Source organism: Erythranthe guttata, chromosome 10, assembly GCF_056151865.1.
Source record: "Erythranthe guttata isolate IM_541 chromosome 10, IM_541, whole genome shotgun sequence".
Classification (NCBI taxonomy): domain Eukaryota; kingdom Viridiplantae; phylum Streptophyta; class Magnoliopsida; order Lamiales; family Phrymaceae; genus Erythranthe; species Erythranthe guttata.
In genome coordinates, this window is record NC_142542.1 from 10,054,410 (window position 1) to 10,181,194 (window position 126,785).

Consider the following 126,785-nt stretch of genomic DNA (forward strand, 5'->3'; position numbering starts at 1 on the left):
TGGGTCAGCTGGACCGGACAGAACCGGCCCGATTCGGTCCGAACCGGTCAGACCGGTTGAGCCGAACCGGTCCACTGAAAAATAAAAAAAAAAAAAAAAAAAAAATTATTTCAGATTTCTAAAATTAAACTTAAAAAAAATTGATTTTAATTTTTGGAAAATTATTTTCAATTAATCCCAATTAGATAATTGGATCGACGATCATCTATTTTAGTAAATAGGTGTTAGATTAATTAATTAATTTAAATTGTTAAATTGATTTCAATTAATAGAACACATATATAATATTGATTATAAGTTCAACTTAATTAGTAGTACCTCAACATTATTTGAATGATTTATGCTAGTTGAGGTTCTATAATTATTTTGAAAACTCGATAATTAATTAATGTAATTAATTATGAAATTAGGTCGTATGTTCCTCTTAGGACAATATGCGCTTTCCATATACCTTTAGAGAACATAGATGTAGGAATCACATAGACCAATCCAAAACCTTCTGATGAGATAAAACACTTAATCAAAACCCCTCATTCTTTTAATTAAGAATCATTTCAAGCTATAAAGAAATACCCAATCTGTTGAGTTATTTCTTTCCTTCTGCCAACGGTTGGATTATGTGTAGCCCTTTACTATAGTGCAGTAAGCCGTGTTAGCGGGGAGTGCTATGGTAGAGTAAGATGTAATTCAATTGACATAATGATGAAGGTAGCCGTAGAAAAGGGTTATGTTGGATTAACGTGGTCGGCTAGATTAACTAGGGACTGCATTAGTTTGGCATAATCAAGTTCTATGAGCATCTTTGATTGGTAGGTTAGACTTGACACACGACGATTTTGATATTCGCGAGATTAACTTAGGTCATTATCAAGTGTGAGGGAAATTAATTTAGGGTCATATTGTGGATATGATTGATTGTGATCTACCTTTGGGCAAATATAATCGGGCTAGATTAACTACGGGTTATATTTTTCTATTGGACCTAAAGCCCATTAAGAAAAATCAGTTTTCTCGTTTGTCTACTAGAGGGAAGTGGAACTCGATAAAATTAGTGGGAGAACAATTAAATAACATAAGTCCAAACATTTAATTGTAACAATCATTTAACGCGAATCTCTAATAATCCTCTTCTCTATATGTCTCAGATAATTATGTCTAAGAATCCCATAATGTCAATCCTCGACAATAAACTCAATGGCCCTAATTACCTAGATTGGTTGCGTAGTCTTAAGCTTGTGCTAACTGTTGAGGGGCGTCTCTACGTTTTGAACGAGAGGCTTCCCGCCACTATACCTGCCACAGCGACTGATGCTGAAAAGGAAACTTATGAAGTTTGGAAGAAAGATGACACCCATGCTAGGTGCTATATGATAGCCGCCATGGAGCCCGCGCTTGCGAGGAAATATGAGTCTCACTTGCATGCTTTCGATATAAAGGCTCATCTCGATAGCATGTATAGTGAGAATATTAGGGCATCAAGGTACGCTGCTACAAAGGAGTTGATCACAGCGAGACTGCGCGAAGGGACTTCGGTCCACGAGCACTGTCTCAAAATGATCACTCTCCTTGAAAAGCTAGTGAATCTTGATGTCACCCTCCCGGCCGAGCTCTCGTTGGATTTGATCCTGTTGTCTCTTCCTAGTTCCTATGAATCGTTCATAGTGAACTTCAACATGAACAAACTAGATCCTCCCTTGGATGAGTTAATGAACATGTTGGTCAGCTTCGAGTCCACCATTAAGAAAGAGAAGTCTGTTCTCGTTGCTGCTACTTCTGGAAAGAAGAGTTCTTTCCAAAAGAAGAGAAAGGAAAGAGTTCTTTTCCCTAACAGCAAGTTCGAAGTGGGTGAAGGTAGTGGGGGCCCCAAAGCAAAGGTTAGCAAACAAGTTGATGATGCTTGCCATCACTGTGGAAAGAAAGGACATTGGCGCCGCAACTGCAAGGCTTACCTAAAGCAGAAAGGTTCTGAAAAGGGTACGTATTTCATTGACGTAAATTTGTCTGTCAACTCTTCTTCTTGGGTATTGGATACGGGCTGTGGCTCACATTTGTGCAATGATTTGCAGCTAATGACAAGAAGTCGAAGACTTAGAGCGGGTGAGACCTACCTAAGGATGGGGAATGGAGCAAGAGTTGCTGCTGAAGCCATTGGCACTATTTACTTAAATGTTTTGGATTCTAGTTTTCCTATTGTTTTGAACGATTGTTTATTTGTTCCGTCGCTCATTAGAAACCTTATTTCTATTCCTGTATTAGATATTGAAGGTTTTACTTTTGTTTTTGGAAATTCGATTTGCATTATACAAAAGAATGAGAATTTAATTTGCAAAGGACGGCTATTAAACAACTTATATGAACTAAATCCAAGTGAAATACCTATTAACGTTATATCAGCAAAACGTAAGGAGATAGATCAAAACCCCGCACAACTTTGGCACGCTAGATTAGGTCATGTCTCTTTAAGAAGGATGAACGATTTTGTTAGTGAAGGATTGTTCTCTTTAGAGGACGTGAAATCACTACAAACTTGTGAATCTTGCCTTAAAGGGAAAATGACCAAGTCACCCTACAAAGGGGTAATGGAACGAGCCGAGGGTCTTTTGGATTTGATCCATACAGACGTATGTGGTCCACTAAGTGTTAGTGCGAAGGGTGGATACAACTACTTCGCCACCTTTACCGACGATTATTCAAGGTATGGGTATGTGTACTTGATGAAGTACAAGTCTGAAACATTTGAAAAGTTCAAAGATTTTAGACATGAAGTAGAAAAGCAACTCGGACGAAGTATTAAGAAGCTACGATCCGATCGTGGTGGAGAATACTTGAGCATCGAGTTCATTGACTATCTAAAAGAAAATGGGATACAGTCCCAATGGACTCCACCAGGAACTCCTCAACTTAATGGAGTATCCGAACGTCGGAATCGAACTTTATTAGATATGGTTCGATCAATGATGGGGTTCACAAACTTACCGGCATACTTGTGGGGTCATGCACTCCGTACTGCCGCGTATTTGCTGAATAGAGTTAACACCAAAGCAGTTAAATCCACACCTTATGAACTTTGGCATTCCCGGAAACCCAATTACAAACATATTAGGATATGGGGTTGTCCCGCTTATGTGAAGCGGTTAGTGGGAGATAAGTTGGATAGTAAATCCGACTTGTGCTATTTTGTGGGGTATCCCGAAGACTCGATGGGATACGAGTTCTACTATGTCAAAGAAGCAAAGACGTTTGTTTCGAGAAATGCCACCTTTTTGGAAAGGGAGTTTCTATCCGATAGAAAGGGCAGCATGATAGAACTTGAAGTAGTTCAAGAACCACAAAGTGAAGTTCAAACACAAGATCAAGCAATCGAACCAATACAACAAACCACTAATATACCTCCTGAACCTACGGTACGTAGATCCGAAAGAGTTCGGAAAATGCCGGACAGGTTATTCCTCCTCGAAAATGATGAAGATCATGTTGATCTTGGACGAGATCCAAGAACATACAATGAGGCCGTATCGGATGCGGACATGGGACATTGGCTAACTGCCATGAAATCCGAAATGGACTCCATGTACTCCAACAAGGTATGGACCTTGGTAGATCCACCCAAAGTAATTGTTCCTATAGGCTGCAAGTGGATCTATAAGAAGAAAATTGGAGTGGATGGAAAGGTATCGACCTATAAAGCTAGATTGGTAGCAAAAGGATACACTCAAAGGCAAGGCGTTGACTATGAGAAAACCTTTTCGCCAGTCGCGATGCTGAAGTCCATTAGGATTTTGCTGGCCATAGCTGCGTGGTACGACTACGAGATATGGCAAATGGATGTGAAGACCGCCTTCCTTAATGGAGATATTGAGGAAGAAATTTACATGGCGCAGCCGGAAGGCTTCATATCTTCTGGAAGTGAGCAAAAGGTTTGCAAGCTCCAGCGATCCATTTATGGATTGAAGCAAGCATCCCGTAGTTGGAACATTAGGTTCGACTCAACTATCAAAGAGTTTGATTTTGAGAAGAATCCGGAGGAACCTTGTGTATACAAGAAGGTTAGTGGGAGGGCAGTAATATTTCTAGTGCTTTACGTTGATGACATTCTACTCATTGGGAATGACGTAGGAATGTTACAGCAAACGAAAGCATGGTTGTCCACACGTTTCTCAATGAAGGATTTGGGAGAAGCATCTTATGTATTAGGAATACGCATCTATAGAGATAGAGCAAGAAAGATGCTTGGCTTATCCCAAAGCCTGTACATAGACACCGTTATGAAACGGTTTAGCATGGAAGAATCCAAGAAGGGATTCTTGCCAATGTCCCATGGGGTTCGTCTCTCGAAATCTATGTGTCCCCAAACACCTAGTGAGATCGAAGAGATGAAAAGGACGCCCTATGCTTCTGCCATAGGAAGCATAATGTATGGCATGCTATGTACGAGACCCGATATTGCGTATGCTGTGAGTGTCACAAGCAGATATCAGTCTAACCCCGGCCCGGCTCACTGGAAAGCCGTGAAAGATATCCTCAAGTACTTGCGAAGGACTAAGGATATATTTTTGGTCTATGGGGGTGCCGAGTTGAAATTAGAGGGTTTCACTGACTCTAGTTTTCAATCGGACGTGGACGACTCAAAGTCGAATTCTGGATTTATATTCACGCTTAATGGTGGTGCCGTGTGTCGGAAGAGTTCCAAGCAAAGCACGACGGCCGATTCCACTACCGAAGCGGAATACATTGCAGCGTCCGAAGCTGCAAAGGAAGGGACTTGGATAAGGAAGTTCATCCAAGAGTTGGGTGTCATTCCTGATGCTAGTGATCCAGTACCGTTGTACTGTGATAACACCGGAGCCGTGGCACAAGCTAAGGAGCCGCGATCTCATCAGAAGTCGAAGCATATTCTGAGGAAGTATCACGTGATCCGAGAGATCATTGATAGAGGTGAAGTTAAGGTAGAACGAGTCACCTCGGAAGAGAACGTTGCAGACCCCTTCACGAAGCCTTTACCAAGATCGGTCCATGAGAAACATCGAGAGTCGATGGGATTGCGGTTTATGGGTAGTTGGCTTTAGGTCAAGTGGGAGATTGTTAGAGTAGGTGACCAACAAGCCAACCTGTGGCTGTGGTCTTTCGTATTTATTATTGTAATAAACGAACCTTTATTCGTATTAATGATAAAACACATTGGCATTCTATATCTTTGTCCCTTTGTCACAAGCATAGATATAGTCCTTACAGTTATTACAAGTACTAGTAATTGATCGTTAGGATCGTGAGATATTTACTTAAGTATTATAACTGTTAAACGTGTTCCTAGTCGAAGGGTTACGCCACTAATGAGGATATCGGCCTTTCCCATTAAGACTAGCACTTAGTGTATGTGTACTGCATCTCATCAGTAAACGGTATTGTGATATCGGCATGCATAAGTGGGTGCTCGTAAGTTGACGAGTTCACTGAACTCCCTCACCCTAGAAATCTCTAAGTGGTTCCCAATAATCGAGTAGAGATATCTATGGTATAGTTGTACACCATTAGTCCTTATGACCTAGACATCACCGTGACTTCACTAGAGGACCAGCTGTATCGTGACCTGTCCCTGAGTTCCACCGAGGACCATCCCAAGGGCCAGTGTTCGTGCAGTCCGAAATCTAGTGGGAGGTCTGTGCATTGTAGTCGGGGATTCGATCGCTAGAATAGTCTTGGATGTCCTGTGTGTTCTGAAAGTTTGTAATCATTCTAAGTCTCTGGCCAGAGCTGACTAAGTGATGATTAGAGAATTCGATTCTTTAAGTCATGCACGTAAGGATTACAACACTTAGAACGATCGCACCGTTATTGAACATATAAAGAGGTCTCGATGAACCAATGCCTCTAGTTCGATCGGGACATATGAATCGAAGGGACCGTACTGTACGTTAACTATATCTGAAGGTTCTTGCAGGCACTTAATTTGTATCTAGGGAATCATGACGCGTAGTTGCTAGACGCCAATCTTGATTCGTTGGGTGATTAAGGTGAAACGAGCTTCATCTTAATCGTAACTCGAAGGGGACGAGTTTTGACCACAAAGGGTTGTGGGCCCACGGCTAGCTTACACCTGAACCATCGAGGGTCACACTGCTCGTGCACATGAGATCTTTGAATAAACGGTCAGAGATAAAATAGTTTATCTTTGCATAATTGGAAGTCAATATGATTGAGTCCAACGTTCGTAATTTGGAATTATGAATGAGAATAAGAAAAGGAAAAGAATAAGCGAACGTGTTAGTGAACTTTCTAAATCGGGAAGTTTCCAAATTTAGAAAGTCCACTGAACTAGGGTTTCCACTTTTGGAAAGTTGGAAAATAAGAGATGGCACTCGTAATGACGAGAAAATTATGATGACTCGGAAAATGTAATCGTTACAATTTTTCGATCATTGAATTGAGAGATACGAGCGATTAAAGAAACTAACGAGCTTAAGCTGTTGGGCCCAGTCCAACTTAAGCCCGCTAGGGTTTCATGCAAGGGACTATAAATACATGATTTATAACCCTAGCACACAACAAGAAAACCCTAACCCTAAGCGGCCACCCTCTCTCTCTCGCCCTCTCTTCCGCGCGGCCACCACCGCACCGCCGTCGCCGCTCCGTCGCCGGAAACGGCCGTTCCTCGGCCGGCTTTTGTTCGGTATTCTTTCTCCTTTATTTTTCTTTCCGTTTTATTCTAACTACTTCGTGTCTAGTGCCACGATTTAGTAGATCGAAGTATACGAGGTGAAATCCGAGAGGAGGAAGACTGTAGATCGAAGAATCGAGGAGCAACGCACGAGCCGAAGCCGCACGCTGCCCCACGCGCCGCCCAGAAGCCGCGCGTACGCTACACGCGCCGCCGTGACCTCACGCGCCGCTGCTGCCCACGCACCGCTGCTGCCCCGATTCTACGGATTGGTTTCCGTAGTAATCACGACGTATCGTTCGCTCCTACCTCACGCGTCAAGAGGTAATTACTCGAAACCCTAGTTTCGTTTTAGGGTTTAAATTTAAACTATGATTTCATGCTTATGTATGTATGATTTTATGTGATTATGTGTAATCGATTAAATCGTTGCAAGCATGTTATTTGGTTTAAATGCGAGCATGTTAATTGATTTAAATTCGGTTAAATTTATTAGCATGTATGTTGTTTTTAATTTCGCTGGAAGCGCAAAGGTACGCAATTAATTGATTTAATTCTTCGGGCATGTAATTGTGTGTTTTAAAGTCGTTTAAATCACGTAAAATTTTTGTTTTCCGCTGCGTATGCGTGCCCGAAACCCAACAGTGGTATCAGAGCTCGTTGCGCAATTAATTGCGTTCGTTTTAATATGCATGTTCGATTTATTAAAGTAGTGATTGTCGTATTGTGTAATTGGGAGTTTTCGTAAGTTTAAAATATTTTTGAAATATTGTTTAGAATTTTTCCAGTTTTAAAATTGTTTAAAATTGGAAAATCGGATCTGAAATTATTTTAAAATGTCGGTTTTTAAATGTTCGGATCGAACCGGCCGAACCGGCCGGTTCGATGGTTGTGTGCGATCTAGTTGACCGAATCCATGTGGATTCGGGTCGGTCAGACCGGTTCTCGGTCCGACTGACCCGGCCCACTGATTTGGGTCAGCTGGACCGGACAGAACCGGCCCGATTCGGTCCGAACCGGTCAGACCGGTTGAGCCGAACCGGTCCACTGAAAAATAAAAAAAAAAAAAAAAAAAAATTTATTTCAGATTTCTAAAATTAAACTTAAAACAAATTGATTTTAATTTTTGGAAAATTATTTTCAATTAATCCCAATTAGATAATTGGATCGACGATCATCTATTTTAGTAAATAGGTGTTAGATTAATTAATTAATTTAAATTGTTAAATTGATTTCAATTAATAGAACACATATATAATATTGATTATAAGTTCAACTTAATTAGTAGTACCTCAACATTATTTGAATGATTTATGCTAGTTGAGGTTCTATAATTATTTTGAAAACTCGATAATTAATTAATGTAATTAATTATGAAATTAGGTCGTATGTTCCTCTTAGGACAATATGCGCTTTCCATATACCTTTAGAGAACATAGATGTAGGAATCACATAGACCAATCCAAAACCTTCTGATGAGATAAAACACTTAATCAAAACCCCTCATTCTTTTAATTAAGAATCATTTCAAGCTATAAAGAAATACCCAATCTGTTGAGTTATTTCTTTCCTTCTGCCAACGGTTGGATTATGTGTAGCCCTTTACTATAATGCAGTAAGCCGTGTTAGCGGGGAGTGCTATGGTAGAGTAAGCTGTAATTCAATTGACATAATGATGAAGGTAGCCGTAGAAAAGGGTTATGTTGGATTAACGTGGTCGGCTAGATTAACTAGGGACTGCATTAGTTTGGCATAATCAAGTTCTATGAGCATCTTTGATTGGTAGGTTAGACTTGACACACGACGATTTTGATATTCGCGAGATTAACTTAGGTCATTATCAAGTGTGAGGGAAATTAATTTAGGGTCATATTGTGGATATGATTGATTGTGATCTACCTTTGGGCAAATATAATCGGGCTAGATTAACTACGGGTTATATTTGTCTATTGGACCTAAAGCCCATTAAGAAAAATCAGTTTTCTCGTTTGTCTATTAGAGGGAAGTGGAACTCGATAAAATTAGTGGGAGAACAATTAAATAACATAAGTCCAAACATTTAATTGTAACAATCATTTAACGCGAATCTCTAATAATCCTCTTCTCTATATGTCTCAGATAATTATGTCTAAGAATCCCATAATGTCAATCCTCGACAATAAACTCAATGGCCCTAATTACCTAGATTGGTTGCGTAGTCTTAAGCTTGTGCTAACTGTTGAGGGGCGTCTCTACGTTTTGAACGAGAGGCTTCCCGCCACTATACCTGCCACAGCGACTGATGCTGAAAAGGAAACTTATGAAGTTTGGAAGAAAGATGACACCCATGCTAGGTGCTATATGATAGCCGCCATGGAGCCCGCGCTTGCGAGGAAATATGAGTCTCACTTGCATGCTTTCGATATAAAGGCTCATCTCGATAGCATGTATAGTGAGAATATTAGGGCATCAAGGTACGCTGCTACAAAGGAGTTGATCACAGCGAGACTGCGCGAAGGGACTTCGGTCCACGAGCACTGTCTCAAAATGATCACTCTCCTTGAAAAGCTAGTGAATCTTGATGTCACCCTCCCGGCCGAGCTCTCGTTGGATTTGATCCTGTTGTCTCTTCCTAGTTCCTATGAATCGTTCATAGTGAACTTCAACATTAACAAACTAGATCCTCCCTTGGATGAGTTAATGAACATGTTGGTCAGCTTCGAGTCCACCATTAAGAAAGAGAAGTCTGTTCTCGTTGCTGCTACTTCTGGAAAGAAGAGTTCTTTCCAAAAGAAGAGAAAGGAAAGAGTTCTTTTCCCTAACAGCAAGTTCGAAGTGGGTGAAGGTAGTGGGGGCCCCAAAGCAAAGGTTAGCAAACAAGTTGATGATGCTTGCCATCACTGTGGAAAGAAAGGACATTGGCGCCGCAACTGCAAGGCTTACCTAAAGCAGAAAGGTTCTGAAAAGGGTACGTATTTCATTGACGTAAATTTGTCTGTCAACTCTTCTTCTTGGGTATTGGATACGGGCTGTGGCTCACATTTGTGCAATGATTTGCAGCTAATGACAAGAAGTCGAAGACTTAGAGCGGGTGAGACCTACCTAAGGATGGGGAATGGAGCAAGAGTTGCTGCTGAAGCCATTGGCACTATTTACTTAAATGTTTTGGATTCTAGTTTTCCTATTGTTTTGAACGATTGTTTATTTGTTCCGTCGCTCATTAGAAACCTTATTTCTATTCCTGTATTAGATATTGAAGGTTTTACTTTTGTTTTTGGAAATTCGATTTGCATTATACAAAAGAATGAGAATTTAATTTGCAAAGGACGGCTATTAAACAACTTATATGAACTAAATCCAAGTGAAATACCTATTAACGTTATATCAGCAAAACGTAAGGAGATAGATCAAAACCCCGCACAACTTTGGCACGCTAGATTAGGTCATGTCTCTTTAAGAAGGATGAACGATTTTGTTAGTGAAGGATTGTTCTCTTTGGAGGACGTGAAATCACTACAAACTTGTGAATCTTGCCTTAAAGGGAAAATGACCAAGTCACCCTACAAAGGGGTAATGGAACGAGCCGAGGGTCTTTTGGATTTGATCCATACAGACGTATGTGGTCCACTAAGTGTTAGTGCGAAGGGTGGATACAACTACTTCGCCACCTTTACCGACGATTATTCAAGGTATGGGTATGTGTACTTGATGAAGTACAAGTCTGAAACATTTGAAAAGTTCAAAGATTTTAGACATGAAGTAGAAAAGCAACTCGGACGAAGTATTAAGAAGCTACGATCCGATCGTGGTGGAGAATACTTGAGCATCGAGTTCATTGACTATCTAAAAGAAAATGGGATACAGTCCCAATGGACTCCACCAGGAACTCCTCAACTTAATGGAGTATCCGAACGTCGGAATCGAACTTTATTAGATATGGTTCGATCAATGATGGGGTTCACAAACTTACCGGCATACTTGTGGGGTCATGCACTCCGTACTGCCGCGTATTTGCTGAATAGAGTTAACACCAAAGCAGTTAAATCCACACCTTATGAACTTTGGCATTCCCGGAAACCCAATTACAAACATATTAGGATATGGGGTTGTCCCGCTTATGTGAAGCGGTTAGTGGGAGATAAGTTGGATAGTAAATCCGACTTGTGCTATTTTGTGGGGTATCCCGAAGACTCGATGGGATACGAGTTCTACTATGTCAAAGAAGCAAAGACGTTTGTTTCGAGAAATGCCACCTTTTTGGAAAGGGAGTTTCTATCCGATAGAAAGGGCAGCATGATAGAACTTGAAGTAGTTCAAGAACCACAAAGTGAAGTTCAAACACAAGATCAAGCAATCGAACCAATACAACAAACCACTAATATACCTCCTGAACCTACGGTACGTAGATCCGAAAGAGTTCGGAAAATGCCGGACAGGTTATTCCTCCTCGAAAATGATGAAGATCATGTTGATCTTGGACGAGATCCAAGAACATACAATGAGGCCGTATCGGATGCGGACATGGGACATTGGCTAACTGCCATGAAATCCGAAATGGACTCCATGTACTCCAACAAGGTATGGACCTTGGTAGATCCACCCAAAGGAATTGTTCCTATAGGCTGCAAGTGGATCTATAAGAAGAAAATTGGAGTGGATGGAAAGGTATCGACCTATAAAGCTAGATTGGTAGCAAAAGGATACACTCAAAGGCAAGGCGTTGACTATGAGGAAACCTTTTCGCCAGTCGCGATGCTGAAGTCCATTAGGATTTTGCTGGCCATAGCTGCGTGGTACGACTACGAGATATGGCAAATGGATGTGAAGACCGCCTTCCTTAATGGAGATATTGAGGAAGAAATTTACATGGCGCAGCCGGAAGGCTTCATATCTTCTGGAAGTGAGCAAAAGGTTTGCAAGCTCCAGCGATCCATTTATGGATTGAAGCAAGCATCCCGTAGTTAGAACATTAGGTTCGACTCAACTATCAAAGAGTTTGATTTTGAGAAGAATCCGGAGGAACCTTGTGTATACAAGAAGGTTAGTGGGAGGGCAGTAATATTTCTAGTGCTTTACGTTGATGACATTCTACTCATTGGGAATGACGTAGGAATGTTACAGCAAACGAAAGCATGGTTGTCCACACGTTTCTCAATGAAGGATTTGGGAGAAGCATCTTATGCATTAGGAATACACATCTATAGAGATAGAGCAAGAAAGATGCTTGGCTTATCCCAAAGCCTGTACATAGACACCGTTATGAAACGGTTTAGCATGGAAGAATCCAAGAAGGGATTCTTGCCAATGTCCCATGGGGTTCGTCTCTCGAAATCTATGTGTCCCCAAACACCTAGTGAGATCGAAGAGATGAAAAGGACGCCCTATGCTTCTGCCATAGGAAGCATAATGTATGGCATGCTATGTACGAGACCCGATATTGCGTATGCTGTGAGTGTCACAAGCAGATATCAGTCTAACCCCGGCCCGGCTCACTGGAAAGCCGTGAAAGATATCCTCAAGTACTTGCGAAGGACTAAGGATATATTTTTGGTCTATGGGGGTGCCGAGTTGAAATTAGAGGGTTTCACTGACTCTAGTTTTCAATCGGACGTGGACGACTCAAAGTCGAATTCTGGATTTATATTCACGCTTAATGGTGGTGCCGTGTGTCGGAAGAGTTCCAAGCAAAGCACGACGGCCGATTCCACTACCGAAGCGGAATACATTGCAGCGTCCGAAGCTGCAAAGGAAGGGACTTGGATAAGGAAGTTCATCCAAGAGTTGGGTGTCATTCCTGATGCTAGTGATCCAGTACCGTTGTACTGTGATAACACCGGAGCCGTGGCACAAGCTAAGGAGCCGCGATCTCATCAGAAGTCGAAGCATATTCTGAGGAAGTATCACGTGATCCGAGAGATCATTGATAGAGGTGAAGTTAAGGTAGAACGAGTCACCTCGGAAGAGAACGTTGCAGACCCCTTCACGAAGCCTTTACCAAGATCGGTCCATGAGAAACATCGAGAGTCGATGGGATTGCGGTTTATGGGTAGTTGGCTTTAGGTCAAGTGGGAGATTGTTAGAGTAGGTGACCAACAAGCCAACCTGTGGCTGTGGTCTTTCGTATTTATTATTGTAATAAACGAACCTTTATTCGTATTAATGATAAAACACATTGGCATTCTATATCTTTGTCCCTTTGTCACAAGCATAGATATAGTCCTTACAGTTATTACAAGTACTAGTAATTGATCGTTAGGATCGTGAGATATTTACTTAAGTATTATAACTGTTAAACGTGTTCCTAGTCGAAGGGTTACGCCACTAATGAGGATATCGGCCTTTCCCATTAAGACTAGCACTTAGTGTATGTGTACTGCATCTCATCAGTAAACGGTATTGTGATATCGGCATGCATAAGTGGGTGCTCGTAAGTTGACGAGTTCACTGAACTCCCTCACCCTAGAAATCTCTAAGTGGTTCCCAATAATCGAGTAGAGATATCTATGGTATAGTTGTACACCATTAGTCCTTATGACCTAGACATCACCGTGACTTCACTAGAGGACCAGCTGTATCGTGACCTGTCCCTGAGTTCCACCGAGGACCATCCCAAGGGCCAGTGTTCGTGCAGTCCGAAATCTAGTGGGAGGTCTGTGCATTGTAGTCGGGGATTCGATCGCTAGAATAGTCTTGGATGTCCTGTGTGTTCTGAAAGTTTGTAATCATTCTAAGTCTCTGGCCAGAGCTGACTAAGTGATGATTAGAGAATTCGATTCTTTAAGTCATGCACGTAAGGATTACAACACTTAGAACGATCGCACCGTTATTGAACATATAAAGAGGTCTCGATGAACCAATGCCTCTAGTTCGATCGGGACATATGAATCGAAGGGACCGTACTGTACGTTAACTATATCTGAAGGTTCTTGCAGGCACTTCATTTGTATCTAGGGAATCATGACGCGTAGTTGCTAGACGCCAATCTTGATTCGTTGGGTGATTAAGGTGAAACGAGCTTCATCTTAATCGTAACTCGAAGGGGACGAGTTTTGACCACAAAGGGTTGTGGGCCCACGGCTAGCTTACACCTGAACCATCGAGGGTCACACTGCTCGTGCACATGAGATCTTTGAATAAACGGTCAGAGATAAAATAGTTTATCTTTGCATAATTGGAAGTCAATATGATTGAGTCCAACGTTCGTAATTTGGAATTATGAATGAGAATAAGAAAAGGAAAAGAATAAGCGAACGTGTTAGTGAACTTTCTAAATCGGGAAGTTTCCAAATTTAGAAAGTCCACTGAACTAGGGTTTCCACTTTTGGAAAGTTGGAAAATAAGAGATGGCACTCGTAATGACGAGAAAATTATGATGACTCGGAAAATGTAATCGTTACAATTTTTCGATCATTGAATTGAGAGATACGAGCGATTAAAGAAACTAACGAGCTTAAGCTGTTGGGCCCAGTCCAACTTAAGCCCGCTAGGGTTTCATGCAAGGGACTATAAATACATGATTTATAACCCTAGCACACAACAAGAAAACCCTAACCCTAAGCGGCCACCCTCTCTCTCTCGCCCTCTCTTCCGCGCGGCCACCACCGCACCGCCGTCGCCGCTCCGTCGCCGGAAACGGCCGTTCCTCGGCCGGCTTTTGTTCGGTATTCTTTCTCCTTTATTTTTCTTTCCGTTTTATTCTAACTACTTCGTGTCTAGTGCCACGATTTAGTAGATCGAAGTATACGAGGTGAAATCCGAGAGGAGGAAGACTGTAGATCGAAGAATCGAGGAGCAACGCACGAGCCGAAGCCGCACGCTGCCCCACGCGCCGCCCAGAAGCCGCGCGTACGCTACACGCGCCGCCGTGACCTCACGCGCCGCTGCTGCCCACGCACCGCTGCTGCCCCGATTCTACGGATTGGTTTCCGTAGTAATCACGACGTATCGTTCGCTCCTACCTCACGCGTCAAGAGGTAATTACTCGAAACCCTAGTTTCGTTTTAGGGTTTAAATTTAAACTATGATTTCATGCTTATGTATGTATGATTTTATGTGATTATGTGTAATCGATTAAATCGTTGCAAGCATGTTATTTGGTTTAAATGCGAGCATGTTAATTGATTTAAATTCGGTTAAATTTATTAGCATGTATGTTGTTTTTAATTTCGCTGGAAGCGCAAAGGTACGCAATTAATTGATTTAATTCTTCGGGCATGTAATTGTGTGTTTTAAAGTCGTTTAAATCACGTAAAATTTTTGTTTTCCGCTGCGTATGCGTGCCCGAAACCCAACAGTGGTATCAGAGCTCGTTGCGCAATTAATTGCGTTCGTTTTAATATGCATGTTCGATTTATTAAAGTAGTGATTGTCGTATTGTGTAATTGGGAGTTTTCGTAAGTTTAAAATATTTTTGAAATATTGTTTAGAATTTTTCCAGTTTTAAAATTGTTTAAAATTGGAAAATCGGATCTGAAATTATTTTAAAATGTCGGTTTTTAAATGTTCGGATCGAACCGGCCGAACCGGCCGGTTCGATGGTTGTGTGCGATCTAGTTGACCGAATCCATGTGGATTCGGGTCGGTCAGACCGGTTCTCGGTCCGACTGACCCGGCCCACTGATTTGGGTCAGCTGGACCGGACAGAACCGGCCCGATTCGGTCCGAACCGGTCAGACCGGTTGAGCCGAACCGGTCCACTGAAAAATAAAAAAAAAAAAAAAAAAAATTTATTTCAGATTTCTAAAATTAAACTTAAAACAAATTGATTTTAATTTTTGGAAAATTATTTTCAATTAATCCCAATTAGATAATTGGATCGACGATCATCTATTTTAGTAAATAGGTGTTAGATTAATTAATTAATTTAAATTGTTAAATTGATTTCAATTAATAGAACACATATATAATATTGATTATAAGTTCAACTTAATTAGTAGTACCTCAACATTATTTGAATGATTTATGCTAGTTGAGGTTCTATAATTATTTTGAAAACTCGATAATTAATTAATGTAATTAATTATGAAATTAGGTCGTATGTTCCTCTTAGGACAATATGCGCTTTCCATATACCTTTAGAGAACATAGATGTAGGAATCACATAGACCAATCCAAAACCTTCTGATGAGATAAAACACTTAATCAAAACCCCTCATTCTTTTAATTAAGAATCATTTCAAGCTATAAAGAAATACCCAATCTGTTGAGTTATTTCTTTCCTTCTGCCAACGGTTGGATTATGTGTAGCCCTTTACTATAGTGCAGTAAGCCGTGTTAGCGGGGAGTGCTATGGTAGAGTAAGCTGTAATTCAATTGACATAATGATGAAGGTAGCCGTAGAAAAGGGTTATGTTGGATTAACGTGGTCGGCTAGATTAACTAGGGACTGCATTAGTTTGGCATAATCAAGTTCTATGAGCATCTTTGATTGGTAGGTTAGACTTGACACACGACGATTTTGATATTCGCGAGATTAACTTAGGTCATTATCAAGTGTGAGGGAAATTAATTTAGGGTCATATTGTGGATATGATTGATTGTGATCTACCTTTGGGCAAATATAATCGGGCTAGATTAACTACGGGTTATATTTTTCTATTGGACCTAAAGCCCATTAAGAAAAATCAGTTTTCTCGTTTGTCTACTAGAGGGAAGTGGAACTCGATAAAATTAGTGGGAGAACAATTAAATAACATAAGTCCAAACATTTAATTGTAACAATCATTTAACGCGAATCTCTAATAATCCTCTTCTCTATATGTCTCAGATAATTATGTCTAAGAATCCCATAATGTCAATCCTCGACAATAAACTCAATGGCCCTAATTACCTAGATTGGTTGCGTAGTCTTCTAGTGAAGTCACGGTGATGTCACGGTGATGTCTAGGTCATAAGGACTAATGGTGTACAACTATACCATAGATATCTCTACTCGATTATTGGGAACCACTTAGAGATTTCTAGGGTGAGGGAGTTCAGTGAACTCGTCAACTTACGAGCACCCACTTATGCATGCCGATATCACAATACCGTTTACTGATGAGATGCAGTACACATACACTAAGTGCTAGTCTTAATGGGAAAGGCCGATATCCTCATTAGTGGCGTAACCCTTCGACTAGGAACACGTTTAACAGTCATAATACTTAAGTAAATATCTCACGATCCTAACGATCAATTACTAGTACTTGTAATAACTGTAAGGACTATATCTATGCTTGTGACAACGGGACAAAGATATAGAATGCCAAGGTGTTTTATCATTAATACGAATAAAGGTTCGTTTATTACAATAATAAATACGAAAGACCACAGCCACATGTTGGCTTGTTGGTCACTTACTCTAACAGACGAAACAAAATTAATAATATTATTTTTGTTGTATGTGAATTTTGTGCAATTCACGAATTTATACTTTGAGGCCAGCTTGGGACCTAATAATGTCCGAATTTAAGAAAATCTAAAACACGAAAGTTAGATTACATTGTGTTAGCTATTCAGAACATGTTGAATCGCATAAATCGGATTTCAAATGAGAGAGATATAATCCAAATACCAAGCACTATTGGAGCTGTTAATAGTGCACAGTTTTACTTTTGCCGAATCCACAAAATATTGAGGTATCAAAAAAATTGATAATTGAGAATTATCAAATCTGGTATGTTATTCTTTTAGAAATACTAATTATGATATTTTTCGCACTTGAGTAATAATGTTGCATGATAAATGTGATATGAACGATGGTAAATAACTTGAATATATATGATGGAGAATCATAAATAATATTTAGTATTAGATAACTATATATGTGCATCCGTGCTTTCATGTTGGGTTCATTATTGTTATCTTTATCCTTATATTCTATTGTTGGAATTGCATAAAAGATGTATAATAGCATCTGTATTCATATGTCATAATGTAATTTAGAGGACTTACTATCATATTCATATAATTAGTGAATGTAATGTGCATGTTGTTGATAATTTTATTTTAAGGGGTAATATGCTAGGAGCTCCTCAACACAAACTTAATTTAAAATAGATGACAACCTTAAATAAAATATCTTAACTAAATCCTTAGTTCAAAATACAATTTGACCCACATCATTTTATTTTTGTTTAACGAATATCCTTAATATAAATAATAAAAGATTAGGTTTATCTCTCATTCCTCTCATTCTCTCTTCTCACGGTTTTTCTTTTTCCATTCGCCACACCTCAATCCTTTCTCTCTTCTTTTCAACCGTTCCACATCTCTCTCCTCTCATATTTTTGTCGTCCAACCCATGACGTTCTCTCTGTCTTGCAAATCGATGGGTGCAAACCGAGGATGCCACCACCACTGCTGTCGAGATCTGAAGATTTTGTGGATCCATCCAGATCCGTCGCCAGCAGAGGCGATGCATAGATCTGAAGATCTCGAGGTTCTTGGAGACCTCGGCGACGGTGCGGTGGAGGGGGAGGGTGTAGAAGGGGGCAGCAGAGGTGGGTCTATGGCGATGGCCGGTGGTGGTCGTGGTTATAGATCAGGTGATGGTTACGGTGGAGGATTGTAGATGGTGGTGTGAGGTTAGATCAATGGTTGGAGGCGATTGCATCAAGCTAGGGTTTTTTACGGCGTTAGGGTTTTGGTTGACGGCTAGGGTGGATAGTAGTTGGTGGCGGCTGTGATTTTGTTTGCTCTAGGGTTTGCCTACGGCTGATAATTTTTTTTTATGCTAGGATTTGGAATACTACGCCGTAGTAAACCATATCACGCCGTAGTAAACCATAGTACGCCGTACTAAACTATAGTACACCGTAAACTATAGTACATCGTAGTATATCATAGTACACCAAATTCTACTACTGTATTATTAACAACAAATAAAACGAAAACAAAATATAAAAACATATGTAAATTAGATTAAAAAAATATGTTTTTGTTTTGTAATTTTGTATATTATATAGAATAAAAAAGGATTTTTGTTTTGTTTTATATTAGTGTAAAAAATGCTTAAATGTAAGAGAAAAGAAAAAAAGAAGAAAAGAAAAACGTATTTTTTGTAAAAAAAAATTAAAATATTGAATGGAAAAACATAAAATATTCCAAACTAAAAAGATATGATAAATGCAATATGAATTTTAATTAAAGCATATTTCAAATTTGTGAGTGGAGCATTTTTGGAATAAGTTTTTTAAAGGATATATAGCAAAGATTTAGTTAAGCTTGTCATTTTGTTCTAATAAGTTTTCTTACAAGAGACCTATATTTTAAGGCCCCTAATTTTAATTTTAATTATACAATCATGTACGTTATTAAACTCATTGACATAATGTGGACCATAAACCTGAGTTAACTAATAGTGACAGTTTTGTGGTGAGAATAGAATTTCATGTATGAAAGCTTTCATCGGAAATTAATTACCAATTCATGACATAATAATGTTATTGTATTTTTTTTTTGAACGACATAATGTTATTGTATTTTGAATGTGCTTATTGATTTAAAAAGAATATACGGCATTCATATAACGTTACGTTGGCAATAAGTACGGTGAAATAAAATAATCTCATAATATATATTCCATGAAATAAGATAAGATGAGAATTATTTTTAATTTATATTTATTGTGGTTATTGCTTCGGTCAACTATCATGATTTATATTATAAATCGTTTGATTATGCTAATCAGAATAGAATGCTTTTGGTGGAATAAGAAATAAAATTACTGTTTGTCTATGTGGATTTCATTCTCTGAGAATATGGTTACGGGAAATAGTATTATTGGTTAATTGTTACCAATTAAATAGTTATGTACATCAAAGGAAAATTGTCAATTTAATTATTAGACATTATATATTTTAATTGCGAAATAATGGGAATTTCTAATTATGATAATGAGCTAATGATAGTTGCCTCTATTTGAGAAATGAGCATGATCATCATAGTAATATATTATATCTTGATCTTAATTCATGATCATTGGACAGAGGTATGCAAGTTTTTTCTAATATTGAGAAATAATGAGGGGTTTTGTATCTATCTATATGAGTGATGTACATGGGCTAAAAATATAATGAAACCCAAAAATTATAATTATAATATTTTGGCTCAATTATCAATTAAAAACCCAATATCACATTTCAGGCCCATAATACAATTCCATATATAAATGGTTCAATTTTATTAAGAAAAGGTAATTATTTTTCGATAGGCATTAGAATATTTTCTTCTCGTATTCTTCTCTAGGAATCTGGTATGTCAGAGGGTTTTCACCGGAACCAAGCCCCGGCACGGTGGCACCCTAACGTGTATTTTTCTTATGCATGAAACGCCTTATTCCATCAAATCGAAGAAGATCATCACAAGAGTATCGGCTCTTGAATATTCGTTGTAGGTTCAAGAGTCAATTTGAAGTGATTCGAGTTAGCTTATTGTTGACCGCATCATTTTTGGCGCCGTCTGTGGGAAACCGCGGTGTTACTGCGTTAAGAAATGCAAAGTCGATCGAAGAACATCCTCGGTGCTAGCGGTGATGAAGAAAAATCAACCCATGATCAACCACGAGTTGTAGGAGCTCAAAGGCCACCACCTCCGATCCCACCCACTGATGTTGTACCGTTCACAATTACACCGGAGTCGCTTCGCGTAATGATGGAAGAAATTACAAAGAAGGCGGCTGAGGAAGCTGTAGCGAAATTTATGACTGCCCATAATGGCGTAGAACATACATCTCCGAGTTGCGCCTCACAGTCACATAGTCGAACTGGGTCACCTAAGAAAGCGACACTATCCGTATCTAGAAGACATGCTAGGCACCCGACAAATTCGCATGAAGAGGCTGGAAGTCGAGCTTCTCAGCCGGAAGAGGAAGAGGAAATTCTTCCTAAGCGAAAAACGCCCAAGCCGCCAAATACTCAGCGACCAACTGGACAACAAGACTCAAGTATTCCAATTGCAACCGCAGCCTTATGTTGCCGCCTCCGTCGCCTGAAGGAAGCCTCCAAGGAATTTTGCCAGCTCAGAAAAGTCCTCTCTCTACAGCTATTTTGGCTGAGGCGCTACCTGCAGGTGTGAAGATTCTATAACTTCCAGACTATGAGGGAACTGGCGATCCGCACGACCACTTGGACAAGTTCATAGCTAAAGGAGACCTATACGGTCTAAGTGATGCTGCATATTGCAAAATTTTCTGAACAACCCTATCAGGAAATGCTTTGAAGTGGTTCAATCAACTTCCTGCAGGTGCTGTTGAAAGTATGGAGCAACTCACTCATAAGTTCCTTGACCAATTTTCCATCAACAGAAAATATCCAAGACGCCAGCTTATTTATTCACTATTATTCAACAAGAGCATGAATCATTTAGAGAATACGTGCAACATTTCTCTCAAGCTGTACAGGAAATCCCGGCTATTGACCATGCTGTTTTGGCGGGTATAATTCAACAAAATTTACTGCACCGGCGGTTCAGAGAATCTACTGCAGGAAGACCGCCACACAATCTTGTCGAGTTACTAGACAGGGCGGATAAATATATTCGCATTGAAGAGACGATGAGCTTGCCTCAGAAGAAGCGTAAACGTGAAGAAGGGCGACGTGAGATGCCCAAGAAAGAGGAACGACGTGTTACTCATCATAGAACTCAACAATTCACACCTCTTAACGTGCGGCTCAATGAGGTGCTTGTTATAGTGTAACAAAAAGGTTTGGTCCAACCTCCAAGGCCCATGAAGGAGAGTGCGAAAAAGGCAGAAATCGAATAAATTTTGTCGTTTTCATCGCGACAAAGGGCACGATACGGAGGACTGTTTCAATTTGAAACAAGAAATTGAAAGATTAATACAACGAGGTTATTTAAGAGAATTTGTAACTAAGCAGCCCGGTCGTCAAAGGAAGAAAGAGGACGAGATGGCCGAAATCGCAAGCAACTAAGAGGTCGCCATGAAGGAGAGCGTCAACATGGACATCGTGAGGATAATTTACCCACAACTGGAACCATAAACGTGATTTCAGGAGGTCCTTTTTGTGGCGATTCAAGAAATGCCAGACGAGCTTTATTGTGAAAGGCTAAGAAAACTCATCTTATCCCAAACGGTGCATCTCCCCCGAGTTGGGCGGAATCAATTTTTAAAGTGCAATCAGGTGGCCAAGGTTTGACATTTGGCGATTTTGATTTAGAAGGAAGCCAACGAGAGGAACATAATGATGCACTCGTGATTTCAGCATCCTTATCCATCTTTTGGGTGCGCAATATATTAGTCGATGGTGGTAGCTCTGCTGATATTACAGTTGGGAATCGCTTACGCTCAACTTGCACCGGTCCAAACCCCTTTGATCGGATTCGCAGGTGAAGTTGTGGAAGCGCTCGGATAAATCACACTACCTCTTTCCCTTGGGACATTTCCCAGAAGAGTAACTCGAATGGTGAAATTTTTGGTAGTCAAGTCGTCGTCAACCTACAACGTGATTTTAGGGAGACCAAGCATTCATCAATTTAAAGTTGAAATTCCCGACTCCCCAAGGAATCGGTGAGGAAGTTTGAGAGCACCGCATCGCGAGAGAATGTTATGCTAATACTATTGAAAGAACGATGTGACCTTTGAAACGGCATGGTGGACAAGGCGACGTATCTTTGCAAAGTCGAGGCAAAGAGAAGTTGGCCCGTTCATCAACAGATGAAGAAATGCATGTTATTGAAAATCCACCTGACAAAGACATGTGACTGGTGGCAGCTGAAATGCTAAAAACAGTTGAAGTGGTACCGGGAGATCCATCTAAAGTGAGCTGAATTGGAGCTGACTTAGCGCCTGAGGTGGAAGAGGCAATTATTGCTTTCTTACGAAGCAATTCCGATGTTTTTGCCTGGAGTGGAGAAGATCTACCGGAATACCCGAAGAATTCGCTATACATCATTTGGATGTAGATCCTAATGTTACAGTAGGTGACCGAAGAGCCAACTAATTATTGTGTTTTCTCACGCTACTCGTAAATAATCTATTACGTATTAATGATAAATACCCCATTTGGCATTCTGTATCTGTGTCCCTTGCATAAGCATAGATGTAGTCCTTCGAGTAACTTAATTACTATAAATAGATCTAGTAGAATCGTCAGATTATTTATTTAAGTATAGTAACTGTTAAACATAGTTCGTAGTCAATGGGTTACGCCACTAATGAGGATATCGACATTTCCCATTCGAGACTAGCACTTTGTGTATGTGTACTGCGTCTCATCAGTCAACGGTGTTGTGACATCGACATACATAAGTGGGTGCTCATAAGTTGTTGAGTTCACTGAACTCCCTCAATCTAGAGATCTCTAAGTGGTTCCCAATAACCGAGTAGAGGTTTATATGATATAGTTGTACACCATTAATCCTTAAGACCCAGACATCATCGTGACTTCACTAAAGGACCAGCTGTATGTTGACATGTCCCTCAGTTCCACCGAAGACCGCCCCAAGGGCCAGTGTTCGTGCAGTCCGAAATATAGTGGGAGGTCTGTGCATTGTAGTAGGGGATTCGGTCGCTTGATCAGTCATGGATATCCTGTGTGTTCTTGCGATTTATAATCCATGAAGTCTGTGGCCACAGCTGAAAGTGTTGTGATTAGAGAAATGTGTTTCTATAAGTCAAACACGAACGGATTATATAATCAAGAACGTCCATACAGTTATTGAACTAATAAAGAGGTCTCGACGAACCAATGCCTCTAGTTCAATCGGGATATGTGTATCGAAGGGATCGTAGTGTTCGTTAACTATATCACAAGGTTCTTGCAGGCACTTCATTTGTATCTAGGGAATCATGACGCGTAGTTGCTAGACGACAATCTTGATTCGTTGGGTAGTTAAGTTGAAACTAGCTTCAACTTAATTGTAACTCTAGGGACGAGTTTAAACCACAATGGGTTGTGTGTTGGGAATCACACACGTGTACGCAACGGAAAACAAAAATTTTATGCGAATTAAATGAATTTAAATCACATAATCACATGCCCGATAATAATTATACAATTAATTGTGTACCTTTGCGCTTTCAGCGAAACTAAAAAACAACATACATGCGAATTATTTAATCGACAGTAAATCAATTAGCATGCTCGCATTAAATCAATTAACATGCTCGCAGTAAATTATGAATTTTATGTAATCACATAATACATATAAATTCATACAATATATTATGATACGAACATACATATTTAATCTAAATTAAATCAATATCGAATAACTACGGATTCGAAACTTTACCTCTTGAAGCGTGAGGTAGGCGCACGAAACGAAGCAAGATTGCCACGGAAACCAATCCGTGCAATCCGGGAGCGGCGACGGAGGCGACGGCGTGAGCAACGACGGCGCGTGAGATTCACGCACTGTCTTCGGGCGGCGCGAGGGAGCGCGTGCGTCGTTGACTCGGGGCTACTCCTCGATTCTTCGATTCTTCGATTTTCCTCCTCTCGGATTTTACATTGTATACTTCGATCTACTAAAACGTGGCACTAGACACGAAATAGTTAGAATAAAACAGAAGAAACGAAAAGAGAAAAGAACTACCAAGACGATCGGCCAAGGGATGGCCGATTCCGGCGAGATGGTGGCGACAGCGGCGGTGGTGGCCGCGGGTTGAGGTTGGCTGAGAGAGAGATAAGAGCGGCTAGGGTTTCGTATTAGGGTTGTATTTTTGTGCAAGAACTATAAATCAAGTATTTATAGTGTCTTGTATATAAGCCCTAACGGGCTTAAGTTAGACCGGACCCAACAACTTAAGTTCGTTAGTTCTTTACGCGCTCGTTTCTCTCAATTCAATGATCGGAAAATTGTAACGATTATATTTTCGGAATCATTATAATGTCCTCGTCATTACGAGTGCCAATTCTCGATTTCCATCTTTCTAAAAGTGGAAACCCTAATTCATTGCACTTTCTAAATTTGGAAACTTCCTGATTTAGAAAGTCCACTAAGATGTTCGCCTATTCTTTTCCTTTTCTTATTCTCATTCATAATTCCAAATTACGAATGTTGGACCCAATCATATTGACTTCCAATCATGCAGAGATAAAACATTTTTATCCCTGACCGTTCATTCAAAGATCTCATGCTGCCGAGCAGTGTGACCCTCGATGGTTCAGGTGTAAGCTAGCCGTGGGCCCACAACCCTTTGTGGTCAAAACTCGTCCCTTAGAGTTAAGATTAAGATGAATCTCGTTTCACCTTAATCACCCAACGAATCAAGATTGACGTCTAGCAACTACGCGTCATGATTCCCTAGATACAAATGAAGTGCCTGCAAGAACCTTTTGATATAGTTAGCGTACAGTACGATGCCTTCGATTCATATGTCCTGATTGAACTAGAGGCATTGGTTCATCGAGACCTCCTTAGTAGTTCAATGACTGTGCGGTCGTTCTAAGTGTTGTAATCGTTACGTGCATGCCTTAGAGAATCGAATTTTCTAATCGTCACTTAGTCAGCTCTGGCCAGAGACTTAAAGATTACAAACTATGAGAACACATAGGACATCCAAGACTATTCTAGAGATCGAACACATAGGACATCCAAGATTACAGACTATTCTAAGTGTTTATTTTAACAAAAATAGATTATATATCAATTCAATTAACTTGTTTACTTTAAAAATAACATTATATATGACTAGTGTAATAAAAATAGTTTGATGTAATTTCTCTTTTAATAACTGGTTTAATTTTTAAAAATCGTAAGAATTAAATTGTTAGATCATATAATTTGATCCTTTTTTTACATATACATTTTATTCAAATATTAGAACTGAATCGTAAGATTTAAATGGATTTAGCTCAAGTTCTTTCAATTTATTTTAATTTATTTATTATATTATAGTTGTTAATAATTTAATTAAAATTCTTTAATAATTATGAATATGATAATTAATAATCTATTTAACATTATTTATTATAATCATTTTACACTGTTTGCTTATGTTATATATATTTCTTGCAAGTAATTTCACAAATAATTGCCTTGTCTCATTGGTTTGGATTGGCATACATGTGTGAGGGAACCCGACTTCGAACCCCATTTAAAGCACATTTTGAATAAAATTTAAAATTCCGATCCGGACCCGGCCCCGAGTGGACCCACCTCGGACCCGGACCCACCTCCCCGCGGGTCGGTTTGGGGTCCTCCAAAAGTCAGACCCGGACCCGGCGGGTCCGACTCAAACCCGGACCCAACCCGCCCCGTGGCCGTGTCTACTCCAAGCCGTTAGGATCCGAACAGCCCGGGCTTTGCGCCAAGTTGACGACCCGCCTCGAGTTTTCATCAACTCCAACAAAGTTGCTATCGTCGCTATTTGACCCAATATTACGTAAAACGACCATGTCTGGGAAAGAAAGTTGCTACAGTCGCTATTTGACCCGATATGTCAGGGAAAGAAAGTTGCTATCGACGCTATTTGACCCGATATTACCTAAAAGTTAAAACGACCATATCTTAGGAAAGACGTTTCTGAAAAAAAAAAAAAAAAAAAAAAAAGTGGTCCGGGTAGGGTGGCGTTTCACACTATGAGGCGGCTCAAAGGAGGGACACTTGCACAAGAAGTCAACTTGAAGCGTGTGGCTATAATTATTATTTAGCAAACAAATAAAAAAATTATAATAAAAAAAATATATATATATATATATATATATATATATATATATATATATATATATATAAAGAGAGAGAATATATAATGATTTAATACAGTATGTCTATACCTCTCGGTGCCATAGTCTTGCCATATTCTGATGTTGGCTTGGATATCACAAGGTCCACCAATTTTTCTTTTATTTTTTTTCTTTCTTTTGACTAGCTTGCAGGATCAATTAATCATCGAATCGACGAAACAATTCTATACTCTCAACCGAGTTTCAATTTTTGATATTCGATTGAGAGTGGGGGCTTATGATGTACATGGGCTAAAAGTATAATGAAGCCCAAAAATTATAATTATAATATATGGGCCCAATTATCAATTAAAAGCCCAAGATCACATTTCAGGTCATTAATAAAATTCCGTATATAAATGGTTCAATTTTATTAAGAAAAGGTAATTATTTTTCGATATAGGCATTAGAATATTTTCTTCTCGTATTCCTCTGATATTCTTCTCTTGGAATCCGGACTGACTTAAACGTCGGAAGGTTTTCGCCGGAACCAAGCCCCGGCACCCTAACGTGTATTTTTCTTATGCAGGAAACGGATTATTCCATCAAATCGAAGAAGATCATCACAAGATCATATCGGCTCTTGAATACTCGTTGTAGGTTCAAGAGTCCATTTGAGGTGATTCGAGTTAGCTTATTGTTGACCGCATCAATGAGCATGCTATAATTGATTTTGACATGATCCATGTTTAAATTGCTCACTTTATGATTGGAATTTTTTATAGTAATAAACTGATAACATGATAAATTGTGCTTTATTTGCAATCTTAAATATGCAAGTGATTATTAAAGGCCTAATTTTGCATATGTGTGAATTGATGTGATTTATAGAGGCCTAATTATGATCATAAAATTTGCTGAAAATATATTTGCAAAAATATTTGTGACTTGTGAGGTTAAACTTTTCACTTTGTGTGAATGAGCTATATGTTGATAATTTAAAAGTCAAAATTCATATCAATTTTGATGGGTTGTTTTGACGTTAGTCTATGAAGAGACCGGCTGATACCGAATGTGATATATAAACTCCTAGTGTGTGATAAATCAAATGCTTTGTCCTTTGATTAATGAGATTGTGAAAAATCAATTATATGTGCATTGGTAGAGGTGATTGAAAAAAACTGCAGTTGGCAAATGAGATAATCTTTAATGGGAGCCGAAACTATTGAAAGAAAAACAGTACTATAAATCTATGTGAAAATTCGCGTGAAAATCTATGAGATATTATGTTGATTTATATGCCTATGAAAATCTACTCGTTCAGTTGAGACAGATTTTGTTAAGACATTAGGTATCGCAACATAATTCTTGTGTGTGTACAAAGTTAATCTACTAAAAGCAGAATAAAAAAACAGAAGAATTTAATGTGGTTGGGATACAAATGTACCCTACATCCACGAGGACCTGGAAACAAGATTTCACTAGTTCAGATTTAAGTGTACAATATTGGATTTAATAAAAAACACTAAAGACTCCCTCTTTATGTTATATGTCGTTCTTGCACACTACTCGAACTTGTTGATCTTCAAAGCAATTCCTCCATCCGCACTCTTGGACTCCCTACAATGTTGAACTCCCCTCAGACGGTGGATCGACCTCTCTGGAGATATTTTAAGCACTTCTCCCGAAACGACGATCGTCTTGTTGCCACACCTGACGTGCACACAGGGCTGCAACACCGGTTGCACCCTTCAAAGCCTTTCTTTATGCTGGAATTTTTCGATTAAAGCTCCTTAGGACTCATCTTCGGTTAATGGCTTTATATAGGCACAAAATTCACCACCCTAAACCTAACTTGAGTCCTAAGAAACCAATCCTAAGGAAATAGAATCTTTCATGATCTCTACAACCTAAATTAGATATGGAAGAATCTTTACAACATCTTTCTAATCTAATACAAATAATAAGGAAATAAATAAAGTCATGTACAGTAAAATCTCTAGGAGATATGGACTAAATAATTTCCTAACAAAAAATATGGAATAAAATCAATGACAATCTTCTACACCAAGCAACCCGATTCCTTAAACTAATCTCGAGAATCCGGTGCCAACATATTACATGTAAAATTATTTAAGAATGGTTAAAAAACCATTGAGTCTACGAGAATAAATGTTGGATAAGCGCTACTAAATTTGTGAAATTTTATTTCACATTATTTCATAAATCGTCTGAAATGCATCGAGGGGGATTGGATTAAAGCCTAATATATTTTGTAAAGTTGTTGATGAGGATACTACCGCTTAGGGACTAGTGATCCTACGAACTACGCGAAGAAAAACGAATCTGAAAACAACTTGATAGTGATAAAAGTGCACTATTTTATTATCCTACCATATGATGCGTGTGCACTAACAAAGTTCGTAACGAACAGTGAGGTTGAGATATAAAACTCTTAATGAGTTATATAGCTCGTATGGGTGGGGTGTTGGAGTTACGTAAACATCCTTGATAGAATTCACCTTGTGAGTGTGGAAGTGGGGCCGCTCCCTATGAGAATTATAGGATGTTCTCTAGAGCTCTCACGAGAAATGGGGTAAAACACATGGCCGTTAGCGTGCTGGCTTTAGAAGCTTCGATCGGGACACTTTGAGTATTATGTGTGCAATATGATTCTACGTGCCCCAAGGGTCACTGTTTGAAGGTGAAGTCCACTTTGATTCTAGTACGAAAAACATATTGTAATAAGTGAAGGTTTGAAGGCATTGTCCACTTTCATTATGCATAATAATCCGCAAAAGCTCAAGTATATTTATATTCTTATTTTTATTAAAATAAGTGGGGGGATTGTTGGGTTATTTTAATAAAAATAATATATTTTTTTATAAAACATAATATTGGTTTTGACAACTTTTATGAGGGTATGTAGATACCATAAATTTCTTTAATTCTATATTAAATAGAGGTTTTATGGGGGTCATATTATGTACTATATAAATGGGGCATTGAGGCTTTGTAAGAGTATGGGAGAAGAGAGTACAAAAGAAGATAAAAAAGTAATACTTTTGTTTTATACTATATACGTATACTTTGAGATTTTGTTGTGCATCGGGTGTAAGCTTCTGCTTCACTTGAACGTGCAGTTTCGGTGAAGTTACAATGGATCGAAGAGATAAGTTGGGATGTTGTTTCCCATATGCGACACGATCGAAACCTTTATGCACCTCCTTTGAGAAGGGGTCGTGAAATTCGTCACCTTGTCTATCTTCATATTATTGTGAATCGTATTGCAACTAATTGTCAACTATGAAAAGAGAGAACAAATAGAGTTCGAGTCTTATTCTGTAATTTCATGATCGATCGTCAAAGTGCAGCCGTAGTTCCAGCATAAAAATTTTCATATGTATTTCATATATTTGGAGGATTGAGCTGAGATGAAGACCCTAAAATAGAGTACCTTTTGGCTTTTATGTAGCGAAGTATATGAAGAATGGAAGCGAAAAGAGTAGATCGTGGTGCTGACATAAACTGGCTAACATGATGAACAACGTAAGCAATATCAAGACGAGTAACAGTGAGATAAATGAGATTGCCAACCAACTGCTGGTAGAGGGTAGCATCATTAAGAAAAGTTCCATCAGTAGGAGTTAAAGCCTTTTTGGCTAAGCATATAAGCTCCTAAAAACATCTTTTAATATGTTTAAGAGCTTATAAGTTGTTAAAAAGTGTTTGGTATGTTTCTTTGTGCGAGTGTTTTGTGCATGTTTTTTTTATGCGTATTTAAGTCATAATATTGTAGTTCATGTTTTCATAAGCGTTTTTGCACATGCACTTTTGCGTAAGTACTTTGGTGCATTGTTTTGTACATGTATTTTTGTGCATGTTATTGTGGGAGTGTTTTAGTGCATGTTTATTGATGCGAATTCAAGTCCTAGTATTGTATTTCGTGTTTTTATTAGAGTTTTTGTGCATGCACTTTTGCGAGAGTGCTTTTGTTCATTGTTTTGTACGTGTATTTTTGTGCGTGTTACTTTGTGGGAGTGTTTTTGTGCATGTTTTTTTATGCGTATTCATGTCTTAGTGTTGTCGTTCGCGTTTTCATGAGTGTTGTTACCCATGCATTTTTGCGGGAGTGCTTTTGTGCACTGTTTTGTACGTGTTTTTTTGTGCATGTTTCTTTGTGCGAGTGTCTTTGTGCATGTTTGTTGATGCATATTCATGTCCTAGTATTGTAGTTCGTGTTTACATGAGCGTTTTTTCGCATGCAATTTTGCATGAGTACTTTTTGAACTGTATTGTACGTTTATGTTTGGGCATTTTGTTTTATGCGAGTGTTTTTGTTCGTGATTATTGATGCGAATTCAAGTCCTAGTATTGTAGTTCATGGTTTCATGAACGTTTTTGAGCATGTACTTTTGCGGCAGTGCTTTACATGTCCAATATAATCAGTCAGATTTTTTATAAATGATTTTTTTTACTGAAAATAAACAACAAATCACCTTCCATATTTGTAGAGAATTTCCTGGAGATTAAATTCTGAGCGGATCAGCCGATATTTAATATAAATCGGATTCCATTAATTTTTTGACATGTGGCATTCTTAAGTCTTAACTCTTAATAAATCACGGTGATTATAATTAGGGTTAGAGGGGTTACGGGTTCTGCTGGAGATTTCTTTTTTCTTTCCAATTATTAGAATCCTAATTTTATTTCTATTTAAACTATCCACGTGTCAATCATCCTATGGCATCCGATTTTCCTATCAAAACAGGCCATCCGATCTAAATTTGCACCCAATTTTCTGTGGACATGAAAAAAAATATCACTATATGGAAAAATCGAAAACAATATTTGAAACATTATTTGACAAGATTAATTCAAGAATCGTAGAACCAATGTTTTTTTGATGGACGACTTCAAGTTTCATTCTTCTCTGTATGATAACTTCTCCTTGCTTCTTCCTTGTTTTTTTGGTGCGCACACTTGGGGAGTTAGATGTTACACCTGATTATTTACATCAGGTGGATTTGAACCATAGATTTGATTAGATAACTATCCATTAAGCACACATACACATGGGATGTGTGTGATTATGTATAGATATGCGGTTCAAATTCACCCAGTGTAAATAACCAGGTGTAACATCTAATTTTCGCACACACTTTTAGAGAAAAATTAAATTATTTACTTATTTCGTATGTCAGTTAAGAAGAATAATTGCAAACAATTTAATATTATATGATTTTTTTTTTCTTTTCCTTAAAAGCAATTTCGGTTCGCATTCGATTTCAATTTCTGTTAGGTTCGATTTTGGTTCCAATTCCGTATATAATAAAATTCGAAAAATAGCATACAAGTCAAACGGCTTAAACTACACAACGACCAGCTTGGGAGTAATCTGTTATGAAGCCGTTACTCCGGTTCTAACTTCACGAGCTTATTGTAAATACCGCCCCTATGTAATCTCTAATTGCCACATACCCCATGTGATAAAAAAAAACTCACTAACTGCCCCCTCTGTTAACATTTTTGAAGCACACTGCACCCTTTTGTTTTAGGCTTTGACTAATGGTGAATAGACAAAAATGCCCTAAGGGCCTTTTTAGCAATTAGTAAAGTATAATACACCAAATTGTAGAATCACTTTAAATTTGTAAATATTATGTATTTATTTAATTATTAAGAATAAAAAAATAATATAAACAAGAATTAAATATATATATTTTAATATCAGATTCTTATGTTTTGTAATTGTTTATGTTATATTTTATAATAAATAATAATAATCATTTAAAAGAAAAAAAAAATGATGTCTTCTTCCCTTTCCATCCACCCACCCGCCCACCGCCACCGGCTCAACTTGCGCTGTCCTGCTATACCACCACCACAACCATCTTCTTCAGATCCACCATCACAACAACGGTGAAAATGGTAGTTATAAACACACAACAAAAAGAAATATATATAAGCGGCGGCAGCGGATCTATATTTCGGCGGCGGAGAGATATCGATCTCGATCTCGTCTCGGTCTCTCTCACACAGATCTCATCACAAGTAACCTTTACATTCTTCAACTATACACAACTATCTCTCTCTGTCACTAAGAAATGGGTGGTGCCAGACCGGCAGCGGCGTGATAGTGGGAACGAATTTGAAGGAATGGGTAGAAGGCGATGTATTGGGAATGAATTTGAAGGAGTGGGTGGAAGGCGGTGTAGTGGAAACGGATTTCAAGGAGGCAGGGGAAGGCAGTGGTGCGAGAGGCGTCGGTGCTGAACTTGGAGGTGGGCCGACGGAGAGGAAGAATATGTGATTTACTTTTGCTTTTGCTTTTTTTTTTTTTTTTTTTTTTTTTCGTTTTTTTCTTTTTAATGGCTCATTATTATTTTGTAATTTTAAAAATTACAATTTAGTCCTATAAATTTAGATTAGTTATAATTCAATCAATCTGTTTTTTTTCTTTTTTATGAAGGGATATTTCTCTCATTTCACCCTGAAAATAATAGAATAAAAACATCGCACAATCCGCGAGTGAGAGACACGATTTGCCTCCAAGTGTCCGGATGCCTTGACTTTGTTAACACATGAGGAGTTAGTGAGTTTTTTTTATAAGGCGTATTCGGCAATTAGAGATTACACAGGGGTGATATTTGCAATTAGCTCCCAACTTCACTAACAATAAAGCAGCTTGACATTCCCAACCTACCTATGTACCAAACCTCACCCCGAACCTCCAGTCCCAAGTCCTCAAGCGATACAATACCCAGCCTTACTCCGAGCCTATGAGTCTATATATATAGATCTCCAATTTGATTCTCGTTCACCCAAGGCCCAGATACCTGCGTGATCAGCTATTTTTCTTCTCTCTCTACCAAGTTGTGCTTCCGTTTTTACTAGAATTCGCTACTTCAATTTGGTTTTTCTTGGGGTAAGATTTTAGATGTTTGTTTAATTTGTAAAAAAAAAACATTAATTGAGAAGCGCCGCCGCATCGTTATAAATGTGTTGAATTGTCGGATTACATTCAGAGTTACGACTGCTGTGACGAATTTGATGAGTATTTTTCATTTTATGGTGCTTTTCACATAAGAACTTGCGCCATTAACAAGTGAATTGTGAGAAAAAAAGTGAGTGTATCTCTCTCTCTCTCTCTCTCTCTCTATATATATATATATATATATATATATATATATATATATATATATATATATATATATATATCCGCAACGATATTTTTCTTGGCTTCGCCGGAATTATGGGAATTTAACTGTATTTTATTGTTTGCGGTGCGAAATTTGTTCTGCCTTAGGGTTTTCGCGCGAGGATTGTCATCGTGGAGTGTGATCTCTGCCATTGTTGGTGAGTAACTGTAAGATTTCTCGTTTTTGATTAAAAAATTTCTCGAGAATTCTTCTTGGGTACAGTGTGAGACAAGTGTCTGACGGAGAAGAAATTCTGCGGAATCCATTCTTGGAGAAACAATCATGGCGGATATGATGTAAGGATTCTTGACTATTTAATTTTTATGCTTGTCGATCTCCTTCAATTTACACTCGTGGTAGTAGTAGTACGAATGGAAACATCAGAATCTTTTCTCTTTAGTGTACTGTGGGTCTTGATTTTATTATTTTGGCGAAAAATTGTGAAGTAGTGAAGTGAATTCACATTGACGAAATAATTGAGGTGGAAACGGCTCATTTGTTTAAGTCAGAAGATCGTTTTCTGTACGATATTTGTTTAAGTACTGTAGACTTGCAAAAAATTCAGTTGAACTGTTTTGATACTTGTGTTTTTTTTTCATTCTTTTCCAGGCTTGATGTCTACATTCTTGACTATTTCGTGAAAAGAAAATTGCATAATTCAGCATATGCTTTTATGTCCTGCAGGTAAAATTTGATCTCAACTACTGATCCGATGGATGGGATCTAACGTAATATTGGCTATGAAATTCTGTTATTTATGCTCTGGACGATGGTCGGAAAAACCGAGGTGCTTTCTGTTTTTAGTTTCGGAAAATGTATTCCAGGGATGATATCTGAATTTCTTACAATTAATTGTGTCTTTAGCTAAGATGCTCCCGGAGGATTCCTTCTTGAATGGTGGTCTATTTTTGGGGACATTACAAGGACAAATGAGAAGCATTCTGAACCAGCTGCAGCTTATATACAGGTATTTAAAAAATATGCAGTTGATTTTTGTTCTCTTATTTCAGGTTTTTTATTGTCTTGTGCCGTAATTGTATATATGGAAAACATCATTTCATTTGGCATTTCCATCTATACTTAGACTCAACTGTATAAAAAGAGGGAGCAACAACAACAACAGCAGCTTCTGATGCAGCAGTTGCAACAAATGCAGCAGCATCCTCCACTAGGTGATCCCATGAACTCTGAAGGAATGATGAAAATGTACGAAGAAAGCATGAATCCAGTCAACATTGATTTTTGTCTCATTCGAATATTGTAGATCTTTATATTTTTTTTCATATTAGTTCTTGTTTCAGGGTTGAGAATCAAAGAGTTAGTGAACTTCCACTGGAGGGTTTCACTTTCAATTCTTTGTTGCCCCTGACAGTGAGTTTTTTTTTCTTTAGCTTTCAATTTTTTTGTTTCTTGAGGTATAATCTCGAGTGCAGGGGATCGACCAAATAGGGACAATTTCGGGTTTACGGAATCCCAACTTGCTGACCCAAAACCAGTTTCTTTTAGCTTCACAACAGCAGCAGGCTATGAATTTGAAATACCATCTTTTAACTTCAATGCAAAAGATGGTCAGCCTTTCAGAAATAATGGATCTCCGGTGCAATCAAATTCACAAAAGGTAGATTTTGTAAGCAACATTTTGTCCACTTAACGCTATGAATTTTACATTCATGTGCATTTAGTTTCATGAACATTGTTTTTAAGTATTTTAGACCTAGGTATTGTTTAATCTTTTCGATGAAAATGGCCCAAATGCAACAGAGTTCCTCTCAACAACCGGATCAGTTGCAACAGGTCAGTACATTCTTGTGCAACTTGTTGACTGAACAATTTCAGTTGATTCCATAACTTCTCCCATCAGAAAAATCCTACTTATCTAATGATGGAAATATATGGCTCTTTAAAACAGACTCATGCTGACCATAAAACAGAGACTTCTAAAGGTGGTCTTATACATATATATGTTTCTCCTGCTTAATGCCAACTTCCAGTGCAACAATTTCACATGCTTATTTGCAGATTTTTTTCATTTTGAGAAGTTGGTCGCATACGAGCAAAAAACAAAGTTACTTGTTGCCATTTTTCATCAAATGGGAAGTTGTTAGCTAGTGCCGGGCTTGACAAAAAGGTATAAGTTTCATGTTTCCTTCTGATTTCACTTATTCCTCTTGGCTTAGGCTGTTCTTTGGAATACCACAGTGGAAGAACATCAAGACTCAATTACGGATGTTCGCTTCCAGCCAAATTCTACTCAGATTGCGACAGCTTCATTCGACAAATCCGTGAGAATATGGGATGTTGTTCATGTAATGATATCATTCCTTCAATCCGATATTTTTTTATGCCTTCCTAAAAAACACAGTACTTTAAAGACCAAGTGTAGAAGTTTGCAGCCAAGCTATTCATTTACTGAAATTACTCTATTTGCAGCCAAGCTATTGTGTACAATCTTACATGGGTCATGCTTCCTATGTCATGTCCCTTGATTAGCCCATTTTCACGCACCCGGATTTCCAAGGTTGTGCGCGTCTAGCTCTGTTATTTCTTTTTCCATCATTTGTGTTTCTAGAGGTGTAATTTTGAAGTCAATCTTCTCGTGTTTCGTGCACAGCAAGAAGGCGTTGGTCAAGTGAGGTTTGAACCTATAACTGGACAACTGTTGGCATCTGCATCAGACAAGGTGGTTTCCATAGTTGATGTTGAAACCGACAAGCCAACACACTCTTTTCACGTTTTTTCATTATATTTACATCTCGGTGAGGAGTTGAAGTAATTAATGAAATGTTTAGTGCAGTGAGTAAACTTATAATTTGCTGTATTTTGATTATATTTGTTGTTGCCTTCCTTTTTATGTTAAAAGTTTCGGTGATTTTTGTAGGGGCATTTTGGCGTGGTCAATAACATTTGCTGGGATATTAATGGAGACCACTTGGCTTCTGTGAGTGAGGACTGCGTTAAAATCTGGAGAGCGCATCCATGAGCTTTAACTCCAATGAGAACCAATTCTACTCTTGTGTTTTTCATCCAAGTTATTCTTCTCTCTTGGTCGTAATCATCCCCCCCCCCCCCCCCCCCCCCTCTCTCTCTCTCTCTCTCTCTCTTTCTCTCTCTCTCTCTCTCTAACAAACACACACACACGCACACAAACGTGTTAAATTAACAGGCCGTTTTCCATTTAGGATAAAAGATACATGTTATTCATAGTTTAAGTTATTCACTTCATAACTAACCAACACTCATAAATGAAAACCCTAGGCTTGTGATGGCATGTTCTCTCACAATCCTAATCACTATGCCAACATTTTTTGTATTTCTTTTTAATAAAAAAAATAAACCTTGATGATGATGCAGTGTTTGGAGTTGTGGAACGTGGTGGGGAACAAAACCATGACAGTCCCCGCACACGAGAACATAATTGCAGCTTTGGCGCATTCCCCAGTGACACGAATGATTGCCTCTCCTAGCCACGATAACTCCGTCATGTTGTGGAAATAGTGCGGGATTTGCTTGTCGGAAAACTTCATACACATTTGCAAAGTAGAGTTTCATGCCCATCTTCTAAGAAATATATATATATATATATATATTAAGTATATATATATGGGGATCGGCCCTTTTTCTTTACTGCATTTTCTTTTGCCTTTTCTTTTACCCCGTTTAATGCCAAAACGTCCCCGTTTCGTATTGCCCCTCCAATCAGTGTTCGTTATTATTTTCTTTTCCATTTAATTTCCAAGCAGCTCGACCGTGTCGTGTATGCTTGATTTTCGATTTTTTTTTATTCTGCTTGCTGAGAAACGACGCCGCTTTGGCACCTCCGCCCTTACCCATGGCCAACCATTGTTGACCTCCGCCGTTGATTAGTCAGCCGCCCGCCGCCGCTCCACCCGATGCACCTATCTCACGGCACCGCTTTTTTTCTCCAATAGTATGCGTCGCCGCCCTCCTCATCTCTATCTTCAATTTGTGGGCTGTCATATACTGCTGCTGTAAACGCTGTCTGCTGCGCACTCAATTCTTTCACGTGTTTTTGCTTTAATTGTTTTTCCTTCTAATAAAGCTCTGTGGTGATCTTTGCTCTCGTCCTCTTCTCCGGCCGTCCAAACTCATGGGCTTGTTGTGCTGCTATTTTGGTTTTCAATTTCACAGCGCAGTACCTATATGGGTTTTCTGCATTTTCTGAACAAGCTTTGATCTTTTCTCTTGACATTCAGTCGGTTTCAAGATTCAACCTTTTTCCGATTCTTGGATAACCCTTTGGTTACTGTCACAGGTTAGGACACTAAATTTACTTGTTTTACCGATTCTTTCAACTTTCTTTCATTAATTACTGGAAAACTCATGTTAAACCCATGTTAAGCGTCTGATTCTAATTACATATCTATCTTGTCTGTGCTTTTTTCTTTTGTTTTCGTTTAGGATTTTTGTAGTTCTGATTCTAATTTGGTGGGTCAGTTTCAGATTTGCAAATTGCCCCGTAAAAGGGGCTTGAAGACTGTGTTTATTAGAGGAGGGTCTGCTGGTTCTGTTAATTCGGGGCGTAGCGCAAATATTCAGGGCTCCGGTGGTGGTGGTGGTGTGATGCACGCGCCGCCTGTTTTCAAGAATCTGACAAATCCAAACATCTCACTTCATCCCCATGTAGGGATTAATGGAGGAGCTGGAAGTAGCTCGACACTCCGAGTGGAGAACCCGTCGCCAATTTTTTCTCATGGAATTAGTAGCATGGCTGTAGTGCCAAATGGGTCCCGCTCGGGTGCACAAACAGTTAAGAAGATGAGGGGTAGGCCTAGGAAATATGTACTGGATAGAGCAGGTAATATGTCGTTAGGGCTGACCCCTGTTTGTGCCGCCGCTCCATCGTCTGAGCGGATATTCGGAGGAGAGAGCACGAAAGAGGCGGCTGCCTGGCACATGGTGGAAACAAAAACTCGCTCCTCTTGGTAAGTTTTGTTCGAGAGTAAATTGACGTAGAACTGTAGTAATCCTAATGTGTTTTTTTCTTTCGAAATGCGATTTTTGCCGTCGAAAGTACGTGTCTTTAGGGGATATTGCCTTCCGTTTTCCTCTAAATGCACATGTTTCAGTATTCGTATCGATTTAGTTATCGTAAGTTTGAAACCTTTGTCAGTGAGATGTGAACTTTAACAAAAAAAAAAAATAACAATCTTTAATCAGGCGAATGGATGAACGCGTCAGCGGGACTAGCATTTACACCACATGTACTACACGTTAGAGTCGGAGAGGTACGTTTGCTGCATTCCCTAATTAATTATCTCGATTTTATTCGATATTCCGTCAATTTGCAATAGTATTTTTTATGTTGTAATTATTAATTGCTAAGTCGTGTACAGGAGATTGCGGCAAAAATACTGGCATTTGCATGACAGAGACTGCGATGTTTATGCATCATGTGAGGTAGTGGATCGGTTTCTTCGGTGACACTACGCCAGCCAACAACTTCTGGTGCCAATATCACGTTTGAGGTTAATGCATTTTCTGCTCGTATAATTCTTTATACTCGTTGAAACCAGATAGTTTTTTTTCGTTAATGAATTAGTATCATATTTGTAAATTGTGTTCCACTTTGGTTGCGTATTTAGTACGTACTATGAAGCATCTACTTACCACTATAATAAAGATGCTTATGTTTCTCTTAGAAGGATTTGTAATTGAAAATTCCAATAATCGTGAAGCTTTATACTTTTGTTCGGCTACAGCTTCGTTTCTAATAATTTAAATAGAATTTTTTGGTTTCGTGAGGCTTTAAAGTTGAAGGTTATTTTTCAGTCCTAGATTGTCCATGTTGATTGTAAGTAATAATTTTATTGTGTGTCCTTTTGTTCGAGCTATCATTATTTTATGTTCTGACTTGCTATTTCCAAATAAATAGGGTCGTTTTGAGATACTGTGCTTGTCCGGTTTGTACTTGCTCTCGGAAAGTGGCAGGCCCCACATTCGGACAGTGGCATCAGCATCTCTGTGTGTAGTCCTGATGGCCATATGATTGGAGGTGCAATAGGTGGTAGTCTTATCGCAGCAAACCCTGTGCAGGTATTTGGTCTATTTACTTTGTTTTTCTGTTTAAAAACGGGTTAGTTTTCTTACGCATTGTTTGGTTCATAAGATAAGATTAACCAAGATAAGAATATTAAATAATGTAATGAAAATTCAATTGTATTATTGGACCAAAAAATAATATTTTTGGGTCGACCCACAAAATTATTTGGTTTACCGGAACAAAGTCATGTTATTTAATTGGTCATGACTAATCTTCCCAACCAGACGAGGTCTTAGATGTTCTCTCCGGGAACACCCAAGATGAAAAGCGCCAGTGGGTGGTCTGAAGGAAACCTCTTCGGGCGCTATATCCTCTCATATTTTGGTTGATTTTAGGAGCGCTTAACAGAAAATTGTTGCCTACACTTATTAATTCTCTCATCAGAGATCATAAATAGCTCTTTTCATACCCCCATTTGACATCTTATAGCACCGGGAGGTTAACCTTAGGAGCGACTTTTCTTTGGTTATTTGAATGGTACGACTCAATTTTCTGCTTCACGGGTTATTTCTTGTAACTTTTTTGTCCTTTGTTATTTCTTCAGCACTTTATTGTCTAGCTTTCTCATTTGGTGATATGGTTTGATTCTACAATATATGCTCTGAATTTGCTCTCTTTTTAAGTTAATTTGATGGTCTGATGATCCCTTATCTTATAAGAACCCTCCCTCTCTTCTTGTCTATTGGAGGAAGTTATCCTCTTACCTTGACCTGCAATATTGCTCTGAAGCAATAGTTTGTTGCATTGATGTTTTTTTAGGAGAATTTATTTACTATTCATTCCCCGTCGGTTCTGTGATCGTAAAAATAAGGACCACAAGTGTACTCGGTACTGAGGCTATTTATGTTCTCTTTGGTTTAGAGCTCCCATTTTCAGAATCAAGAATGGTTATTTTATAAACAAATTTTGTCGGGTTGTTTTAACACATGTTTGCTTTTGTATCTTTCTGAAAAAAATAATAAATATATTTACGGGTTTCTGAATTTTGTATTAAATTGAATATTTAGTATTGCCGTGCATGTATATTAGATGTTTGTTGACGTTGTAAATCACTATTGGTAGGTGGTACCAAATTTACTTATACACCAACAGACTCCTGTCATTTCAAGAGCTGAAGAGTACTAGAGAGGGAATATAGCTCTTTGCAGCTACAATTCTTGCCCGTTAACAGAAGAAGCCATTTCTCCTTACCGATTTGTTGTGTTGTTGCTATTGGTCTTCTTGCTATAGGTTGATGCATGCTTCCCATTTTCCTCCAACAAGCCCCAAGGTTTGATTAATTCTTGCCCGTTAACAGAAGAAGCCATTTCTCCTTACCGATTTGTTGTATTTTTTAATCTTATTAGCTTCTAACAGGGATCTAGATTAGGTTTGATTAATATTATTAGTATCACTTGACCGCCGATATTGACATGATTACAAGATTCAAGGCAATCTAGATATCTATCTGTTTTCCAATACTCTAATTTGAAATAGGAAATTTCTTTTTTCTTTCTCTTCCTCACAATTTTTCATTTACATCCTGGTAGTCACTTCTTTAAAATTTTGTGACTGTACGATGTGGCAGGTCAAATCAGGAAAAAAACTTGTTTAACATATCCCTGAGTAAACTAAGAAGCTAGCCGAACAAAAAATAGGGCTAATAAAAGGATATATGTTTAATTTATTTCCATGTAAGCTCTAAAACTCGTTTTAACTTCAAATTATGATGAAGTTGATGATGATATCAAATCGGACTCTAAAGAAGAGACTTGCCTCAGTGAATGAAGATGCACATGTAAGATTATCAATCCCTTTTTCCTTGTGTCTTGATTCTCTACATTCTACTTGGCGCTCTTCTCATTGTTTTATTCGATTTCTTGTGCAGGTGAACTATAGGCCTCTCGATTTATCCATATCGCTTCGCCACAGGGAGCATCTACGTGCTTATGGACTCCAAAAAATAGCATATGTGCTGCACTTTACATCTAATGAGTTAATGAAAAGCTATTTTTTTCGTGAAACTTTCCCGTTTACATGATTGATTAACTTTTCAGGGTGTTTCTTATCGTGGTTGCTCAATCTGTGTGGGACTCGACGCTGAGAAGAGTGACATACCTAGAGATCCTATTACACTTTTGCCGACTAATGTTCTTTTTGTGAGAAATGTTAAAAAAATTCAACTCATTCATGCACATTCTTCAGTCTCAAAAAAAGCCCGTGTTGCTAAATTTTAAAAACTGTTTTTTCAATTTAGGTTACTGCAAGATAGGCGCCTTGCTTCTACCATGTTATGTTGCGACTGCTTTGTGTGCTGGAACTACAATCTTCTGGGAGCAATGGTGCTCATGAGCAACGGTGCTCATGAGCAACGGTGCCTGTTTATTTTTGCCCACGCATTCTCTCTGTTTCGTGCCATTAAAAAAACTTATAATATCTTGTCTTTCTTTTCTACCAGTGACTCTAAAATGTTGTTTCTTTGGCCTGCTGCTGATTGCTTGTGCAGCAAAGAAAAAATATTTTAGGAATGAGTTTGTAAATATAAATGAACAACTTCATGTTCTTCATCCAGGCACATTCATACAGGGTCGTGGTTATTCCGTTCTGAAATAATAGGAATTCTACGTCTTGCACGATCCAGCCTCATTGGTATTCTTGTTTTCAATTATAAAATATTATTTCCAATCTTATTTCTGTAATGAGGATTTTCAGATTGCTTTATTCCGGTGAGGTTTACACCTAATTTTATTTTTGACATGACTGAGTATGCCTGTGGAGTGTGGACTACAAATTTCTTACCTATTGATTTAGATGTGTCACAAATTACATTAGTTCTCATTCTCTACTGTGGTTGTAAAGTGCAGTTTGGGAATGCTTCTGACAGAGCCATGAATTTGCTTGATGAAAAATTTAAGTTCCTCGCATGAGCAAAACAGATAATCAGTAGGACGGATGAAGTTCAAAAGGTAACAGTAGTTTTATGAGGTAGAATCAAAGCTTTCTAGCACGGATATATTTGAACTTTTGTTGCAAAAAGGGCTTCTGATGCTAGGCGACAAATTTCTTTGCCCTTCTTTCCACGATATGTATGATCGACCTTTTTGCTTCTTCTTTTCTCTTTGCTTTTATTCTCGATTTTTTTCTTCTCTTGCTCACTCGTTGCGTACAATTGCTGAATCGCTGTTGAATATTTCTCGATTTTGCTTCCAATTTTGGTTCTTCTCTGTGGGTGCAAGTTCCCGGGTCTGAATTGGATTTCCTATAATCTTTATCGAATCACTAAAGACTGAAGAGCGTCCATCCGTTCTTCTCTTTTCACTCCAATCCTCTTTTATCAAAATTTAAAGATTATCTGAAATTGAATATTTCAGGCACTGCTGGCATGCCTCCAAGATGCCCCAAATAATTCCCTCTTTCATAAAGAAAACTGCTATGGAAAGATGTACCTTCTTAGCACTTGCGATGATTCCTTCTTTACCAAACATTCAAGAAAATCACATTTTCCTGAAACATGGCTCACCGGCAGAGGTAGATTTGATTGCGGTTCATATCTGGCTCAGGTTATATGTCCGTTCTTTTTGTGTTTTGTGTGTGTCCTACAGATTATGTATTGACCGACAGCATAATAGTTGTTGATCATCAATTTTGATGCTGAATTTTAATTTGATTATGAAAATTATCGACGTACCTGATTTCATGCCTGAAATATGTGTGCTCATCATTTTCCTGCTTCAATGGGTGGAAATAAACGCCGGTGACTGTCCTGATGACTCGTCGGTTTATGGAAACTGTTAGTACAACAATATCAAGGCTTGCAATCTCAGTACTTCAAAATGTCCTATAAACGCTGCAATTACGGTTAACGTCTAGAGGAAAATTTCTTGGAGAAAAGAATCAAGAAGTCAGTTTCTTTTTTCTTTCCCCTGATATATTTTTAGTTCAATTAGCAAAGTGGCTCCTGCCTATCTTCTTCGTCTTCAGTTTTGCCAACTACTGATCTTGTTTGCCATAGTGTTTTGCGGGATTGTAAGTTATTCCTATTGCATTCTTCAGATTTTTCGATGATTCACGATCTCACTGGGATTTTCTCTGCCTTTGCTGCGCCTTCTGCAGTCTTGTTGTCCTGCTCGTTCACATTGTCCTGCCGGTCTTGTTTGTTCTTCCTTGCGCCCATATGTTACCTTTCTTATTTGATTTTTTCTCTATTTCTGGCCTTGGATGTTTATTTCCACTGCCTCCAATTTTCTACTATCTCTGGATATATCTATTTGCCTTATATTCGCCTACTTAAAGTTGCTCTATTATGAATATTGTATTCCACTATCATTCACTCTCTTGAGTGTGTGTTCTGCTTATTTGTTTTGAATTTCATGTTCAGTGAAAAATGCTGTAGGTAGAGGTGCCTCTTCAGTCTTTAATATTTTGCAATTTTTGCTGTAGACTGGTTAAGGGCAGGAAGTAGAAGCTATGAAGGAGCGGATATGGTGAGACGGCAGTTGACAGGGGTCGAAACTGGAGGCTTCTTCGTGCTTTTGATGCTATGGCAAAGCTTTTCCCCAGGATCTCATGGTGGAGAGATTTGTTGGAATTTGGAAATAGTTCAACAACCCTTTTACTGATTTATTTTGATTAAATTTTCATTTAGTCTTTGCATATGGGGCTTCAGAACTTGAGAGCTCGAGAGAAAATGTTATCTTAATGTTGTTACTGAGGTATGTTATCGTATAACTAACTCTTCTTTTAAAAAATCACTTGTATTTTTGCATGCTAGCTGAGGTATATTATGTGTTTGAATAGGTTTTTCAGAATGCCCCTTCTATGCTTATTGTTGAGGTTAGAAAAGCAAACTCAGATACATGCTAGACGCCGGTTTGTTCGTTTCTCGCCGCGGCCACCCCTTCCACTGATACACATGGTAGGCCACGTTCACCTACTTTTTTGCCACCTAGGCCCCTTCTCGACCACATCGAAGATTGGATAATTCAAAAATATACAGGTTTTGTGCCTTATGATTTCTGGTGCGTCGTCCTTTTTTTTTCACTTCTCCATTTCTCTTCCAAAAATTATGCAAATATATGTGAATCAACCATTTTCTTTGCTGCTCCTGTTTTTTTTTTCTTACGGCAAGATCGGTTCCACTAAAGAAAAAGAAATTTCTTTTTTTTGGGTTTTCTGAGTTCCCTGTTTCCGTCCAAAATTAGGCGTCATGCTTCTAGCCAACCAGACTTCATTCCATGTTTCGGAATTCTATCGAATGAGGTGGACTCAATTTTTTTTGTCTTTGTTATACTTCAGCCATTTTTCCTCCTGTCAGCACTAAAAGATTCTGTTTTTCCAGATTTTATGTTTTATTTTTTATTTTTTTATTTCTCCTCTCACCATGCTCTGTGTTATATGTTTCATGCATAGAGTTTTTCAAAAAAAAAAAATGTTTCATGCATAGAGACCCTATGTTAGTGTTCTTCACTGACCAAATTATAATAGACAATAAAGCAGATATTTTGTAAATTCATATTGAAAAGAAAGCTAAAACAAAATAGAGCTTATTTAATATCACAAAAATGCTGGTAATTTTGGTTTCTAGGGCTTGTTTTTGGTTGCTTATTGCTGATTACATTCAGATGTTTCTTTTTAATAAAATGGTTGTGTATTAGCACCCATGCCCTTCATATTTTGATAATTTCACCTAGCTATCAACGGGGATGCCTTTCTGTGAATGCAAACATTTGACAGTTGAAATAGCTATTTATTTAAGAAGAAAATTTATGTTAGTCTTCTTTAATTTCTGCAAATTGTGTTTAGTGCGAATTGGGAATTGTCCACATTATTCATAATACGATCTTTTGATCGAACACAAATAGTCGGTAACCGGCATCGAGCTGGGCACGGCGCCTTGCGCGGTGCTCGTTACTAGTATATATATATATATATATATATATATATATATATATATATATATATATATATATATATATATATATATATATATATATATATCAGTTGATATCACTATCTTATATTGCATATAAAAATCATCATCAATGCATATAATATGACCTCAAAAAATCAGAGTACTTTTAAAATTCTGACGAGTGTTTTCGTTGGGTGCGGTGTACAAATTTATAACAAGTTTTATGCTAGTTTGTCATTGTTCATTCTCAATATCGATCCAATCCAAATTCCGTGAATTCTGATAGAGTTCAGCTGAAAGTTGTCATGCTTTTGTGCTTCTCTATAGCAATGGGAATTAAATCAACTAAATACTTAGACCAATTATGAAACCAATTAAACACGAGAAAATATCAATAATAAAAACGGACCTAGGATTTTATCTTCCTCTATGCGATAATTCAACACCCAATTAAAACTCTATCATGTAAGTTACAATTCCGGATTATTAACCCGAGACACGAAATTACTTATAACCTACTGTCGTGTGTATTATAAGTCTGTTATTCATAAACAGTTCACTAAATGTCAATACAAACCAATTATGAATAAAACATTAACTAACAAGTCTCGTAAACGGCTACCTAAGGTGATATCTGTATGTTTACGATGTATGTTTACGATATAACACATGCAATTAACACACTAATCCGGTGAGAACTACTCGAAGTCTCTTCTATCCTTGTTCATGCACTAAATAAGATCAGATAGAAGAAATAATCATGGAATTTAAACTTGCATAATATTAGAAAAATAGGTTTGAATCACCACATAGGGTTCTAATAAAATCATAGATTAAAAACTTAGCTACTCATGTTCTCTATGAAAAACATCATAAAAATATTAAAATACATAGATTCAGAGAAGATAGATGAAAGAAAAATTATGATGAAGATTCGCCAAGTCTTCGTCTTTGATTCTCCGTTTCTCTCGCTCCTCTTGCTCTAGGATTGAGTCCAAAGTCCTCAAATTCGTGCTTGTCTTTGCCCTTAAATAGATGTCATAACTTGGTAGAAGATTCGGATTTCCTTGTGTGATTAAAACTCCAAAATTGCTCTTCCGCGTGTTTTCAGACTACCGTGTGAAAATCAGTCCAAATCTCACACGGTCGTCCCAAATCTCAAAGCTTTCTGTCCAAATCCTGCAGTTGGCACGGCCGTGCCAGAAATAGCCTAGTTTTCACACGGCCGTGCTAGGTCAATTTTCAGCTTCCGATTGTTTTCTTCTGTTTTTTGCCCACTTTTGACCCCTTTATGCTCGTTTCATCCTTGAAACTCCCGAATCTTCAAATTGTACCTAAAATACAACAAACCAATACTTAAGAACCATTAAATCGATAAAAGTATACAAAAAATGTAACACCCCGCATTTTCGGTAAAATACTATTATTTTATTTTACCACTTCTATGTGCAAATCTATGAAATTAGGATTCAGAATAATTCTTGCATGATTAGTAATTACGTGAAAATTAGGTGATTATGTGAAATATATGATTATGTGATTTTGTGATTATGTGAAACATGTGATTATGTGATTATGTGAATTATGTGCTTAGGAAATATTTTGAGATATTATGTCGAAATAAATATTTCGCGAACTTGTAAAATAAATATTTTTCATGAACTAAGATTTTATTCTTGCATATGAATTTAAGTGAGCATTTTATAATATTTATGCATGCATAAAATTTTAGAAAATAAAATTTTCTCATGCATTTTAGGATTATTAATTAGTGGAGAAAATTAGAAAATCATCCCCTCATTTTTCTTCAATTTTCGGACACTAATACACACACACACACATGACTTAAAAATTGCATGTTAATTAGGAATAGACATGCATTAGAATGCTTGTACTTTGAGCATTAAAATAAATACCTAAGCCTAGTCTTTCTACTCCCTAGCTAGGCATGCCTTTTACCACTCCCACTCTCCACTTTAAGTAAACCAAGGGTCACTCTTCTTCTTCCTTTCTTCTTCATTTTTTCGGCAGCCCCAAACCACCACCATAGCCACCACTTTCTCAAGCTTAAGCCACCCAAGAACCACCACCACACCTCTTCCAAAATATTGCAAAATCACCCTCACAAAAAGATGTATTTCCCTTTCTTCTCCATTGGCTTTGAACTCTCCAAAAACTCTACAAATACATCCAATATCCAAGACCAAAATGCACTCTCAACTCCACTCTTACCATCTATAAGTTTAAGGTCTCTTTCTATTTCAATAGGAGGAGAATTTTCGGCCAAGGCTAAGTAAGCCCTTCTTCTTCTTCTTTCTTCATTTTTTTCGAAAGTGCTAAGCTCTTCTTCATCCAAGTTCTTCTTGTTCTTCTTCTTCTTTTTCTTAAGATAAAATCTAACTCTTTATCTCTTCTTGTATTAGAGAGAAAAGAGCTAACAAATCCTTCCCCTAAAGAGTAGAGGTGAGAATTCTTGAATTCTTGCTCAAACTTGCAACACCACTAGTATTTTCGGTTTTTATGTGATTTAATTGTTTATTCTTGCATATTATGTGATTATATGGCTTAGATGATGATTGTATGTTAGTGTTTTGAAAAGATAACTTTGTTCTTGAAGTTTTATGCTTTTTCATCCTAGTTTATGCAACACCATCTCAAACTTGCATCACCACTTGTTTATGCATGCATATTGTGTTGGCTCTTAACCTAGTCATGTGGTTTTATTTGTATAATATGCTTGTAAAAACTTTTGATACGGTTTTAGGTATTTTCTATTAATCGCTTCCTCCGATCGGTGGAAATTATTAAAAGACGATATGTGTAATAGTAATTAGGATTACCCTCTTTTGGATATTTAATCGGTAATCCATAGTATTTTGTAAACAAAAGCGAATTTTACCAACTATATGCATGCATGCTTTTCGGCTAGTAATTTCTTCGTGTCTTGTCTCAATGTTTGAAAGTTGCTTTCATATAGGTGCTCTGCTTAGAAAATCATGAAACTTTGTGATCCTCTGCATCTCTCTATTCTCATCATTTTGATAGGTCTTTTGCATGAATTGGGTAATCATTTAATTAGTTATGAATTATTTTTCACTACTGCACTAAAACAGGGTCAGTCTAGTGTTTTCCGTTATAACTAGAGTTTTACTCACTCAAATTCCTTGTTTCTACTTGGAAAATGTTGTAAACTTATTTTTCTGTCTTGGGATAAAATTTGGTAATTTTTGGGTCAACGAGGAATGTATTAGGAAATTTCAAAACTCCCTCCCATGTTCTGAATTTTAAATTGAGAGTCTGTGCCGTTTTATTTATTTTTCCTAAATAGGCAAGCATATTTCAAAATTGTTTTATCTGAGTGGTTTAGACCCATGCCAGATGTTATGGTATTAGTTTGGAGTCATTTGAATGAGTAGTTTAAGAGGAATTAATTTTTAAAGTTGCTGCATTGAATATGTCCGAATTTTTATTTTCTAGTCTTGCATGTAATATGTATTTGTGTTAATTGATTGATTAGGGTTTAGTATAGTGTGAACTCTCTCCCTTTGATTTAAAAATAATTATTTTTACGTAGATTTATATCCACAATAATCATTTTTAAAAAGTCTTCCGCTGAGATTACATATAATATGAGTAATCGAGAGAGGCGTGTCACGAAGAATCCTCGTAAGAAAGTATATATTGAGTGTAAAATATACACTCAACAACTGTAGATAGATAATCGGAAAAAGAAATATTGACTTTTGGAAAGATAGATAGCTCAACAATGATATTTTAGATGACCAATAATCTATTTCGATTTCAATTAGCTAAAACTCACACGGGCACTTCTATCGCCATGCCAACAACGTCTCTTTGATATGAGCTAGCTGATAAATCACATCAGATTTCGGTGACCTGGCGTCTTTTTGACACTTAAAAATGAAAATTTTGCTATTTTAGGAAAATTTTAGAAAATTCATATCAATTTGTTGAAACAGCAGATGAGGATTCCGTCAATTGCGTTATTTCTGGAATTGGGAGATCTATTATAATTAGGTTTTAACTCGTTTTTTATTTTTTCTACAAAATGATCATTTTTCCAGGTTTATTAAGGTTTTTTGAGTTTAAATAGCACGTTAAAATCCCCGTCCCAAGCAAAACAGACCGACGAACAAAACTCACGAGCTTTGCTCATGAATCATGTCAGGTATCGGTGACCTAGCGTCGTTTCGTCTCTTAAAAGTTAAATTTTGCTATTTTAGGAAAATTTTAGAAAATTCATATCAATTCATTGAAACATCATATGAGGATCCCGTCAGTTGCGTTATTTCTGGAATAGGGAGTTCTATTAAAATTAGGGTTGATCTCATTTTCTATTTTTTCAGCAAAATGATCATTTTTCCAAGTTTATTAAGGTATTTTGACTTTAAATAGCACGTTAAAATCACCATCCCAAGAAAAACAGCCGACGAACAAAACCCATGAGCTATGCTCATGAATCATGTCAAGTTTCGGTGATCCGACGTCGTTTCGCCACTTAAAAATGAAATTTTGCTATTTTAGGAAAAGTTCAGAAAATTCATATCAATTTATTGAAACATCACATGAGGATTCCGTCAGTTGTGTTGTTTATAGATTTGCGAGTTCTATTAAAATTAGGTTTTAACTCATTTCTATATTTACTTCAAAGTCATTGTTTTTCCAGCTTTATTAAGGTTTTTGAGTTCTAATAGCAATTAACAAACTTTACCCTTATAAAATCAGTCAGACGAACTATACTCGTGAGTTTGCTCATGAACACATCAGATTTCGGTGATCTGACATCGTTACACTTCAAAATGAAATTCGCTATTTTAGGAACGTTTTAGAAAATTCATATCAATTCATTTAAACATCAGATGAGGATCTGTCAGTTGCATTGTTTCTGGAATTGCGAGTTCTATTTAAAATAGGTTTTTAACTCACTTTCTATTTTTCCTGCAAAATGATCGTTTTTCCAGGTTTTTTAAGGTTTAATAGCAATCAAAAAACTCTACCCCTATAAAAACATCCAGACGAACGATTCTCATGAGCTAGCTCATGAATCACATCAGATTTCGGTGATCTAACGTCTTTTTGGCACTTAAAAATTAAATTTTGCTATTTTAGGAAAGTTTTAGAAAATTCATATGAATTCATTGAAATATCAGATGAGGATTCCACCAGTTGTGTTGTTTCTGGAATTGTGAGATCTATTATAATTAGGTCTTAACTCATTTTATATTTTTTCAGCAAAATGATCGTGTTTTCAAGTTTTTTTTAAGGTATTTTGAGTTTGAATCGCACGTTAAAATCCCCATCCCAAGCAAAACAGATCGACGAACAAAACTCATGAGCCATGTGTTAGAGTAGGTGACCGCAGAGCCAACTAATTGTTGTGTTTTGTCACGCTACTCGTAAATAATCTATTTCATATTAATGATAAAACCCCCTTTGGCATTCTATATCTTTGTCCCTTGCATAAGCATAGATATAGTCCTTACAGTTACTTAATTACTATAAATAGATTTAGTAGAATCGTGAGATAATTTATCTAAGTATAGTAACTGTTAAACGTGGTTCCGAGTCAACGGGTTACGCCACTAATGAGGATATCGGCCTTTCCCATTCGAGACTAGCACTTAGTGTATGTGTACTGCGTCTCATCAGTCAACGGTGTTGTGACATCGGCATACATAAGTGGGTGCTCATAAGTTGATGAGTTCACTGAACTCCCTCATCCTAGAAATCTCTAAGTGGTTCCCAATAATCGAGTCGAGATTTCTATGATATAGTTGTACACCATTAATCCTTAAGACCCAGACATCACCGTGACTTCACTAGAGGACCAGCTGTATCGTGACCTATCCCTGAGTTCCACCGAGGACCGCCCCAAGGGCCAGTGTTCGTGCAGTCTGAAATCTAGTGGGAGGTCTGTGTATTGTAGTTGGTGATTCGATTGCTTGATTAGTCATGGATATCATGTGTGTTCTTGCGATTTATAGTCCATAAAGTCTGTGGCCACAGCTGAAAGTGTCGTGATTAGAGAAATGTGTTTCTCTAAGTCAAACACGAACGGATTATGTAATCAAGAACGTCGACACAGTTATTGTACTCATAAAGAGGTCTCGACGAACTAATGCCTCTAGTTCAATCGGGATATATGTATCAAAGGGATCGTACTGTACGTTAACTATATCACAAGGTTCTTGCAGGCACTTCATTTGTATATAGAAAATCATGACACATAGTTGCTAGACGTCAATCTTGATTCGTTGGGTAGTTAAGTTGAAACTAGATTCAACTTAATTTTAACTCTAGGGACGAGTTTAAACCACAATGGGCTGTGGGCCCACGGCTAGCTTACACCTGAACCATCGAGGGTCACACTGCTCGTGTACTTGAGATCCTTAATGCAACGAGCTAAGATTAATTAGTTAATCTTAGTGTAATTGGAGGTCAATGTGATTGAGTCCAACATTCGTAATTGTTAATTACAGATGAGAATATGTAGAGGAAAAGAATCCAACGGAAATTTAGTGAACCTTTCTGTTTTGGGAAGTTTCCCAATTTGGCAAGTCCTAAATTAAGGTTTCCAATTTCAGAAATTGGTAAATTGCAAAGTGGTACTCGTATCGACGGGAATTTATGTTCACCGTCAAAATATAATTGTTATATTTTTGCGAGCATTCGTTTGTTAGAAACGAGGCGAGAAAGAGAGTGGACTTAAGCGGTTGGGCCTAGCCCAACTTAAGGCCTGTTAGGGTTTTTCACAAGGAGCATATAAATAGGATTTATATGTCCTGTGAAAGACACACAAAAAACGACATAACACAAGCTTGAAACCCTAACTTCTCTCCCCACGACCGTCCACCTTGCAGTCGAAACCCTACCTCCGCCACCAGCCGCCGCGCCGCCGTCAGTTGCCGCCGCATCGGCATCTTCTTTTTTCCAATGTTTTGAAAACCGGACCGGACATCGAACCGGACAAGTAACTGGGTCATGGTTGGACCGGTTCAACCGGGGTCCAACCGGGTTTTTTACTTTTTTTTAATTTAATTATTTTATTAATTTAATACCTAAATATAATATTTTTTATATTTTTTTCCCACTTTAGTGAATCATCCAGCTTAGTCAACGTTTTTTAAGAAAATAAAATAAAATAAATCAATCATTTTATCCTCTATCCTCCCTCTCTCTCTCATCTCCCCTCTCTCTTTCTTCTCTCTGCTACTTTCTCGTCTGTTTTCACAGAGCCTCACATCCCATTATCTTCTTCTTTTCTTCTTTTCTTATTCCTTCATTCTTCTCCGGTTTATTTTTTCTTCTCTATATGGCAACCACCACCTTCGATTGGGTCATATGCGACCCAGATCCGTCAGATCCGTTCACCCCCAACCATCTCCGACAAGATTCAGTCGCTTAAGACTACCATCTATGCAGATCCGGCCATTTCGAGCTAAAACCCGGTTCTCGGACTGGTTTCCGGGTTTCCCGGTTCTTACCGGTCGAACCGGGTTTTTGATAATTGACCCGGGTTTTTGAACTTTTTGGGTTTTTACATGTAACCGGACTGGACACGGCGGCGGTTCGCGGTTGAACCGGTCGGACCGGCCGGTCCGGTCCGGTTTTCAAAACATTGTTTTTTTCCCTTCGTTCTTCTTCATTGTACTTAGCCTATCACGTATCTAGTGCTGCGTGGATAGTGGATTGAATATACGAGGTGAAACCTAAGAGGAGGAATATTATTATGCCGCCAACGCCGCCACCAGGGTCGTCTCCACGCGCTCCCCACGCGCCGCCACAAGCCGGTGATGCGATAAGGCAATTCTGAAAAACTGCTCTCGGATTTTCTGCGCAGTCCAGCGAGAAAATTCACCATAAATAAAACGGTGACCGGATGGACGTGAAATTTTGACACAAGATTCAGGACTCACACACCTACAATTTTACGGAAGGAATTGTCCATCCAGTAGATAAACATGGAGATATTGAAGTCGGAGCAGGGCTGTAATTTCAGATCAGCTAACAAGTTGGATCAGTAGGAGTTGGAAGAACAGCTAGCCATCTTGTCGAGTTTTCGTTCGATTCACGCTTCAAGGGTAACATATCATTTTCCCTAATTAATATACATGTATTAATCAATTTATATTAATTGAGATTAATGTATGTTAATTGATTATTGAATCACATGAATTTATATGTTCAATTATGTGTTTATGTGAATCGTTCGTTGAGCATGTTAATTATTTGATTCGCGAGCATGCTATGATGATTTAATTTATGTCATTTAAATTAACTATATATGCGAGCATGTTTGTCGGTGATTGGAAGCGAAAAGGTATGCAATTAATTGTAATTATTGTGCACGTGTTTGTTTATATAAATAATTTTTTTTTTGTTTTTCGCTGCGTTCACGTGCCCGATCCCCAACACCATGCTCATGAATCACGTCAGGTTTCGGTGATTCGACGTCGTTTGGTCACTTAAAAAATTGATATTTTAGTATAGTTTTAGAAAATTCATATCAATTCATTGAAACATCAGATAAGGATTCCGGGATTCCGTTAGTTGCGTTGTTCCTGAAATTACGAGTTCTATTAAAATTATGTTTTAATTCATTTTTTTTAGGGAAAATGAGGGATAACCCCCTCATTAGGTAAAATAATAAAGCATGGGCCCAATTTATAATTGACCCTTTGTAAACAAATCCATTTAATATTTTCTGAATTGTGTGACCCCTAAGCTTATATTAATGCCCATTTAATGCCCTTTTTTGTCCATATTTTTCTCCTACTTTGTCTCTCTTCTCCTTATTTCTCTCTTATCCGTCATTTTATATTCTCCATTCATTTTTCTCTCTTCCTTTTTTTCCTCACTTTTGACTTGTTGTTCTTTATTCTCCTTCTTCTCTCTCATCTCTCCTCTCTCCAATCTTCTCTCTCCCTTCTCTCTCTTCCCTAATTTCCTCTCTTCTCATACGTTTTTCTTTCATTATTTTTCTCCCTCTCTCCTCTCTCCTCTCCCCCTCTCTCTCTTCTTTCCCTTCTTTCTCTTCCCTCATTTCCTCTCTTCTCGTCTGTTTCTGTTTCATTTTTTCTCTATATTTTTCTCTATTTATTCTCACTACTTTACCTTTTCTTCTATATCTCATTTTTTGGTCGTTGAAATCAATTTATATTCTACTCTATGAAATTCATGTTTTCACCGGAGATGAGATTTTTATAATGAGTATTCAATTTTATAACACCATAGTATCTTAAATTGAAAAATAATATAGTGGATTAAAATAAAAATTATAGTTGACTAACAATTATTTTATAGTTGACATCGGAACAATTATAGTTGACTATCTAATTTTTGTAGTTGACTATGGCAACAATATAGTTAACTAACAATTTTTATAGTTGACGTCGTAAAAACTATAGCTGACTATCTAATTTTTACAGTTGACTTTAGGAACAATATAGTGAACTATCCGATTTTACAGTTGACTCTTAGTGTAGATAACTACAATATTTTATGGTTTTCGACAACAATGATCTCTTTTTTGTTGTGGACTCTGATAAAACAAATTTCATATGAAACAAATATTTATGAGTCAACAATAAATAGTGCGACCATAGATCTGTTGATCTAAAAAAACAAGCTTGTTTACAAACTCCATTTTCGAGTAATCAACCATGGAAGAATTCTGAACCGTCGCATACGGTCGTCGCGCACCGTTGCATACCGTTTGTGTAGGAGGCTTCGATTTGTCCTTCGGAGTCGATGAGAAGGGTGTCAAAAACAGAAATTATGTGGTAAATGTACATAAATTAGGTTAATAGACGTCAAGGGGAGCGATGGGTGTATAAAAAAACTACCTGTCTTCTTCTTGCTACCTTTCACCATCATTGTCGACCTGTATTTCTCAATGATTCCCGCAAAATGTTTTTTTTTTTTTTTTTTTTTTGAAGAAATGTATCAAACTAGGGCATTGTTGCGATTGGGAAAGGATCCGATATATTTGTAGATTTTTTTTGCGATTTTCTTGGCACAAATATAGCAGACGAGTGTAAATTGGGGTGAAATTATATTGACGAAATAGTTGAAGATATGCAGTTTTTGGGGAAAATAGTGGGGGGCATTGCTATTAAAAATTATGGAGGTAGTTCATTATTTGCTAATTGTGAGGGGGTTTGACCCATTAAAAATAATGTGAGGTGGTTAGTCCTAATATTTTTTCTAATGAGGGGTTATATCTCATTAACCCTCTTTTTATTTTTCCTTCAAAGTGATCGTTTTCCAGGTTTATTTAGGTTTTTTGAGTTTTAATAGCAATTAAAAAATTCTACCCCTATAAAAACATCCAGACGAACAATACTTATGAGCTAGCTCATGAATTACATCATATTTCGGTGATCTAACATTTTTTGACACTTAAAAATTAAATTTTGCTATTTTAGGAATATTTTAGAAAATTCATATCAATTCATTGAAACATCATATGAGGATTGTGTTCTTTCTGGAGTTGCGAGTTCTATTAAAATTAGGTTTTAACTCATTTTCTATTTACCTTCAAAATTATCGGTTTTTCAGATTTATTAAATGTTTTTGAGTTTTAATAGCAATTAAAAAACTCTACCCCTATAAAAACCGCCAGACGAACAATACTCGTGAGCTTTCTCATGAATCACATCAGATTTCGGTAATTTGACGTCTTTAGAAACTATTACAATTTTATCGATCAAATAACATGAATAGAGAAAACTAAATTAAATATGTCATAAACAATAGTAAAAAAAATTGAAAAACAAATTACGAATTATGAAAAAGAAAAATTGAGAGGAGACCGCCAATATTCTACGGATGTTGTCGCATATGCACAATTGATGTTAGCCATGAACCTATAAAAAAACATACATTAGATTTTTTATATAAACAAATATTACAAAAAATTATAAACCGAAACTATAAACTTAACAACATACATAAAACGATATAAATGATATGTTTTACATACACTATCTCATAGCTAGATTACGAAAAGAAATAATATTATAACGTGCAACAAGAATGTTCGTGTGCAAGTTAAAAAAATATGTAGAATAAAATGTTATGGAATTGGTGAAAGGGTAGGGGTATTTATACTTATTTTTGTAGGCTTTAAAAGGTAGATAACATGCTGATAGGAAAAGATATAATTATTGTATTAATGACTGAAATTAAGTGATTTGATTTAATCTGATTTTGATTAGATGGATATTATGTAGGCTGAAAGAATTTATGGTCCCGAATTCGTTTAATACAGAGGTGTTGTCTTAAATGTTGTGACACTTGAATAAACATGCAGCGGAAATAAAAGGAACAATACTCAGAATTGAAAAATGTTCACAAGTAAAAACTTGTGAACTTGCCCTTTACAGGACGAAAACAAATATATTAAAATTAGTATTCTAAGAATACAAACAGAAGAGGTGCGAAAACTTCTTCCTTATGAATGAATCTTTTTCAAGATCATTCTTACAATCAAATCTAGATACTAAAAGAAAAATATTAAAAATTCTAGATTTCAAAGAATGTACTCATAAGGAGTACGTACAACAGATCCTAGGAAACACTCTAAAATTCTCGAGATTAAAACTTTAGTAACACTTTTTGTTTCTTCGAAATCTGTAATGTTCTTGAGTCTTGAGTTTGGTATTTATAGACTTGCCAAGCTTCCACTCCTCAGCCCATGATCTGCAAGAAAACCAACCACAAGAGCACTCAAGATAATGGGTTAGTGGGTTAGTTAGGAAGTTAAAATAAAACCCACAATTAAACCCACTAATCACTACTTAACCCACTAAGTAATAACACTTAGCCCACTAAGTAATAACACTTAGCCCACTAAGTAATAACTAAAATTTAGTTTGAAAGTAAGAGAGTTAAAAACACTTTTGTAAAATATAACAACGTGTTTCAAACTCCCCCTTTTTAACTTTCTGATCAAAACTAAAATTTAGCTAGAACTCCCCCTGAATTTGAGAATACCAAAAGAATATAGAAAGATCAATTCAAAACAAATTCAGCAAGATAGTTCAACAAAAACTTAAACAAGAAATAACCAAAGTGCAATCCTAATTAAAAGTTCAGGGGAAAATAAAACAGAACAAAATCAAAGTATTGTTCATGAAAACATTTAAAGTAGAATCTCCAAAGTCTCCTCAGTGTCAGCTGCTGCTCCTCCATCACTTGCACTGGATCCACTGCTCTCCTCTTCACCCTCATTCTTTGCTTCTTCTTCATTAACTCCTTGCCTTCTGCCTCTGGCATCCAAAGGGTGAGATGTTCCTGCTTCAGCTTCATGACCTTTTTCTCCCCCTTTTTGATCAGAAAGAGCCTTCTGAATCATCTCCACCATGGACTGATGATAGGTAATCTGAGCTAGAGAATGAGTAAGCTGTTGCAATAGAAGATCTCTAGGAACAGACACAAGAAGGTTAGAAGTGTTGTCAACATGAGGTGCAACACCCTCAGTACCAAGATTATTTTGACCTGATTCAGTTGAGAGAAAATTATCTCCATTCCAGGGAAGATCTTGAACATGAGGAGCTCTCAGAAAATTTTGGGAAACAGTGATCATGCCTTGTGGAGTGTGAAGATATTCTGAGTCATCTTGGCCCAAGTTTTGAGAGAGTAAGATGGAATAGATGAGAGAAGGATAAGGAAGATGAGTGGAGGGTGAAATTTTCTGGGCAAGATGACCAATAGAATCAAAGAACAGTTTGAAGGTTCCTCAGTTACTAAGATATGACTATCAAAATAGAGGAGTTTGACTTATGTGAGTGTAATTATTGGCTAAATGTTTACATGAAGCATGATCACGTTTCAAAGTGAAAGACTTCCAGTTACTGATTTAGAAACTAATACATCACAGTGAAGTCATTATTTAATGAAGCTAATGCTTCAGTAAATAGTGTTGCAGCTTAAGATATTTGATGAGGTGCTGCAACACATTTCAGGACATGTTTATTGAGTACACATCCCGAGAGATTTTCTGAGTTTAGAAAACCTCTCATAATCTAATGCCTTTGTAAAGATGTCAGCCAGCTGATCTTCTGTAGGAATGTACTTTAAGCACACAATATTTTTCTCAACTATATCACGAATAAAATGATGTTTAATATCTATGTGTTTAGTTCGTGAGTGTTGAACAGGATTTTTTGAAATGTCAATAGCACTTGAATTATCACAATATATGGTCAGGGTATCACTGGTCAACCCATAATCTCCCAACATTTGTTTCATCCAAATTAGTTGACCACAACACCCTCCAGCAGCTACATATTCTGATTCAGCTGTTGAGAGAGAAACACAGTTTTGCTTTCTACTAAACCAAGAAACCAGATTATTCCCCAAAAAGAAACATGCACCTGAAGTGCTTTTTCTGTCACTTATATCCCCAGCCCAATCAGAATCACTAAAACCTATCAAGTTTGTGTTTGTGTCTTTGAAAAACTGAATGCCTAAGTCTACTGTACCTGCAACATACCTAATAATCCTCTTCACAGCTTTAAGATGAGTGACTTTGGGATTAGCCTGATACCTGGCACACACACAAACACTAAACATAATGTCAGGCCTGCTTGCTGTTAGATACAGAAGACTTTCAATCATGCTTCTGTAAATGGTGCTGTCAACATCTTCTGCAACATCATCCTTGGACAGTTTTTGGCTGGAACCCATTTGAGTTTTCATGTGCTTGGCTGACTCCAACTCAAACTTTTTGACCAGATTGAGAGCATACTTCTTTTGATTTACAAAAATTCCTTCACCTGTCTGTTTGATTTGGAGTCCTACGAAGTAATTCAACTCTCCTACCATGCTCATTTCAAAAGTGTGAGACATAGAATCTACAAAAGACTGTAAAAGGTTAGCACAAGTAGAACCAAAAACAATATCATCAACATATATCTGTACAATAATGATATGGTTATTTGTTCTTCTAACAAATAGAGTTATGTCTGCCTCTCCTCTGGTAAAATGTATTTCAAGTAAGAAGTCAGTGAGTCTTTGATACCAAGCTCTAGGAGCTTGTTTAAGACCATACAGAGCCTTCTTAAGCTTGAACACATGATTAGGCTTGGCAGAATCTTCAAAACCCTTGGGCTGCTCTACATATGCTTCTTCATTTAAAACACCATTTAGACATGCACTTTTGATATCCATCTGATACAATTTGATTTTAAGAAAACAGGCTATAGCAAGAAGTAACCTAATAGATTCAATTCTAGCTACTGGAGCAAAGGTTTCATCAAAATCTATACCTTCAATTTGAGAATAAACTTGTGCTACTAACCTAGCCTTATTTCTAACAACTGTACCTTGTTCATCAGTTTTATTTTTGAAGATCCACTTAGTTCCTATCACATTTACATGACTTGGTCTGGGAACTAAGTACCAAACATCATTCCTGATGAACTGATTCAGCTCTTCATGCATTGCATTAATCCAAAACTCATCCTTCAGTGCTTCTGCAATATTCCTTGGTTCGACTGAAGATACAAAGCAAGTAGTTCCAGTTAGTGTACATTCAGAGGATAAATTTGCAAATCTTACCATATCTCTGTAATTCACTCTCTCTTTTCTTCTGGTCCTTATCCCATCAAAGATATCTCCCACAACTTGAGTCGATGGGTGATTTTTCTGGATTCTACTTGATGGTTCCTTTCTGCAGACATCATGAGTTGGCTGCAATTCAGCTTCTGTGCTCTCTGTAGGAAGTATTGAGTCAGATGTGGTAACACTTGGCTCAACACCCTCTTCTCTTGATACTGGACTGTTTATATCTGGGCTCTCTGTGGCAGAAGTGTCTTCTTCTGTTGTTTCTCTTTCAGCAATTAAGTCATCAACTTCATCTTCAGCTGTTTTACTGCGGAGATCAGCAAAGTCATCAAATACCACATTTACAGATTCAATAATGATTCGAGTTCTTAGATTGTATACTCTATAAGCATGACTGTTATTAGAGTATCCCATAAATAAACACAAATCACTTTTTGAATCAAACTTAGCTAGATGATCTCTATCATTTAGAACATAGCAGACACATCCAAACACATGCATGTATTCTAGATTAGGTTTCTTACCATAAAGAATTTCATATGAAGTCATCATAGATCCTAATCTTAGATACACACGGTTTGAGATGTGACAGGCTGTGTTGACAGCCTCAGCCCAAAACCTCTTAGACAGATTTTTTGCACTCATCATCACCCTAGCCATTTCCTGGATGGTTCTGTTTTTTCTTTCAGCAATGCCATTTTGCTGAGGAGTTTTTGGAGCAGAAAATTCATGCTTTATACCCTTTTTATTACAAAATGCAAGAAATAAAGCATTCTCAAATTCTTTTCCATGATCAGATCTTATCCTACGTACAGAAACTTGAAATTGGGTTCTAACAAACCTGTACAAATTTCTGAATACTTCAAAAGTGTCTGATTTTTCTCTTAAAAAATACACCCAAGTATATCTTGAAAAATCATCAACACATACAAAGACATATTTTTTACCACCTAGACTTTCTACCTCTATAGGACCCATAAGATCCATATGTACAAGTTCAAAACAAATGGTGGTACCAACGGGTTGTAGCACTTTGTGTGGTACTCTAGTTTGCTTTCCCTTCAGGCATATTCCGCATATAGGAATGTCCTTGATCTTGAGATCTAGAATTCCTCTTATAGCATTGTACTTGTTGGGCAACTTCAGATTCTTGAAATTTGTGTGGCCTAGTTTCTGGTGCCACAGCTCTACTTCACTTACTCTTGAGCTCTTGCATGAGATGGTGTCACCTGTTTGATAACAATTATCCATTGATGTGGAACCTGTAAGTACACAATGATTTTGATTATCAAACACAGAACAACAGTATTTATCAAATTCTACACGTAGATCATCATCACACAATTGACTGATACTGATGAGGTTTGACCCCAATCCTTCAACATGTAGAACATTTGAAAGTTTTGGAAGTCCCTCAATACTGAGTGTTCCACGTCCAACCACTTTGCCTTTAGCTCCTCCTCCATAGGTTACACGTCCTCCATTTAGTGTGTGGTAGTTTGATAGAAATTCTTTTGTTCCAGTCATGTGCCTAGAGCATCCACTATCAAAGTACCATGAACCTGAAATGTTAGCATTTAAAGAGGTGTATACTGCCTTGCACAAAAGTTTACCTTTGGGAGTCCATATTTTACACTCCTTTTTGGTAGATTCTACCTTTTTCTTTGAGGTGTTCCTTGAAGTGTTGTGGCTTATTTTATACAACATTTTGTCACTGCTGAGTTTTTCACAAAATGGACGAATGTGTCCTGGTGAGAAACAGTAATGACAAACATAACCTCTTATTCTGGAATCTGGAGTGGTGACTGTGGACTTCCTGCAATCCTTTCTGTTTGCACCCTTTTCTTTTACAAAGACAATTTCTTTCTTCTTAACTGGCTTCATTTGTTTTTTGAACCCTAGCCCTTCATGTTTGTAGTGCTTTTCCATTGACACAATCTCTTCGAGTTTAGTTGTGCCAGTGTTCATCCTCTTGATTGCTAGAGTTGCCTTTTTGAGTTCTTCTTTCACCTTTGCCAGTTCAAGATCCTTCTTGGTGATTCCAACCTCCAAATGTGTGATTGTTTCTTTGAGGGAGGAATTTTCCTTGTTGGCTGCATCTAGAGCTTGAGTCTTCTTCTCCAGGTCAAGAGCTAGTTTCTTACACATTTCTTCCTCATCACTAGTTGCTTCAATGCTGGATTCTGCTGCATTTAAAGAAATAGAGTTTAAACATGTATAATGATCAGTGTTTAACTCAGAAATTTCAGTTACTGAAAGTGTTTCAGAAAGTGTTGCAGCATCCAGGGAGACTCTTTGTGATTCTGTTTCAGAAGCATTTCCAGTGATATATCTGACAGAGAGAGCTTGTTTAGTGGATTGCTGTTCCTCTGTCTGTTCAGGTTGCTCTTCCTCCTCATCACTGACAGCACAAATCAAACTCATTCCTCTTCTTCTTAAGGTATTTGCACACTCATTTGCATAATGTCCAAATCCTGAACAAGCCCTGCATTTAATGTGATCTAAGTTAGGTGGTTCAGAATTTGAACGAACAAATGAAGAATTTTTAGAAGTGTTCTGAGAAGGTGTTTGAGAAAATGTTCTCTGTGAAGTAGATCTGTTCCGGGGCTGAGTTTGTCGATTTTGCGAAGAGCCATCCGGAAATAATTGTCTGGGCTTGATTCCACCTCGCCTGTATACCCTATTGAATTTCTGAATTTGGAATGCAACATTGTTGAGACATTCCTCTGCATCATCATCAAACTCCGGAGCAACATCTTCTTTCTCCAATTCTGCCTGAAGTGCATTTGAGATAGCCTTTCCTTTCTCCTTTCTTTGATCTTCAAAGTTCATCTCTCTAGACTTTAGACTACCAATTAAGTCGTCCAGCCGTAGTGATGATGTGTCTTTGGCCTCCTCAATAGCAGTAACCGTCATGCTGAATCTTTCTGGGAGAGTTCTCAATACCTTATTCACCAGTGTCTCATTGCTTAAAGGACCACCTAAGGATTGAAATTCATTGGCTAAATCAATCAATTTCTCATTGTACTGAGAAATTGTTTCAGTTTCTTCCATTCTAAGTCTCTCAAATTTGGAAGAGAGTAATCTGAGCTTGGTTCTTCTGACACTATCTGATCCTTCACAATGTAGCTGTAGAACCTCCCATGCATCCTTTGCAGAAGTGCATACTGAGATCAATTTAAACATTGTTAAATCTACTGAATTGAAGATTGCATTCAACGCCTTGGAGTTTTGATTGGCATTTGATAGATCATCTGCTGTCCACCGTAACTCTGGTGTTGGAAATACATCCCCATCTGCATCTGTGATTGTTGGTGCCTTCCATCCAGTGAGAATGGATCTCCAGGCTCTCTCATCAATGGCTTTGATGTATGCCCTCATCTTGACTTTCCAGTAGGTGTAGTTTGTGCCGTCGAGTACAGGAGGTCGCATAGAAGCAGTCATCTGAGTGTCCATCACGAATTCGTTTCTGAAAAAATAGGAACAAACACTTAGTATACGTCAAGTGTTGGCTCTTGATGCCAATTGAAAGAATTTATGGTCCCGAATTCGTTTAATACAGAGGTGTTGTCTTAAATGTTGTGACACTTGAATAAACATGCAGCGGAAATAAAAGGAACAATACTCAGAATTGAAAAATGTTCACAAGTAAAAACTTGTGAACTTGCCATTTACAGGACGAAAACAAATATATTAAAATTAGTATTCTAAGAATACAAACAGAAGAGGTGCGAAAACTTCTTCCTTATGAATGAATCTTTTTCAAGATCATTCTTACAATCAAATCTAGATACTAAAAGAAAAATATTAAAAATTCTAGATTTCAAAGAATGTACTCATAAGGAGTACGTACAACAGATCCTAGGAAACACTCTAAAATTCTCGAGATTAAAACTTTAGTAACACTTTTTGTTTCTTCGAAATCTGTAATGTTCTTGAGTCTTGAGTTTGGTATTTATAGACTTGCCAAGCTTCCACTCCTCAGCCCATGATCTGCAAGAAAACCAACCACAAGAGCACTCAAGATAATGGGTTAGTGGGTTAGTTAGGAAGTTAAAATAAAACCCACAATTAAACCCACTAATCACTACTTAACCCACTAAGTAATAACACTTAGCCCACTAAGTAATAACACTTAGCCCACTAAGTAATAACTAAAATTTAGTTTGAAAGTAAGAGAGTTAAAAACACTTTTGTAAAATATAACAACGTGTTTCATAGGCTAACATAGAAATATTTGATTTGATTTGATTTTTTTAATATTAAATATGCTAATAATATAAAAAAACTAAAGTGACATAAACCATTTAATTGGACTATTACCTTAAATAGTGTATTCGGAATTAATGTATAACCAAATCAACCAAATAATTAGAGAATTTAGATTCAAATATGAAATGCATTACGATTTTGGAAAATGAATGAAAAATTAAAGGAATAGTTAATGCCACGTAAATGATGAGTAGGATGACACATAAGTGTGACGCATGTCGAATTTTAAAGGCATGATGGTTTCAATTTATATATTATATAGATTACTACTAGAGGAAGAAAATTTAAATATATGATAACTAAATTGTATTAAAAAAATACATTGGTGTGTGTAAGAGAGATAAAAAGAGTAAAAAAAAAACACAATATCCGAAGGGAATAAAATTTTGCTAGAAGATTCCCAAACCTGATTTGCTACGAAAGTTATTATAGAAAAACACTGTAAAATAGGAGATGAAAAAATATTAATAATTGGTTTTTGAAAAATTACAAATATGCAATTAGGGTTTCTAATAATAATAATCATAATCTTTATATATAAAAGAAAGGTTTTGCCCAATGTTATCAGAACCAAACTGGACGCAAAACCGGATAGGCATTTGGGTCACGGTTGGACCGATTCAACCGGGTTCGACCCGGGTTTTTTAATTTTCTTTTTTTTAATGTTGTAATTTTTTTAATTATTTTATTAATTTTAAACTTCAAAAATACTATATTTCTATATATCTTTTCCCACATTTTTCCATATTAATACCATATATCTCATTTCATTTTACTTTATTTTATTTTTTATTCACATTTCTTTTATCTCTCATTCCCATAACTTTCTCTCTCTTCCCACTTCCTTTTTTCTTTCTCCTTCACGTTGGCAGCCCCCCTCCCTCCAAAAAACCCTTCTTCCTTCTTTTCTTTTTCTTTTTCTTTTTCTTTCTCTCTATCTTTTCTCCATTTCTAGCCTCCGACCACTGAATTCAGCCCACGGCCGCCCAGATCCGGCCACCTATTAGTCTTTACAGCTCAGATCCGTCCACGGCCGGCCTCCGACCACCTGATTCAGCCGCTGCCGCGCAGATCCGCTCACGTAACAGCCTCTTACGGACGAGATCCGTCCACCATTTACTTGTTTTGACAAAAACCGGGATCATCAACCGGTCGCCGGTTTCCGGGTTTCGCCCAGTTGAACCGGGTTTCGGTCATTTGACCCCGGTTTTTTATTTTTCCCGTTTTGGAGCTCAAACCGGACCGCATTGTCGCCGGGTTGCGGTCGAACCGGCCGATCCGGTCCGGTTCTTATAACATTGGTTTTGCCCCAAAACCCTAATCCTATTTTTGTGAAATATTTGTAACCGTAGGGTTATTTTTGGTAACAATAAATTTATCCCCTAATAACTACTCCTACACTTCACGGTTGGATAAGTTTTTTTCTTCTTTATCCTCAATCTTTTTCTCCGTTCGAAGCACTCATACACGATCCACTGAGGTTAAAAAAAGGAAAAATCTTGATTTCTTTTGTACAGTTCGAAGCACTGAGGTTAGTTTTATGTTGTCCACTACTACAACTTTCGGAGCACTCATACACGATCCACAAAAAAACTGAACCACTTCATTAATTCAACTCCATCATAAATTACTACCCTATTTAAAGCTCATGAAGATATTTGGTAGTCAGAAATTATTTACCGAAATTATTTGATTTTTTTTTTCTTTTTTGCAGGGTAGTTGATTGCGGAAGCCATGTATGTATATTTTGTGAACCCTGAAGAATTTCCAATATATTCAAGGAACGAAGACCTTTTGAGTTTTATCAATATTTGTTTCTCGAAATTCGAAGAATGCAAATGAGTTTTATCAATATTTGGTTATTGAAATTTGAGGAATGCAAATATTTTTCTCAATTTTGCTTTATCATTTGACCTTTTCCTTTTTTATTTTTTTTTTCTTTTTTTTTTCTTTTGTGCATCACAATTTCAGACATAGAGTTAGTTAGTTCTTGAATGCGGAGTGATGACTGAAGCTACGAACTAAATCAAAAGTCTGATGAATAATACTTTAATATGTTCTTGAATGATGATTTCACATATGAACTAATCAAAAGTCAAAGACGTTTTTGGATCTAACAATGACTTTTGATTTTTAATTTATTATTTATGGTGTTGTTTTAATTTCTTTGTTTTTGTTTTTTTTGTTAGCCTGTTTTTCATCATAATCTAATTGCTTGGGCTTAACGATATATTTTTGGGGCTTAAGATATAGATCCCTAGTGACAAAACTAATTAGAACTAAATGACAAGTCAAACTAAACATTTGTTTCACATCCTTTATTAAATTCATTCCAAAAATGCCCTTCCATTCACAAATTCGAAATTTGCATTTAGTAAAATTCAAACTGCATTTATCATTTTTATTATACATTTAATATCTTATTTTTTCATCTAACATATTTTATTTTATTTTATTATTGTCGACTTTGTCGTCTTTACTTTTTCGCTTTTCCCTCCAGCATTTTTTACATTATTATAAACAACTTTATTTTTTTATTTATTTTTAACGTTTTACTGAAAATTACGTTTTCTTTTTCATTTTTGTTAAATAAAACAACAGATTTAAAAAACAAATATGGTGTACTGTGGTATACTATGGTGTACTATGGTATACTATAATTTATGATATTGAAAATCGTGAATGTTTAAAAAAAAAAAAAAACCATTCATAGTCGACTATAGACACCTATTGGAACCATAGTAATCCATGGTCACATACTATCGTTTTGAACCCTAGTCGCTACCCATTCGTATACACTCATAGTAATTCACAGACACCCGTAGTTATAAACGCTCGTAAAAAAACGAAACCCTAGATTTGTAATCACAGCCACCGGCCATAGCCATCGTTGTACATATCCCATACCCACCCTCCACCGTACCCGCGATCACAACCACAACCACTCTAACCGCATGTATACCGGTCGACTCCGTAGCCGCCGCCAGACCTGCCCATCCACGATAGCCGCCTTCATATCCACCGTCGCCTGCCAGGTCCACCATCCGCCACAGCCGTTTCTATAACCAAGCAAAGATCCGTCTCAAAAGAGTATACCAGTCATTGCCACTCCATATTCGACTTTATAATCAACCCACCGTGCCGTCCACCGCCATTAACACTCAGATCTGTAAAAAAGGAAGACAAAAATAGAGAAAATGAGAGGAGGGTTGGGGCGGCTTATAGAGAGAGAGATAGAGCCAAACAAAGAGATAGAATGAATTAGTGGTTACGGTGAATTCAAAGAGAGAGAAGGCGTGGGTTGGGGTGGGCGGCGCAAAGAAATAGGAGAGGAAAAAGAAGATGAAAAAAAAAAACCTAATTTTTTACTAGTTATATTAAGGGTATTTTCGGGTTAAACAAAAATCAAATGATGTGGGACATATTTTATTTAGAATTAAGGATTTAATTAAAATTTTCCATTTAAGGTTGTCATTAATATCTAATTAAGTTTGACTTAAGGGGTGTCAAGCATATTACCCCTATATTTTTTATGTGTTTCTGATAGAAGGTAAATATTTGGAGAGAAGAGAGAATAAACATCTCTCATGTTTATTGTGATATATATATATATTACATGTGTGAAAACCCTAACCCTTTACACAAGGGAACTAGGAGATATACATACCAATAATACAATATTTATCTATAATATATATATTAATAAAGATACATAGAGATACGGCTAATATACCCCCGCGGTCGAAACGGGAGATGGGCAAACATGCAGACTGGAGACGAACTCTCGAAAGAGAGGGGCCGGAAGTCCTTTGGTGAAGACTTCAGCGAACTGATGTGTGGACGGGATGTGGAGGACACGAACGTGTCCCAAGGCGACTTTGTCCCGGACAAAGTGTATGTCAAGTTCCACGTGTTTGGTGCGCGCATGTTGAACCGGGTTGCTGGACAGATAGACATCACTGATATTGTCGCAATAGACAATGGTTGCTTTCGTCGGTGGACATAGTAGTTCGGTCAGGAGGTTACGCACCCATGTCGTTTCAGCAACGACATTAGCTACAGCCAGGTATTCGGCCTCCGCACTTGAGCGAGAAATTGTCACTTGCCGTTTAGAGGACCAGGAGATAAGGTTGTCGCCTAGAAATACACAATAACCCGAAGTGGATCGGCGAGTGTCAGGGCATCCACCCCAATCGGCATCAGAGTACGCAATGAGAGATATGTCTCTAGAGCGGTAGAAGTGAAGTGTGTAGTCAAGAGTGCCGCGAAGATATCGCAAGATTCTTTTGAGGGCTGCCATGTGAGCTTCCTTTGGATCATGCATGAAAAGACAAATTTGTTGCACGGCATAAGAGATGTCTGGCCGTGTGAAAGTGAGATATTGAAGAGCGCCGACAAGACTTCGGTAGAGAGAAGTCGGCGACAGAGGGGCCAGAGTTGGCAGAAAGCTTTGTTTTGGTATCCGCTGGGGTGAAGCACGGGTTGCATGAAGTCATCTTAGCACGTTCAAGGATCTCCTCGGCATATTTACGTTGAGAGAGGACCATCCCCTCGGACGAGCGTGTAACAAATATGCCAATGAAGTAGTGTAGGGGGCCGAGGTCCTTCATAGCAAATTCTTGGTGGAGTTTGGTAATGATGGACTGAAGAGTGGCTGTGCTGGAAGCTGGTAGAACTATGTCGTCAACATACAGTAGGAGGTAAGCAACTGTAGAGCCAGTGCGATATACAAAGAGGGAGGTGTCCGATTTACACTCGATGAATCCAAGAGAGGTGATGTAGCCGGCAAATCTCTTGTACCACGCACGTGGTGCCTGTTTGAGACCGTAAAGAGCCTTTCGAAGACGACATACATGAGTGGGACGAGTAGGGTCAACAAAGCCAGGTGGTTGTTCGCAGTACACTGTTTCAGAGAGGTTGTCGTGGAGGAATGCATTCTTAACGTCGAGTTGATGGACCGACCAAGAGTGAGAGGTAGCAATGCTGAGAACTGTCCGAACAGTTGCTGGTTTGACCACCGGACTGAATGTTTCATCGAAATCAATACCGGGGCGTTGATCAAAACCGCGAACAACCCATCGAGCTTTATACCGTTCCAATGAACCATCAGCCTTCAATTTCTGCTTATATAACCACTTGCCACTGATAACATTAGTAGAAGGGGGCGGGGCACAATATCCGATGTGTTATTTTTAATCAAAGCAGTATATTTCTCAAGCATGGCCATACGCCAGTTTGGATCAAAGAGGGCATGGCGATATGTAGTGGGAGTTGGGGATGAGGTAGACATGGTAAGAGAAAAGGGAATTTTGGGTTTGTGAATACCGGCCTTCCTGCGTGTCAGCATAGGATGGTAGGGTGGGGGTGAGGAAGCGGGAGGAGCAGGTTGTGTTGCTGCTGGGTGTGGAGGTTCAGCCGGGTTGAGGGTCATGGGTGTAGTTGAGGGATGACTATCGGACGAACTGTTGGGACAGTAGGTGGTTCTAGAGTACTGTTGGACGAACTGTTGGGACAGTTGTGTGAAACAGTTTGTGGGGCTGGTTTAGACTGAGGAAGAAGGAGAAGTGGGTGCAGGGGTTCGGTCATATTAGAGGTGGGGGAGGTGTGTGAGGAGTCGGTGGATTCAGCAAATGAAAAACGAGATTCATCAAAGATCACATGACGAGAGATAATGATTCGACCGGTGGACCGATCAAGGCAACGATATCCTTTGTGCGATGAGGGGTGACCAAGGTAGAGCGAGGGGCGAGTTTGTGAGGGGTGGTGGCGATTAAATTAGGATAACAGAGACAACCGAAGACACGAAGGTGAGAGTAGGTGGATTTTGATTTGTATAGGGATTCATGTGGTGTGCGATTTTGTGTGGATTTGGTAGGGAGGATGTTGATGAGATGTGTAGCCATATGAAGGGCTTCAACCCAATAGGTGGGGGGGAGGGAAGCTTGAAAGACAAGTGATCGGATCATGTTTGTGATGGTGCGGATCATGCGTTCGGCATGTCCGTTTTGAGGTGAATGGTGGGGACATGAGAAATGGTGTAAGATACCGTGTTTGGCAAAGTATGTTTGAAAGTCAGTATTTTTGAATTCACGTCCATTATCACATTGTAAAGCTTTAATGGGGTGCTGAAATTGAGTTTGTATGAGTTTGTGGAACTGTTGGAACAGTGAAAAAACATCAGATTTATAGTGGATGGGGAAAGTCCATATATAGTGAGTGAAATCATCTATTAACACAAGGTAATATTTGAAACCAGAAATACTAGAAATATGAGAGGTCCATAAATTAGCATGAATAATTTCAAAAGGTGCAACGGTGATAGAATGACTAGTAACGAAAGGTAAGCGAAAATGTTTGCCTAATTGACAAGCATTACAAAGAGACTCCTGGTCTTTGGTACTATAAATGAAATTGGAAGAAAAAAGACGAGACATGACAGGTTTTCCCGGGTAGTCGAGACGACGATGCCATGTAGTAGAAGAGATATATGTAGTGTGAGCAATTAGGGCAGTTGCGGATGGGCTGGGAGAAGGGGCGCCAATAGGGTATAAATCACCGGAGCTATTGCACCTGAGGATGACTGCTCTGGTCCGGAGGTCCTTCACAGAAAAGCCATAAGGGTCAAATTCAACCGAACATGAATTATCTCTAGTGAATTTTCGGACAGACACAAGGTTCTTAATGATGTGAGGGGTGACATAGACATTGGTTAGACAAAACGGGGTAGAAGGTAGGATGGTGTGGCCAATTTTAAGGATAGGAACGGTGGAGCCATTACCAACGATGACATGCTTGGGGAAATTATTCCTAGGATTAAAAATAAAATGGAAATTACCTGAGTGAGGTGCCATGTGAGATGATGCGCCCGTGTCCATAAACCATTGAGGTTTCGATGACTGGAGAGTCAATGTGTTGAGATGAGTGGCAAGATATGTTGGCTGTAAGGCACCACTGTTCGATGAACTGTTGGAACAGTTCGCGTGCTGCTGTTAAGAAGGATAATTGTAGGCAGTGGAGGAGTGGCGAGATGTCGGATCGTGTTGTCCAACGAAATAAGCATGAGAGGAGCATGATAAGGACCAGGAGAGCTTGGGGGGGGGGGGGGGGGGGGTCCAAGAATTGATGAAGATGACTGAGGTGTAGAAGGGGCCCGCCAAGGTTGCGATTGGTTATGAAATTGATTATAACCGTAGTGTTGCATCGGATGTCGCGGCTGACCACGACCACCACGACGGTTTGTGCGACCGCCACCTCGCTGATTGCGCCAAGATCCACCACCTCGATAATTGTTGGGAGTGTTTGCCCAACTGTTGGAACTATTGGGGCGAGATGCGTAGAGGACAGTAGGGGCCTGCTCCGGTTCAGCAATGCGGTGTTCTTCCATCTGAAGTAGGGAACGAGTTTGGAGAAAAGATGGTAGCGGAGTTTGGAATGAGATTAGATTCACAATGGTCCCGTAATGTTTTGGTAGACCGTGGAGGGTTTGGAGGACGAGTTGCTTGTCCGACACGGGGTTGCCGACATCTGCCAAGTTGTCGGCAGTAGTTTTAAGAAGTTGACAATAATCATGGATCGAGAGAGATCCTTTATTTAGGGACTTGAACTGTTCTTCGAGTTGGATGGCCCGATAGTCTTCGTTGTCTGTAAGGAGAGAGGCAAGGACCTTCCACAGATCATGAGCCATTGCGGTTTTGGAGAGAACCATGCTCGAGAGGTCCTCGGTTATGGTGCCATAGATCCAAGATTGGAGGAGGTAATCCGCGCATTGCCACTCATCGACAGAGATGTTGGCGGGCTTTTCTTTGCCGAGAGAAGCGGCCTGCGGTGATGGTGAAGAAGTGGAATTTTTAATATCCAATGTCACAGGATTAAGGGCTTTGATGTTAGATATAGCATGAGCAAAATGAAACGGGTTGGAAATTATGGTCGGTGTTGGTGTTTCGTTGGTCATGGTGGATGAAGAGAAGAAGAAAGAACAAGAAAGACAAGAAAAAACAATTAAAGAAGAAGAGAAACGTCGGCTTAGGGTTTCTGGCTTGATACCATGATAGAAGGTAAATATTTTGAGAGAAGAGATAATAAATATCTCTCACGTTTATTGTGATATATATATTACATGTGTGAAAACCCTAACCCTTTACACAAGGGAACTAGGAGATATACATACTAATAATATAATATTTATCTATAATATATATATTAATAAAGATACATAGAGATACGGCTAATAGTTTCGGCTAATAGTTTCAGCGTGTTATCGGTACACGGCTTCGCAACCCTCAACCAATGGTTATTTCAATTCCTAATCTCCACCTACGTCATTTTTCAACAATTGTGAATACCCCCCGTTTGATCTTTTACTATACAATACTTTCATTTCATCGGTGTTAATATTTTCTGCACTTACTATACAAATATATATAATACATCGACATTCTCGTGCATATTGTTTGTACATTTTGTGCAGGGTTGACTTAATAAAGAGGTGCTAAGATTTTTTGTGTAGAACATATGATCTTCTATTTCATCTACGTGTCATGAAAAATCATATGTTCATGTAGTTGTTGTTTGTAAATATTGTTATTTTATTTAAACTCTATTTTTATGGTTAACCTTCACATGTTCATGTATATATTTTCACTTTGTTAGTCTACATTTATCTTATTCCATAGGTTTTTTTCCCGTGACATTACAAGTTAATACTGTTTAGATGGTGCTAAATCGACCAGTAAAGAATGTTTCATTTGTTAAATATGTATTATTTATTGTCTAACATAATTTTATAACACTATAAAATTATATATTTATCGTAGTACGAAAAAATATATGCTACAACAACAAAACTTTACGTGAGTAAAATTATGGAACATGTTAAATAAAGTAATAAAAATATAATTTAAATTCCACAGCTAAATATTTTAATATTTGCTCAATAGATTTCTTATTACAGTTATTATCATTATGTATTAAAATAATTATTTTCTTCCTTTTTAAAATGCTGCCCGTGCAATGCACGGGGCACAGTTGCTAGTAATAATAATAGTACAAATAATAGTAATAGTGCAAAACGGTCTCCATGGGGTGTAGCTCAACTGGTTCCGGGGTGATAAGTTGGAGTCTTTAATAGTGCAAAACGCAATTCAACTATTTTAACTATCCTTTAATTTTTTGGGAAAATTTGTTAGGCACCCTTTATGTTGGACTTATATGAGTGGAGATCCTAATTGCTCGATGAATATAGGTATAAGTTCTTTGACCCAGACGAATAATATAAATAAAATAAAATAATTGGTATATAGACGTAAACACCCTCAATTAATAATAAAGCAAATCTCATATATCACTCACTCTATCTCTCTCCAATCTCACGTATATATTTAATCCCTCATATCTCTCTCTCTCTCTCTCTCTCTCTCTCTCTCTCTTCTATGTTTTTTTTTTTATATTTTCCTTATTTTTTTGATGAAGAGATATTGTAGAGAAAGAAAAAATAAAAAATAAAAGATTTTTTTAGATTATGAGGGTGAAAGAATTAAAGAGGACCACAAAAATCCCCTCCCTCCTCCCAATTTTTTTTTCCAGTCAAAATTCGTATTGTGTCTTTCCTATGTAGATACTTCCAATCGTTTGTTGTTAGTAATTTCCGTTTGCAGGTTGGTTTGACTTCGTTTGTTGTATGAAGAATTGTGTTTAGTGTTGAGATTCGATTCATTTGGTTTACAATTTGCAAGGTATGTCTTAAGTTATATTTTACAAACACTTTGTTAAATATTTTTGTTGTTTGCAACGTGTTGCATAAACACTTTATTTTGTTGATGTTTTTAATGATACTGATTTTTTTTGCGATTTAATGTTTGCATTTTGCGAAGTCATAGGTATTTATTGCTTGCAGTTTAATAATGAAAGTTCTGCTGATTTTCTCTCTTCAGTTTGCTGTTTGCATTTGGCGAAATCATATGTAGTTTTTTGTTTGCAATTCAATAAAACAAATTTTGGATTTTTTTATCAGTTTGCTGTTTGAATTTGGCGAAATTATATGTATTTTGTTGTTCGCAATTCAGTAATATGAATTCTAAATTTTCATTTTGTTATTTGCAGTTCATATAGTCATAAACGTCGCGGTTCACAAAGTCATAAGCTGCGGTGGCGTTTTTAGAGTTTGAGTTTGTAAATTAAATAATATATTTGTTTAAAAAATAATTTAATTTTTTAGTTAATATTTGAAAGAGATGTATTTAAGAATTTGTTTAGATAGATAAATATTTGAGGAATTTGATTTGATTTGATTAAGAGTAATTTTACTACAATAAATATTATTAATTTATTAAAGGGTAAATTACAAACACCCCCTGAGGTATGGTCAAATTACAAAAACACCCCTCCTGTTTGGATAATTATAACCACCCCCTCAACTCCTCAAATTTAGTGAAATCTTCGAGATTATATGGAATATTATTACTTTTGTACCCGTTTTATCTCATTCAAACTCTACATTATGAAACAAGATGATCACAATATGTGATTTTTAGCTTGTATATATCAGTTTTTGGTGCATCGGAAACTGTATTTTTACACAAAATGAGTACAAACTAGAGCAAATTTCACGGAATCTAGATGATTATGTTGAATTTGGCACCATGAGGGTGGAGGTGTAAGAAAAAATCATAGTTTAAGGGGGTAGATGTAATTATCCAAACAAGAGGGGGGTTTTTGTAACTTGACCATACCTCGGGGGGTATTTGTAATTTACCCATTTATTAAAACATGAAAATTTTGATTTGAATTTATAGACATAAATTATAACATAAAAGGACTTATAACTAAATTTTAATGAGAATCACTACCAAAGGCCCAATGTGGAATGCGGGCTCCAAGAGCAGCGGCCCGAACTTAAGGCTCTTACCGGTTCATGTTAGAATTTCACTGCGACAAAATCGCTTGAGAGAAAAAAAGAATAAAAAAAATTACTATTTATATTTTGGATTGGAGAATTTATTATTGTTGTAATTTCGAGGTTTTTTGGTCGAAGCTCAATGAGTTTGGAAATTGATTCCAAGTTTCAATCCAAGATGAAGGTCAGCTTCCATTAAAACTGTTGCCTTTTGATCCGATATTTGTTACTAAAATTTGCAACTAAACCCTAATTTTCTCGGCTGATATTGCAATTCAAGCTCTGATACTGGGTTTTTGTTTTTCTTTCTTCAATTTGAACAAAAGGAAGATGAATAAATTAATTGATTAAGTTCTGTGGTGATTATGATCACCAATTTCGTATATTGCTTTGAATTGTAAGCCCTGTAAATTGAGTACTGTGATGAATAAGGGAAAAAGGGAATTAAGTTTTTTGCAGAATCAAAATCATGTTCTTTTCTTCTTTATTCATCTTATTAATTGTTGCAAAATATAATCACAATGGTATTAAGTTAGGGCAAATTACGGCCACCCCGAGTTATGGTCAAATTACGAAAACCCCCCTGTTTGGGTAATTATAGCCACCCCTTCAACTACGTATTATCTTACGAAAAAACCCCTCCAGATTTAAATTTAGGGATGTTAATTCGGTAAAACCGAACCGAGATTTAGGTACGCCGACATTTCGTACTGTTTATCGAACTGAATATACGATTTGGTTCGATAATAATCGAATTACATAAATTTTATGTAAAAATATTTAAAAGGAGAGGTGGCTGTAATTACCCAAACAAGAGGGGGGGTTTCGTAATTTGGCCATACCTCATGAGTGGCCGTAATTTGCCCTATTAAGTTATGAGGTGATTATGTCTGATAATTTCCTTTCGATGAAAACTGCAATGTACAAAAACCAGAGTGTTTCGTAGTGGGGAGAAGGAAAAACAATTATCCTGTTAGGTATCGTTTAGTTGGGGATATCACCATGATTATTTCAATAATTGAACTTTGTTTGATGTTTGGTAAATCCAATAATTTTCCTGGTCGGCCCGAAATAACATTTTATCTCGTCCTATCTTGCCTCTTGGGGAAATTATTTGTTCGTCCTTCAAATAATACAATTGCAATGTTTTTTTTTATCTGATGGGATTTTTTTTAATCTTTTTTCACTATAGCTCGATAATGATGGGATAAATCGGTTACCGGATGACATTCTCGTGGCTATCCTATCTTTGCTATCGCCAATTGAAGCTGCACGCACTAGTGTTCTTTCATCCCGTTGGATAAACTTGTGGAAACACACCTCTTCTCTCAAGTTTGATGCATACATCGGCGGCGCAGTTGACACAACTGCAAACCGCAAAAAGTTATCCGAAGTGGAGAGGGGAAAGTTTTTAAATCGGGTGAACTTCGTCCTCCAATCCCATGAAGCCATCACTTTGAACAAATTTATAATCCGTTATGATATAAGTGGTTCTGATACAAGGGGATACAATGAGTATACATTGCGTGTGGATGAAGTCACTCAGTGGCTCGAATATGCTTCCGCTAAAAAAGTTCCAATCTTGGAATTGAATTTTTCGCCCAAGTATGACGAGAGTTTAAGCTATCCTGGCCTAACTTGTGCTTTTCCCCACGAGTTTCTCACATGGAGCACTAGTGTTGACTTTAAGCCCCTCAAAGCGTTGACTTTGAAATTTATCGATGTGAATGGTGGAGCGATTGAGTTCTTTTTACGGAACTGCCCTTTGCTCGAAGAATTGATTGTCCACGAATCGAAAGAATTGTCGAATGTCGAAGTTTGTGGGTCGTCGCTCGTTTTGAAACGCTTAGAGATATGTTACTGCCGGAATATGAAACTCGTTAGGGTTTCGGCTCCGAATCTTGTTTCCCTTACTGTTCAAGAACTTGAAGAACTCGTACTCGAAAATGTCCCGATGCTTGTTGAATTGTCTCTTCCTTGGGGTTTTGGTGAAATTTCCGGAGAAAAATTATGTGACGCAATTTCTTGCTGCAATTTGCAATTGGAGGTTCTTACGTTGAAGGTTCTTCAAAACCCAAAGGTTGGACACAATTGAATTTGTGGGTTGTTATTATCGATACGGTTTTATTTTGTGAATTATATTATTAATTTCTATTCTTTTTCCGTGATTTGGTTTAAAATCGCAGAAAGGTATTGAGCTATGCGAGTTTCCCGAAATGCCTAGATTGAAGAAGTTGGTGGTTGGATATCGGGCGATGAATGAAGAAAGTGTCGATCTACTCCCTTATTTGATAAGTGCAGCACCTTACATACATGAATTTGTTTTAAACGTAATTAATTCGTCACTCAAGTTAGTTTTGTTTTGATATTTTCATTTTTATTAGCAGCACAAACTTACCACTTGGATTTGTTTTTTGTCCGACACTATATGCAGTTACACTCGTCTAGTATTTCAACGTTGAAGAGTATTACGAGGTTTCCACACAAGCAAATTAAGGTTGTCAAGTTTCATGGCTATAGAGGTCACAAAATTCGTATTGAACTGGTGAGCTACTTTTTGCAGAATTTTGTCAATCTTGAGAAATTGATTATTGATCCCCGAACATTTTTCTTCCGCGAACAAATTCCCCGTATTAGTTCAGTTCCTATACAAACTGCAAGGCGTCGAGCCAACGAAGAACTTGCAGCAGAAATACCCGATCGTGTTGAATTAGTTATTCTTTAAGTACTCTGCTTTTTTTTTTTGGATGTATTTATGAGTTTAAACTACGATTCGCTTATGATATTGTGATCGTAGATACTATCGGATACTGAAAGCTGTCAATGATTATTTAAGTTGTGCATAGATTTTTCAATTTGGTTAATGATTGTTAAACTAAAATCTTGAATCTTGGGTGCACCACACTAATTCGCAGAAATAGGGAGGTGAAATTGAGTATTTTAAATTCAAAGATGGTTGTGAATTGAGAGTTTTTTTTTGTAGTGGAAATAGCATCACTCAAGAAATAACTCAGCTATTAGAAAATTACGAAAAACACTTATTATTAACCCATTTCTGCAACAAACCTACGGTGTTATGGGTTTTAATAGTATTTTTGCCTACGTCGATTGCGACTATTAATGCTCAGTTTCGACCGTGCATAATATACCCTCCAAATTTACCCACTCCACTAGTATTGTCACCGATATATTGTCGATCTCCACTGCCACCGCAACCACCGCCATCGATATTTTGTCGGTCTCCTCCTCCACATCCACCACCATCACTTGGATCTGCATAGCCGCCTCTACAACCATCACTGATATTTTGTCGACCTCCACCTCCACCTCCACCACCTCCATCGCCTCCGCCACCATCTTCCCCAGCACCTCCACCTCTGTCACCACCGCCACCTCCACGTTTTTGCTTGGTATTTCTAAGATTCTGTTCACCACCATCACCACCAATTGTCTGATCACATTACATAATTGACGATTGACACCTACTGAAAATAATGTCATGAGTCCTTTACTACTTCCAAAAACTTATATTTCCATCATCATCTTAAACCTCTCCTCCATCATCTTTCTGATTGGGAGGGTGGTTTTTACTATCATATAAAACTAAAAAGCCGTCCACGAAATATAAAGAAAATTTACTGAAAAACACCTAGGGCTACGAGAATTCAAAAAATAATATATATATAACGTAGTCAGAAACTCTAATGGGATAATGAATTGGATACGTTATTCCGATAGGGTTCTAACGGACTATTGGTTTCAGAAAGTGGTGGAGACAACAAATAGCTATGGGTGATTTAAGAAATGTTCGGGAATGTTCGGGGAGCCATGTCACCCCATAGCTCTTTGTTGTCTTCACCACTTTCTGAAACCAATAGTCCGTTAGAACCCTATCGGAATAACGTATCCAATTCATTATCCCATTAGAGTTTCTGATTACGTTTCAGGGGGCTAAGTGTAATTATCGATACCACAGGGACCTTACAGTTATTTAAGCTTACCTCAGGGGGGTGTGTGTAATTTACCCTATATATATATATATATATATATATATATATATATATATATATATTTATTTATATATATATATATATATATATATATATATATATATATAACACCCTCCATGACTTTTACTTAACTAAGAAATGCTTGGAAAAATGGTCTTTATTAAAGTTTTGATACGATTTCAACCTTGAGAAACCTGACGTGATTCATGAGCGAGCTCATGAGTATTATTCGTCTTGTTGTTTTCATGGGTGTATAATTTTTTTATTGCCATTAAAACTCAAAAAACCTTAATAAAACTGGACAAACATTCAGTTTGAAGGAAAAAATAGAACATTAGTTAAAACCTACTTTTAATAAAAATCGCAATTCCATAAACAACGCAACAGACGAAATCCTCATCTGATGTTTCAATGAATTGATATGACTTTTTTGAAACATTCCTGAAATTGCAAAATGTAATTTCAGAGACGAAACGACGCCGGATCACCGAAACCTAACGTGATTCATGAGCCAAGCTCATTAGTTTTATTCGTCGGTCTGTTTCGCTTGGGATGTGATTCTTAACCTGCTATTCAAACTCAAAAAACCTTAATAAATCTGGAAAAACGACCATTTTGCAGAAAAAATTGAAAATGAGTTAAACCTAATTATAATAGATCTCCCAATTCCAGAAACAAGTCAATGGACGGAATCCTCATCTAATGTTTTAAAGATATATGAATTTTCTAAAATTTCCTAAAACACAAAATTTAATTTTTATGCGTCAAAAAGACGTTAGATCACCGAAATCTGATGTGATTCATTAGCAAGCTCTTGAGTATTGCTCGTCTGACTATTTTTATAGGGGTAGAGTTTTTTAAATGCTATTAAAAATAAAAAAAACTTAATTAACCTAGAAAAACGATCATTTTGAAGTCAAAAATAGAAAATGAGTTAAAACCTAATTTTAATAGAACAAGCAATTCGAGAAATAACACAACTGACGGAATCCTCATGTGATATTTCAATGAATTGATATGAATTTTCTATAACTTTCCTAAAATAGAAAAAAATCGTTATTAAGTGGCGAAACGATGTCGGATCACCGAAACCTGACCTGATCCATGAGCGGGCTCATGAGTATTGTTCGTCTAGCTTTTTTTTATAGGGTTAGAATGTTTTTGTTGCCATTAAAACTCAAAAAACCTGGAAAAACATTCACTTTGAAGGAAACATAGAACATGAGTTAAAACCTACTGTTAAAAGAAATCGCAATTCCATAAACAACTCAACTGACGAAATCCTCATCTGATGTTTGAATGAATTTATATGACTTTTCTAAAATATTCCTAAAATTGCAATATTTAATTTAAGAGACGAAACGATTCCGGATCATCGACACCTGACGTGATTCATGAGCCAAGCTCATTAGTTTTATTCGTCAGTCTGTTTTCGCTTGGGATGTTTATAAGGTGCTATTCAAACTCAAAAAACCTTAATAAACCTAGAAAAACGATCATTTTGAAGAAAAAATAGAAAATGAGTTAAAACCTAATTAAAATAAATCTTCCAATTACATAAACACCCTAATGGACGAAATCCCCATCTAATGTTTCAATTAATATATATGAATTTTCTAAAATTTCCTAAAATAGCAAAATTGTTGTAAATAGTATGGAATGTGTGGTTTCCTAACATACCCACTTGATGGTTTTCAACCTCCCACTAGTGTAAACTTCCCACACCTTAGTCCCATGATGTGTGCAGGAAATAACTTCCATGGAACTTCCATTTGTAACTCCTCCTTGTAACTTCCGGTGGCTTACACCTATATTAATGAGAAAAACTCCCTCCCCATGGATACCCACAATTTTCTCTCTACGGATTCTTGTTCTTTGCATTCTCTCATTCGCTCTCCATTATCGTTATTATGTTCTTATGTATTTCCACAAACACAAACCAAAGAGCTAGATAAATAGGCCATTTTACAACACGTTATCAGCACGAAATGCTCGTTGTGATTGTGGAAAGACAATCGTTCGTGGGACTAGGATACTTGAAGAATTTGTGATTCAGGTGCTCGTGAAAAATGAACCATTTTTGGCACGTGGATGCTTGAAGAACTTGTGATTCGAGTTCGTTCGTGAAATGGTAATCTTGTTCGATGAATACAATATATTCTTCAACATTTGGGTTTAAGCGTTTCAAGTAAGCCGTAATCCCTTGCAATTTCGATTTCATAAGAGATGCACTAGATCTATTTAATGGCATGAAATGCATGAAGTACATATTTATCTTCAAGTCATTACTTCATCTATACTGTGGATAATTTCAAAATATGATGTGATTCGTAATTATTGGAAGCATGCTTAATTATGTTACAGTATGGTATAAATATCACAATGATTGTTTTTGGTATGTGGTGTAGCAAATTATTTTATCATTTGCATTCATTCCGGATTCAATGAATAGCGACGATAAATGTGTGATTGTATATTGTCAAATGATTATAGTACCTTGCTGGTTTATTTCATGTTTCGAGGATTTGATATGAAATTGTATTATGAATGTTTTATCATAATATTTTAGAATACAGTGCACTAAGAAGCTTATGAATAAATATGCACTGTAGAATGAGGGGTGAATATATTTGATGATGAATGTGAAATTGTTTATGTTTCTTACTGAACGTGATTGTAGGCATATTAATATTTTGTTTTCTTGGTTGAATTTGTATTGCATGAATTGTTAGAAAATTTTGCTACAATTACTTGGTCATTTGATTTTAAGATGATCTAATGCACTGCTGATACTTGATAACATTATGGATCTGTTTAGTTAATTCATGATTATCTACCGGAATAATTTCAGAATTAGTTCCTTGAATTTATATGAGATTTTACATGCTATATATTGTTTATATTATTTAGCATGTTATATTTTGTATATTTGACAATTTACAAAGTCTTAATTGCATGAAGATTTTGGTCCATCTCTAATGGAGAATTTTATTCAATTGATCCATATTTGCCATATGTAATTTTGTGATATGAAAACGGTAAACAATATTTTGTTTGTCGTTATGGTTTATCGTATGAAATCCATGAATGTGTATGAACATGTGGTGTATGAATTATTAGACCGGAAGTTCTAATATGTGCAAAATATTCATGAAATTGTTTATGGAGGTTACATTCCCATAAAACAATAATACTCATTATTCTATTTGATTTGAGATGAAACACATGAGCAAACTCGAGTTTACCCAACTTAATGTACTTGGTGAAAGTTTTTTTTGGTTGGAGAATGGATGTTAAGATCCATAAGCTTAGTGAGCAATTGAGAATGGTTGTTTTTGAGTATAATTTATTAGGTAAATAAAGCCCAGAAGGCTGAGACTATGTTTCTGATTACGAGATAATTAGATGAAATCCTTCGTTTGGAATATTCATCGAACGAGGGTCCTCATAAAGAATGGGATACCCTGACTAGTCGTTTGATTACCAAAAGACAATACGCTTGCCTGAAGCAAGGAGCAAATGTTCATAAACGATTTGTATATGACCTTTAAAATCCGAATAGAGCTCAAAATCAGAACATAAATATATGTTTTATATATAGTGGATCTAAGAATTGGTCGCGCACCTGAAGTGCGAGGAACATTGGGGTTGGGTATGCAAATAATAATGCACCAACATCGACTGATTTGGTAGATGTTAATATCTCGTGGAGGCCGTTACTCAACTCCCATACTTGGGCACATCTGACCAAATGATCCAGGTTGGGATATGATTGAAGTGTTGATTTCATGAAATATGCATTATGGTCATTTATGCTCTAGCTATTAGTGTATAGAATTTCAATCATCGCATTTCATATGCTCATGTTATGAACTGTATTCGTATGTGGATCATGTTTAGTTTATGCTCTGGACCATATGTTTATGTCACTATGTGTTCTAAATTAATTATTATGTTATTCAGTGGTGTTTGCTTGTTGAATTTATTTAGTACCTGAAGTACTGAATATATATGATTAAATTTATATAACTCTGTAGACATGACATGTGGGGATAAATGTCTGGCAGATAGTGCGACTACACATACTATCCTTAGAGATAAGTCGTATTTTTATTAATTTCATGTCTATTTGTAGGAAGACCTCTTTGATAACTAAATGAGGCACATGTAGTTTTGATAGATGATTATGGTAATGTCTACATTATGTTATTTTATGGCACAATTTTGCCCATTGAAGTAGCTCAATTTTTTCCTCCACGTTCCAGTAGAACGTTGTTAAACTTTAAAGATATTTGAGCTAATGGTTATTATGTTGAAATCATTGAAGCCAAGAAATCGAATATATGTGCATCATCTCTAACATGTACGACCAGAAGCGTACATTGGGAAAATTAGAGGAATTTTTCGACACGGTTATGTAGAACCACAATTTGTATGCCAGAAGCATAAGTTGTCGATTGCTCGAAATCAAGTAATTTGATTATATGTCAGCATACGCACATACATATAATGATTCAATTCATTTCTTGGAGGTAATCCAAGGAGATATATGTGGACTATGTATCACCATCTTTAACTAAAATTTAAAACCTAATATAGGCGATCTCTTACCCGCTCAAATTGCGGACTGTCACTTTGATGAGACTGTCTTCCCGCCGTTAGGGGGAGGAAAGAACGTTCACACTACCGTTCCTGAAGAACGGCGTGAAGTCGTGTGAGACGACCCCACAGTGTCTCATCAAGATCCCCTACATCAGAGAATTGATACATAGATTAATAGATCATCCATACTAATGTTCCTGAAGAACGACGTGAAGTCGTGCGGGATGAAAATATAGATTTGCAAGTAATGTGCATCGTAACGTTCCCGAAGAACGGCGTCAAGTCGTATGGCACGACTTAGAAATCTGAAAAGAACGTCCATACTAATGTTTCTAAAGAACAATATGAAGTCGTGTAGAACGAATAATGCCAGACTCATTCTCTGATTTGAAAAAGTGACGAGATCTCAAGTAAGCCAGCAATGGCAGATGTCCTAGAAGGACAATTACGGGTAGGCCATCAATCCATGCTAACTAGTCTTGCCTCCCTTCCTAGGATAGGGGGAGCGCAATGGGACCAAATGATTTCTCACCCCCGGAAGTGGATGAATGTCCAACAATTGAATCCGGTTAGCACTAGTATAAATGGGATCCCACTTGATCCATCTCATAAAATAATTCCGGACTATGGATTCGTCCTGCAGACGAAGTCGGGGGACGCCTCGACATTAATATCCATTCCGTGAATAGTAAAAACTCGGTTAGTTATTCATGCATGAACGAGATGTGGTATTGGGATGAAATGATCATCGATGATAAACTTCCCTACACAGTAGCTACTGAATGTTTTAACGAGTGATTGATAAAAACCTCGATCAATTGATAAGTGTAAACAAATGGATGATGGCCGAAATCAATCCAAGCTGAATTTGATTCCTTGATAAAATGGAGAGTGTAGAGACCAGTAGTTCCTACAACTCCTTGAATTTCACCCATGAGATATAAGTGAGTACTCACAAAGAAAAGAAACGAGATTGGGAGCCAAAAAGCTCATCTCATACCTCAAAGGAGATTGGGAGCCATTAAGCTCATCTCATAGCTCAAGGAATGAAATGAGATTGTGAACCAGAAGATTCATCTCATAGCTCAAATGAGATTGGGAACTAGAAGATTCATCTCATAGCTTAAACGAGATTGGGAGCCGGGAGACTCATCTCATAGCTCAATCAATGAAATGAGATTGGGAACCAGAAGATTCATCTCATAGCTCAAATGAGATTGGGAACCTGAAGATTCATCTCATAGATTAAACGAGATTGGGAGCCAGAAGACTCATCTCATAGCTCGAACGAGATTTGGAGCCAGAAGACTCATCTCACAGTACAATGATTTATGGGCAAATGAGATTGGGAGCTCGAAGACTCATCTCATAATTCAAAGATTCCTCAGAATACTGAGATTGATTTTAAAGAGGTATACTCTTTCATGGTGAATGTTATTAAATACGTGGTCACAAAGTATCTAATGAGAATCTAGATACAAGTATTTATATGAAAGTTCCAGAAGGACTTCGATTTCCCGAAGCAATTAGTTCCAGATCACGGAACATAAACTCAGTTGGGCTGAGATGTTCACTTTAATTATGACTAGAAATATTCTAGAAGAATATAAGACAATTGCCTAAGTGAACAATTGCTCGGAAGAGAATATGTGAACAATAATTGGTTTTGATTGTTCCTATTACTACAATTTATATAAAGGACATAAACTTGATTTAGACTAGAAGTCAAGTAAGAAAAACTCAATTGTTGAAAATTTGAGTTCAAGATCAAAGATCTAAAGAAGACTAATTTCTTGTCCCTACCGACTTCAAATTTATCATGTCAATTGAATTTTTGTCCATCAATCGAATTACATCCAGAAGATGTTATGGATAAAGATAAATTATCGAGTAACACCTATAGAAGTTGGAAAGTGGAATAGGTCCAATGATTCATTTCGTCCCATGGAGAAGGACGAGGAAGTGTTAGCACCAGAAGTGCCATATGTAAATGCAATATATGCATTATTATGCTTAACTCCATGTACTCGATATGATTAAGATTTTTCGGTAAATTTATATGATAGACTTATCTCACCTTACTCTATGCATCAATGAATGAGGCGAAACTTGTGGTTTATATTGGCATTCACTAGAAGTCATATCCACAAAAGGCTCGTTCCCAATCCATGGTTAAGTATTGGGAAAATAGCTATGTCTTGGGATTCTATGAAATGTACATCGGTTGTCACTAGATCAAATCATGCATGATGTTTGTTTCACAAGATAGTGAATGAATGCACTTGGCCTGAAGCCATGATTATGCATGTTCGAGATTCCTGTGAATCGACTAACACAAAAGATCCTACGATATTGTATTTTACTGTAATACAGTATGCATTGAGCAAATGAAGACGGGCTTCATTAAAGTGATAACTCCATGTACATAGCTTTGAAGTTTCCTTCAATCAACAACAATAAGAGCTGAAATGATCCAGCAGATCATGATTTAAGTTAACTACGCAAACTTATTTACTAAGTCTTCGCCTAAAGTCACTATGAAAATTCATGTTAAGGCTTTTGACTTGCGTAGATTATACAAGCTCGCTCCCTTGTAGACATCAGGGGGAGTTAACTTGAGGGGGAGTACCCTGTAGGTACTCAGTATCCAGAAGATACCCGAGTGCCCTGTTGTACTCTTTTTCCTTCGTGCGAGGTTTATTTTTCCCACAGGGTTTTAGTTACTCGACAAGGTTTTAATGAGGCAACATTTGTTGATTGAAAAGATTGTGCGTTGTACTCTTTTCCCTAACCGAGATTGTTTTTTTTCCAATGGGTTTTATGACTCGGAAGGTTTTAACGAGGCAACACAAAAAGCACAATAGTGGTTTGATAGGAACCCAAGGGGGAGTGTTGTAAATAGTATGGAATGTGTGGTTTCCTAACATAACCACTTGATGGTTTTCAACCTCCCACTAGTGTAAACTTCCCACACCTTAGTCCCATGATGTGTGCAGGAAATAACTTCCATGGAACTTCCATTTGTAACTCCTCCTTGTAACTTCCGGTGGCTTACACCTATATTAATGAGAAAAACTCCCTCCCCATGGATACCCACAATTTTCTCTCTACGGATTCTTGTTCTTTGCATTCTCTCATTCGCTCTCCATTATCGTTATTATGTTCTTATGTATTTCCACAAACACAAACCAAAGAGCTAGATAAATAGGCCATTTTACAACAAAAATTAATTTTTAAGTGTCAAAAAGACGTCAGATCACCGAAATCTGATGTGATTCATGGGCAAGTTCATGAGTATTGCTTGTCTGACTGCTTTTATACAGGTAGAGTTTTTTAATTGCAATTAAAATTCCAAAAACCTTAATAAACCTAGAAAAACAATCATTTTGAAGGAAAAGTAGAAAATGAGTTAAAATCTAATTTTAATAGAACACGCAATTACAGATATAACGCAACTGCCGGAATCCTTATCTGATGTTTCAATGAATTGATATTAATTTTCTAAAACTTTCCTAAAATAGAAAAAAATCATTATTAAGTGGCGAAACGAAGTTGGATCACCGAAACCTGACGTCATTCATGAGCGAGGTCGTGAGTATTGTTCGTCTTGCTGTTTTTATAGGGGTAGAATTTTTTTAATGCCATTAAAACTCAAAAATCCTTAAGAAAAACATTCACTTTGAAGGAAAAATAGAAATTGAGTTAAAACATAATTTTAATGGAACTCGCAATTCTGGAAACAACGCAACTGCCGAAATCCTCATCTGGTGTTTCAATGAATTGATATGAATTTTCTAAAACATTCATAAAATAACAAAAATATAATTGAAGAGACGAAAAGACGTCGGATCACCGAAACCTGACGTGATTCATGAGCATAGCTCATGAGTTTTGTTCGTTGGTGTGTTTTGCTTTGGATGGGGATTTTAACGTGCTATTCAAAATCAAAATACCTTAATAAACCTGGAAAAACGATCATTTTGCAGGGAAAATAGAAAATGAATAAAAACCTAATTTTAATAGAACTCGCAATTGCAGAAACAATGCAACTCGCAGTTGCAAAAGCAATGCAACTGACGGAATCGTCATCACATGTTTCAATGAATTGATATGAATTTTCTAAAACATTCCTAAAATAGCAAAATTTCATTTTTAAGTGGCGAAACGACATCGGGTCACCGAAACCTGACGTGATTCATGAGCAAGCTCATGGTATTGTCCGTCTTGCTGTTTTTCTAGGGGTAGAGTTTTTTAATTTCTATTAAAACTCAAAAAACCCTAATCTACGTGGAAAAATGATCACTTTGAAAGAGAAATGGAAAATGAGTTAAAATCTAATTTAAAAAGAACTCACAATTCCAGAAACAACACAGCAGACAGAATCCTCATCTGATGTTTCAATGAATTGATATGAATTTTCTAAAACTTTCATAAAATAGCAAAATTTAATTTTTCAGAGACCAAACGACGCCAGATCACCAAAACCTGACGTGATTCATGAGCCAATCTCATGAGTTTTGTTCGTTGGTCTGGTTTGCTTGGGATGGGATTTATAACGTGCTATTTAAACTCATAAAACCTTAATAAATCTAGAATAACGATCATTTTGCATAAAAAATAGAAAATGAGTTAAAACCTAATTATAATAGATCTCCCAATTCCAGAAACAGCGCAACTGACGGAATCCTCATCTAATTTTCATTGAATTGATATGAATTTTTTGAAACTTTCCTAAAATAGCAAAATTTAATTTTTAAGAGAAGAGAGAGAGAGAGAGAGAGAGAGACTGCAGTTTGTAAATTAATATGTACCTATTGTTCGATCCGCTTATGCTAAAATACGCAAATTGAATATTCAAAGTTAAACAATGTAGTCTGCAAACAAAAAGAGGAAAGGGAAAGGAAATCGGGAAAAAAAATGATTTAAAATTGACCTCTTCCTCTACCGCCACCTCTCCTTCCCCCTCCTCTTCCTCTTCCTCTGGCCCTTCCCCTGCCTCTAAATTCGGTTCCACCGAAAGAATTGGCGTCATCTCTTTCAAAATTGAACATGCTCATTTGTATACTTTTAGCCTCCGTCACTTGAGGACCCTCTTGTCCCTACACGTGTTGAAAAGAATATCAGATACTGGCCGAATAAATTTTCTGTATTTACATGGACAGATTACGAGAAATAAACTCTTATCTACAATTTAAAAAAAAAAAAAAAAAGAAGAAGAAAAAGAAAAGTGGCTCAATCACTCAATACAGTAACTATAGAAGCTAAAAGACGTATATCTTCCCAACTATTTATAAGGAATGGGAGCAAACTTTTGTGAAGCTAACACCATAACAAGAATAAGGTTACTCTGCATGACACATCATTATTCAGAAAAAGGAGAAAATATATAGAGAGAGAATTACATGAATATCTTCCAAATCAAATTGCTCCTGCAGTTGTCTAGCAAGATCCTCGTCTTGACGGATATTAGAATGGTCGTGTGATGTTGGAAGATCAATTCCTGTTTTTGTTCTTCTTCTTTCCCATTCATCGAGAGTCATCAAAGATGATTCTTCCTCTTGAAACCTTTCCCTATTATGCCTCTGACCTCTAGAAAAATTCTGCTGACCTGTTGTTTTCTGGAGAAGTTTCTGTGCAGCCACTTGATTTTGAACAGGTACAGATGCAGTTACTGTAATAGATTCAGTCATGTTACTACCACCATAAGTACTAGAAATAAAAATCTTATGTTTAAGGTCTTTACAAGTGTGTATATGTACAACAGAGAGAGGACACATAAATGCAAGCAAATTCTTCAAATGTATATGTTTCATTAGACTATAATTTGAATCCTAGTTCTTCAAATCTTTTGTTTATAGGAAAATTAGGAAATTCTTCAGCAGCAAATTCTTGTTTTTATTTTGATGGAAGAATCTTATTTTGACTCGTGTAATAATTCTAACTCAAATACGGGATATATAAAGATAATTTTAGAATTAGGGCTCTAACTCAAATGCTAACCCAGTCTTGAAGCCGGGTATATGCCAATAGCTAATAGAGTTTATGAGATTTGTGGCTGCAAAGGCTACTGAAGGGTTTAAAAAACAAGCAAATGAAGTTCTATTATGACAACAGAGCAGTATTGAGCATAATGATGCGCATAATTAAATAAAATACGACAAGAATGATCATAATGAGACTGAAAGACATTTCATAGAGAGAAACTTGAGGCACGAGTTACTTGCATGATTTACATCTATGTACCAACTTCAGGGGAAATGCCGAGAATAGTTAGGATTAAAAAAAAATTGGCTTCTGGTTTATTTACTTGTATCCCCCCGTACCTTTACTATTATCTACGAGAAGAACCCAACTATTTACTTCCACATTCTTACAGTTACCTTCTAATGCCAGAAAACTTTTAGATGCATCCTAAATAGCTTTTCGTCCCTTATCTCTTTTGTTATTTAGTAAGATTTTCAACTATTATTGCCTTTGATATGATATCATAGTTTAATAAATAAGATTGAAGTTTTAAACCAGCACCAAAATGTCCCCTTAAATACGTTATATAAGCATATACATCTGGCAAGGAATCAATCGGAAAGTATATTTTTAAAGATAATGAGACCCTATGTAGTTACTTTGCTTCCTTGAATCGTTCCTATTTTGTTTGCACAAAAAAAGCCCATCAACTCTAATTTTACGATGAAATTCGATTGTATCCAATTAGTGTTCATCATCATGCCATCATATGCATGAGACATTAAACTTTCAGTAACCGTGTTTGTCCCATGCAATTGTATGTGTAAAATTAAACCTTCTAAAACTCACTTTTGTTGTTTTTATAATACTTAAGAATCAGTTTGATAGCCGAAAAAATCACTGAACACATTTTCCAGCTTATCTTAAATTAAGACACACCTTTTGGTCTGGCTGGGGCGGTTGGTTTTTCAGTGTTCTCACCAACATTGTGAAGCAGCTTGGCATCATTAGTTACGCTATCCATGGTTGCATTATTTTTCAGGAGCCGGGAAGTGTCACTCAAATTTGAAGATTCACCTTTTACAGCCATACTTTGTCTCAAGTTCTTCGATGATGTAGCAGAAAACCCTGTGGTCCAGAAAATGATTACAAGTTTTAAAATGCTTTTAACAACTAATCATTTAAAGTTCTTCGGCAGAAAAACATGTTTTAGAAGAAATTTTAAATCCTAAATATATCGTGCACCTGTAGTGTGTGCAGAAGCATGCATTCCTTTAGTTCCTTGCACCGATGCCCGAATTTGGAGCTTTTCAAAAGGTGGAGGACAATCTGATGAATTTTCTTGCGAGAGCCTTAAGGTGTTGCGTGGAACATCCATATACTTGCGCTTCAATAGCCATTCTTCATTAAGTGACTGAACAATACCCCCTAAAACGGTAATTGTCTTTTCGTTCAAACACAAAATGCTGCTATAAATATGAGCTTTACCCTGCACTCGGACCTGAAATTCAAGAAAAAAAATAGGATACTCTGAAGTTCAAACATACTATGCTAATTGGGCTATGGTAGGTCCAATTCAAAACCCCCCATAAGCAAAGATAAGAATTTTCCATAATTGCAGGCCCGCCCGAAAGTTACTGCACTAACCATACATCAAATAAGACCTAATTATTTAATTAGTGATGGCTTATCTCACCAAGCAGACAAGGACTTAATCTAAAGAGAGTATCCCCGTTACATGCAGTTTCCATGCCATAACCAAAATGGTGTTTTACAACACTGTTCCGTAGACTGGTTATTTAGCTTCAACATAAATTTTCATTTGAGCTGATCTGTTAGTTAGCCGTATATGGCCAAACATGAGGCGAAAAGACAATAGAACATGTAATTATCTGCATCAATCGTCATTAAAGAGGCCACATAAACAAATTATCTGTGTTCTGATCACTCTTCACATAAAAATGCCTACGGTTAAGACCCTTTTCGGGTTACCTATTAATCCAACTGATAGTAATCTGGAAAAAAGTTGTTGTATTTGCACATAAAAACCTGAATCTCATTATGACGTCAAGATTTAAAAAGCAATAATGCAATTTCAAAATGCCAGTACTTGTCTTAAAGTCATAGAACCATCTCATCAGCCCAGCCAAACACCCTCCCCCCGCACGCACGCACGCACACACACACACACACAAACACTAACACAAACGCACACATAATATTTAAAGTTTCTGGCAATCGGCTGATAAGTGATCCAAAAGTAAATCAATTCAATTAATTTATCCATAAAACATGACTCAACATGATTGGCTTGAGAAAGTTGAAAAGATTGGAAACCTTAGTCCCGGGGCTAACATCTTCAGTAATGGATGGTACATTAGAGTACTCAACAGCAGTTATTTCGGAATATCCATCAGTGAGCTTCAACCTTAATAACCGTCGGTTACCCGAATTTCCTGCAGCATCAGCTACACTACTTCGGGAAATATCCCTAATTGAGCAAACCTGTTCAATACAGACACATCTTAGTCCATTTAAATTTAGAAACGCTACGAGTACTTGAAATATTTTATAAAAATGCAATAAAACGAGCATCAACGATTGCTATAATGAATATGAATTTTGGAGGCAGAATAGAAACAATGTAGTATTTAAATTCCAACTAATACTGATAAATAACTACAATGAAAGGGAATAGCACTGATAGCTTCAAAAGCAAGTAAATTTAGATCAATTTAGAGTACTGAAACATAAAAAAAAAAAAAGAAAAAAAATGCAAACATCAGTTTGTTGTAAACAATTAATTTATGGGTAATGGGAGAAATAAATAAATAATAGAGTAGTACCTGAAGGACAATAGGGCCCTGAAGATGGGAAGTTTTGCGAAGAAGAGAAGGTTCGGGGAAGCATTTCCCACCAATTGATCTCAAGTCCAAGTTGAGGAGCTCTCTTTCAATAGAATCGACAGTGGACGTAATCGATAACTGATCTGTAATGAGTCCTCTAATTCGGTCAGTGTCTCTGAAACGCCAGCCTCTATCGATTAGAGCTCCTAGAATGAGCGACTCTGAAGAAGCGGAGGCGGCGGAGGCGGAGGCGGAGGCGGAGGCGGAGGCGGTGGTGATATCCATATGTATTGTCAATTCAAGGGGCTGGGTGGCGGTGTCATCGTGGTGTAATTCAAGAGGTTTTGGAAAGTGTTTGATGTATGTGAAAATTTTGGGGGATAATTTAACTGTACACCAAATTAACGGCGAACTGTTCAGGCTGCGAAGATTGCTGGGTTTTGACAAATTGAAATTACAAATTAATTCATTTTTTTTCCTTTTAATTATTATTATAAGGAAATGTCATTTACGCATACGGAGACACGGTGACTTTGACATGTGTCGTTAGTGACTTAGGTGTGGACATGTGTCCTTAGTGACTTAGCATTTTCTTATGTTAAATATGAGGAAGAAAATTGTATTGTAAAAAGACTACTATACCTTTAATAAAAGAATATCTTTTGCTCTTGAATTTCTACATTGTGTCTCTATTTTTTTCACCAACACAAATACACAATTATATTTTTATTTATATATTTCTATTTAATTTGCCATATTGGGAATTTCATCATGCATTTTTCAAACCATAACCACCTATTGCAAATGAGTAATATTATATCTCTATTGAATTCAATTTCGTATAATCGATAAACGAACTAATGGGAATTATTTCACAGCACGAGAAAAAAAATGGGTTATGTATTTTTGTTTATCTTATTTTCCATTTATGTTATTTTATAAAAATTTAAATCCTCGATATTAAATGGTGAACCGAATACTACGGTATTTTATACGCCACCAATTTTAAGAGGAAAGAAATGATGTATTATATATACTTATGTGTTCATTGATTGTGAAAAAGAGAAAAAAAAATATATCTGCATACCATTCATTACTTCTTAGGACATGGAAATAATTTAGATTCAATGTAGATGTATAAATGGTTATGAATTGGTTATTTTCTAAAGGGTTGCATGAAAATTGTTTTGCATCTTTCGTGGGAATAAAATGATTTGGCCGGTTAAAATCAATTGAATTTGATAATTTATTATTTGAGTATGGAAACAAGATTCACATATACGTGCTTTACTTAATTGCTCAACCTGTAAGGTTATTAATTTGAAATTAAGTTTGTTGCTAAGGATCCTTATGTATTAAAAATTATTTGATTGGGTACAATGTGAATGTGGCCCTTAAGAAAGTTGACAATTTTCAGATGATAAAATCTTCCATGAAAATAAGTTTGGGCTTAGCTGGGTCCCTATAGATATTGCTCCAGATATAATATCTGTAGAGACTAGGATATGGCAGCCCTTGTAAAAGGTCTTAAAATAAACTCCGAACATAATGTTCGTAGAGATGGTGGACTTCGTAGTCTCCAATAATAGCCGATATAGAAGTCGTAAATAAAACTCTGGGTGTGATACCCGTAAAGTCATTAAAAGTTGTGATTCCGCTCAAAGGCAAATAAGGCAATTAAAATAAAATTAATTGGGTGATGTACCCATATAAACGATGGACATTTTTCTAAAATGGTCTATTGAAAGGTTATAATAAAATTAAATATGAGGTTAGGCCTAGAATCGTCGAGATGTTCTTAAATTGACTAGAGTGGATGTAGATATTTCCACCAATATAATCATTTGGTTAAAATAAATTAAAACTCATGAGTTTATTACCTACAAAATATATTTTGGCTTATGAGTAAAAGTTATATAATTGAAATCATGCATGGTAATATTTTTTAATGATTACGATATAACTCTTTCGATGTAATGGTTTTCGAGATTGAATTTATTTATTTATGGACATATCTCCCTTGGACGACATATACCCGAGGTTAAGCATATAATATTTTCTCGAGATAAATATAAATGACGTCAAATTTAAATACTTCTCTCGGATGATATATTCCCGAGATTGAGCTAATTTCTAAGATAAAATTTATATCTCTCTCGGATGACATACACCCGGGATCGAGTTTATAATATCTCCCTCAGACGATACATTCCTGAGTTCGAGCTTAATTATATATTCCCCAAATAAAAATTTACGACTCTCTAGCTCGGACGATTTATTCCCGAGTTTAAGTTAGTAAAACTCCATTGGATGAAATATTCCCAATGTCGAGCTTATACACCCCTGATGATATTGGCAATATTTCAAAGTTAATTCGATATGTCTACTAATTGTGTAACATGTACATATCTCTCGGATGTTAAATTCCCGGGATCAAGTTTGCAAAACTCCCTCGAACGAGAAATTCTCGAGGTTGAAATTATATATCTTTCTTGGATTTTAATACCCAAGATTGAGTTAACATTTTATGGACACATTATTTAATATGGAGTACACATACACTAAGTGCTAGTCTCTTAATGGGAAAGGCCGATATCCTCATTGGTGGCGTAACCCTTCAACTAGGAACACGTTTAAACGTTATAATACTAAAGTAAATATCTCACGATCATAAAGATCAATTACTAGTACTTGTAATAACTATAAGGACTATACCTATGTTTGTGACAAAGGGCCAAAGATATAGAATGTCAAGGTGTTTTTATCATTAATGCGAAAAATGTTTATTTATTACAAGAATAAATGGAAAGACCACAGCCACATGTTGGCTTGTTGGTCACCTACTCTAACAATTCCTTCTTTAGGACGGTCCAGGATTTGAAATCCGAAGTATTGATATCGGGTCTCGTCATATGGTTGGCGTGGTTTGTATCATTTGGTATGAGAGCCATCTTCCTAAGAAGGTTTCGCCTATCCTTTATCTTTATTTTTGTGCCAATCTTTGTTTTCGTGTCTTTGTTTTGTTTTTTGTTTCGTTTCTATTATTGTTGAGTCTTCTAGTCTTTCGTTTTGTCTATTTAGAGTCCATAAACAAATAAAAAAGAAAAAAAAATCAAAATTTATTTTTTGTTTGAAGTTTCTTTGAGTCTAAGTTAGGTTTTGTCTAGAGTCCATATAAAAATTGAAAAAAAAGAACGAGTGAGTTTTGTTATTCATTAATCTCGTGAACTCTATTACGTTTCTTTCTTGTGGCGTCAACATTATAACTTTGGTTCGTGGTTCTATATAGCCATTAGGTGAAGTTGGTTGTTCCATACTTCCGGTTTGCGTTTCTATATAAACGTTAGGTTTGAGTGCTAACAAGGAAAATTTAATCTTGTTTATTAGATGGGGAATTTCATTATTAATTGTTCGTATATAAAAAAAAAAGTTCCAGATACAGCTAAGAACTTTCTGCCTCATGGATTCGCTTTCAAAACTATACGCTCATTAAAAGGAATCGAATTCGATGACGAATTCTTTTGAAGAGAGAGAGAGTATGATATGATCCTAACTAACTCCAACACGAAGAATTGGAAGAAGAGAAAGCGTGCGAATTTAATGAAGTTGTTCGTGTTCGTAATGGTAAGAATCAACACAAGGGAGTTGATTGAAGAGTCTATGGTGTGGAATTGGAAGAAAAGGAAGAGGGAAATTCGTTGGACAAGTCGAATTTCATACGTCCCGAAAGTCCCGTATAATTCTGGCATAGTACATTATTTGGCTTATTACTCTCTCATCTCAAGTCGAATTAAGGGGATTAGAATTGTTACGGAAAGCCAACTTAAAGATATAAAACTTTGATGTTTTGATCAGAGAGCGATTTGGTGTGGAAGAGGTCAGAAATCTAGCTTGAAGTTAACAAACGTTCACAGCCAAGTGTCTACTCGAGTTATGAAGAGTGTTCGTGTGGTCGACATGATGTTTGGAGTTTGCATTTAATTAAATTACGTTTTTATATTAGGATTTCATATATTTCTATTATTTTAGAGTTATTTATGGCTAGAATTTTCTTATTTATTAGTTTCCTTATTATAGCTTAGGTAAGAGTGATTTTCCTTGTGAAAAAAGGAATTTTTTTAGATGTTATAAATAGGTTGCCATTTTGACTTATTTTAATGGACGAATTTTGATGATTAAATTGAGATTATTCTCTTTAGTTCTTTAAGAACTTTCGAATGGATTCCGTTATGTTCACCCCGACTTATCAATCAATCTTCCACAATTGATTGTGGCGTCTTCACATACCAAGGTTCTTGCCTCTTTATAGGCAGCGGGTCGCGGTTCCACCTTTGATTCCTTCTTTAGGACGGTCCGGGATTTAAAATCCAAAGTATTGATATCGAGTCTCGTCACATGGTTGGCGTGGTTTGTATCAAGAAGCTATAAGAAGAAAGGCATTTAAGACGTCTACATGATATCAAATTTTTATAACTAAAATGAGAAGAGAAAAAACCCTTCGTTAAGGTGAAACCGACCAAAACATGGTTAATAGATCATACAAAAATTGTCAAAGATGCAAACAGATGAAGAACTCAATTGCCATAAAAGCCTAGAGAAACTCATCTCAGTAACATAAGTTAGAACATATAAATAAACACGAATTAATATAAAATACGTAAAACACTTTTGAAAAAGGCAGCAAATCCATAAAAAGGACTGTTTAGTTTGGACACGAATAAAAATAAACTAGAAACGCCTTGTATCTAAAAATTTCCAACACAATGTTGCAATCCCATTTTATCGAAAGAATCACCTCCTAACGTCCATACAAAAATTAAATAACATATGACGAAGCTTGCTAATCTGTGTATTCATTTCAATTTTCAACATGCGACTACAATTCAAACTAAGAAATTTATTCAATTTACAGCATCGAAAAAAGGCAAGTTTACATAACTCATTTTATTTTGCTGTAAAAAAATATTACTGAGAGTTATAATCGTAAAAATGAGAAAAATAGACCTCCTCTAGCATTTCAGGATAGGTTGGCTTCTCTCTTCCGTAATTCTAGAAGGTCAAGAAAGCAAAGAGAAATCTTTTAGTGGCTTTTTCATCCTCCCATTCAGTGTCGTTCCAAATTAAACCTTGGGCTTTGAGATGTATGTTATCAATTTGCTTTTAATGGCACTTGCACTTCTTAGCTGAAAGCAAGAAAAATGAGATACATGCTCATAAACAGATTGTGTATAAATAATCCGTGTTCAATTTTAACTACTAATAGTCTATCATGTAATGAATTATTTGAGTTTTTGTCCGTTATGTTAATCTACGACATTCATCAACAATTCAATTCTCTCCCAACTTCCCTTTTCTTACATGAGCAACAAATCTTAAACTTAGTTTCATTTATCAAATACCTGCAATATATGTATAATTTAGCAAGTGGTATTACCCACTTTGTAGCATTCCTCTGAACCACTAGATTGAGGCCTCAAACTTGAAAATTGAGACATAAGTCTTGTAATATGAATAGCTACAAATAGCAATCATGGGCATCCTAAGTAACCTAAAGCAACTCAAATTCAATGATAAACCATCATAAAGAGCACAACACTTGTCGAGTGACCAGCAAATAGTAACACTACAAGCCGAATTAATATGATGTGTGTATATCAAGTGCAATAATACCTCGGCATTTTCAAATGACATAAAAATCAGATATACGTGTTGTAAATTTGCAATGTCCTCACAGCCTGAAATTGTTATATCAGTGGATTTCTTTTCGACCTAGACCTGGACCAGACCCAGGTTCATCCCTCTGCAAATTAAAAACAAACAAATTGCATAATTATGAAAAGAGTACGACTAAGAAATCAGGAGAAGAACATACTCGGAAGATCCAACATGACTGGTTGATGATACACTCGTTGCTCCATTTGGATTTGGTGAAGTGGGGGCTCCAATGGATGTTCTGTTCCATGGCAAATTCCAGCAGGACCAGGGTTCGCCGGAACGGCGCTGGAACGGCCAGAACGGAACGGGAACGGGAACGGTGCCCGCCGTTCCGGAATCCCTAACAAAACCGTTTTCTCCACATGACGCGGCGGACCACCGACACGGGTGAGACGTAGCCGGGAAACGGCGCCGGGACAGTCTGAACGGCTCCGGAACGGTCTGACCCGGAAAAAATTAAAAAATTAAAATAAAAACAAAATTGGGAACGAGCTAATTTGTAAAAGAAGAATCTAAATTATTTTTTAAATTAAAAGAAGAGTTTAAATTAAAAGAAGTGTTTAAATTATTGTTTATTTTTTTGATGGAGTTAAGAGCTAATTTTTGGGGATAATGGGACCCACTAATCCCTCTAATTCCTTATTAGAGCAACTCCAACGGGGTTATTAAATGGGTTATCAAACCCCTTAACCTCCATTTGACTCCCCAATTTTAAAAACTCTCTCCTCCAATGGGGTTATTAAAATAGGGTTCTATTTTGATAACTCATCACTCGGGGAGTAAAAATACATTCCAAAGAAATAGTTATCAAATATTCTCCTAAAAAATAGGAGCACGTGAAAAAAGAAAAACCTCAACATAATTGAGTTTTCTTTTCTTTACGTAAAAATTTCAACGGAATAAAATTAAATTATCTACATCTTCAACAAATTTCCACTGAAAAAAAATCTCAACAGAATAAAATTAAATTCTCTACGCCTTCAACATATTTTTTTTTCTTTCTCTAAAGCTTCAACAAAGTTTCACGGAAAAAAAGAATCTCTATTTATATATAATTTTTTTTTCTATCGAAAAGGTAAAAACTTGATTAATATTGATTTTGAACATAGCTTACCAGAAAAATCGGTTTGTATGATTATTTAAAATGGATTAAAAACTAAATAATATATAAATAATCATAAATTTGTTTGATAATTGTTTTTTGATACTTGTGGTTGGAGTTCACTAGTTGTATAGAGATATCAAAGTATAATCCTAATTATCAAATGAGTATTTGATAACCCCATTTGATAACAATGGGTCGGAGTTGCTCTTAATAGGAGAAAGTAACAATAAGTAAAAACATGACTATACTTTATGTATTTAACCTAAAGAGAAATAGCAAATAATTTTTTTTTTTGAAAAAAAATAATAAATAAAATTGAAGAGTATGATTCTTAAAAAATTGAAAATAAATATCAAAATAGAAATAATAAATAAATAAAGAAAATTCAAATATATATATATATATATATATATATATATATATATATATATATATATATATATATATATAATATTAGAATTTTATTTAACTTATTTTTGCTTTCAATATTCTGTTACTTCAATATAATCATTTTAATTTGAATTTAATTCATCACACTAATATGTGTACTACATTAAACATAAATATGTGTTTTAATTTTGTTTTTTATTGTTTTTTTTTTAAATCTAATTTGTGTGTATATATAAGTTTTTTTATTAAAAAAAAAAAGAAAAGAATTGAATAAAAGAATTGAAAAAAAAAATTAGAAAAATAAAATATAACAAAGCCCATGATGAAAAGTTATGTCAAATATAAAAGAAATTGAAAAAATAAATTATGTAACAAAATATAAAAAAAGCCCATGCCATACAGAGAAGTTATGTCAAGTATCAATTATAAAGAATTGAAAAACAAAATTAAATAATAAAATATATAAAAAACCCATGCAGCAATTCTGTCAAATTTATGCCCACCCATTATTTGTAGTGTAATGAATGTATGGGCGACGGTATGGCAACATACATATTGCCCATACATTCTTCGCTATAAATAGATTGTTGCGTGACTGTAAGTTTTAAAATTATATTTTCATTACATTTTCAGTAAACATAAATATTTGCAAATTTTTTCTCAGTTCGTAAACATAAACATTTGCAAATTCTTTTTCAGTTCAATAATAATAATTCTTCTTTTATTTTATCTTAACCTCAGTTCATTAATAGGATAAGAAAAAGAAGTATTCAACTACCATCAAATCTTCTCTTGTTAAAAGGTACAATTTGATATGTTTATATTTTTTTTAATTTATAATTCGTATGTTACTAAAAGTTTGTAGTTTATAATTTATTAGTTATATTCATAAATTTTGACCTTTTTTTGTAGTTTACAATTTGTATTTTTAAGCAGTACCAAAATTAGTAGGGGTTGTCTAGGGTCCGAGAGGGTTGTACTTCTCGGACCGTAATCAGCCAATAAGAATAAGACACGTAGGATTAGTACGTACCCAGTAAAAAATGTACGATGCCTACCCTATAAATTAAATTACATAAAAACCCCTAAAACTAAAAGTTAATTATAAACTAATAATTAATCACTAAAAATAATTACAAGCAATAATTATCATAAAATATTTAATTTTCCTGCATTCATCCCTCTGAACCTTTCTCCCTCTCTTCCCGTCTCCTCTCTTCTTCCGGCCGACGATTGAGCCGCTCTCAACATCTCTTCTCGGCAGAGACCCTTCATCCACGAAATTCATCTTGAAATTCGATACACCGCGTATGCGAGAGTGTGAGGTGGGTCGCTAAGATTCAACCCTGAAATTGGTAACTATTGGATTTAAACTTTTAGTTTCGATTTGCTTCGTTATATCGTTTCACAATTAAGTTTATTGTGTTTTGAACAAAATCATCGTTTTTTTATTATCACTTTCAAGCCTCTGTAATTCGTTACTTAATTGATCGTGTGAACTTTTGTGATGCACAACAACTGTTTGCTAAAAGTTCTGAATGGAATGGCCATTTGAGTGGGCAAGAGAATATTGGGGTCTGCCTTTCTTGTTCAACTAGTTTAATTGTCTCCATCATTCTTTATCCTCATCAAATACATTGGCCTTGTTGGCCTTCTATTCTCCTTTAACTGTATCATTTTTCCCCTAATTTCCCCTAGATCAAACAATTCTGATGGATTAGGTGATAAAAAATTCCAAGTGACAATTTTTTTATTAGATGATCAAGAAACAGACGAGTACAAAACCGAAGGTGTAAAACTCGAAACTATAAAGGCTTTCATTAAAAAAAAAACCAAGAAAATCGAAGAACTCGGAAGAACATAAAGCAATAAAGAAGCTTTTGCTGTTGCTATTCATGACCTCAAGGAAACAAATGAGTTAGCTTCACAGTTGGAAGCTAATGAACAAAGGCGAAAACATGGGGGAAAAATTGTCCAAAAAAGTGAAAATTTCTTTTCTTGCATGACGTAATTAACGAGTTTGGGACGAATGCATTTGGAAAGTTATGCTTCTGCCCTTGGGAATGTTTACTCTTTCGGGTCGAGATTTCGTGCAGAGAGATCTGATTCGAGAAATTGTTGGCCGAGATGTGGAAGGTTGAGATCGAAATGGCTTTCTCCGAAATCGAGATCTATTTTTTTAATTTTAATTTTATTTTAATTTTTAATTTGTACATTATATTATTCCATGCATGTTACTTATAAATATAGGTGCAATTTTCCAGAATCCTAGGGAGTGTGCAATTAACTTCTTGAAGTTTATTTGCAAATGGATGTTATAAAATTGCACGGAAGATTTGAAATCCGTCTCTTACACAGAAGCAGTTGAAGCAGGCAAAAACTTTGTCCTTACAATTTTTTAACCAAGATTTATTTATGTTCTAAATTTTGATTGGCCTTATAAAACAGGTGCCTGAGGGTAAATTCGAGACGAAAATCGAGTGGGGTGTTCCACTGAATACAATTGGTCATCTTATTCCTCTCTCACCGGCCGTCTTTTCTTCCGGCCGACGATTGGTCATATCTGGAGATCTTTTCTTTGGGTAGAGTGAGAATTCAACAACAAGATTCATCGTCTGAGATTCGAGGCACCACTACGCCAGAGTGAGGCCGTCAACCACGAGGAGGATTTCGAAAGATCCAACTCTGTAATTTGGTAAGTATCGAATGTAAATTCTTGTTTCATAGTTTATTGGTTATATCGATTTCACAATCACTTCTGTTGTATTTTATTATGTTTTGGCCCTGTTGCATATATCACTAAGTATTTAAAACATGTGATATTGCTATTTTTGAATAAAATTGTTTTGTGGTAGTTCGATACTTGAATTTAAATTTCGTATTAAGATTTTAATTTCAAGTGAGCCTTGCCATTTAAGATATTTAAATGCTTTTGTCGTTAACTTTTTTTTTTTTTTTCTTTTGTACTTTGATACTTGAGTTTGAGCCTTGTGAATTATTTACATGCTCTATAAATATACAAACTCGGGATCACGAAACTTTTGTTTTTTTTTTGGGTTTTTCTGTTATTTGGATGAGTGCTCATAAATGTGAAATTGTTTCTGATATTTGGATTCTCTGGTTGATCAATTATACGCAACTGGATTACCAGATTAATCTGAATCAACTATAGTAATATCGTCATGCTTATAATTTCGAAAGAGTAGAGATTTGCTTACATGATCTTCAATAATATGTGTAACTCATCGTAATTGATTTCTTGAATTTGTAGACCTCCACTCTTGTAATCAATCAGTAGGAATGTGAAATAGAAATATAATCAATTGTTGGTTCTTTTCCTATTCATCATATGTTGTAAACACTAATAATTCCTTTTATAAATTTATTTTATTGGAAAGAAGGCAGAGCAAATGTAAAATTGGGATATCACAGTAAAAAAAATGCACCAAATCCGCCCATATATGCCCCTCATCTCTTCATAGGCGGCAATGTTCTGCTGAATCATGTAGTGGTTCATTTTCCAACTCTCTTGATTTATAAATTATAAATAAATATCTGCTATAAATTATTTTTTCTCTTATTAGAAATTTTATTGATTTGCTTTCATTTTTATTTTTTTATAAATCATATTTTGTAGGTATGGATTTTGATACTGAAAATGAAAAATTCTCTTATTAGAAATTTTATTGATTTGCTTTCATTTTTATTTTTTTATAAATCATATTTTGTAGGTATGGATTTTGATACTGAAAATGAGAAACCAATTTCACCTTCTAATAAGGACGAAAGTAATTGCATGGATGATAGTAAGCATGATGATATGAACTATCATGGTATAAATCATTTAGGTGATTCAGTTGATTTCAATTTTGAGAATATCAATGAGGATGCGGTTAGACAACTAGTATTCGAAAGTCTTGATGATGCAGAGAAATTTTACACATTGTATGCCGGTGTAGTTGGTTTTGGCATTAGGAAACAAGGTGTAAAACGTAAAACCGCGGATGACATCATAAAGTACAGGGAATGGGTGTGCGCATGCGAGGGATTCCGCAGACGACCGAAAGCTGACTATACTAGGAAACGAGAGGCAAAAGTTGTGACCAGGTGTGGTTGTATAGCATGCTTTCGTGTTGCACATGACCGTTTTTCAGGGCACTATTCAGTGACAAAGTTTGAGCGTCAACATAATCACGATTTACGAGGTTACAAGAAAAGGTATAAAATCTACTAGTTTATTTTAGTCGCAACTTTTATTGTTATTTGCATCAATTTTTTAAAGTTCATCGTTTGATTCTATTAATAGGTACATTTCAATGCCCGACAAGTGTATGCTGAATTTAATTACAGATGCCGGATTTAGGCCGTGTCAAGCTATGGATTTGTTGGAGCAACTTGCTGGAGGTGTTGGAAAAATATCTTTCACAAGAAAGGATGGTTACAATTGGTTGAACAGTATGCGATTAAAAAGAATCGAAGGCGGTGATGTGAATACGTCATTAGCTATATTTGAAAGCATGAAGATAAAGGATAGTGAGTTTTTTTACAAATACACAGTGAATGACCAAGGGGCACTTTCAAAACTCTTTTGGTGCGATGGAGCTTCCAGGGCTGAGTATGAAATATTTGGCGATGTCTTAATATTCGATAGTACATATAAGACAAACAAGTATTTTTATCCTCTGGTTATTTTTTCTGGTACCAACAACCACGGTTCAACGTTTATTTTTGGTGCATCTTTTATGTACAACGAGACAATTGAATCATATCGATGGTTGTTGCAAGCATTTCTTGAGGCAATGAATGGCAAAGTTCCGGGTTCTGTGTTAACAGATCAGGACTCATCTATGGTAGCAGCAATTTCATCAGAATTTCCTGGAGCGAAACATAGGCTTTGTAGTTGGCATCTTGGGAGAAATGTTCGACAAAATATAAAAGTGGCAGATTTTTGTTCTGATTTTATGAGATTATTGAAAGAACCGTGCTCCATTGATGAGTTTGAGATAAGCTGGCTTAACATGGTTGAGATGTATGAGGTAGCAGAAAAGCCATGGGTTATTGACATGTACAAGAAAAAAGAGATGTGGGCAGAGGCATATTTTCGTGGACATTTTATGGCCATGGCATGTACAACTCAGAGGGCTGAATCTATGAACTCATTGATCAAGCTTGCGGTCACTCAAATGATGAGTTTTGCCGAGTTTGTAAATCAATTTGAACGCAAAATACAAGGGTTAAGAAGTTCTTTCCTTAGTCAGCAAAACGATTTAGAAAAATTCAAGCCTGCTGTCAGAGAGAGTCCTCTTCAAGGGCTTGAGAAACATGCTGCTAGTATATGCACGAAACAAATTTTCTATATGATACGTGAAGAGATTGAAGCAGAGCAAGGTCTTTTGGTGGAAAATCATATTAAGATAAGTGAAGAACATTGTAAATTTATATTTAAAAATTACAACAAATCTGATGATGCACGGTATTATGTAATTATTGACAAGTTTAATAGTATTTTCGCGTGCAGTTGCCTGAAGCTTGAGTCCGAGGGTGTGCCCTACCGACATATCATATCGTCCTTCAAGTTTATGGGGATGACAGAGTTTCCAGAAAAAAGTATACATACCCGTTGGCTTCTTGATACGGGTAGAATACTGAAAAGTAAATTTCCTGAAGCTATCCCAGTAGTTGGACGGCAACAAACACGTTTTGCGCATTTAAATAAGGAGTTTCTTCACTTGTCTTACCTATCATCTCACACGGAGTCCAAATTTGTTGAATGCCTCACGCAAGTAAGAAAATTTTCCAATGAGGCAGCCGAAGAATTCTCAAAGCACGACGTCAATGTTGATAGCATGTCTTTTGAAAATGTTGACGACCCCCCAGTATGTACAAAATCTAGCAATGTTAATGATCCTAAACGAATAAAGACGAGAGGGGCAAGTCGTGCTAAACAACAAAAATGTAGTTTTTGCAGGTATGTGTGTACTTTGAATTGGTTTTAAGCAAACTCATGTCTTATAATATTTGTTGTTTGTCATGTCTGAAAAAAAAGAAAATGTTATTTGTCAATAGTACTTATTGTTTGTTATGCTATTTCTTGAAGGGAGTTTGGGCATAAAGCTAGCACATGTATTGTTAATCCTGACACTGCCTCTCGACGTACTAATGCTCATGCCAAGAAGTCAAGATTTAAAAAAGGAACCAGTAATAAACATCAGGATGGTTCTCAAAATTCAATAGAAACATCTGATAGTTTGATATGTTGATGTTTTTCTTCATTTTTTGAATAGTTATTGAAATTTTGATATACTCAAATTTTTCCTTTTATCATCTAAAATTTATATGGTTTATTTCCAGATATTTTATTGATTTTTGTTACATGTTTTTGTATATCAGAGCTTACATCCACGTATTGGGCTAATTTTTTTTTTTTTTTTGAATTTAAAGTTCACTGGTTAATGAACTTGATGTATTGAATTTGTTTTATTAACCAATCTTTATCTGTATAATTGAATTTAGGAAGGGAAGGAAAAGAAAAAGAATATTTGGCCGAATGTTGAATTGTTGTAAGGCTTTGTGGGCGCCATGATTTTACTGAAAATTTTACATTTTAAGTTCTACCTGGATACTGAATTAAAACCAACAAATTTAGTTAAATACATTGGATCGATCATAATACTATTTATTTCAAGATTCGTGTTATATAAATAAAAAATGGTTGATCGATGCCGTTTTGCAATTAATTATGTACGAGGTGGCGTTTTGCAATTAATTATGTATGAGATGAAAAACATAATTCATTTGAAAGTCTGCATACCAAGAAAAAATGTAACAATACGACGAACCAACTATGGTAGCTGTTACGCTCCGAAATTTCGATATATGATAGAGAATAAATAAGTTTAATAAAAAGAAACACAACATAAGGAAATCGGACAGCTTCGCTGTTTTAACTTCAAAATTTTATTTCTCCCAAGTTACTTGTCGGAAAAATCTGAAACTTTAGAGCAACACTCTAAACTAACTGTTTAATATGTGTGTAAAACAGTTTTACAAAAGGATCAACGGATTTTGAGTAATGAAAAAAAATGTACAGCTCTGACAACAAAACTCAAATGCAGCGGATTTTTTTTTTTTTGAATTCATAAAAAAATCGATATTTGTCCAAACAGTATTGAACTTTGCAGTAATCAAATTTTGTAAGTCTATTTTCAAATACAATTAGAATTCGTTCGATCCAAAAAATAAAACTTAAGTTTTAAGATATAAGACAAATACCGCGTGAAACTGTCTAGTCTTTAAAGAAAAAATCATAACTCATTCATTTGAAATTCGATTTCAACGAACTTTATATTAAACTGACTCTGACAAAATAACTAATAAGCACACAAAATATCATTATTCTTGAACATTCATTGCATCACAAAACAGATATGATAGAGAATAAATAAGTTTAATAAAAAGAAACACAACATAAGGAAATCGGACAGCTTCGTTGTTTTAACTTCAAAAATTTATTTCTCCCAAGTTACTTGTCGGAAAAATCTGAAACTTTAGCACAACACTCTAAACTGACTGTTTAATATGTCAGTGAAACAGTTTTACAAAAGGATCAACAGATTTTGAGTAAGGAAAAAAAATGTACAGCTCTGACAACAAAACTCATATGCAGTGGATTTTTTTTTTAAATTCATAAAAAAATCGATATTTGTCCAAACAATATGAAACTTTGCAGTAATCAAATTTTGTGAGTCTATTTTCAAATGCAATTAGAATCCGTTCGATCCAAAAAATAAAACTTAAGTTTTAAGATATAATACAAAAATCGCCTGAAACTATCTAGTCTTTAAAGAAAAAATCATAACTCATTCATTTGAAATTCGATTTCAGCGAACTCTATATTAAACTGACTCTGACAAAATAACTAATAAGCACGCAAAATATCATAATTCTTAAACATTCATTGCATCACGAAACAGATCATTGAATCAAGACTCTAAACAAACTCAACATAATTGCACATTGTAGACCGTTGAATGCTAACAAACCAACTACAAGCTATCATGCTCAATTGGGGAAAGAAAGAAAAGAATAGTATTGAAGAAGAAAAAAAATCAAAACATAAAAAATAAAAAAAAAAATAGCATGAAAATTATTCCCAATTATAAGTTCTAGTTTGAAAATTATCTATCAATAGCTAAAAGAAATGCAGAAAAAAAAACTTATAACTTGTTCGAAAATTATAAGTTGCAACCTACTCCGTAATAGCAATGACAGTGTCAACCAATAACCACATTATTATATATCAACTAAATACTAGCATAATAAGAAAACCACAAATATTGTTATCAAGCTATTTTAATCCAAACATCATTGTATGTTCGTCACTGTGCACAACACATCTTATCTCGGCCAAGCAAATTTATTATTCTTCCATTTATACATAGCAACGGCAATTCGTTCTCGGACAACAACAGATTGACTCTGATATACAAAACATTCATTAGAAAACAATTGAAATAAATACTTCAATGAAATAAAGTAAATACATAAATCCTTTTACCTCTGATAGTTGTTGTAATCCTCTATCAAACATCATCATCATACAAACATACACTCCGCAATCATAGCTGTAACATTACACTACGTTAGCAATGGTAATACATGAATAAAACTATTTCATGTAGTATATAATATAAGTATAAAGCATACAAATTCGGTTGTTTAGGAACCCATGTTGGGTAATCGCATTCAAATTTATCTTGTATGCTCTTTATACGGTATTTGCATGGCATCAATTTTTCGAACAAACACTCCATCCGAGTAATCTGCAGTTACAAAATAGTAGTAACGTAAGAAAAAATCAAATTTCCCATAAACAAAAAAAAAAAAAAAATTATCAAACAATGCTTATACAAATAAAATTATTATTTGTTAAACTTACCACTTCATACAATAAATTTCTTCTGTAGTCCTTTGTTGCATCTGATAGAAGTGTATCACAAATAAGGACATGTTTCATCTCTAAATCGACAATACCAAGGAACCAATGCCCCTTGTGATCATTAATTGGCAAATATATCTGACAATCATCCTCCACTTCATTTGTCAAATATCGCAGGAACGGTATGATCTTGTCGTCATTAATTATTGTTTTTCCGGCCAAGCAAAGTTGCTACATAAAAAAAGTATGAATATTAATAATATATCAAAATAAAAATAAAATAATTAAAATAATTTTTTTATTGATTTACTAAGCATATAGAAACTTACAGCAAATTGTGCTGGCAGGAACAACTTATTCTCCGCGAAATTTTCTTTGGCCTTTTGTGTGAGCATATGTGCCACACAATCTATCACCTTTCATTCAACGATATAGCAATATAGTTATATTATCAAAAAAATTGACTACAACATTATAATATGAGGTTATATATATGCTTACAGTCCCGTTTAAGAATGTCTCAGGCTTCAAGCACAATAGGTCGTTCCTATTACATCCAATTGCTTCAAACTTTATTACCGACATTCTGAACAAATAAAATAGTATAAATTAAATAAGGAAATAAAAAATTCCTATTGAAAAATACAATCATTACGATCTACTTTACCTTTGATCCAAGTTTGGATTAAACAAGTAGTCAATTATGACATCTTCATGTTCTTCTGGGCTGATTGGGGCTTCTTCTTGTTTCGCTGCAACTGGTTGTTCAGCATCATATGAAGTAAGGTCGATTGTATTGTTTTTAGTCATTTCAAAAGCAGATTCGACCATGTTTGGACTTTCGATATTGACGTTTAATGATTTTTGTTGCTTATTTGTCTTAAACATGACTTCGTCCAATGCATCTCGTATTAGTTGCGGAAGAGTGGCCTCTAAATTCTGAAGCATAGCGACAATCTTATTTCCTAATTCCTGGTTGACTGTTTGATATCCACCTTGGTCTACGCTTGCAAGTCGGTTCGAGAAATTATCCATAATACTGATTAATTGAGCTATTTGATTCTCGCTACCAGTTATTCGTTTATCATGCCCCGTTACTTGTGCACTTAATAACGATAATTTGGTTCCTGTGTGAAAGTTATCATGCACTTTCTCTTTTTGACGTGTCTCGTGCGAATGGTTAATCACATCCTCTTTGAAACCCTCAGTACTCCTATCCTCATTTTGTTTGCTCATAAACTTTTGTAGATCACTCGGAAAATCTCTATCCCTATGTTCACTAGCAACTTCAGCAACCCCCACTTCTGTTTTAACTTTTGTTTTGACTTCTGTTTTAACATTTGTTTCAACTTTTGTTTTACCTGTATGCTGCACGTCATTAAACAAAGTATTTCTCTGACTACGCGTGGGACTTTCCTTGAAAACGAAGGTGCATGCCTGAAAAATGGATTACAATTGAATTATAAACTGAGTTTGAGAATTATAGATACTCGAACAACATATATTGAGTAATTACATTCTCACTCCAATATCCTCCACTTTTTGATATATCAGACATCAAAGAACTGACCCTTTGCCTCGTTACAAATTCCAAGAAAGGTCGTTCGGATGTTAAGTTGATGGTACACTGTGAAATTTTTGGTCGTATAGTCGCAAAAAAGAAGACCTGTAAATCACCAATAAATATATTATTTCAACAACACAATGTGGTAAATGTAATTATCGTATTGCATTTGATCTAATTAAATTATACCTGAAGAAATAATAAAGATCCACATATATATGTTTGTTCTTTTTTTGTCCATTGTCTAATTCCATCACTTAGAACTTCCAAAATGAGGCTCGCCCAATTAAGTTCTTTAATGTTGTTTATCGCCACCAAAGGATTCAAATAATGTATCGGTAAGTTTTGACGGCAACTGGGAAATAATACTGTGCCAAACAACAAGGCCATATACATAACCTTAAATTCATCACCCGTATTATCACATGCTTTAAGGCTTTCAACTAAACTTTTCATGTCTACTCGTCCATCGATAAGTGTGAATAAGTTTCCATATTTTTGCAACCCATCCGAGCATAAGTTGTCCAATAGAATGGTTTGACCAGTGGCAGGTACACCGAAAGCATTTTCAATATCTTTATCATCCAATGAATAACAATGATGGCGTATGTTGAGACAATTGTTATATGGATCGTATCTTTCTACTATCCATCTCAGTATCCCTTTGTCCAGATGATCCAGTTGAAGTCTAGCAAATGATCCAAACCCCATTGACTCAATACATTCTATCTGAGTCTTTTTCAGGGTTTTATTTACGTCTAATAACTTTGGAATTGAGGTTCTGTGCTCGAATTTCGGGACCTAAGTAAGCACATAAACAAACTGTATTAGCACATAAAGATAATTTTGAATAAACTGTACCATATAAATATTTTCATTAATAATATATTCAATAGGGGGGAAAACATACCTTTTCGTTAATAAAATTTTGACATTTTTTTCTATGCATCTCGTTGTACGACTCCATAATTTTTGTGATATGGTCCATGCTTTTTGAAAGCTTGACATCCTATATATGATTACGTGTAGATATCATAAAATTAATCATACAATTTTCAGCAAAATAATCAAAAAATTACTACTTTATATATTTCAAAATAAGAAAGACAAATAACAGAAAAAAAAACCTTCACAGACTTCTGATTTGTTTCCCCATACGAATTGTCATTGCAGTTGAATTTGCGTTTTTGCTTTCCTGATTGTTTACCACCATCCCTGCAAATAAAATATGATTATAATCATATATGTACGACTATAATAATTTCTTTGGAAAATAAATTATCCATTGAATGTCATGGCAGTACTTGTGGTGTCTTACATGAGAAATTGCCGAAAGAAGATAGGGGGCGAGAGAGTTATGATGATGTTTAATTGGAATTGCTATAACTATTGTTTGTTTGATATTTAGTAGCCGTTAGTAGATTTGTTGGTTAATAAATCTGTATTTATTAGGGATATTCTCCTTTGACTTGGAGAATTGGTCCCTTATATTTCTCTGAGATTGTTTCTTGATCACGTGAACAATCAAATTTTCACTTTTGAATTTTCACGTGAATAATCAAATATTCTATTTTACAAAATTTTCACTTTTTGAATTTTCCTTTTGTGAATATATTTCCTGCTATACGTATTATTTGAATAACATAATTATGTGAGTGAAAAGAAAAACATAAAAAACACGAGCATTTAGAAATCAATCAATATTATTTATTTCAATAGAATATACGTTTCAATACAATTAAACGATACAGATTTTGACATGTATCATACTTTGAAGTACTAATATTTTTCTTTTGTGTTTTTATTATGCAAGAATATCAATTTATTGGCAACTCAATCCAATGTAAAGCAGAGGTGTGCTAAATAAAAGTTGCCACATGAATGGCCTTGGCCACATATATGTTAGATAAAAATTTAAGAATATATATACTACACAAGAACAACAGATGATAAAAACGCAAAGCACTTGGGTACAGTAGGAGAAAACACAATACAATTCATAGTTGATCATGTCTAATATAGCAAGAAAAGCAGGAACCAATTAACCATGAAACCATAGTTTATTCAAAACAAAACAAATGTGATCGGAATTCAGCCTCAATAAAAAAAATGTGGGAAATATCATGGGACATCCCTTTCATGGTTAATCTTATCAAGAACATGTTAGTATGTATGTCTGTGTGGAAACAATACCACCCATTAGAGACGTCATTCTAATCAATGAAACCAAAGAACGAACCTATTCGTCAAAGTTATTCAGTTCGATTCTATTTAATTGATGGATTTATTTTTTGAATTAAGGTTCAAATAAAAATCCAATCGAATTTACAAAAAAATAATAATAAATTAATAAAAAAATCCAGACTAACCTCTAATCGTCGTCTTCCATGGGTATTGATCAGATCGATGTCCCGTTCGAAATTCTCTCAGTGGTTGCCGTTGAACCCACCCACCACCATCTATTTTCATGCCGTAGAACATAACACAAAGAGTGCCGAGAACACAAGCTCGCAGTACCCCTTCAGGAGCTTGAAAGAGTGGATCAATCACTATAGCAGGCCAAGCAGGGAAATGTTTCCCACATTTTGCCCAAACTATATCTTCCTTTACAAAATCGTCAGGCTTATAAAAATCAGTCTTCTTCTCAACCACTTTCACTTTCTCTGGTTTCTTCAATACTGCACTCATTTCCCCAACACTTTCCGCCAAGGGTGATACACTAGAAATCCCTTCATTAACTGATGTCACTGAACTCGGCGAACTAGAATAAGGCTATAAAATTATGTTTTTCAATTGGAAGCTCGACTTCTTTTCAATTCGTGGTTTCTTGACTAAATATACGTCATCATGTGATGCCGACTTATCTTGTCGTTTTAACTTCTTATTACGAGGCACAACCTGAGCATATTCATCATTGTCAACTGAACTCTTCAAATCATCACAACCCTCTGATTTTTCTTTCTTCCATGGATGCAAAACAGAGTCATTGAATTTCATAGGGAGTACCTGCTTACGCCCTCGAGAAGACTTCAATAGTGGAGGCTTGTTATTAACAGCCCTCTGAGCAACGGAATTTGCTTCGGCATTATCCAAAGAGCGTCCAGTGGAAGGGCAATAGTTTGAAAGATCAATGCTCTGACCTTCTAATTTTACTATTGGAACAGTAAAACATCGATCAGTTACCTTCGTCATCTTTTTACAATTAACGGCGGGGCTGCATGATTCCTCCACGTCGTTCCCACCCGTCACTTCCTCTTTCGCCATTGAGCAACGCTTGAGTTTCGGCATTCCAATTTTCCTCCGCCCCGTTTCCAATCATGTCCCGTTATCAATCAAATTCGCAAATCGGAAAAATAAACCTAGGGGCACCACAACAAAACCCTAATTCCTCTCTTCTCCACGGCAATTCCTTTTGTCTGAACCGAAATTGCTTTCGAATAAATCCTCTCACCGAAATTCAACAACAATATTTCCGGGGGAAACCTCTATACCGCCCTGAATTTCAACAATTAAGAACTCAAAACGACTTAATCCAAAAGACCCACCCAAAAAAAAAAATCTCAGTGGTTGCCGTCGAACCCACCCACCACCATCTATTTTCGAAAAAATACTTGTATTGCGTCTTTGTCTGTGTGGGAAAGACGACAGTTCATTCATTGTCTGTACTCTCTGTAAACTATTAAATTTGGTTTTTAACAATTGAGTAAATATTTACTAATTAAATGTAAAGGTTAAAAATGTAAATTAGTTGAAGTACTATCCATGTATGATGGGAGTACAATGATTTTTGCTAGGCATGTACATTTTTTTACTATACCCTAGGGTCGTACATGGTATGTACATTAGATCAATGGACACAATTATTTATCAATTAATATTAACGGTGCAGATTAATTCTTTTATGGTCCGAGAAGTACAACCCTCTCGGACCCTAGACAACCCCAAATTAGTATTGCGCACTAATTGCACTCACTTTTTCTACAATCATGTAGAATGGGTCCAAAACCTGATATCGGTTGGGAATTCGGCGACATGGTTGGTGACAATCGAAAAAACTCAAATGTAAATTCTATCAACCAGTAACTACAGGCAGGATAACAAGATTGAAACAACATATCGCCCACGTGTGTGAGAAGTAGAGGCATATAAAAAGGCTCCTAAAGAAATTTCGATAATGTTGCGAAAACATCTTCACGATTCCAAAGCTGCTAGAGCAATGATGAAAAAACGAAAAGAAACAGCTATAATTTCCATTCGTGAAGAGAGTAGGGACATTCATGACGTTAGTTCTGAAAGTAGCAGCGGGAATGATGGTGAAAAAGGTTCTCAATACGCAAATAAAGAGCACTTATCCGAAATGGAGAAAAAACAATTGCGGGATGCGATGAGGGAAAGTCGAAAGCAAGCTTTCGATGAAGACGAGCGTAGGTGATATGATGACGGTAATTTAAAAGCTTGCTTTCGACTTTCCCTCATCGCATTCCGCAATTGTTTTTTCTCCATTTCGGATAAGTGCTCTTTATTTGCGTATTGGGAACCTTTTTCGTCATCATTCCCGCTACTACTTTCAGAACTAACGTCATGAATGTTCCTACTCTCTTCACGACTGAACATTATAGTTGTTTCTTTTCGTTTTTTCATCATTGCTCTAGCACCTTTGGAATCGTGAAGATGTTTTCGCAACATTATCGAAATTTCTTTAGGAGCCTTTCAACATGCCTCTACTTCTCCACACACGTGAGCGATATGTTGCTTCAATCTTGTTATCCCGCCTGTAGTTACTACATGACAAAATTTACATTTGATTTTTTTTCGATTGGTACCAGCCATGTCGCCGAATTCCCAACCGATATCAGGTTTTGGACCAATTCTACATGATTGTAGAAAAGGTGAGTGCTATTAGAGCCCAATACTAATTTTGGTATTGCTTAAAAATACAAATTGTAAACTACAAAAATATGTCAAAATTTATGAATATAACTAATAAATTATAAACTACAAACTTTTAGCAACATACGAATTATAAATTAAAAAATTATAAACATATCAAATTGTACCTTTTAATAAGAGAAAATTCGATGGTAGTTGAGCATTTCTTTTTCTTATCCTATTAATGAACCGAGGTTAAGACAAAATAAAAGAAGAATTGTTATTACTGAACTGATAAAGAATTTGCAAAATTTATGTTTACTGAAGATGCAATGAAAATATGATATTAAATCTTACAGTCACGCGGCATTCTATTTATAGCGAAAAATGTATGGGCACTATGTACGCTGCCATACCGTCGCCCATACATTCATTACACTACAAATAATGGGTGGGCATAAATTTGACAGAAGTGTTGCATGGGTTTTTATTTTTATGTTTTGTTATTTAATTTGTTTTTCAATTCTTTATACTTGATACTTGACAAAACTTCTTTGTATGGCATGGGCTTTGTTATATTTTGTTACTTAATTTATTTTTTCAATTTTTTTATATTTGACAAAACTATTCATCATGGGCTTTGTTATATTTTATTTTTTTAATTTTCTTTTCAATTCTTTTATTCAATTCTTTTCTTTTTTTAATAAAAAAAACTTATATATACACACAAATTAGATTTAAAAACAATTAAAAAACAAAATAAAAACACATATTTATGTTTAATGTAGTAAACATATTATTTGATGAATTAATTTCAAATTAAAATGATTATATTTAAGTAGCAGAATATTGAAAGCAAAAAAAATGTTAAATAAAATTTTAATATTATATATATTCGAATTTTCTTTCTTTATTTATTATTTCTATTTTGATATTTATTTTCTATTTTTTAAGAATCATAGTCTTCAATTATTTATTATTTTCTTTGAAAAAAATGTTCATTATTTGCTATTTCCCTTTCGGTTAAATACATAAATTATAGTCATGTTTTTACTTAGGGATAGTTAGTGAAACCCCCCCTCTAGCATTTTTTTAATAAGAATGGATCCAGCCTCTTTTTCTTTATTAGTGATAGGTCCAGTTTTTCTTTTATTTCAAATTTACCCTCCCTACTATTCACTACCCACTACTTTAATGATTTCATAATTTCTTTTAATTATAATTTTCGTTTATTTATTTATTTATCTTTTAAAAAATACTTTTTTAAAAAATATTCTTTACTTAAACATAATTAATCTTTTTTTTTTCTGCTGTTGGATTTGCAAATCATTTATAATATTTTCGAAAACAATTATAAAATTTCCAAAAACAACTATAAAATTTTCGAAAACAACTATAATATTTCTTAAACGACTAAAATTTCGTTTTTCTTTTCCCCTGTTTTGGCTAGTTTATTCATAGTCAACTATAAATTTACCGAAAACAACTACTATTCTTTCTCGTTTTTTTCTCCGAATCAACTTTAAGAAAACTCTAAAACAACCACGAAAAATAGTTGTTTTCAATGGCAGGTTTACCAAATAAGATCAACTAAAAATTAAAGAAATCATCTATAAAAAAATTGAGATCACTTATAAAATATCGAAAACAATAATAAAATCTAGTTGTTTAATGAAATCAACTAAAAATTATCAAAACAACTATAAAATTAGTGAAAACAACTATAAATTGCCAAAATCAACTACAAAAATCGAAAACAACTACAAATTTTCAAAATCAACTACAAAATAAACAACTCCACTCTTAGAGAAAACTTCTATAAAATCATTTCTTCTACTTTGCCATGACTGACATAGAAGTTTTCTTCCAGAGATAGGGCCAAGGTACAACTCTGATCATATGAGTTAAAAATTTCTTCCACAGATCTTCGTAGATTTCGAATGTGCTATGCATAAAATAATCCCGATGTCCGCAACTATTTCATACATAAAGACAAACACAAAACAATTCAATAAAAAATCAAATTACAACACATAATAATATCCAAAATATGTAATAACATCAACAAATTGCTGACTTTCTATTTAAAAAAAGCAAGATTCAAATCACAAAATTAATCAACAAATAAGACTTGATAGAAATCGAATCCTACTGTAATTTGACAATTGAATCGAGACAATAGCATCATAACAATTAATCTAAAAAATCAATCAGTGAGGGGAAAAATAGGGTTTAATTATAATTAAGGGTAATATAGAGATATCCCTAAAATTCGGATATATGGTAAATTGAAATATATAATGAGGGGGTTTTCACTAATATGCAAAATGATCTTATATCCATCATAATATAACTAAATGTATTGGGGGGTTTTCACTAATAATCCCTTTTACTTATTGTTACTTTCTCCTATTAATAGGGAATTAGAGGGATTAGTGGGGTCCCATTATCCCAAAAAATTAGCTCTTAACTCCATAAAAAAAAAAATTTAGACTCTTCTTTTAATTTAAAATATGATTTAGACTCTTCTTTTGAAAATTAGTTCGTTCCCAATTTTTTTTTTTCGTCAAGGGTCAGACTGTTCCGGAGCCGTTCAGACTGTTCCGGCGCCGTTTCCCAGCTACGTCTCGCCCGTCTCGGCTGGTCCGCCGCGTCAAGGGGAGAAAACGTTTTTGTTAGGGATTCTGGAACGGCGGGCACCGTTCACGTTCTGTTCCGGTGAACCTAATTCCAAACATAAAAAAACCTTCACATTAAATCATATAACCGTTTAATTTAATTTTGAGATGAAGAAACTAATTTTGTAGCTTTTCAACAAAATCCCTATCTTTTGAGTGGAGGAAGGGAGAGGGAAATCGACAAAGGTAGAGAGAGGGAGAGAAGGGGGGAGTGGGAGAGAGAGAAGTTAGATATCGTACCTGAATCGAAACAAGAGAATGGTGATGGCGGAGGCGCGACGGAGGGTTGACGGTGCGGCGATTCACACGAGAATAGAAGATGGAAGATGGTGGAAAGAGAAGGGAAAATAGAAAAAAATGAGAGTGAAGTAAAAAAAAAACAAAAAAGTTGTATAGGCTGAAAAATGGGGGATATTAGGAACAAAACAAAATGTATAGATGCCTCTTTTCTAGTGACGAAATTAATTTTGTTAAGAAAAAAATAAGATTATTTCGAAATATTTTGTCATTAGAAAATTAGATGTTGTCGCAAAACAAGGCACATCTATGGTAAAAAAAACCTCAACTATTTTTAGTGACGTTTTTTTATTGTTGTTGCATAAAATAGACTTCATGTGACGAAATTAACTTTCGTCACATCAAATTTTCATTTGTGACAAAATTGGGTTTTGTCGTAAGATCCTCATGCAAATGTGACGAAATTATTTTTCGTCACAAGAAATTGTCACATAAAACAGTTTTTTTTGTAGTGAGATGATGTTTTTCCAAAATATGATCCTACTTATTCATCAAGTTCTTGCATCTCTTCGGTATCTCTCGCTCACTCGACCTGATATTAGTTTTGCCTTTAATAAATTGGCTCAATTCATGCATTGTCCATCTACCACTCATTAGAATGCCGTAAAACGAGTTTTGAGATACTTAAAAGGCACTTCCCATTATGGCTTGTTCATCTCTGCTCGATCTTCACCATTTTTTTTGATAAGAATGATCTTCACCATCACTCCATTCGCTGATGCAGATTGGGCTGGCGATCCCGACACTCGTCACTCCACGTCTGCATATGTTGCATTCTTCCATTCCAACCCCATCAGTTGGAGCTCCAAGAAGCAATCCACCATTGCTCGTTCATCAAATGAGGCCGAGTATACGGCTATTGCTTCTGCCGCTGCTGAAGTTAATTGGGTAACCAATCTTCTTGGTGAACTTGGTATTACTTCTTCTCCTCCTATTATTTATTGTGACAACATTGGCGCAACTTATCTGTGCTCAAATCAAGAATTTCACATTTCATTTATGTTGTAATTGAATAACGAATTAAGAAAATCTAAATATAATAAATAATAAATAAAAAGAAGGCGGAATCGATTCATTCCCGCATAAAGTATATTGCCATTGATTTTCACTTTGTTCGTGATCTAGTCACTCGAAAGTTACTCCGCATCTCTCATTTCCACACCTCAAATCAATTGGCTGATTCTCTAACGAAACCTCTCCCTCGAAAAATGTTCCAAGTGCATCGAACCAAGCCTAGCATCCTTCTCGAATCCTTGTGCTTGCGGGGGTATGATAATACACAAAGTTAAGACATAAATTAGCATAAACTCTGGCTGGAATCATCGACACTCCTAACTTTATTCCATGTAATATGTCCTCCATTTAGTTTGATTTGTTTCCTTTTATTTGTCCATAATCATAGTAATTAATTTCTGTCACCTCTATATATAGTTGGGAGGGGTGATGCTACACTCGGAGATAATAACCGGGTGCCTCTCCTCATGATACTGGCACTCAATTTAATTTTAATTAATTTTGCGATTCTAATTTTCATTATCAATCTTAATTATTTATTTACTAAATTATAGTTAATATAATTCATAAAATAAGGTAATTAAGATTTATTTTCTATTCCACGATCACCTCTATTTTTCTTCGCGCGAATGAAAACATTGCACGTCTCCTTTTGTTTTTCCACCAGAATCCTAATTCTTCCTCCATTGTTGCAGTTGGAAGAAAATTTTGAATGTATAGTTGAACTTGTTTATCACACTATCAATTAAAGATCTTGTTGATGACTTACAACAAAAACGTCATTAACTTCATCATCCATCTGGTTCAGTTCCATCAAAGAGATTAATAATATTTTTTCATTATTTCTAACTTTTATTATGTAAATTTTTAGGAATGGATCAGAATTTACTATCGACTGCCAATAATGCGAACATAAGCTCAAAGCAATGTACACCTGCACAATTTTCAGAGTCAGACGATACAGAGGTACGTAACGAGTCATTGGTTGAAGAATTTGAACACAAATTAAGTGTGGGTCAATGAATGAAAAGTCTTGAAGATGAATATTTTTTATATTGTGAATATGGAGGTATCAAAGGATTTAGTGTGAGAAAAGGAAAACAATATTACTTTCATGATAATAGTAAAGAACTTCACATGAAAGAATTTGAATTTTCTTGTAAAAGGACAAAGGATAAGAAATGTAGTGCCAAAAATAAATAACCGATATACTTAAAGATTGAAACAAGATTTGGTTGTGCAGCAAGACTTAGGATTGGAAGAAAAAAGAATGAAGAATGGAGAGTGACTATTATTGATATTCACCAAAACCATGATATGGTCTCACCCGACCAAAGTTATCTGTTGAGATCGGCGCGTAGTATTACATATGCTGAAGAAAATAGACTCAAAAAATTGGTCGGTCGCTGGATTTTCGATATCCAATGCATATTCTTACTAATTCACATGGTAGAGAAAATGTCGGTTTTCTTAAATTCTTAAAAAATATGCATGCGATTACATTAATCGTATCGCAAAAGATCACAGAAAAGTTGAAGTGGTGATGCTGCTGAGTTGATTCGGCATTATAAAAATAAATCGAACAAATATATATTGTTCTACTGGGATTTTCAAGTTGATGGAAACAACAGGATGTGCAATTTCTTTTTCAGAGATGGTTGCAATCGGGTCGATTATGAGGCTTTTGGTGATTTTGTTTCATTTGATACTACGTACAAAAAAAAATATAATCTGATTTGTGCAGCTTTCACGGGCATAACCATCATACGAACAATATGATGTTCGGATTAGCTTTTATTTCTCATTAAACAGAGTCATCTTTTTAGTGGTTATTCAACACATTTCTCGAGTCTATGGGTGGAAAGCAGCTAGAAACTATTTTCACAGACCAATGGCAAGCAATGATAAATGCTATTGAAATTGTATTTTCAAATTCGCAGTATCGATTGTGTCAATGGCATATCTATCAAAATTCTCCTTCTCACTTTGGTAATTTTAATAATAATTCGGATTTTAAGAATATGTCCATAAGTGTATGGAATCTTGTGAATCTGAAGAAGAGTTTGAGAACATTTGGAACAAAATTATTGCTGATAATAATCTTTATGACCATTCTTAGTTAAACAATATGTACAAGTTGAGAAATAAATGGTTACTGTTTTCAGTAAACATAGATTCAATGCATGGCTTAAAGCTACATCAAGATGTGAGTCCACAAACTCTAGATTGAAATTCGATGGTAAGAGGACCGATACTTTGTGTTGGTGTAATTAATATAACAATCTGCGTAAACGAAAAATACTTACTTGTTTGTCGAAAGGAGGAATTGTGAAAACACAATGAACGATCGAGGCTTGCCAAAGCAATTCCCTTAAGACAATATTTCCGGGCTGTCAACGGTGCACAGTCTCTTCCCGGTAGTCTCCCAAGGTATAATGATCGGTTGTCAAATATTTGCACGAATATTCGACCCATGGCGAACTTGAACAACGAACGGAACTTTGACGAAGAAAAAGAAAAATATGAAGAACTATCTCTTCATTGCCGATTAAATTCAGTACATAATTGGCCAGATTATGCCCTTATTTATAGGTTGTAGAGATCCATTAATTCATAGAGGGATGCAATGGTTGGAAGAAGAAGCAAAAAGTTGTGTCTGTTCTTTTCACCGAGTTCAAAACGTAGGAAAATTAATTGGTCATGGGCCGATTAATTAATTAATTTGGTTTGGGCCAAATATTTTATTATTTGGATTTTGGGTCAAATAATTTGACTAATTACTAAATGTCCCTAAAAGTGATATTTGTGGACACCTAAACCCAAACTAGTCCTATCACTCGATCACATCGAGCGCACATCTTTTGAACTTTAACCATTTACTCAAGACAAATTTCATTCACTTTACTTCATGATTATGATCAAGTAAATAAATGAAATTAATCTTTACATAATTTAATTAATATTACTCAATATTAATTATTGGAAATCATGAAAATTCCAACACTTTGTTCGACTGTATTCTGAGTTTTGAAAAGATTCAAAATGAATGGAGCCAAGATGAAAAGGAAAATGATTTTAAATGTCGTCATGGGATGCCTACACTTGCTGTAAAAACTAATTGTTTGTTGAGAGATGTTGGTTCGATTTATAATCACACGATGTAAAATATGTTCCAATCAGAATTGATCAACTTGTTGGGCATTTAGTTTGATGGAGAGGCTTCAAATAATGATACTTTATTCATGTTTAAAATCTCAAAGAAAACAAATCGAGTTCGAAAAGTTGAATTTGATTCGAGTTCATATGAAATAAAATGCACGTGTCAATTATTTGAGTCTGTTGGTATATTATGCACACACTCATTGTTAGTTTTTAAACAAATAAATGTGCATAAAATACCTACGAGGTATATAAAAGTGAGATGGACAAAATGTGTGAGGGACAGAGTTCGTTTCAATGAAGAAAGTTCTTGTGCAGATTACAATGAATCTCAGACAGTTTATGTGACTCGTGCTATGAGGTTGTGTTACGATCTTACAATGCGAAGTAAAGTCCATCCCGAAGCTAGAAATTTGGTGAGAAGTGGGCCGCAGGGAATTCTTCAAATCTAAATGCTTTACTTGACAAGTTCGGTTTAGATCATGCAATTAAAAAAAGTAATGATGGGAACACGTGATTCCAAGATTAGAAGTTTAGATGTTGTGGAAGAACCTAATGTTATAAATTATGAGTTGGTGCTTAATCCTCTTTATGTGAAGTCAAGAGAAGTCAATAATGCTCGATTAATAATGCTCGATTGTCAAGCCATTGGGATACAAAGAGTAAAAAAGGAAAACAAAATATTGATTCTTCAAGTAAGTTTTTTTAATATATCTTCACAATACTTTTTCTTTTGGTTTCATGAAGTTCCGTAATTTTTTGTTTGATTGAATTTGCTAGAGAGGGTACCAAAGAGTACAAACAAAAGAGCGCAGCCGTCACAAGTGTCTATAAATGTACAACCAACGTAAGAAGCTACCATTATTATTCCCTCACAAGGATCTAGTTGTGCATCATCCTCACAATATTCTATTATTTATCATTATCAAGATATCTCATTTGGCTCACAGTCTAGTGAACATCAAGCAAATTGGTTTCGCAATCTATCATATCCGACAATGCAAATGGTGAGTTTATATTTATCATCAATTTAAATGAATATATTTTTCATCTTATATATACTTTATGCATTGGATATTTAGGGACACGGCCCAATTATTAATTTTGGTCAGCCTTCTTCAAGAATGTTCCAATATCACAGGTATGCATTGTGTAGTTTCACTAGGTTTTGAAATTTCTATATAATTATTTTGGATGAAAATGTATTCATCTAATTCTTTCGTGTATGTTATACTTATTAGTTATGTTTGATTTCATATGGATCAACAACTAATAGCATCTGCAGCAGGTATGCTATATGTTATTATTTACCATTTCTGACACAATTTGGCCAAAACTTTTGCTCCGACATCTCTTTTATAATATAGAACACTTGTGAAAAATATAGGTTTTGCTTGTCAAATTTGACAAGCCAAAAGCTGAATTATATATATATATATATATATATATATATATATATATATATATATATATTTTGATATTTCAAACCTTTAGTTAATTAATAATTAATAATGATAATGTTTTTAGTAGTGTTGTCAATAGGTTTTCACAAAACTCAATACAATCAGTTTTAATGATGACATTTAATTTGAGAGTTAATACTCATCTGTTCCATAATATTTGTCTCTTTTGAGAATATATTTTGTTCCATATTATCTGTCACTTTACAATTCCAATGCTGCATTAATTGCGTATTTTTCAATTTTACCTTTATTAACTCTGCAGCACTCCTCCTGCATTAATTAATAAACAAGGATATTTTGGTCCATCAGTATATACTTTCCTAAAATCAAGACATATTTATTGAGATTCTTAAGATTTGTGCCAAGGTGAAAAACGACATCTATTTAGGAACGGAGGGAGTAGTTTCTAAGTTAAAATTTACTAACCGAATTTCATGATATAAATTAAGATTTGATTGAATAAAACATGTTTACACAAATGGACACATATAGATTTACACAAATCGTGATATACTTAATAATCAAAATTTAAATTATTATTATTTTTTAAATAAGATTTTTTATATTATTATATCATCAAATATATGGAATCTAATAATAAAAATGTAATAATTATGTTTAAAAAAATATATTGGAAAAAGTAGTGATGTTTTAAAGTGATGTGTTAAAATATAAACAACCACGGTTGAAGTGAGTCAGAAAAAGTGGTGTGCTAAAACACTGTTCACTGTGTATGATTTGGAAAGAAGCGGCAAATTTTAAAAGAGCTGCTGGACTTGCTCTAATAGGAAGGATAGAAGCAAAGAGAGACCCCCTAATTTTCAGTAGGAATTGTATAATAGTGTGAGGTCCGTATTGCCAGAGTTTATGTCCTCTGTTGTTTTGACAGCTCTATATTAGTTTCATTTGCAAGGAAGTTGATGAGCCTAAAATAGCTGAAGAAGATTGAGTACTAGTCTGTTTATTAAAATCAATAGAGTTTTATATTTTCTTTTTTGGTGGTTCAGAAGATCAAGGAATTTTTTTTCCTTTTGTGTCTGAGATGAAATTGTGAAGACTACAGAATAACTCCTTGTTTTTGTCTTAAATGAAATTGTTTGAATTTGAAACATTTTAGTTGTGAAATGACTCTGGTTTCTTTCTTTTCTAAAAAAAAAAGAAAAAAATTGAAAAATCTTATATGAACTAGAATTGCATTTTCCACTTCACTAGATGAACTTTCACAATTTTATTTAGTAATGGAGTGCTCCACAATCCATGAACCACCAAAGGAGCAATTGTTACCCATCATTTCTAGAAATTTTGTTGCTTCGAGAAGGTCTAAGTTATGTTCTCTTTTAACTTAAGTAATTTATGCATCACAATATACAATGACTACCATGTGCAGTATCAAATCAAATATTAGCCCTTCTCTAGTTTTTTTTTGTCAAGAAACACAAATAACTTCATGATAGCCTGCAAAGTACAAACTCAAAGAATGAATTGGATTGAAAAATCTGGGTACAAAATGAGACACAATAAAATTTGCAAATGATAGACTAAATGGTTTGAATCTATACAATATATTACTGGATAAATTCTCACCAATTTTAAAAATGATCATATGCAAACATAAATTTGACCATGCTATCTACAATCAACTTCAAACAATAACTACAATCCCAACGATTTGGGCCTGAACATCGGTACAGGAAAAAAAAAATATGGCTGCCTCACGAAAAAATTAATGGCTTCTACTCTTATATCCCTCATTTCGCTCAAGTCGGCTAATGCTCAAACATGCATGATCTAAACAGTTAGGCCCAAGTCGACCCATGTTAAGTAGCTTAGGCCCATGAGAATATATATCTCCATATAAATACCGAGAAACCTCACAATTAAAGGTACGCAATTCATAACTCCCGAGCAGTCTCTTCAATTTTCTAAATTCTTCTATCATAGAAAGTTGACTTGAGCGTCATAGGGTTTTCGCCGGCTCAAATCCCGGCGCCCTAGTGATGTAGGTAGTGTTAGGATAGTGGACTAAAAGTCTTGCTTTTAGCTACACAATATTATTATTGAATTAATAATATAGTATATTATCATTTTATGAGAATATGCACTAGGGTATCCAATGCATTTAATTGATTGTTTGTCAATTAATATAAAGCATAAGTCTAATATTCTAATAGTATTCGAAATGGTGTGCTACGGCGCACGGAAAGATCATTTCGAAAGTTCGTTTAAAATAAAAAGATAAACGTTCACAATCTAGATGGAAATGGACTAACAATTAGTAAAAGATTGTAGCAAAATATTTAAGTGATTGGTCTTGATCACAGTAAACAGAGAATAACTTTTGTAGTTGTTCTTTTGACTTATTGTGCTAGCACATCCGGCATGTACTGAACCGGACAAAGTGAAATAATTGTTTCATCACTGTTCATAAATGAAACTGTATTATTTCTAGTTTACATTAAATTACTTACTCTCTTAATCCCTAGATTATTAACGTACACATTTAATTAATGATCTCTACTTTGATGTCACAATGGGAGGGATTCCTATATTGATAAGATATTTTGTAGTGGTTATAGGATATTTTAATGTGGGGAGAATCTAAACCGGAGCTCAAACGTAATATTTGAGAATATAAACGGGAGTTCAATAGTTATTTGGTAGTGGAAAATAAATAATTATTTAATAACTAATTAAATGAATTCTTTTAAGATTTTGGATTTAATTAATTATTAGTTGTCTGATTTATATGTTCTTCTTTAGTCCCTATTGTAGCCCAATGGATTTTCTAATTAATCGCGAAAAATAAAGTTCAACCAATATTATATATATATTGGAATTAATATAGCCGAAAATTAAGCCCCTATTGGACTGCAATTTTCGACTATATAGAGTTATAGAAGGAATGGGATTTGTTTCCATGTAATCCTCTCTATGCGTGACTCTAATTCCTTGCTACACATCTATTTCACATTGGAGAGAAAATATTTTTCTCTTCTTCTTTTCTCTCTAAGTTTCT

The 126,785-nt window shown here is 35.9% G+C and overlaps 4 protein-coding genes, 1 long non-coding RNA gene and 1 pseudogene across 9 annotated transcripts; 4 read left to right on the forward strand and 2 right to left on the reverse strand.

The window, feature by feature from the left end:
• The first annotated feature begins 32,884 nt into the window (after positions 1–32,884).
• LOC105967194 (AT-hook motif nuclear-localized protein 5-like) lies at positions 32,885–44,855 on the forward strand (annotated as a pseudogene). The gene is made up of 27 exons (XR_016034127.1): positions 32,885–33,175; positions 33,276–33,374; positions 33,557–33,745; positions 34,134–34,236; positions 34,314–34,416; positions 34,534–34,655; positions 34,751–35,067; positions 35,211–35,243; positions 35,359–35,392; positions 35,469–35,577; positions 35,649–35,755; positions 35,880–35,967; positions 36,061–36,242; positions 36,328–36,477; positions 36,801–37,722; positions 37,905–38,392; positions 38,628–38,695; positions 38,804–38,935; positions 39,343–39,543; positions 40,573–41,287; positions 41,378–41,461; positions 41,547–41,648; positions 41,747–41,847; positions 41,948–42,138; positions 42,354–42,455; positions 43,930–44,201; positions 44,287–44,855. The product of XR_016034127.1 is annotated as an AT-hook motif nuclear-localized protein 5-like (transcript).
• Positions 44,856–65,128: 20,273 nt separating this feature from the next.
• On the forward strand, positions 65,129–66,329 carry LOC148767493 (uncharacterized). The gene is made up of 2 exons (XR_016033960.1): positions 65,129–65,795; positions 65,979–66,329. It is a non-coding gene; the product is annotated as an uncharacterized LOC148767493 (long non-coding RNA).
• Positions 66,330–75,103: 8,774 nt separating this feature from the next.
• LOC105966473 (F-box/LRR-repeat protein At3g26922) lies at positions 75,104–78,019 on the forward strand. Its single transcript, XM_012991030.2, has 4 exons — positions 75,104–75,339; positions 76,348–77,235; positions 77,342–77,485; positions 77,590–78,019. The coding sequence occupies exons 1-4, from the start codon at positions 75,298–75,300 to the stop codon at positions 77,878–77,880; spliced, it is 1,365 nt and encodes a 454-aa protein (XP_012846484.2). The 5' UTR covers positions 75,104–75,297; the 3' UTR covers positions 77,881–78,019.
• A 10,540-nt stretch (positions 78,020–88,559) lies between these two features.
• LOC105966468 (tudor domain protein (DUF1767)) lies at positions 88,560–92,862 on the reverse strand. Its single transcript, XM_012991025.2, has 6 exons — positions 92,578–92,862; positions 92,069–92,236; positions 90,977–91,232; positions 90,671–90,859; positions 89,170–89,438; positions 88,560–88,866 (listed from the first exon to the last, which is right to left on the reverse strand). The coding sequence occupies exons 1-6, from the start codon at positions 92,860–92,862 to the stop codon at positions 88,690–88,692; spliced, it is 1,344 nt and encodes a 447-aa protein (XP_012846479.2). The 3' UTR covers positions 88,560–88,689.
• A 7,793-nt stretch (positions 92,863–100,655) lies between these two features.
• On the forward strand, positions 100,656–106,150 carry LOC105961874 (protein FAR1-RELATED SEQUENCE 5-like). Of its 2 annotated transcripts, XM_088824307.1 has the most exons (6): positions 100,656–101,142; positions 102,052–102,160; positions 102,236–102,482; positions 103,519–104,005; positions 104,094–105,755; positions 105,885–106,150. In XM_088824307.1, the coding sequence occupies exons 4-6, from the start codon at positions 103,521–103,523 to the stop codon at positions 106,045–106,047; spliced, it is 2,310 nt and encodes a 769-aa protein (XP_088680433.1). In that variant the 5' UTR covers positions 100,656–101,142; positions 102,052–102,160; positions 102,236–102,482; positions 103,519–103,520; the 3' UTR covers positions 106,048–106,150. The 2 variants fall into 2 exon arrangements, with proteins under 2 accessions (XP_088680433.1, XP_012841592.2); XM_012986138.2 differs by lacking the exons at positions 100,656–101,142; positions 102,052–102,160 and having other exon boundaries at positions 102,210–102,482.
• A 1,777-nt stretch (positions 106,151–107,927) lies between these two features.
• Positions 107,928–113,967, reverse strand: LOC105962080 (uncharacterized). 3 transcript variants are annotated; one of them, XM_088824218.1, is made up of 12 exons: positions 112,659–113,966; positions 111,417–111,504; positions 111,200–111,298; positions 110,479–111,090; positions 110,242–110,391; positions 109,393–110,162; positions 109,227–109,311; positions 109,055–109,141; positions 108,726–108,956; positions 108,494–108,609; positions 108,345–108,411; positions 107,928–108,265 (listed from the first exon to the last, which is right to left on the reverse strand). In XM_088824218.1, the coding sequence occupies exons 3-12, from the start codon at positions 111,275–111,277 to the stop codon at positions 108,185–108,187; spliced, it is 2,277 nt and encodes a 758-aa protein (XP_088680344.1). In that variant the 5' UTR covers positions 111,278–111,298; positions 111,417–111,504; positions 112,659–113,966; the 3' UTR covers positions 107,928–108,184. The 3 variants fall into 3 exon arrangements, with proteins under 3 accessions (XP_088680344.1, XP_088680345.1, XP_088680346.1); XM_088824219.1 differs by having other exon boundaries at positions 110,689–111,090; positions 112,659–113,965; XM_088824220.1 differs by lacking the exons at positions 107,928–108,265; positions 108,345–108,411; positions 108,494–108,609 and having other exon boundaries at positions 108,786–108,956; positions 109,055–109,134; positions 112,659–113,967.
• Between the last annotated feature and the right edge of the window lie 12,818 nt (positions 113,968–126,785).

Coding starts and splice junctions, on each gene's coding strand:
- LOC105961874 (XM_088824307.1), top strand. CDS start 103,521: ATGGATTTTGATACTGAAAATGAGAAACCAATTTCACCTTCTAATAAG. Junction 104,006..104,093: donor TTACGAGGTTACAAGAAAAG/GTATAAAATCTA, acceptor TTCTATTAATAG/GTACATTTCAATGCCCGACA. Junction 105,756..105,884: donor CAAAAATGTAGTTTTTGCAG/GTATGTGTGTAC, acceptor TATTTCTTGAAG/GGAGTTTGGGCATAAAGCTA.
- LOC105962080 (XM_088824218.1), bottom strand. CDS start 111,277: ATGGACCATATCACAAAAATTATGGAGTCGTACAACGAGATGCATAGA. Junction 111,091..111,199: donor AAAATTTTATTAACGAAAAG/GTATGTTTTCCC, acceptor GTGCTTACTTAG/GTCCCGAAATTCGAGCACAG. Junction 109,312..109,392: donor AATCCAAACTTGGATCAAAG/GTAAAGTAGATC, acceptor TTATTTGTTCAG/AATGTCGGTAATAAAGTTTG.
- LOC105966473 (XM_012991030.2), top strand. CDS start 75,298: ATGAGTTTGGAAATTGATTCCAAGTTTCAATCCAAGATGAAG. Junction 75,340..76,347: donor AGTTTCAATCCAAGATGAAG/GTCAGCTTCCAT, acceptor TTTTCACTATAG/CTCGATAATGATGGGATAAA. Junction 77,236..77,341: donor AGGTTCTTCAAAACCCAAAG/GTTGGACACAAT, acceptor TTAAAATCGCAG/AAAGGTATTGAGCTATGCGA.
- LOC105966468 (XM_012991025.2), bottom strand. CDS start 92,862: ATGGATATCACCACCGCCTCCGCCTCCGCCTCCGCCTCCGCCTCCGCC. Junction 92,237..92,577: donor AGGGCCCTATTGTCCTTCAG/GTACTACTCTAT, acceptor TGTATTGAACAG/GTTTGCTCAATTAGGGATAT. Junction 90,860..90,976: donor TGCTTCTGCACACACTACAG/GTGCACGATATA, acceptor TCTGGACCACAG/GGTTTTCTGCTACATCATCG.